This window comes from Paroedura picta, chromosome 3, assembly GCF_049243985.1.
Source record: "Paroedura picta isolate Pp20150507F chromosome 3, Ppicta_v3.0, whole genome shotgun sequence".
NCBI lineage: Eukaryota > Metazoa > Chordata > Lepidosauria > Squamata > Gekkonidae > Paroedura > Paroedura picta.
Genome location: NC_135371.1, coordinates 52,731,263 through 52,875,441, shown reverse-complemented (window position 1 = coordinate 52,875,441; position 144,179 = coordinate 52,731,263). Strand labels below are relative to the sequence as shown.

The 144,179-nt window shown below is 43.1% G+C and overlaps 1 protein-coding gene across 1 annotated transcript; it reads left to right on the top strand.

Moving 5' to 3' along the window:
• Positions 1 to 25,233: 25,233 nt before the first annotated feature.
• On the top strand, positions 25,234 to 143,640 carry SLC6A1 (solute carrier family 6 member 1). The gene is made up of 15 exons (XM_077325694.1): positions 25,234 to 25,698; positions 102,326 to 102,766; positions 103,779 to 103,910; positions 106,119 to 106,219; positions 109,955 to 110,064; positions 110,172 to 110,304; positions 112,283 to 112,417; positions 112,550 to 112,653; positions 113,107 to 113,231; positions 116,583 to 116,695; positions 128,373 to 128,504; positions 130,300 to 130,402; positions 133,543 to 133,643; positions 139,202 to 139,369; positions 141,163 to 143,640. The coding sequence occupies exons 2-15, from the start codon at positions 102,529 to 102,531 to the stop codon at positions 141,265 to 141,267; spliced, it is 1,800 nt and encodes a 599-aa protein (XP_077181809.1). The 5' UTR covers positions 25,234 to 25,698; positions 102,326 to 102,528; the 3' UTR covers positions 141,268 to 143,640.
• Positions 143,641 to 144,179: the final 539 nt, after the last annotated feature.

Genomic DNA, 144,179 nt, shown 5'->3' with positions numbered 1-144,179 from the left:
GTGGATCTCTCAGCACTGAATGCTGTGGTTGGATGATTGAGAGAGAGCTGACTGTGGTTAAGTCTAGCAAAAACAAAAGTTATGTGGCTGTGGATGGGGGGGGGTCATGAGGGGACTGTGGCTCCCTGCTCTTGATGGCGTCCAGTTATTGCTGGTGGATTCTGTGATGAGCCTGGGGTGTTGGCTGGATGCCTCTCTCACCCTGGATAAATGGGTTTCTTCAGTAGCAAGGTTGAACTTTTTAAATGACTGCCAGGCTTGCCAGCTGTCCACCTATCTGTTTCAGTTGGCCCTGGTCATGGTGCTACATGACACAGTTACCTCCAGTCAACTCACTCTACACAAGTCCGCCTTTGAGAGCCAGTGTGGAATAGTGGTTATAGAACAGCAGCCTCAAATCTGGAGAACTGGGTCTGGTTCCCCACTCCTCACATGCAGCCTGCTGGGTGAACTTGGACCAGTCACAGTTTTCTTAGAGCTCTCTCAGGATACCTGTTGGCATGAACAGCTCTTCTCCTTTGGGAACTTCATATTATATAAAATGTGGCTGATAGGCTGTTGACCAATAATCTTAGTTATCCTATATTCAGCCTATACTAAGCAGCTCACTAGTTATCTGTTGGTTTCTGAGTCACATTCAAGATGTTGGTTTTTACCTTTAAAAGCCCTAAACAATCTGGGACCTTCATACCTGTGGGACCAACTTCCCCTATGTTATGTGTCAGCCTTCTATGCAGGAGGAGCTCCCTATGGAGGATGAATTAGAAATACCAGAAACAGAGGGAAAGTCCAACGGAGGTTTATCCAATGCAGGCAGCAACCCCAGCAGTGAGCAACCTTCTGAAACAGGATCTATAAGTAAGGAGGAGGTTCCTATCATCAACAGGGAAAGTAATTCATCTGAAACCCTGGAGCCCCAGGAACAAAGAAAAAGACTTCATGGACAGGAATTCAGGAAGAGGCGATACAGTGCTTGGCTTGCGATATCAGGACCAATTAGGAGACTTTAGTAACTCATTACAGGAAAAGACATGACAAGCTGGGAACTGGTATAAGTAATTGCTGACCTGAGACCCAGCACAGCACATGTCTACAAAGACTGGGAAGAAGTCTCAAGCTGTGTGGCTGCAACATGTGCATTCCTCTGTCATTGGTGCTAGTGATTAACCTGCTCTAGCTGATTCATCCCAACTCTGACCTTGAACTGGATTAACAAGTCTGCTGAACACCTCTCAACACAAGCCCTGAACTGTTATCAGACTTCATTAATAATTGCCTGCCCAGACCTTGTATTGTGAGAGTGACATCTGTTTCCAACCTAGTTGATTTGTAGGCTTGCAGTTAGGGCTAAATGACGACGCTCACCATTGCTTGTTTGAACATTTTGGCAAAAAGGCCACAGCTTTATTGCAACTTTACAACAACCAAGTGTTGGCATGCAAGGGAATTAGGAGCCTGAATCCATTTTCTGGGTCAGCCGACCCGCCGGTTACTCAAACAGCGCCCTGGGCTTCCCGCCCAGACCCCAGATGGGCCACGGGAACCCTTGCTGTTGAGTACCCCAATCCGGCATCCTGAAGTGCCTTGGAAGGCGTGGACCTTTCTCAGCCCACTCCAGTCTACCTGTTTGCTTCTTCGGGCCCCCCCCCATCCAGGTGGGGCTTATTCCATTTACTGCCTCATTCCGAGACTCCTGCCAAACAGGGGAGACCTAATTTTTCTTTTGTCTCTCCCCCATCCAATTCAGGCTCCTTTTCATTGCCTCCTGCCACTAGAACTGGACCCTGAGGTCCAGTTCCCACCAACACTGCCAGCCCCTTCAACCATTCCAAAAGCGTGGCCCTGACCCCATGCAGCCACAAATCTAGGCCCCATTTGGAAAGGTGCACCCCATCCTTCTGGTATAATGCAGCAACGGTCTTATCTATATCACCGTGCCGGACTACCAGCCCCCCGTTACGATGCACCCATTTACTGACTGCTGCGTTGATCTTCCTGGCTGACCTGTTAACACTGTTAATGCCAACGTGCCTCTCCAGGCCCGTCGTTCAACTATATTTGACCAAATCAACGTCGTTTCCGGAAGCCTGCATTGTAAGGCCCTCAGATCTTATAATATGGCTTCCTTCAAGCAACCCCTCTTAACCACCGGCAAGTCATTTCCCTCCAAGTGCAAAATAAAAACTGCTGGATGCCCGTCTTGTCGCAAGTCTTCTTCCAACTTCTCCGAGAGGGATTGCCACCGCATACCCCTGTGGCCAGACCACGAAATCGAGATGTGCCGTCCCAGGCCCAGGTTGGGCCCCCATCCGGAGCTGCTGGCATAAGCGCTTGCCCAGTGGATGTAACTGTGCCCAAAAATGCGAACTGGGAATCTTTCCAAGTTTGTCACAAAACAAATCAACAGTTAATATCCAGCTCCGGCCTCACATAAGTCCTGTATGCCTTGGACCTCCAGCGACCCATGTCCATGCTGCCCTTTGCGGACACCCCTTGTGCATATGCCTGCGTAGCCACCCCTATCCGAAAGGAATGTACCCCATAGCTGGCTTCTGGCAACCCCAGCCTTCTTAGGCAAGCCTGTAGTATGGCCACAAACTGGAAGCGTGAAAGGCATGTACCATCCTTGTGGATGAACAATGCACCTGGCAACTCAAGACGCCTGGCTAAAAATGCCCGCATGTGCTTGACTGGGCATGGGTCACCAGGCTCCTGTTTTCGGATCTGAATAGCTATCCCTTTCCCCCCTCTGATCCGTCTTGGAATGGCGAACATCCACTGTTAATCCCTCCTCCTCCAACGCTAAATCCCTTAATTCTAAAGGGGACCCCATCTTTGCTGCCCGTGAGTGAGCCAGGAATTCCCTGCACCGCAGGGCATCATAGAAGGCTAAGGTGAAAGCTGCCCCGGCCATTATATTTTAATAGTCATCAAAGCAAACTGTCCCCAGCTGACTCAGCAATCACTTTAATAGATGCTTCGTTATGGGCCGCCGTAAGTCCCTCCGCGGAGAGCCTCTCCTCCTCCATCCTTCGATTGCCCTTTTGGCCAGGAAAGATGTGCCAGGGTCCCAACCCCCTTCCAATTTGCTGGCAAATGACAAGCCAGCCAGTTGCACCCTCATAGTCCCAGGCGATATGCCCTTCTCCTTCAAGTGAGCCAGGTAACGCAGCACTAACTGTTCGGACATAGGCCCATGTGTCTGGAGGCCTGTCCTGCGAACAAAATCCCGGTATTCCCGGGCTGCCCTCTCGTATGTCCTGCGCGTAGATGGGGCCAGTGATCCCATCAGTCCCCATAGGATCACTCCTTCCCAAGCGTCCAGAGCTCTCCCGGGAAGTCCTCTGGCGCCTTGTTCACCCACGGGGCAAGCCGCCAAAATTTTTCATTCTGGGAACGAGATAAAGCATCCGCTAACTCATTATCTGCCCCTGCCACATGTTGTGCCCTGAAGACAATGTTGGCTGACAGGCAGGTGAGAACCAGCCGCCTCACCAGCCTCATGACCCTTTCAGACTTGGATGTCTGCTTGTTAACCACCTGCACCACCGCCTGGTTGTCACACCAGAACAAAACTTTGTGGTTGCTGAATTCGGCCTGCCATATCTCCACGGATACCACGAGTGGAAACAGCTCTAAAAAAGTGAGATCCTTCCGGATCCCCTTAGTCCAGCCCGCTGGCCACTGCCTGGTGCACCACTTCCCCCTGTAAAAGACTCCGAAGCCCATGTTCCCCGCTGCATCCGAGTGCACCTGAAGAGTGTCATGCAAACAGAGGGTTGTCGGCCAGATCGAAACCCCATTGTAATGTTGTAAAAATCTCAGCCACACCCGGAGGTCCTCCTTGAGGGAGCTTGTAATCCTGATATGATGGCCGGCCGCCCTGGCCCCAGGTGTAGGCCTGGCCAGCCTCGCGCTAAAGGCCCTGCCAGGGGCCACCACCCTGCAAGCAAAGTTCAGATGCCACAAGAGTGATGGCAACTCCTTCAATGTGCATTTTTGCCGCTGCAGCAGCCTCTCCATGCGCTGACGGAGGGACTGTAGCTTGTCCTCCGGGAGCCTGGAAGTACCCTGCACAGAGTCAATCTGTATGCCCAAATATGTTAACTGGGTGGCCGGTCCTTCAGTTTTGTCCCCCGCCAGGGGAACCCCCAACTCCGCAGCTAATGCTGGAAAGGCTTGGAGACGATTTGCGCATTCGCTCATCCTGCCAGGGCCCGCAAAAATAAAGTCATCTAAATAGTGCGAGGCCACCGTAAAACCGTGCCTGTCCTTCACCGCCCACTCTAAGAATGTGCTGAATGCCTCGTAGGCTGCACACGCCACTGAGCAGCCCATGGGCATTGCTTTGTCCACATACCAGGACCCTTGCCATTTCATTCCCAGGAGACAGAAATCCCTGGGATGTACTGGCAAAAGGTGAAAGGCAGACTGCACATCGCACTTCGCCATTAAGGCCCCAGGACCGCAGCCCCTCACCATGGCCACTGCCTGGTCAAAAGAGGCATACCTTACCATGCATAGTTCAGCGGGAATGAAATCATTCACGGAAGAGCCCGCAGGGTAAGACAGGTGATGTATGAGCCTGTGTTGGCCTGGGGCCTTCTTAGGCACAACTCCCAGTGGCAACACCCGGAGGTTGGGCAGCGGGGGGCTGGAAAATGGCCCCGCTATCCTCCCCGCCGCGCATTCCTTTGCCAACTTTTCTTGCAGTACCTGAAGCATGGCCCTGGCTGACTTCAGGTTCTGGCAATCTGTGGCAACCCTAGCCCCTTCATATGGGATAGGAAAGCCTTCCTGGAAACCCCGACTCAGGTAGTCAGCCACCTTCTTGTCAGGGTACCTGACCAATAATTTTTGTAATGCACTCACCCGTACTGGCGTTGGGGCGACACCAAGCAGCTGGACTGGTATGCTCTCAGTTGGCCTTTGCGGTGGCAGAAGGCCCTCCAATACCCGATCCCCCATCCTTCCAAGAGGAGGATCGGGCCCCTCGAAAGGGCTGCTGCAAGCTTCCAGTCTTGCCGCAATATTGGCCAGGATGTCCACCCCCACATGCCTCACATACGTGGCTATAGCGGCATTGTAGCCTCTTGCACACTTTTCTATTAAAATCCCAACAGGGCAAAGCAGTGGGCTGCCTGGCTACACCAGCGCTCCGTTCCTTCTCCCTTGGGCTCCTGATATGAGGCCCCACTTTTATCAGCCAAGAGTTGTGATGCTTAAGATCCCACCGTGAAAGTGGGTTATATGAGGCCAACTCCCTGAATTCCCGATCGTAATCGAGGGCGGCCTCCTCACCCCCACAGTCCTTGGCCTCCAGAACATGCGACAGGTGCCTGGCCAAATGCCAGCCCCTGTCCGGGTATGCGGCCATTATTAGTGCCATGAATTCCGCAAAACCCCGCAGCCAATTGAAGAAAGTGCGCTCGCACAGTGGCACCTCGCATTTCTTTTTCTCCTTTTTCCTCGTCGTGTCCCCCCCTTTTCCTGTTTTTACAAACAGGAACATATCCACAAAATAGCCCTCCAGGGCCCTCTCCCTTAGCTTTCGTGGCAGATGTATCCCAGGGGGGGCATCCGTGTCAAGGTATTTTCCAGGAGGTTCTTTGACTCCCCCCGCCACCGATGCCGCCTCCACCAGGTGTTTGGCTTCAGCCCGCCGGCTGTGCAGCCATGCGGGGAGGCCTGGCACGAATGCCTCCTCCAACCAATACTGGCCCTCTCTATGTGCTTCATCGCTGCCGCTCCCTGATGAAGACTCAACCGATATGTGGGTGCACCCCCCTCTGTAGCAGCATTTACGGGCCTGGTGCCATTTCCTCTGGTGCCCATGGCCCGCCTGCGCCCTGTCTGGCGTGGAGTCTTCCTCAGTCGTGCTCTCCGAGCTGGAAGACACTGCTAGTTTGGTGTAGTGGTTAGGAGTGCGGACTTGTAATCTGGCATGCCAGGTTCGATTCTGCGCTCCCCCACATGCAACCAGCTGGGTGACCTTGGGCTCGCCACAGTACTGATAAAACTGTTCTGACCGGGCAGTGATATGAGTGCTCTCTCAGCCTCACCCACCCCACAGGGTGTCTGTTGTGGGGAGAGGAATGGGAAGGCGACTGTAAGCTGCTTTGAGCCTCCTTCAGGTAGGGAAAAGCAGCATATAAGAACCAACTCTTCTTCTTCTTCTTCTTCTTCTTCTAATGTGCTTTGGTCACTGAATGAGCTCAGAGAGTGGCTAGGCCTCGCCTGCTGGGCCATGGCTCTTGCATAACCCTCCCAGTATGCTGCCATGTCCTTTCCCTTAGGGGTTTGTTCTCGTGAAGGCCCTCCAGCTGACAACCCAGCCTCCCCAGTGGAGCTCCCCTCCATTGCCCCTCTTTGGTGGCCTCTTTCCCTTTGGGGCTGAGCCCCTCGCTCTTCCCCTTCGCTGTGGCGCCTGTGTGAACGAGAGCTGGCCCCCTTTTTTCCTGCTGAGGCCCCTTCTGCTCTTGGCCTCCTGGCTCTGCTCCTGGGCAATCGAGCAGCCGCCCTCGCGGGGTCCCTCCCGGTTGGCTCCCCGCTGTTCCCTGGCTGGTCTCCCTCCTCCGTGTCCCCAGCCACCCTGTGCGCCGCTCCCTGCAGCCCTGTGATGCTCTCCTGGGGGGAACCCCGCCTCCTCCCCCGGGGGGTCCCAGCATCGAGCTCCCCCCCACTTGCAGCTCTCCCACCAGTTCCCCGCTCCCCTGGGATGGCTGCCACCCAAGCCTCCCTTGCGCGGATCGCGCTAGCCCACCGCCTGCAAGAGGCCCGAGCCTCCCCCCTGGGGCTATTGCGGCTGCCAGACTCCCCGTGTCCCTGGAGCGCGGAGCAGCTCCATGACGCGCCCTTTTTACTGGCCGCATTCTGGCCCCGTCCTTCCCCTCTTCTCTTTCCCTCTCCGCTTTCGTTCTTTTTTTTTTTAATTTGCCGCCCGCGTCCCCGCAGGGGTCTACACACCTCACTCTGCTCCCTCCCCCGCCTCACTGACTCCGCGCCCTCAGCCTTGCCTTCTCCGGCTGGAGAGCAGCTCGCCGCAACTGCTCCCAGGGCCATCCAGGGAAAGAGGCCGCGTGCGCACACGTGGCGCGTTTTATAGTGCCACGTGCTGCCCTTCCCTCTTTCCCCTCGACGCACCGCGTTGGCGCTGCACATGCCCCGCCCTGCGCCACGCGCCCCAGCCCGAGCGCCGTCTCTTCCCACCCCACCTCGCTGCTTCATCAACGGCAGCCCCAGTGAGTCAGGGCTGCTATTTCTCTGCAGCAACTCGGCTCATAAGTAGAACTGTTGTGTCTTCCCTGCCTGTTTGCACTCTTCCCCATTGTTTGCTTAAGCAAGAGGAACCAACTTGTTACCTTCCTGTCAACAGCACAGCTGGTCTATCTCATGCCTCCACAGCCCAACCAGTAAAGCAGCACATCCGATATGTCCATCCCCAAGAACACTTCATTCTTCATCATGTGGTTTACTGATGGTGCATGGCCCACAGGTGGCTTGATTGTCCTCAATGAGGGCAAGAGCTTTCCTGATAAGGGCCTCTGCCCAATGGAACTCCCTACCAGATGGCATATGGGCCCTGAAAAATCTTTTTAGATTCTGTAAGGCTTGTAAGATAGCATTATTCCACCAGGTCTTCAGTTGAGGATAGCCATGCCCAGTTTTTTACCACCTATTATCAGTGCTGCCTGTTTTTTTTCTTTATATGATTTTTTAAATTTTGTATAGAAAGAACAAGGAAAATAGCTTTGATTACAATATTACAATATCATCCCTTCCTCTACTCCCCAAAGTCCCCATTTGCTTGAAGTTTTGCATTGCTGAATACTGTAGATGTCTGTTGCCTGTAAATATAAAAACAAAGCCACAAAAAAAAAATCCCACTTTAACATAACATTTCCAGCACTTAATCTTGAAAATCAGCTGGTTCCCGCACTTGTTTACAACAGCATATTTTAAATATTTAACATTAAGCATTTCTTATAAAACAATATGAACTTTAATCTAGTATTTATAAAAAGAAAATTAAAAAGGAAAAAAACCCTTTATGATGACATTTACAGCTACTTTAGCCCAGTACTTTTTTTTTAAGGGGGGGGGGGAAGAAGCCTGCTTTATCATAACATTTGCAGCTCTTAAATTCTTAAATTCAAATTGTTTTAAAATCTCTGCACTGTAAATATTAATGCCATCCATACAGAAACAGAATATAGAAAAAAATGTCAGCCCCCCCCCCCCCCTTTCCAATCTTCTTAAGGAGGTCTCAATTCGAGGCTTAGGAAATGAAGTTGTGCCCCTTTCCACAGAATATCTGCCAATGATTCTTGAAACAGTTGCACCTCCTGATCTCCAATCTGGGGTGTGTTAGGACCTTTTTTTCCCTGGGAAGCTCTTTTAGAATAGTTACTTTCAGGACAAACCAGTGTGTCTTTTGGCTGATTCTTTTGTGCTGCTGCTTTGAGATATGTCTTTTCAGTAAAGGTAACCTCATCTGGGGGAACTTGATCACTGATGATAATAAGTTCTTGTTGCAGATCTTGCTTTCTGATGGACTCCATCTCCAATGCTTCAAAATTTTCTTCCGCTGAAGATTTCCAATCCTGTAATTCTTCACTCTTGCTATTTTTTTGTTCCAGTTGGTTAATATTATCATTATCATTTGGTTCATCATTCCTGTTCTTGCCATTTCGGATCTCCTTAAAAATATATTTCAACAAATTTTCTGTGAAAGCATTCAGATCTTCTCTTTGTTTTGCTAACAGATGGACCATCTGAGTCAAAATAGCCATATTAAAAATCAGACTTAGAAGTCAACACCAGCCAGTTTTGCGCAGTGTTTCAAACAGTCAGGAGAGGTCCTCCCGCAGAAGTTCTGATTGCTTAGAAAGTCACACAGTGGAAGAGATATCGCGAGAGCCATTATCAAGGGAAATCTCCGTATAATGTAAACAGTCCAAATTAGCTCATTTATCTTTAAAAATTGCTCATATGTTTCACCTTTCCCCCAGAGTTTGAAAAAAGACAAGAAAAACAAGCAGGGGGGTGTGTGGCCAAGATGTCGTCCTGAGAGGATTGCAGTGCAATCACTGAAGCCTGACAGGGGCCAATTGTGGAAGCAATTGGCAGAAAAGAGGAGGGATACGCAAACCCCACCTCACCTTTCTACCCAGGAAGTCCGAGGGAATTCTTGGGGCCATCTCCAATCCTTTAGGGAGTATATCTCCCCGGATTACAGGCTGTCAGCGTTTCGGGTCAAGAGGACAACCGCCATATTCTATCTTGGACATTACTTTCTTTCTTTCTTAAAGAATATGCTTTAACCCTCCACTACGATTTACTGCAAATGAATGCTGTGAACTGAGGGGAGGACATCTGCCAAATTCCAAGATATCAAGATATCAATTAAAGCACAGAGACGGTAACTACTTCTCCGTTTTTTCATTTCTCTTTCCCCCCCTTTTGCTCTGCCTGAAGCCACCTCGTTATGAGGCAGGCTAATTCTCTTTCCTAAGCAGAAGAAGGACTTAAATCAACTCAAATTAATTAGCAATAGCTCTTACTGCAAGTGTTTTGGTTTTCGGAGATAAGAGATGAGCCGTGGGTGGGAGGATCTCACGAGAATTCTGCTCCAGTACGAGAATATCTGCTTTACTGACTTCAATACATCACATGCCAGCGCCAGGAACATCGGAGGTCATAATAAACTGTTGCTTTTGCTTAGGACTGTGTAGGGCCTCTACTGGCTATTTGCAAAATTGTCTGAGATTGGTTGCTGACTTGCAAGCCTAAAACATGTCTATGTTAAAAAGAATGGCTCATCTAATAGAGAAACAAACCCAAGATTTGAAAGCATTTACAGAAGGATTGCTTAAAAATATTTTCAAGGAGATCCAAGACGGCAAGGAGGAAGTCTCTAACAGGAATGATGGATCAATAACAGTGGCTGATGATAGCTCTAAACAAGGTGGGAAACCATCAGCAGAAGAGAAATTTGAAACTATGGAGATGGAAAAGGGGATGTCGGAGCCTTGCAACCTAGATAAGGACACCCTTCTTAAAAAGACATACAGCCATTTCAAAGCAACAGTACACAAGAACCAATCAAAAGATATATGGATCTGCTGTGAAAGTAATCGATTTAAAGGAGCTTCTTGGGAAAAAAATTGTATTGATATTGGAGTCCAGGAGGTGCAACTGCCTCAAGATTCATCGATGCATACTCTGCGGGAAAGAGTACAATTGCACTTTCTACGCCAAAGGCCAACTGGACAGAACACAAGTCTATGGGAACAACAAGATGCAGCAAGCCTCGATGTGAGACCCCTTAAGAAGACCAGGGAAGGGAAAGGAGAAGCAGTGGTCGAAATTCTTTCTCTTCTTTTTCTTTTCTTCTGTAGGCACATAGGCAATATAATCGTAAGTGCCGGAAATATAAAATGGGGTTTCTCCCCCTTTATTTCTTCTTTATTAGTGTATTGCCATAGGGCCAAAGCTCATACTGTTCTGCAAAAAATGTTTAATGTTAAGCATTTAATTCAAATCTGAAAATATACATGTCAGGATGGCTCTTAGAATGTATCAAGTATGAAATGTTTTATAGATGTATGTGACAGTAAAAGGGACTGTAAAAATTACTAAAAATTATGTTAACAAACGTTTGAAATGTGGTAACAAAGTAGGCTTCTTTTCCTATATATGGCGGAAATGTGAAAAAGCTTATAAGTTTGGGGCAAATGTCTATACCATTGTGTAGTCAACATGGGGTCTCAGATTTCCTAGGTAAGCTGACTCTGTATTAAGGGAAAGGAGAAGCAATGACTGAAATCCTCTCGTTATTCTCTTGTACATTTTCAAGGCAATATCACAAAAAAGTGGGGCTTTTTCCCTTCTTTCTCTTCTTTTTTACTAGGGTCAAGAAGTTAATGTGGGGTCTAAGATTTTCTAAGTAAGCTGAATCTGTATTATTAAATATATCTCCGCAGTGCCTTCCAGCCTAAAATTAAAGCTTAACTAAAAGGAGACACCTAATGGAGTGGGTTTAAGAATAACAGATGAAGACTATATTTTATTGCTCATTGTAAGTTTATACTATTATGTAGTTAGTGTGGAGTCTTAGATTTCCTATGCACGCTGAATCTGTATTATTAAATATATCTCCGTAGTGACTCCCAGTCTAAACTTAAAGCATAACCAAAAGGAGCCACCTAATCGAGGAGGTGTAAATGTAACCAACGAAGACTTTATTTTACTATTTAACAACTTATACTTATATATTTTTCTTCTGTACAACTAAGTAGGCCTCTTTTCTTAAGTGTGGTGGAAATGTGGATGGCTCTAAGATTGTGTTAAGTATAAATTGTTTTATAGGTGTTATGGGACACCAAAAATGACTGTTAAAAACTATGTAAACAAATGTTGGAAAGGTGGTAACAAAGTAGGCTTCTCTTTTTAAATGTGGTGGAAACGTGAAAAAGTTTATAAGCTTTGGGCAAAAGTTCATACCATTGTGTAGTTAATGTGGGGTCTTATATTTCCAAACTAAGACTATATTTTACTATTCTCTGTATTAATAACTTATATTGTCTCTATTCTATATTTCTATCTTTATGAAAATAAAAAATATATAATAAAAAAAAGAAAAACAAGCAGGAAAATCTTTGTGAGAAAGATGAACTCACTGCCGCGGCTTGGTAGACAAGACAGGGGGAGGTGTACAAAAACAATTTAGTGTCATTAAAACGTTACTCGCTATTGATAGCAGGCATTTGAAGTTAGAGAACTCTGAAGTCTCTTCAAATCAGTTCAGAAAATGAGAAAGAAAACACGATCCTAAAGAAGGCTCTGATGGTAGACTGCTTCTTGGCCATAATAGTCACATATAGCTTAAGATCTTGAGAATCTCTCTCCGCAGATCAGTAACAGGCCTTTTTTAGAGCTCCGGAGCTTTCTGAAGATCTTATAAGGAGAATTTAGCAAGGTTTGCACACCTTGCTTGCTTCTGTCGGACGTAGATACGTTCAGCCCCCTATAAGAACCACGAGCTCCTCCTTAAGAGAAGTGCTAAAGCAGCCACCTTTCCCATCTACCTGCAGTGCTGCCTGTTTTGACAGTAGTATGGGGCTTTGGTTCTTCCATACGATCATGTTCTATTTTGATGCCTGAACTAGGTTGCCATTTTGTGGATTGTAATTTAATGTTTTGTAAGTGTTTTATCTCTATTCTAAATTGTTTTATTGAATGCTGCCAGCCATCCTCAGAACTGTGATTTGGGGAGGGGTGACTAAGTATAAAAATAGACGAAATATATATATGAACCTGCGCCAATCCTTCAGATAAGAACAATAAAACTGCCTGATAAATACCAAGAGTCCTAAAGATATTGTAAGGAGAAAATAAAAAGGGCACATCAGTCACTGAGAAATAAAAATGTCAAAAGACAATGGTGAAAGAAATGACAGATGAGCCTTTCTTGACTTTTTTACTGTTGGAAATCCCTAAAACATTCTTCAGGCTTGAGAAACCCCAGGAGTGGTGTGAACGTGCAGAGTATGGTTGAGAAACATCACTGTGTATATACCCACCTAGGGACCCATCCCCTCCATCATTGGCCATTGGGGGGGATTGACATGACCCCATATGGTCATATCAACCGATAAATGTTTTACAAATTTAAGAAATATATAAAAATAATTTACTCCCACACATTCAGGAAACCCTTCCAGAGCCATTAAGAAACCCCAGGGTTTCAGGAAACCTTGCTTGAGAAAGCCTGGGAGAGATTTTTTACTACTTAGCTTAAAATTCTCAACATGTTTTGTCAACAGACTTCTTTGGGGAAATGTGTTAGTCTTTAGTGTTCCTTCAACAAGAGGACAAGATCAATAGCCAACTACAAAAGTAAAGAGATGGAATGACAAGGCGAGAACATTTTTCCAGAATTAGCTTCTACAGGACAAGTACAGCAGGTCAAGCAATGGAACTACACTTGTCATCTAGAGTCCATCAGTGTTTTCCATTTGACCCTTGCACCAAGCTGACTCCTAAATTTCACAACGCCTTTGCACCTGTGCCTTTAGGAATCTCCACTGCCTGATATTCTTTGGCACCACTCTCCCATTCCATTTGTCCACTCAGCTATAGTTAGTAGCAATTCCATAGTGTTGCCTCTAGAGTAATTCCATTCTTCCCTCCAAGATGTGATTCAAATTAAATAATATTATTTTAGAGTTTAGATGTTTTGTGCAAAAAGCCAAGACTGCCAATAGCTGTTTTTAGATTTGCATTTCAAGCCAATATTAATTGTTTTAAGAAAATCTGGGATAAAAATTTTGATGGAACATTATAATGAACATTTACACTATAGAAATTGCCTGTAAGGCTCATTAGATTATTTGTTAGAGTTCTGTTAAAGCTAAATCCTGACTTGAGTGCCGTCCATTATGGCTAGGCTTCAATGGCATCATTTGAAACTTGTTACAGACACTCATTGGAGTTCTCAGCAAAGTCTTCTCCCCTCTCAAATGATTACTCCTAATCCAGTAAAATGAAATCCTTGTACTTGTTGTTTGGCAGGTATTACTGCCACAACAGTTTTTGCTGCTCCCGATAAGGGTTTTTAGATAACCAGAAGACCAGCAGAAGAATTATTGTATTGTCCTTAGCTTTATTTCATCATATTTTTACCCAGGCTCCTTAGCCAGGACATCATCCGTCCCACAACACTGATTCCCTTCCCCTAAAATTTTCTAAATATCAAAATAGATTATTTCACCAAAATTTTCATGGCAGTTAAAAGCTTCATAATGTAAAATAATGTTAACAGGTATTTCATTCCAATACATTCCTGATTCTATCATCATCATTATTATTATTTCAGTTTCTAAATTGCCATCTGAAGACTGGCTCAGGGCAATAGAATGACTTCATTTACATTCCATTTTTCTCTAAAAGGAGGCTTACATTGCTTGCCTTTCTATTTTATCCTCGCAAGAACCCTGTGAGTTAGGTTAGGCAGAGAGTGTATGACAGGCCCAAGATCACACAGAAAGCTTCCATAGCAGAGGAGAGACTTCATCATGGAGAGAGAAACTGGCATTTGGTGATGATGTGTAGAAGATTCTATTGGTTATGAGGAAACATGCTGTCTTTGACTCATGTTACCTTCACAAATTTGTGGGAAACATTTATGGGTAGAATGGTACAGATGACCATGCTAACCCAGGAAGTGAGACCTCTCCTCTCAATAGTGTGGTCTTCGGTACAAGCTCTTCACACAATACAATGAACTCTATTGTGTAAAAAAGGGGGAAGGGGCTTTCAATAAGATCTCATAAAGATGAAACTGCTGACAGGTCTTTGAAACCTTCAGACAGAGGACTAAGGATAATGTAATACTGAAACACTCTTATAAAAATTCTAGGTTTGCAGTTAATCTAGTATTCCAGAAATAGTAAAGTAAACCTACAAATTTCCAATTCAAAAATAAAACTGATTCATATAAGGCTTATTTTTTTAGTAATATAATGCATATATATTATTACTACTGAAAGGGAAACACAAACTTCCTTGATGACTTATAGAATATCCTTGTGGGGACTAACGTACTTATGTTGGACAAAGTCAAAACTATCCCAATTCAATCAGGAAAAGAGTTTATTAGTAATTCCGGATACTCCTTTCATTGGAACATTGGACTGGAATTGTTGCCAGGGTTGCATTTTGTTATTTGTGTGTCCTTTTAGGGTGATCAAGCAAAAATTGCTGGTTATGATGCTTTCCAGACCAGTTCACGTGTGTGCTGCAAGGGCATGTGCTTTTCAGTAGTGGCTCCTGGAACAGTCGCTTGGTAGAGGGGCAGAGATCTTATTTATCCTGAAAGGCAAATAAAACATTCCAGATGTAAGGAGGATGCCCCTCTGGAAACATCTATTGGTTCTGATAGCTGACCAGAAGTAACTATGGCTGGTTTAGAAGTGAAATAATAGTGCTGGCAATAAAGTGGGGACCACCTTGGCACTTTGAATATTTAAGTGGTGTTGTGAAGGCCAGCCCAATGGTGTAGAGAGAATGAGCAGAGCTGCCAAGATGATGAGCAGCTGAAGCAGAGATCAGGCTCAATACCTTGAGCAGTAGCCTACAGGGCTATATCTGCTGGGTTTATATCTATTATTTTATGTTATCTTACTAGGCTCAAAGCCCGTTCAAGGCCCCCTCTCCTGCCACGGCCACCCAGCACACCCGGTAGCCCAGTGAGGGAAGCCATCCCCGGCCCCCTCCCCGTCGGTGAGCTTGCGGTTCCCTGAGGCCTGCCGAGCACACCCACCACCTCTGCAAGGTGGCATGTGTGCTCGGAGGGCTACACGGAAGCCATCCCCAGGCCCCTCCACACCGGCAAGGCTGCGGTTTCCCCGGGGCCCACTGAGCACACCCGCCGCCTCTGTGAAGCAACAGGTGTGCTCGGCGGGCCCTGCGGAAGCCATCCCTGGCCCCCTCCCAGTCGGCGAGTCCGCAGCTTCCCCAGGGCCCGCCGAGCACACCCGCACCTTCTAATCGGATCCTCACCCAGACCAGATCCTCACCCACTCTCCGCCCCCCCAGCCCTTAACCAAATATCATACTGCTCACCGAGCGGTTACAGATGTTATTTTATGTTGTCTGCTTTCATCAATTACATATTTCTTTCTTGCATTTGCTAACCAGCCCTGAATTTATGAAAGTACAAGTATTTATGAAAGTACAAGTAAATAATTGCAATATTTTCAGTATGATAGAATAGAGGAGCTTTTTTATAATGGTATGGCATGAAAGGACAAAGTTTAGGAAATGGTTGAAATAGTATTGCTGGATGAGAGGAACTTGCAAGATGATCAGAAAGAATGTGTAATAAATAGTGTCCCTGTATAATAGTCCTGTAATTGGGCATAATGAAAGCTATTAAAATTCCCAGGTCTAGCAGACCACAAAGCACTAGAATGTGATAATGTTGGAGTGTTGGAATTGGGTCTGAGAAACTGCCATTCAGGTCTCTAGTGAGACATGAAGCTTACTGAGTGACTTTGGACCAGTCACTCTCACATACCTGATGGGGTTGTAAGAATAAGATTAACAAAGAAGAATTATTTATGCCACCCTGAATTCCCTGGAAGAAGCGCACTATAAAAATGCATTAGATAAAGATTACATAATCACAGATGCATAAAACTGTGGGCCTGTGTTTCTTCTAAGTGCCAAAAGAAATCAGAAATGCATGTATGGTAAACTGAACAAACCTGACACCATTATTTGGCTTGCAAGACAAAATATTTTCCTGTAAAATCTGGAATGATGAACAATAAATATAATGACTACAATCAATTCATTGTTAATGAAGCAAATTTATTTGTGATAAATTGCCACCTAAATCTTGATTATCAAAAGTTTTAAGGTGGAAAAAATAAGAGCAATAGACACAGTGTTTCCTTTTTAATGGAAATCAGTGGTCTGGACTGATTCATGAAGTGTTGCTGAAAACTGCTGAAAACTGTTAAACATGATTTTGTAGCCAGAATTGCAGAACATCATTAAGAGCTGGTGTGAATTTAATGGCATCAGTAGTGCCAACACAAATCAAAACAAGTATTAATATTTGTTTTACACTTAATGTTACAACAGCTGTCTTTTTTCCTTGTAAGGCTCTAAATAACAGCTCATTTGTATTGCACATTTGAATATCACATATCTTAAAAGTACCAACAGTGTCAGTCTTCCCTCTCCCCATGGATTGATAGATTTCCTGGCATTTTTGGCATAAAAATAAGATTTATAATAAGTTATAAAATACATTTCCCATTCATTCACAAATTTTTGCCAATATATAATTAGTAACACCAAAAGATATATCACAGGTAAAGCATAACAGATTAACATTGGGTGCCAGGAAGAAGAATTTTGATATCCATATTTGCAGGAAGCTGTGTTCCCAATTAAATAGAGTAGGGTGGCATGGATATAGCAGAACAAGTAGCTGAGCTATTCTAGCACTTCAGGATTTGAGTTACATATTGCTTGCAAACTAATGCCCTTCATTTCTGCCCTGGCTTCTTGGAAACCCTGGATTCCTCTGCCAGTTAGCTGAAGGTATGAAATGTGAGCATCACCATTCCTATTTTAAAACTCAGATAGATTACCGTCTTTGGCATACATGTATTACATGTTGTATTTTTAAATACATGCATCAGTATACCATGGAAAATCTTACTATGCAAATGATTTGACTTATTACTAGAAAATTGGATTTCAGTAGAAAAATAAAATAAGGGCCATTCCGCACCCATAAAATAAAGTGAAAGGATTACCTTTTGCAGATGCGATGTTTTTGTCATTTTGCACAACGTCGCCAACATCCAGCATCCCATCAGCAAATTGGCAGCTATATCCTCCCTTTTAAAGTTGGGGAATCCCAAAAAGTGGATTCCCCCAATTATCTGTTGTGAGTGAGAGGAGAGCACCTAGCAAACCACATGCCAAGGAAATGTGTGAAGCCAAAATACCGCTATCTCTGCCTCCAGTGCCCGCCCTTGCACCTGCATCCCTCTCCCTTCTACCAGGGATGGGGATTTTTTTTTTTAAGCAAACTGCCTGGAGCAACAAATATGTGTTAAATTGCCCAGGCAAAATTTCCCCCCACCAGTTAACACACAAGGCATGCCTCTCTAAAGTCCCCCCCCAAAAAAAATCAGGAACAAGATTGCTTCAAGGATAATGATTCCAAAAGCGGTGGCATTAAAAATAGCAATATGCATCTATGATTAGACGCATAGGCATCTAAACGGATAAGTTTTACTTTAAAAAAATTAGCTTGCATTGTGGGCCCTTTAAAACAGGAAGAAAGGTGACTGGCTACCTGGCTTGACTGACAGGCGGAGGAGAGTTGCATGTATAGCACATTCCTCTCTTCCACCATTTCAAGCTAGCATGCAGAGTGCCCAGAAGTGCAAGAAGGTGGCAGGGGGAAGGGAGAGAGCCAGGAGGTGAGGAATGACCAGAAGCGTGTTATTTAATAGCGTTATGACATGGTGCTGCCATAACGCTATTTTTTCAATGTGCAGAAATGCCCTAAGTGTTTATTTCAATGTTGACTTCAATAGAAGGGTATTGCCCCATATAGGATTAAGGACAGAAGAAAACGTTGCTAGATCAGACCAGCATCCATCTAGTCCAGCAATCTGTTTTATACTGTGATCAACCAGTTACACTTTCTTTGCCACTAGCATTGATCTAAATATGGATGTTCTCTTAAGTCACTATGGCTAGGAACCATTGGTGGACCTATGTTCCATCAAACTGCTTAATCTCCTTTTAGAGCCGTCTATGCTTGTGGCCATTACTAGTTTTATTGGCAGTGAATTCCACAATTTAATTACTCATTTAAGTAAAGAAATGTTTCCTGTTATCTGTTCTAAATCTGAGCGGGAGAAATAAAATTCTATAAACCTCTGTCATCTCTTAAAAGAGCCAGCTTGGTGTAGTGGTTAGGAGTGTGGACTTGTAATCTGGTGAGCTGGGTTTGATTTCATGCTCCCCCATATGCAACCAGCTGGATAACCTCAGATTGGCCACAACACTGATAAAACTGTTCTGATGGGCTCTCTCAGCCTCACCTACCTCACAGGGTATCTGTTGTGGGGAGAAGAAAGGGAAGGCGAATGTAAGCTGCTTTGAGACTCCTTCGGGTAGAGAAAAGTGGCATATAAGAACCAACTCTTCTTCTTCTTCTTTTCTCGTATTTCCCCAAAATAGCCCCAAGGATTGTTGTTGTTATGTGCGAAGTCGTGTCCGACCCATCGCGACCCCATGGACAATGATCCTCCAGGCCTTCCTGTCCTCTACCATTCCCTGGAGTCCTTTTAAGTTTGCATACTGCTTCAGTGACTCCATCCATCCACCTCATTCTCTGTCGTCCCCTTCTTCTTTTGCCCTCGATCACTCCCAGCATTAGGCTCTTCTCCAGGGAGTCCTTCCTTCTCATGAGGTGGCCAAAGTATTTGAGTTTCATCTTCAGGATCTGGCCTTCTAAAGAGCAGTCAGGGCTGATCTCCTCTAGGACTGACCGGTTTGTTCGCCTTGGAGTCCAAGGGACTCGCAAGAGTCTTCTCCAGCACCAGAGTTCAAAAGCCTCAATTCTTTGACGCTCGGCCTTCCTTATGGTCCAACTTTCGCAGCCATACATTGCAACTGGGAATACCATAGCCTTGACTAAACGCACTTTTGTTGGTAGGGTGATGTCTCTGCTTTTTAGGATACTGTCTAGATTTGCCATAGCTTTCCTCCCTAGGAGCAAGCGTCTTTTAATTTCTTTGCTGCAGTCCCCATCTGCAGTGATCTTGGAGCCGAGGAAAATAAAATCTGTCACTATCTCCATTTCTTCCCCATCTATTTGCCAGGAATTGAGAGGGCCGGATGCCATGATCTTTGTTTTCTTGATGTTGAGTTTCAAGCCAACTTTTGCACTCTCCTCCTTCATCCGCATCAACAGGCTCTTTAGTTCCTCTTCACTTTCTGCCATTAGAGTGGTATCATCTGCATATCTGAGGTTGTTGATATTTCTCCCTGCAATCTTGATCCCAATTTGTGACTCCTCTAATCCCGCCTTTCTCATGATGTGCTCCGCATACAAGTTAAATAGGCAAGGCGACAGTATACAGCCTTGCCGAACTCCTTTCTCAATTTTGAACCAATCCGTGATTCCATGTTCAGTTCTCACTGTTGCTTCTTGACCTGCATATGAATTTCTCAAGAGACAAATAAGATGCTCTGGTATTCCCATCTCTTTAAGAACTTGCCACAATTTGTTGTGCTCCACACAATCAAAGGCTTTAGCATAGTCAATGAAGCAGAAGTAGATGTTCTTCTGGAACTCCCTAGCTTTTTCCATGATCCAGCGTATGTTGGCAATTTGATCTCTAGTTCCTCTACCTCTTCGAAATCCTGCCTGTACTTCTGGAAGTTCTCGGTCCACATATTGCTGGAGCCTAGCTTGTAGGATTTTGAGCATAACTTTGCTAGCATGAGAAATGAGTGCAATGGTGCGGTAGTTTGAACATTCTTTGGCATTGCCCTTCTTTGGGATTGGAATGTAAACTGACCTTTTCCAATCCTGTGGCCATTGCTGAGTTTTCCAAATTTGCTGGCATATTGAGTGTAGCACTTTTACTGCATCGTCCTTTAAGATTTTGAATAGTTCAACTGGAATGCTGTCACCACCACTAGCTTTATTGTTGCTCAGACTTCCTAAGGCCCATTTGACTTCACATTCCAGGATGTCTGGCTCCAGGTCAGTAACTACCCCACTGTGGTCATCAGGGATGTTAAGCTCGCTCTTGTATAGTTCTTCTGTATAATTTTGCCACCTTTGCTTAATTTCTTCTGCTTCTGTGAGGTCCCTACCATTTTGGTCCCTTATCATACCCATCTTTGCATGAAACGTTCTCTTCATATCTCCAATTTTCTTGAAAAGATCTCTGGTCCTCCCCATTCTATTGTTTTCTTCTATTTGTTTGCACTGTTCATTTAAGAAGGCATTCTTATCTCTTCTAGCTTTTCTCTGGAATTCTGCATTCAATTGGGTGTATCTTTCTCTTTCTCCCTTGCCTTTCACTTCCCTTCTCTTCTTAGCTATTTGTAAAGCTTCCTCAGAAAGCCATTTTGATTTCTTGCATTTCTTTTTCTTTGGGATGGTTTTAGTTGCTACCTCTTGTACAATGTCGCGAACCTCCGTCCATAGTTCTTCAGGCACTCTGTCTATCAGATCTAATTCCTTAAATCTATTTGTCACCTCTACTGTATATTCGTCGGGGATATGATTTAGTTCGTACCTGAGTGGCCTAGTGCTTTTCCCTACTTTCTTCAATTTAAGCCTAAATTTTGCAACAAGAAGCTCATGATCTGAACCACAATCAGCTCCTGGTCTTGTTTTTATTGCCTGTATAGAACTTTTCCATCTTTGGCTGCAGAGTACATAGTCAATCTGATTTCTGTGTTGACCGTCTGGTGATGTCCATGTGTAGAGTCGTCTCTTGGGTTGTTGGAAAAGAGTGTTTGCTATGACCATTGTATTCTCTTGACAAAATTCTACCAGCCTGTGCCCTGCTTCATTTTGTACTCCAAGGCCAAACTTGCCTGTTATCCCGGTTATCTTTTGGCTTCCTACTTTAGCATTCCAATCCCCCATGATGATAAGCACATCATTTTTGGGCGTTGCTTCTAGAAGGTGTTGTAGGGCTTCATAGAACTGATCAACTTCATCCTCTTCAGCAGCAGTGGTTGGGGCGTAGACCTGGATCACTGTGATGTTGAATGGTTTGCCTTGGATTCGAACTGAGATCATTCTGTCATTTTGGGGATTGTATCCCAAGACTGCTTTTCCTACTCTCTTATTGATTATGAATGCTACTCCATTTCTTCTGCGAGATTCTTGTCCACAGTAGTATACCTGATGGTCATCTGAATTAAATTCACCCATTCCTGTCCATTTTAGTTCACTGATTCCTAAAATGTCGATGTTCAGTCTTCTCATTTCTTGTTTAACCACGTCCAGCTTGCCTTGATTCATGGATCTGACGTTCCAGGTTCCTATGGAATAAAAATCTTTACAGCATCGGACTGTCTTTTCGCCACCAGTTACTTCCACAACTGAGCGTCCTTTCGGCTTTGGCCCAGCCGCTTCATTCATTCTGGCGCTACTCGTACTAGCCGTCTGCTCATCCCCAGTAGCATATTGGACACCTTCCGACCTGAGGGGCTCATCTTCCAGCGTCATATCGTTATGCCTATTGGAACTGTCCATAGAGTTTTCATGGCAAAGATACTGGAGTGGTTTGCCATTTCCTTCTCCAGTGGATCACCTTTTGTCAGAGCTCTCAGCTATGACCTGTCCGTCTTGGGTGGCCCTGCACGGCATAGCTCATAGCTTCACTGAGCTACGCAAGCCCCCTTGCCACAACAAGGCAGCGATCCTTGAAGGGGGAGCCCCAAGGATGCATGTATGCATTTAGAGAATTAGCATCTCATACTAAGTTTGAGAGGTAGATGTATAAAGGCCACATAAGTGTATTCTCTGGGCATCCCAAACCAGTGATAACAATAGGGATTATCATAATCAATGTGAAGTTGAGGTTTCAAATCTACTGATTTAGTATTAGAGACACTGGGATTAAGTGACTCAACAGAGTATGTGATTCTTGGAAGCAATTAATTAATTTAATAAATCCCATGCCTGCATTTCCACTCCCACTTCATGCCCTTCAAACAGCACACTCTTGCAACATGCTCTACTAGGTGGAAGGCAAGTAACCCTGGATGTGGGAAAGTCCAGAAGGTGATGGCTAGCACCACATCATTAGATCATGGGAACATTTGTAACTAGAAAGAACATTGTCTTTCTAGAGGCTTTTATCAATCCACTCCTAACATATTCTTAAATAAACTGTCTTGAAAATGGTTATTAATTATTCCATGGATGAGACATTCTAAATCCATTCTACAATCAGAGCTCATACCTTTTTCTATGGAATACCATGTCAAAGTAAGAACATAACAAGAGCCCTGCTGGATCAGACCAACAGTCCATCTGATTCAGCACCCTGCCTCTCACAGAGACCAACCAGTTCTTCTGGATGGCCAACTACAGGGCATAGAGACCAAAGCTGCTCCCCCCCCCCCCTATGATGCCTCCTGGCTCTGAGATGAAAAAGCTTAGTGCCACTGAACGTGGAAGTTCACCACAGTCTCCATGGCTGTTGTTGTTGATGGCTAGTAGCAATGGCTAGACGTATCCTCCACTTGTCAAATCTCTTTTAAAGCTGTTTATTCCTGTGGCCATCACTACATGCTCTGGCAGTGGATTCCACATTTTAATCACTATCTATGTAAAGTAGTATTTCCCCTTGCTTGTCTTGCTTTCCAGTAGTTCATATTATTTTAATCTTTGTTGAAAATTGAGTTTGAAAGTAAAACAATATACATGTTTTAAAAATAAACAAGCCACCATGTACAAACTATTCACAGGCTCAATAAAATCAGAGTCCAGTGGCACCTTTAAGACCAACAAAGATTTATTCAAGGCGTGAGCTTTCGAGTCTATTCACAGGCTGTAAATGCCAGAGCTGCAAAGTCCAGGTCTTGGGTCACAGTCATGACAATTTTTTTACAAGCTGAATCCACTGCATAATTACAATCATTCATGGCCACCACTTGCATACACAGAATTAGATACAGTATCTTGTAATAATGCTGTTGTTAAAAATGGTTGATTGCAGATACACTCCTTGAGATTTTTCCACACAGACCTCAAAAATCTCCCATATGATCACAGCTTCCAGTCCTTGGATATTGCCAAAAAAACCAAAGTATAATTTCTGATTTATCAGACTTACATTTTTGGGTCACAATGTGAGAAACATATGACTTTTAATACTGCATTCCACATATATACATCAACATGGATGTAATCTGATTTTATGGTGGTTTAAGATGTTCTGATATAAAAACAGTGGGGATCTATGAGGATTCATGTTATCTGGAGTTTGTGCCTCCAAACTTGGATTAATGATTCTCTTGACAGTCTGTGAACACATATATGAGTTATGATTATTCAGTGGTTCTTTAAGATCTGCATATTGTGTAGATTCATACTTCGGATCTGATTTTGGTTTTGCATTCAAGAGTTGTGTCCATTATTTGAAAGCTAAGTCATGGACTTAAGCTGTTCTTAAATGGTGGATCTGATTCACGACAGCCAATTGAGGAATTTTGCCATATCCAGGTCCTTCAATATGAGTGTGAAATGGGGCTCCTAAGGACATTTTAGAAGCATCCAAATCTTAATCACTAAAGATGTTGGACCTGTGAGATTTGTTGCTACAGCAGAAAATGTCCTACCTCGTCTCAGCTGACCTCATGAGTCTCCCTCCCATCTAAAGCATCAACTCTGATTGGAGATGCTAGCTGTACACAAATGTGCCTTCAACCCAGGCGAAGGTGGTGGTGGGGAGGACAAAGACTCCTGGAAAAAGGTCCCATGTCCTAGCCCTGCCCTCCTAAAGAGGAAGTGTTTGCCTACCAATCCTAGAGCAGGAGGTACTTGCATCTAACCTGGATAAGGCTGAGTAGGTTAGCCCAGGCATGAAGAGGCTGAGCAGGGTGTCCCTGTTCCTTCCTTCACATGGCAAGGTTAAATCAAGTGAGGCATGTCCATTCCTTACCATGACAAGTGAGGCCAGGTGGAGCTGTCTCATTCCTCATGGCAGTGAACCAGGGCTGTGTGTTTCCATTCTATTCTTCATTGGAAGAGGTGGGACTGGGTGAGTTCCCCCATCCCATATTGCAAAACTGCTGGGCTGAATGGCTCCATCTCTTTCCTTACTGGAAGAGGTGATGGAGGCAAGACAGTCCTGTCCCTTATCAGGTGAAATTAAGCTGGGTAGGGTAACCCTGTCACATCTCCCACTTGGTGAGGTAAGACAACGCCGGATAGCAACACCCTGTCTTTTGCTGAGGCGAAGCTGGGTGAGGCGGCCCTGTCCTTTGCCATGGCGAGGCCAGGTGGGATAGTCCTGTTCCTTGCTGCAGTGTGGCCGGGCAAGTGCCCCATCCTGTCCCACATCAGGGTAAGGCTAGGAAGCCATTTCCTTTGCCACAGTAAGGCTGGGCTGGGCAACCCCATGCCATTCCTCACCAGAGGAGTTGGAGGCATGCACCCAGTGAGACCAGACAGCCCCATCCCCTGCTGCCATAGGTTAGCCTTGGCAGTCTTGTCCATTCCTTGCTGGGCAAGGTGAGGCAGCCCCATTCTCTCCCTCCCCATAGGGAGGCCAGGTGAAGCTGAGTCATGCAGTTCAGTTCCATCCCTCACCCTGGTGCGTCCAGGCAGGGAAGCATGTCCCTCACTGGTCAGTAGGGTTGACATCAGCTCTATCTGAGGGAGGAGGATGGGGTTTGGAGACAGGAGGGACTTCAACAGGGTCTAAGGCCATAGAGTTCACCTTCCATAGCAGCCATTTCCTCCAGTTGTACTGGCCTCTTTCACCTGGAGATCAGTTGTAATCCCAGGAGGTCTCCAGTCACCAACTGGAGGCCGGCCAGGCAGCCCAGGCCCCCTCTTGGGGGGCTGGGGTGGCCCTGGCGTGGTGGTGGAGCTGCTCTCCGGGACTGAGTGGTAAGGCCAAAACCAGTGCCCGGCGCTCTTCCAATCCGGCCCTGCCCCACGCACGTGTCCGCCGCCCGCCCCACACCTAGCGAACGGGCGACAGCAGCAGCGGCGGGCGCCAACTACTCGCTGCGCGCTGAAGGCAGGCAGAGCCGGCTGGGCTGCGTGCCTCAACTTTAGCCCGGCTCGGGGCGGGCTTTGGCAGCTTGGCCAGCGGCGGAGAGGGGAGAGGGGCGCCGCGGCAGGTGTGGGGCTCAGCTGGCGGGGGGGCGGGGCCGCTTCGCCGGGCTCCTCTAGTCGTCCGAGCAGGCTCGCGAGAGCCTTTTGTGTGCCGAGGGAGAACCGGAGCCGGGAGCCTACGAGCTTCGCCGCGCCGAGCCGAGCAGCCGCTGCAGAGTGGGCGCCGAGCTTTAAATGAGCTGGAAGCTCGCGCGGGGAGAGCGGCGGCGCGGGCGGGCTCGGACGAAGTGCGGGTTGCGGCGGCGAGCGCGTCCCCTCGGGACTTCCAGCAGGTAGGTCGTCAGCCGGGGAGCCGGGGGCAGGGCAGGGCAGGGCAAGGCAAGGGGGAACGGGACCTCGCCGGGCAAGATCGTGAGGGAGAGGGCACACGCAAGGCGAGCGAGGCTGAGGGGAAGCCGGGGCACCAGGGGGCTGGCCAAGGGCCGGCGGGGCACAGTGGGGAAGAGAGGAAGGTCACGGTGGTCACCCGGGGAGTCAGTGGCTAGGGTGCCATGCTACCTCCCCCCCCCCCCCGCCGCCAGTGCTGCTAAGCGAGCAAGCCGGTAGAGTGGCATTCTCCCGCCGAGCACCGACCGCGTCCCTTGGGGCTGCCCTAGACGCACATTTGGGAGAGGGTCGTTCGGTCCCGCTTCCTGCTGCTTCGTGCCCGTGACCTGTTTGCTCGCGCGTTTCCCAGCACGGAGGGTCGAGACCCTGCGCTTGGGAAAGGGGGGCAGATCGTGAGTGTGTGTGTGTGTGTGGTAGTGGCAGGTAGGAATTGCGTCTTTGGCACCTGCAGCCTTGGAGGGGAAGGACATGGAAGCGCTGTTTGACACCCTTGTCGAACCATAGGCGAGAGTCGCGCTTGTGCCGCAGGCTTGTCCTTCAGCCTCACTCTGAATCCCAGACCTTTCTACCTGTGGAATCTACCTGTCCTGCAGGGATACCTAATGCTATGCGAAGGCAAACCAGCCACTTATGAATTGGTATTGAACATCCTAACTGAAATAGGCACCAAGATGCTACAGCTGTGTGGATGGCAATGATTGACATTTATTGGGAATGATCTTTATTAACTGATTTTGTTTAATACAGTGTGCCTTGGAAGAGACTGTAGCCCAAGGGATGGTTTCCTGCAACGTATGGATACGTGTGATGGATTTTACAATGTTGTTAAACAAAATAAATTATTTAATTTTATTCCCAGTGGCAGCTATTAATCTGAAGCTGGCATTGTAAAGAGAAGGGCTACTAATGTCCAGATATGGGCAGTTTTAGCACAGTATAATTCTTGTAAGCTTGATAAAGTCAAGAAAGAATATCTATATGTGAATGTTTGCGGAGAGCAGGTGTGAGAGGGAGAGTCATCCAGAGCTGGCTTTAGCATTTCATCAAATATCCTTGTTAAAGGCTATTTGTAGTTTGTCAGACTAGAATTGAGCCTGCGACATTGGATCATTCTTTCTTGTTATGTATAAGCAATTGTTTGTTGTGACACAAGACATTATTAGATATGCCCTGGGTGAAAAAACCTTTAAGTATCAGCCTCACAGAAGGATTTGCTTCTTTTCTGTGCTGATTGTTGGCCACTTTCTGTTTTCTCCCTATTTGCACCCTATCATGTTGCAAAATGATATCAACAATGACACTGAATGCTTGAGATGTTCCTGAGAGCCAAGAGCTTTGGTAATGAAGGTCACTGAACAAGCATTTGCCTAATGCCTGTGGAGCCATTCTGGTCCCCCTAGTTCTCCCTTGAGGCAGAATTCTTTAAGGTATTGAACTTTAGCCTAACCTAAATTTACCTGTAGAGTTCTGAGTTGCAGAAATGACCATGGACATGGCAGTATGCGCCCCCCAGCAAAGACTAAAAAAAAAGACTGTCATCTATGTATACTCATGCATAAGTCCCATTTACAGTAAGACTTACTTCTGAGTAAACATAGAATTGCACTGAAAATCTATGGGTAAATATATTATTTTGTTAATTTCCCATTTGGTGGAAATATTTCTCTTCTGTTCAAGTGAAGCACTTTGAATGGATACCAAGAGGGCAAAAATTAATAAATTGTCAGAATTAACTTAAATGACAAACTTGATAGTAGAATTACAAGTTGAGGAGATAGTTAATGAATTTGGTTAATAAGCCAAGTTATTTCTGGTTCAGACACTACAACTTCATGTTACGTTTGTGTTAATTTGGGACAGAGGAAAGAAAGATTCCTCCCCTCCTAACTGGTGAGTCAGGAATATTGAATTTGTGATACAATGGAAACAGTTGACACATTGCAATTATACAGGGAGTGATGGGTGTCTTCAGTAAAAATGTTTCTCAGTGAAATATATACATAACTTTTGTATTGATATCCCTATTGTCTCAAAATAAACTACAGGGACAGGATTTAATAAAAGCAATCACATTGAGAATTTTAAAAAAAATCCATGTCTCCCAGAATGTAGTAGTACGTTGTAAAACTTGCACATTGGCTGTCACCTATAAGTGTCAAACAAAATGGATTTTGATGTCAGCAGCAAAAAAAACAAGCAACATATTTAATGTGAAATATTGTATGATGTTGAGATACATAGTTCAACAATGGTTTTGGGGAGTACACTTTATTCAGTACACTTTATTCTAGCAGATTTCCATATATAACCATTGCATGTCTTCTTCACCAGTGAATGCTTGGGATGGTATTAAATTAAATGTCTTTAAAACAACTTTTGCCTACAATGGAGATATTCAAAATCAATATGGCTAAATTTCAGTACAGATTTAGGAATCAAAATTACAAACAGTATACAGGATAATGTATTTATAACTAGTTTGCAATACATTTAAGAAGCTATAGTTTCTTATATCATCTGTCCTCTCCTGCATTGAAATCTATTTAGCATTATAGAAGTGAGTGAACTTTAAAGGAAATCAGGTCAAGAATAGATTGCGGGCATACAATCTATGCAATTTACAATGCTCAGAAAAGCTACCATATAAAGCATGACAAACTTCTTTTTTCAAGAATGAATCGTTTTCTTTGGAGAAAATGTGTTCTAGAAACTTGCTGTTATGGAATACTTTTATACAAATTCATTAGTTTTTCTTAATGCAGAGTATGATCCAGCACTAGTTAAATACTTTTGGATCCCATTGATTTTATTGGCAAGGATTTAAGTATGTGTTTCGTTGTCTCACTGAAATAAACAGTACTTAAAGAAAATAAATTCCAGCTAGATGCTATAGTTATTTTATGAAGTTTATCTTCAGGATGCGACTCATATGTAAATAAAGACGCAGTCTCATACACAGGCTATTTAGTAAATTCCATTGACTCAACTGTAATATAAACATATGGATTACGTTTTTTTTTAAGCATATATTTGTAAAACTAAAATATTTGTTTTATCACATTCTGCAAAGCAACTTGCTTTAATACTGCAATGGCATGTAAAATATGTGACTCTATAATACCTTTTTACCAAATCTTTTATAGAATATTTTGATATGGAGAGAGTAAGAAATAAATCCTAATCATAAGGGTAATGAGAACAACCTTTCCCCACTGCTTTCTTTTCATCTTACTGGGTTGCTTTTGATAGCTACAAGCAATGAATTACTAATCTCAAAAAGATGATGTCATCACATTCTTCCACTTGATTGATCATCAAAATAGGACAATAATGGGTTCTGAAGTATATGTCCCATCTCCTTAGAGTTCTTCATTCCTTACGGGGATTGCCTGTCCTATAGAACTAAATTTCAAGGAAAGGATTGAATCTAAAGTATAAATATATGTACTCATATATTTTAAAAAGAAAGATCTGGTGGAAAATAAAGGGAGAAAAAAGTATAATTTGACCTCAATTATAGAAACTCTTGCAGAATTAATTTAAGCCCTGACTGGAGAGTTAATTTCAACTGGACGTATGTCCTTTGTTGTTCTTTTTAAATGTGATTTTCCTGAGTTTAAAAAGAATGACCAGATTTTTTTTGAATTCTAAATAATTTGTTTTAATTCTTGTTATAGTGTTAGGCTATCAGTAAGTTCTGAAAATTATTCACTTCTTTTTTTACCATGGCTAAATGAAAATGAAGATAAGATTCTGTAGCACTGAACAACAATGGAAACACTGAATACTTAAAATATCAGTTGAATAAACATCTGACTCTGGCTATAAATATATATATATATATAAATTGAAAAAAATATCTGGTTATTTTTCTATACCAATAAAATAAAATGTAATTAATCTAAAATAATTTAATGATTATTATTATGTAATCTTAACATACTTTCTTGTTTGGAAGCAAGTTCCAATAAAATCTTTGCTATCTGTACATAAGTAAACATGTAGAGTACTGCAATACCAGATGTCATATTGTGGACTGAAACAAAATTTCTTAGTTATTTTTCATTGAATGTTGGTTTGCAATGATAGTACTTCTCAAGTCTTCCCATGTTAAAACTACATTCCATGTACACATCGTACTTTGTAATGTCTGTGTCTTTGGGATATATCAGAATGGTCTCCAGGAGTACATAGGACTGTTTTTGCTTCTTTTATCCTCCAGTGTATTTCAGCTTATATTTTTTAATTCACCACATTTTATAAATGTATTCATTTATTTATTAAAATATTTTAGCACTGCCATTCCCACTACCAAACATGCTCAGGATGGTTTAGTGTTGTACTGTGAAACACAAAATAATGTTGGGTTTATCTACTGAAATAGGGCAATTATATAAAGCATAATTAAGATAATAATTGCAATCATCACCTTTTGAAATGGAAGAGCAGGCAAGGAAGGCAAGGGTATGTGAGAGACACGTGAGAGGCATTAGAGGCTCCTCCCACACAATGTGACAATGACCTAGACACGTGATTTTTCTGAAGTGGATATTTTGCAGAATATACATACATATGTCCATCTTCAATTTGGCACTGGTTTCAGCATAGATCCTTCTGCTACATCTACTATGCTTCATTAGAGATGAGTTGCAGTTTCTTCAAGTTGACACAGACACATAGTAAACAACTAGTGTGGACATGTTTGTTAGTAGTTCTTAAAACTCTCCGGAGCATCAAATTACGTGTCTTAAGTGAAGGATGATGATAACCTAGCATATAATCTAAAACTCTGATTGCAGGAACATGTACAAGGCAATGTAATATTAATCTTTGGGCTGAATTAGTATATTAAAAATTATTTACATTATAGTCTGCCTTTCTCACTAGGGTGTAAACTGCACGGAGCTTTTATTCCAACCCCAGATCGATTCAGTCCCTGCCCTCTACACAGAATGCGATTTCCGTTTGGATTTTGGGCGATTTAAATTTTCCTTCTGCAGCAAGAAGGATTGATCCGGAATGACCCTACCTTTATTGTGCAATATCTTGGAGTGCTAGAGCCTCTTGTGGTGCAGGGTGGTAAGGCAGCAGAAATGCTGTCTGAAGCTGTCTGCCCATGAGGCTGGGAGTTCGATCCCAGCAGCCGGCTTAAGGTTGACTCAGCCTTCCATCCTTCCGAGGTCGGTAAAATGAGTACCCAGCTTGCTGGGGGGTAAACGGTAATGACTGGGGAAGGCACTGGCAAACCACCCCGCATTGAGTCTGCCATGAAAACGTTAGAGGGCATCACCCCAAGGGTCAGGCATGACTTGGTGCTTGCACAGGGGATACCTTTACCTTTACCTTTATTTTGGAGTGCTTTTAATGCTCAATATATTTTAAAATCTGGATTGGGAAACCAAGCTCCGTGGTAGAGAACCTCTGATAGGCCACACCTGGTCATGTGACACGCTTGCTTTAAAGGAGAAGCCCCTAATTTCTCTCAACTTCTGTCAGTCCTAGAGTTTTCTTCCCTCCTCTACCTTTCTCGATCTTCTCCCCCACCCCCTCCAAGAAAAGAAAGAGGCTCCCTGCCTGGCTCCTCTCCCCCCCTTCAAGAAAAGAAAGAAAGAGGCTTGGCTCCCCCCCCCCCCCCTTCTGAACTACCCTAACCACATGCAGAAGACTTTCCTGTTTCAATGGCGAGGGGGGAAGAGGAAGATTCGAGTTCAAAGCGATCTGAATTCAATAGGATTGACAATGGAATAAAGAAAGTAAGTGCAGACTCTGCCTAGGACTCAAGGCAGATAGTAGCAAAAGAGCATGGAATTTCAGAGCAAAGCAATAAACCGGTAGTTTCAAGTGTATTTTATATTTCAAGTTTCAAAGGAAGATACAGAAGTTTTTTCATAGATTACAGCCTAAAACATCAGAGTGAAAAGGAAAATTCCCATTGAAAGACTGCTTTCATAATTTCCCTTTAAAATATTCTAGTTTAGTTTGTAATTATATAAGTGATGACAATATTGTTATTATTTTACTGAAGAAAGCAAGAGCAGGCATTTTTTCACATAGCTGGTAGCTGTATGTCAAAATAAAATTAAGAATATAGTTGTTGATTTAATAGGTTCTCTAATTTAGGAAACAAGTTAATATCACCAGAATTCTTCAAACCATATACAACTGGTCAAGCCATTCTTGATTTATCATTGCTTCTACCTGTTGAAGTAGAATAAAACTGAGTTGTCAAAGTCATTTTGTAGGTTTTCCTAAAATGTCTGAATAAATCATTCATTCCCCCCCACACACACACACACTAGAAATCATGCGGCTGATCATGCAACTGTACATATGCAATGTCACATTAAGAGCCAAGGATGCCTTGTATCTGCAAGGTCATAAAATGTCAGTCTCATTCTATTAGCGCATTAGACATTGTAATTCTTTATCTTTAGTATGTGTATATCAAAGAGTTATAAGTTAAAATTTTTGTTACTAAGTCATAACTTAATTATTTTCATAGTCATAATGAACAATGTTTGTGCTCGGGGATTTCCTTGTGTACAGAGATTCCAGTGAAAGGGATTCTGAAAATGTTAAATTTAGGGATTGGTGGTAGATATGCATTAATATCTGTTGCTTTCATACATTCCTAGATGCCAATTCTGCTAAATTAATTTATTTATATTATAAATCTCATTTGTTATTAACAATTTTTGACATGAAAGGATACACAGGAGTTATCTATGAAATGTGCACTGTCAATATAGAGTATTATGTGCATAAAAGCAATCATGAGGGATACCATGGTGGAGTTAGCCTGCCACAGAAGCCTCTTGTGTGTTCCGTATGAACATTCCTCAGGGAGAAATAAAAACACATGACCTCAGACAACAGAGCAAGCATGGTGGAGTCCATAGCAATCCTGGCAATTCACACCAAATGCTGGTGACACTCAATGACATCCCTATGAGTGGCACATACAGGTTAAGCCAATCACCATCTGGCCACTGCCTCTTGATGCCATTTGCCCCCTCACGAAGAGCCAGTTGAAAGCCCAGAAATAGTACAACCACTAAAGAGGCACATGGCCTGAGTGTTAGGACAGAGGCCAGGCTCAGACTCATATCGACACCGAAGGCTAGCATCCTAACCACTGGGCTGCAAAGGCAGGTGGAAAGGAAACAAGCACTGGGCACTGCACTGCAACCCTGATGTTGCTACCATCAGCCACATAGGCCAGACAGAGAACATTGCACAAACAGGCATGACCCAGCAGAAAGGTACTGGGATGGTATAGCCAGGGCATCTGCAGTTGCAGCATGCACATGTCTGAGCCAGAGACTTAGATATATGAAGCTCTAAGGTGGGTTTAGAGTTGTGTTAACCATAAGGTGAGCAGGGAGGGGCATCTGTCAAGTCTCATCTACTCAGAGACAGGAACAAAACTGTAGAACACCTAAGTCTTTCTTGAACAACAAATAGTGATGAGGTCTAGTGTACTAGGTTGCCATTTTCCTCTGCCTAGAATAGTTCTTCTGCCATTGTGAGCAGGAGTCAGGCTGGAACTGGTGATGGAGCAGCATGGCAGAAAGAGCACTGTCATATTTCCAGATCTCCCTGAATCATGATTTCACAGATGCTAAACAGAAACACCACAAACACCATGCCTGCTACAGCAGGGTCTGTGGTTCCACGCCCATGGTAGATGGCTCCATTTACCATGGAAGCACACTGAAGTGCATGCGGTAGGCATTCAGTTTGATCCTACAAGGAAATGGTCTACAACTGCTCCAAACATTGCTGCTGTGGCTGCATAGGGCTCTGATTCTGCAAAACAATATGTGCTGTAAATGCTTTGCCAGTTGATTGGCAGAGGATAGTGGGGCAGCCAGTGTTGTCCAAGCATATTTGTCCCCAGTCTCTCCCTGGTGGAGGTGGTGTCCAGTATGGGGTGGCCAGTGTCCATGTTGCCTCACATCATGGGAAGCTCCTCTGGGTATAATTTCCTAGGAGTTTGCCCTATTCCTCTGTTTATATGGCTGAAATATGCCCCCAAATACAGATAACCTGAAAGTGTATGGGCACCCCTTTGTGTTTTGTATCCAGAGATGGGGCACCTGTAGGAGTTCTGAACTTGAGCATGTTCACCACAATGGACAATGGACATGACGTGGAACATAATGCTGTGGTGGAATGGTTCATGCCATCCCTATTTGGACACAATGCTAGGCTCTGGTGTGGGAACCAGCATTGTCAAGATGGCACTCAATCTGTGAGTGTGATGGGGAGACTCCCAGCCTAGGCAGATTGATTCCCAGCTAGTGTGTGAATTTTTTTCTTTGTTTTTCAGCTATTCTGAATTTTTGCAGGTCCAATAGACTTGAACTAAAAAATACAAAGGGTAGGGGTTAGGGAGAAGCAGCTGAAAATGTGCAAAAAATAGCTGAGAGACATTTCAGCTAGGGCTCTTTAAATTGGACTGCCCAAAATTGCTCACAAAGCAGCTGATCCTGGAGGGAGAACTTCCTGCTGGCTCCACTGGGGCTCTTCTGGTCAGCCCAGTTTAGTTTAAACTGTCCAACAGAGCCTACAAACAGCCAAACCTGCAGGGAGAACTCTCCCTGCAGGCCCCACTGAGACTCTCTTTGATGATTCAGTGAAACAGGCCAAAATAGACCCAGCTGAGCTGTTTTGCCTGCAGTTTTCTGCAGTCCCTTTAAATACCCCCCATTTAAAAGGACTGCAGAAGAAAGCCCCCAAACAGCTGGATGTTGGGAGTAATTTTTTCCAGTTCCTCAGCTGTTGTTTGAGTTTGCTAGTAATTTCCAAATATATCAGGATTTTTTTCTTGGTTCTCCTAAAAAATCCTGCATACATTGGTATGCTGAAATATGCCCCCAAATATGCCCCCAAATACAGATAACCTGGAAGTGTATGGGCACCCCTTTGTATCCAGAGATGGGGCACCTGTAGGAGTTCTGAACTGGAGCATGTTCACCACAATAGACTTTGCTCCTTTCTTGGTTATTAGTGTTAACTGCTCCCTCAGTGGTGGTAAGTTCCCTCACTGTGCCTCTCCTGCCGTTGAAGTGTAACACTCTGACTCAAAGTGTGCATGTCAGAGACCTCTGAGACAGATTCCCATGCCATGCATTCTGCCTACTGAACTATGAGTTGTTCTGATTGGGGCACACTGAGTGTGTGTGTGCATTTGTGTGATTGGATTCAGAAGAGGGGGGTTGGCTGCTATTGGGGAAACCTGCAGCTGCTGTCACATAGAAACATAGAGTTGGAAGAGGTCATATAGGCCATCTAATCCAACCCTCTCTTCAATGCATAAATAGCCTTAAGCATCTATGATAAGTTTAGGTCCAGCTGCTGCTTAAAGACCACCAGTGGCAGGGATCTTACTACCTTCTTAAGCAGCCAATTCAATTGATATCTAGCTAGTACTGTTCTACATGTTGTTTAAAGCCATTACCGCAGGTACTATCCTCAGCTGCCAACTGAAACCACTCTATGTCCTCCTCCAAGTGACAACCTTTCAAATACTTAAAGACAGCAATCATGTTCCCTCTCAACCTTGTCTTCTCCAGGCTGCACATTCCCAATCCCTCAACATTTATTAATAGGGCTTGGGATACTTTGCATACTCTCAATTTTGTCCACATCCTTTTTGAAGTGAGACCTCCAGAACTGCACATAGTACTCCAGGTGCAGTCTGACCAATGTAGTATATAGCAAGACTATGACATCTTGTGATTTTGAGGTGATGCCTCTGTTTATATGGCCCAAGGCTGCATTCACCTTCTTTACTGCCACATCACACTGTCTGCTCATATTTAGCTTACAGTCCACAAGTGCCCTAGGATCTCATTCATACACACTGCTACCCTCCCATCCAGTATGCTTGCTTCTCATTTTTGTGACTAAGCTGTAGAACTCTGCACTTACACTTATTGAATTGCATCTTGTTGTCACTTGCCCACCTTTCCAGAATGTTCAGATCTTGTTGAACTCTGTACTCCCAGTTTGGTGTCATCTCCAAATTTAATTAGTGTCCCTCCATCCCCTCATTCAAATAATTGATAAAAATGTTGAAAGTACTGGACCAAGTACTGAGGCCTGTGGCACCCCTCTGTTCACCTCTCTCCAATCTGATGAGTGGCTAGCTGCACCATGATTTTTGCTTTTTTTTTTTTTTGCAGTCATAGTCTGGGATGGATCAAGGCTAACTCCTGCCATACCCCTGGGCCTGGCTCTTCCCTTGCTAGTGCAGCAGCTTGCACTGGTATGGCTACAGACCATTGTCATGCCAGTATCTCACTGGTGCACCATCTTGGAGAAACACCAGCACAGGCCATCATTAGCTCTATCTATGTTCATTTATGACCTCTACCCCAGGGTTGCACTGTGAAAGTATGGATAATTAAAGTAACGTCTGTATGCTCTTCAAACAATTACAGTAGCAAAACAAAGCATTTATTACTTATTGAAATGAATGAATGTTTCCTTAGATCATTAGGTTCTTCACTTGAATTTTACTGAATCCCAATTAAATTCAAGTCCCCATTTCACATTTTTATTTCTGAAATGATGTTTACTAATTTAACTTTATTTTAAGCATTTTCATTCTTTTGAAAATATTGATCATGAATAATTTTAATATACTTAAATATTGTTCATTACATGTACAAAATCACTGTTACTCAGCCCAGATGACAGTCAGCTGTTACTAGAAAGCTAACAAGATCTTCCATCTCTGCTTTCTCTAGGAATTATATGTGTTTAGAATAGATATGAACATTCTCCTGAACTGTCTCTGTTTACATGTATTAGCAGAAGACAACCATGAAACTGTCAGGGATGGATTGGGGAGCAAAAACAGCCCTTGGAAAGGGCCCTGCCCGCAGTTGTCTCTACCAGTAGAGGAAAAAAGGAGAGAAGAAGAGCAGCCTTCCAGCTTGTAGGTTGCTCATGCCTACCTCACATGTGGCAAAAGTCACAGTTTTGTGACAGCAGCTCTGCTTGCTCACATGGGCTGGATGTAGCTAGCTGCTCCCACCTGTCTTGCACATGGGGAGGGCCAACAGCTCATAATGGTTGTGGCCCTCACCTACCTTGTGTGAGGAGGGGACCACTACCTTGTGATGGTAGTTTGTCTACCTCGTGTGGGATGTTTCTGCTCTATTTGTGCATGACTATCCTACATAAGGTAAATCTTGTATCATTCATGACTCAGGGGGCCCTCCAGCTAGGGGATGTTCCTCAGGCCATCTGCCCACTGGGATTTTTCCAGGTAGCTTTAATGACCAATCTGCCTTTGCTCAGCAGTTATCTTTTCAAAGTTTCTTTTCAGTTTTCTTTTCAAAGCTCAGTATTCTTTTAATGCTTCACTCTAGTAAATCTACTTTTTTAAAATGATGAAATACAATATATATATAAATAATAACTGAGGAAAATAGTATAAAGTTAAGAATAAATATGAACTTTGTATATGATCTTTCCTTGTAAATTTAATGCTTTATATTATAATGCCCTAACTGGATTGCATTTGGCATCAGCTCTCTAATAAACATCAAATCTGGAGATCTACATGTGTGATAAGATAATATTTTCCATCAGGTTACTACTATTTTGTCACCACATGGATTTATCTTGAGTCTTAAAATATCCAGTGAAGTTCAGAATAAAATGACAACTACTGAAGATAAGTCAAAATTCTCATTTGTCTTATTATAACTTCCCAAAGTTAATACCATAGATTCTGCATGATTTTTGATTGAACACCTCACATCATTATAAGTATTAGTGCAGCAGTTATGCTGAAATGCAACAGTCTTTCAACTGTGTTATCAAAGAGAAAATTAAAATAGTTTAAATTTTAATAGTTTAAATGGTTAAATTTTTATATGCTCATAGGAAAACTATTTATAAGCATGCTAATTTTCAAACCAAATGAATATTTAATTATTTAATGTTTGTAAAGCTATTGCATCTATATGGTTTGGCATTTCAAAGAACGGAAACGGTTTGACATAGGTGTTATTCTTCCTTCATCCTGGATTTCATAATACAACTGCCTATGTCCCTTGCAGGAATACAAATTATAGCTGTCCATTTAATCTGACTTGTTTACTAAATAAAGGAAGTGGAAGCATTGCCCATTTCTTCCAGATTCTTGATGGGATTCTCAGTCTTAACTAGGAACAAGGACAAAGCAAAGGGGAAGGCAAAGGAGTGCCTTGTATACAGACTGGATTTTCTCCTCTTTCTTTTCTTCTATATAAAGATTAAGCATGTGCATCCAAATATTCACAAGACATATATTTGTTTAAACCGAAGCAAATCCTTAGCAGGGTGCCATGTTTAGTTCTCAAGTGACTTACTATATCAATTTAGGATCAAATTTGTGCATTTTTGTGCCAGTTCTTTCTTTCTTTCTTTCTTTCTTTCTTTCTTTCTTTCTTTCTTTCTTTCTTTCTTTCTTTCTTTCTTTCTTTCTGAAAGCCGTTTAGCCTGTGATTTGAACAGAGGATCAGCATGGGGGGGGTAGTATGATACCTTGCCCCCCATTTTTTGCCCTTTATCCACATGGTGTATGGGGAGAAGTTTTTCTTTGCTTACTCAAGCTGTTTCACAGGGTGATAGCTGCAGCTGTGTAAGCCCATTGTTATACCACACACACAGCAGCAAGGGGAAACAGGAATGGACTGTTGGATTCTTAAATCATATTTAGTGAACAAAAATGATACGCCTTATACCTTGTATCAATGCATCCATCATTCTGCATTCCCTTAAAATTGAGTGCACTTCAAGAGCTAGCATAAATCTTCTAGTTCAGAATCTGCTGGATGATGTGTCAGGGGTGCTTTAATAAATTAAGCTATTTATTTTTCTGCTTGAAATTTCCTGGTTGGTTGCTAAAGAACACTATATTTTCATCTATACAGAGTCTAATGAGGTTGTTGTAGAGCTCTGAAATGGAAATGCTTACATGTAACGGAAGGATATGAGCACTTATTGGAAGAGAAAGCTTCCCAAAATGTTAAGGATGATTTTCATAGGCAAAATTCAAATTGGCGTAATGAGTTGAAATGTGTTAATGGTACATCCGCTCTCTAAACTTAAGCGATCACATTAAAATGTAGAATCTGTCATTTCCTGAGTCCTATTTTTTGAATATATTTATCATTTATTTCTCATGAAATAACATCTGATAGCTGCAGCAATTGCTAATTAATTTTTGACTGGAATAGATGCTCCAAAAGATTTTGTCTTTGAGATAATTAGTAAGCACTCTAGTCCTGCTGTACCATTATGCTCAGAGATTTTCTTTGCAGGGGCCAAAGTTCTGTGACGGAGTATTACTAAATTTATCTGGCTTAATAAAGATAGTTATGTAAGAGTCGCTCACCTCCAATTGACTGAATTTAATTTCTTGGGCTGCTGCTGGTTTATGGTGGTGTTTATAATGCTTTCACTAAAGTGTTTTCCCCTGTATTTTGTGTTTTTTTACTTGCATCTGTAGTTGAGGGTTATTAGTATAAACTAGCTCAGAATGATGGTTTGGACACCAGAGAGTCTAAAAGCCTTTAATAGCCATAATAATAGAGTTGGTTGAAGGATACTGGTTGCCTTGACAACTGTGCACGTGCCATACAAGATAATGTAGCAGCTCTGGTGGAGAGGTCTGCACTGCATATCGATTCCAAGAGTTTTCTGCCATGTTGTGTTTCACACTCCACTCTTAAATTCAAAGCAGGTAAATAACATAGCTAAGATAATATATTCCTTTGATACATACACGAGAATTCATGGCATTATTTTCATGCGCTTATATATTTTCCATTTTATGATATTGCCCAAATGAACTTGCATATGCAGTTGAATCTGCTTTGGTACTCAGAGGAGTTATTTTTTCATTCAATGACACACACAAACCACATGCACTAGAATGCTAGAAAGAGAGTCAACTAAACAAAAATATGTTTTTTTAAGAAAAAGAACTCCCCACAAGTTTGGTATGGCTACAAAAAAGCAAAGAAAGAAAGAATTATTCAGGATTGTACATGCAAATGAATTTGCTGGATTACAGCCTTTAAACCTCATTGATTTATGTGAAACAGAACTTTAATTTCCCTAAAGGTCATACCAATGTGATGCTTCACCATAGGATGATATTATGTGAGTATCAAATGAAATCACTTATGTATTGAAGGAATTATTACCCTGTCCTCAGAGTTAACTCAGGTATTTCATATGTTTATATCATTACAGCTTTCTGAAGACTAGGGGTAAATAGGACTCAGTGACATTCAACTGTAACGAAAGAGATAATGAAGACAAATGGAAACTGTAAAACACTGCTAACTACACTAGAAATTAGCAGTTCTTTCATGATTTATGTTTAGCCTTTCTCTAGTGCTTTTTAAATCCATTTGTATACCACATTATAAGGTGGTAAGTATTCTGGGAAGGAAAAATACAGCTTTGCCTAAGGTCACTGTGGATTCATGGCTGAGGTGAATTTTGCACCAGGAACTTCCAGGTTCACTACTTTAATAACTAAGATTCTGTTGGAATATGCAAGATCTGTAGTGTGCATGATTCTGCAACATATAAAGCATATCCTACAGGGAGACATCAGAGGAGACATGTAGCTAGATTATATAGATTAGGAACTGATGTTTTCAAAATCTCCTTTGTGTCCTGATTGGCTTAACTGGAGACTTCCTGATTCTTTGAGCATACTTCCTCCCTGCTTGCCCTCCAGAGTAGACTAAATGAATGCAGAGCAGAACAGTTATACAATTAGGACTCTCTTATCTCCTCTTTCTATACAAAGTTTATTTCTCTTCTAAATAAGAATCTCAGTAAAATGTTCTCTTTGCATATTTAAAGGGTCCAGCCCATCCTCCAGCAGCTGTGCTGGCTCCCAGTTGAATTCCGGATCAGGCTTAACGTGTTGGTTATCACCTTTAAGGCCATATGCGGTCTGGGCCCAGTATACCTGAGGGATCGCCTCTCCACCTACACTCCACAAAGAGCCTTGCGCGCTACTACTTCCAACCTCCTGGTGGTCCCTGGCCCCAAGGAAGCCCCCTTTACCTCAGCCAGGGCCAGAGCTTTCACCATTCAGGCCCTCATCTGGTGGAACGAGCTCCCAGAGGAGATCAGGGCCCTGACAGAACCTAAACAGTCCCACAGAGCCTGCAAAAAGGAGCTCCACCGGTTGAGGTTGACCCAAACCATCGCTTCCAATTGGCCCCGAAATCCCCCCCCGCACTACAGCTGACACTAATTGGCCTTACCTACTGGACCCCAGTAAGAGTTTTGTAGAGGCTCTTGCAATTTCTATTTTCTAATGTTATTGTTATGATCATGTAAAGTTATTATTGTTATAATGTTATTACTGTTATCACCTGTTACTATATGTTATCTGTATCTTTTCCTGTTTCCTGTAAACCACCCTGAGCCCTCAGGGAGGGCAGCATATAAATAAATAAATAAATAAATACATACATACATACATACATACATACATACATACATACATACATACATACATACATACATACATACATACCAGCTGCTGCTGGGTTCTTTTGTCAGGGTGGTATGCACAGGGGAGGGATTCCCCCGGTATACGTGGACTGCCCTGGCATAGCGCGCATGCATGCACAACACTGGAAAGCTTGGTGTGCTGCCCAGCAGTGGCAGCAGCAGGAAGGGAGTGGGGGGCATGGGACCCTCACTGCACGATGGCAGGAGAGTGGCATTCCACTCTCCTACCAAGGTGGGGGTGGGGGAATGCCCCGGCCAGCTCTGCGGGGACACCATAGGTTGGGGGAAGATTATGCACAGTGCTGGCCTGACCTAACCCCTGATGGCACCCTCAGCATCTCAGGGAATGCAGAAGAATAAGCATACCCTTACCGTGGGCCATTTGAGGGCCTGAGTCGGGTCAGGGCTGGGTGGCGGCCAGGATTGTGGTGATGTCAGGTATAATTGGGGATTAACCCAACAGCCCTGTTGCCGCTAGTCCAGGCATTCCACCCCGTATATAATCGGTCAAAGAAAGGTTTAGAGCAGGTATGGCCATGGTCCCCAGCAATACTGTTTCTGCTGTCCACCAGGTGTTTTTAGAAAGTGGATTGGGCCAGATAGGGCTTCTGATTGGCTGTGGAAATGTTTTAAAATGTTGCTTTGGCAGCAGTTGCCACTGCAGCACAAAACTCTACATTGCATAATTAAAATTAAGCTGCCAATTTTATGGCTGGGTACACCTCCTGCAACAGTCATTTTGTGGCAGGCATTTTGTTGCTGTACCCACCCTGCCATAGGAGAATTCCAGATATACCCACGGGTTCAAAAAGGCTGCGGACCTTTAGTTTACGATACATACAAGTGTAATCCTGCAAAACTCATCAAGGGATGTGCCTCCCCCCTTATTCCTTGATGTGCCTGAATCCAGCTGCTGCCTGACACAGTGTGGCTCCTGGGCTGCATGGCTGCTACCAGGCCCAGCTCAGAGCTTTGGGCTACGTAGCCACGACTACTGAACCTTGCACAGCTCCCCAATGCCACTGATGCTGACCACCCATGGTAAATGCTTCCTTTTGGGAGAATTTAAACTCCTGTGTATTTTCCCTAATTTTTGGATTTTTCTGCAAACCTGGGGACTTTCCCACATTTTCTAAAATATCCACTTGAGCCTGATCCATGGATTTAGCTATATGCATATGGGGACCACATATTGATTTATTTATGCCCCATACTTCTTCCATGGCAGTCAGATGACATACATAAGTGGTAACTATCCTGTGATGCAATTCATACTGCAATAAAATGGTTTGCATTTTCACTTGAATGTAGGTTTCCTGTATCATGTTCAAACTAATATATTTTGCTGTTACATGATTTGTTTGTTAGATATTTCTATTTAGGCTCTATGGTAACTTAGTTAAGAAATTGTAGAGCTTTAAGTGACCTAAATGTCACCTACAGGTAATCCTAAGCAAAGTACATCCTTCTAAATTCAGTTAACTTATTTATTATTTATTTATTTAGATTTTTATACCACCCTTCCATAAGGCTCTGGGCAGTATAAGACTTACAGAGATGGAACTTTGCTTAGGATTGCACAGCTCATTCGATCAAGCAGGGTTATATGTATGTACTTTCCATCTAAACACTAGTATTACTTTACTACAGATATATAAAGGAAAAGTAATCAGTAAAAGCATCAAGCAAAATACCCATATATTTACTATACCTCTATTTCACCCCTTTACCAAGACGTTTAAGAGAGCAACTGTTAGTCCTTAATCTTATCCTTAAAACAACCATATGAGGTAACCTGGGATGAGAAATAGCGACTAGTTAAGGTCACATTCAGGGCAGGCTGGATACATTTTCCTGATTCCATTTTAGCACTAGTGGCATCAGCTATGACTGCAACTCTGGTTCAGACTAAGAGTCATTCTGCACAGTGTTAATGTTGCTGAAGTCTTACTATTGTGTAATGCTATTTTTTAACGTTATACACGACATCGTATGCAATCTGCAATACTCCTGCAACACTCCCGCAAAAAGTGCTTTGATGTAGCGCTTTTTGAGGAATCATCAAAAGTGGATTCCCCCTTTAAAAAAACGCTTCACTCCTGAGAACAACATCAAAAGTGGATTCCCCCTTTAAAAAAACGCTTCACTCCTGAGAACCTGCAACACATCCGAAAAAGTCATGTGCATTCTCAAAATAGCGGTAGAAAGAATGTCCCTCCCTAGCTCTCACCCCTGAGCTTCCGGAGACACGATCGCCATTTCCCCCCCGTTAAACCAGCGAAAGCAATGAATAAGCGAGGCTTTTCTGACTGAAGTCCCTCCACAAGCAATTCAGAAGTGCTGAACAGTAAAACAAAGCTCCCTTCTGCAATTGTCTTTAAAGTTCCCGAGCACAATACAGCCCCTTGTTCAACATGGCCCGTAATTTCGGCCAGAAATTGCACCCATGGGAGGGGGGTTTACTTAAAGAGCATGTAAACAATTAAGTGCCAGCTCCTATGCCAGCAAAAAAGGTCTTGAGACATCGAATGAACAAATATTCATTGCTACTGGTACTTTTGGGTTTGTAAAAAACAGTTTTTAAAGGGAAAGGGCCTTTTTGGGAGCACGAACCCAACATTTCATTGGCTGTTCTGTTTTATTGATGGCCAGGGGTGGGAAGAAATGTGAAAAAATATCTCCTCCTTTGTTGTGATTCCAGCGAGTCTAGAAACTTGTGGATAACGAAAACAGCACTGGTGGGAGAGCCCTTTTTGCAGTAGGAATGGCTGTGTGCGTTATCAAGACCTGCCGCTATTAAGTCTAGCGCTTTACAATAGCGCTTACATTTGGGTATATAGGTGGTTGTGCGGAATGGACCTAAAATGTCAAGTTCAGGAATTTGGGTGTCATAGTTTACTCTCTTAAGCACTAAACTATACCAAATGTTATAAGAAAAAGTTGTTAACATTACATCATTCAGAATGTGACTAGTCTCACGATTAAGTTCTCTGTATATCTTTATTAAATTATATTCTTATGCATATTTGTACCCTGCTGTTCCTGCAAGATGCTCAAGCCTGTGCTCCTCACATTTCCAGAAAGTCTCCCCATCTTTTACTTGTGCCTCATTTGGCATTACCAAAAAAGACATGAAGAAGAAGAGTCGGTTCTTATATGCTGCTTTTCTTTACCAGAAGGAGTCTAAAAATGGCTTACAATTCCCTTCCCATTCTTCTCTCCACATCAGACATCTTGTGAGGGAGGTGAGGCTAAGAGAGCCCTGATATGATTGCTCGGTAATATTACAGCTTTATCAGTGCTGTGATGAGCTGAAAATCACTCAACTGGCTGCATGTGGAAGAGCGAGGGATCAAACCTGGCTTGCCAGATTAGAAGGCGCTGTTTTTAACAACTACACCAAGCTGGCTGGCATGCCCGTATACCATGTGTTTATTCATGATTTTCATGCAAAGTGACTTGTTTGTGTACAGCATCACACATAAAGTACCTCCATTTCTCGGCTCATGGTACATTTCCTATATATTCTTCATTCTGAACTCATTCTCCTAAACCAAAAAGTACAGGAACTGCATTTGCCTAGGCTTTAGAAGAAACGTTTTTCTTACAATTGTCCTCATATGAACAGCAAATTTACTATACTGGTAGATTTATGAAAAAATAAACTGGAAGGAACGTTGTGGGCAGCTGGTTTGGGTCATAGAATTAATGCATTACTCTGGCCACTTCAGCATGGCCTCTGTCCGTATTACTTTTCTCAGAATACATTTTGTAAAGAAGTCAAAAGAGGAACAAAACAGGCAATTTGCAAATTGGCTGATGTGTCTATTGAAGTTTTCAGGCATGTGTGAAATTGATCCAGAGTGTTGGTAAACAGAAGTAGACATGCCTTGGATAGTTTTCAAGTTCATTTTTCACGTATCTTTATGGCACTTTCTGACTTAAGACAGAGCTTGAGAACAGAAACATAAAAAATGGCCCTGAGAATAAAACTCTTCATTGAGGCAGTGTTATGGGCTAACAAAGTGCCTGTTTATCCCTATTCTGTGCTGGGGTGCATGGTTTCCCAGGGCAGCCTCCAGATGAGTAGGAAGTAGGAAGCAGGCCACTGTCCAGTTCACAGCATGCTTTGCAACACATTTCGAACCATGATGAGGGGAAATGAAAGAAACATTAGCCCTTGCCAGTTCTCAAGGGAAGACAACTGTTTACTATTTTGGACTCTACCTCTGACATTTTTTGAACCTGTGTTTCCATCAAAGGCTAGAATGGAATTTGTAATATATTCCAAGGCATCAGTCTGGGAGAGTTAGTGAACACTGGAGCATTGCAGGCCGAAGACTTGCTCTTATGAAAGAAAAGATTTAGAAATTCTGGTTGCAGTCATCATTATTTTTTTATAATTACCTGTAGAGTCATTTTATTACATGAGCTTCTGGTAATTTAGGATGCTGTTTTCATATTCCTCATGAATACAGTTTTTCTTCAACTTATTATCTCTCCTTAAAACCCTTTGCTACCAGTCAGAAAAGTGTCCAGCAAATTTGGCTGCTAATCCATAGCTCCCTTATATTATAACTTTCTTTCAATTGTCTGTCCCTTGATTTCAGTTCTTTACTTGGAAAAAAGTGATTAATCTTGCATATTAAAGTTGATTGGTTTGTAGGAAAAGATGTGTAAAATCTCTGTTCACCTGGCATTCAAAGACAACCCTCCTGCTTTCCATTTTCTGTCTAGCTGAAAGAGATGGTTAAAATCACTTTGATTTTTAAAAGTGTGTCTTACCATTCAAGTGTTTAGAATCACAATGAAAATTCCATTATCAAAAAAGAGCATCTAGCAGTCCGTTTTGAAGACTTGCTGTACCATATGTAGCATTCAGTCTACCAATAACAGCACTTCAGCAGTGTTACTAAATAGAATATTATGTTGTTGCTATATTTACATGTATGCACCCTGGTACCCATTTTTAGGACAAGAGTAATTTAGAATGTTCATCTTGGTGGCAACAGTTTCATTATTCTCTCACTGTAAAAAGTGTTTGACAGTGAAGCAAATGGTCAGTGAAAATGTGCCCTTAATTCTTTCAATCAAAAGTATTTAAAATTTCAACTGCATTTATTTTTAGCACATTACAGGTCAATATGATCCAATCAGGAGCCTATAACATTACAAAGGGAGAGCCACTGAATAATCTAAATAGCAAATAACTGGACAATGACAGAAACTCAGGGGATTTCCACACCTGTTAAATATAGTGAAATGCTTATTTTTCATTGCCGTTATATTCCGGCCCCTCTACGACCCATTATGCACGGCCGCCGAAACGGCGATTTCGGGTCACATGGAAAATGCGGAGGGGGAAGACGCGACGCATACCGGTTATACACGGGGCGGGGCGCGACGGCGGCAAAACCCAGAGTAACCGATTATGCACGCGCCGATCCGGGCGCCGCTTCTGGTTGCGCCCCGCTCACCCGGAAGCTGCACTTTCTTCCGCGTTTCACTGACGCGGCTTTTTCGGCGGCATGCACCGAAGCTGCAGCCGGTTGCAGCCGGCTCCGTGCGTTATCTGTGATTTTAGTCGCCGCCATTCCACCCCGAATGTGCGCTAAAACCCCCGTGCATAATGGGTCTACATGATGTTGCCAACATGTAGCGTCTGGGCAGTAAATGGTTGGCTACATCCTCCATTTTAAAGCGCTAGTTGGTGAATTCCCCAAACTGGATACACCAACCCATGTAATGCTACCTAATGGAGAGCAACCAGTGGAGGGAAGCTATAGAGGCTAAAACGTGTGACAAGCAGCTGCCTTGTTCCGCTCTCGCTCCCGCCCCCGCCCCCCTCTCCCAGGGATGGGGATGTGTTTTTTTTAATGTCTGAAATCCTGGAGCAACTAATAGGTGGACAAGCATGCAGGCAATGCCAGAAAGATTTTTTTTCAAAACGTTGTAGCACAAAGCATGCCTCTCCAAAGCTCTCCCCCCACCAAAAAAATTGGGAATGAGATTTTTTTTTAAAATTAACAAGACTTGTGATTCAAGACGGGGTAGCATTCAAAAAGCGCTATGCGTCTATTAGATGCATAGGCATAGCAATGGAGAAATATGCATTAAAAAAAATTAGCGGGCATCATGGGATCTTTAAAGCATGAAGAAAGGGTAGCCTGGCTTGATTGACATGTGGAAGAGAGTTGCGTATAAAACATGTTGCTCTCTTCCGACATTTCAAGCAGGTGATGTGGAGGGTAAGAAACGCGAAAAGACGACAGAGGAGAGCACAACAGGGAAAAGGTGAGGAGGGGATGGGAGGCACAATTATATTTAGTGTTGTGCCATTTGGCTGGCGTAACACTATTTTTACAGATGTGTGGAAATGACCTCAGAGTTTCTACAGCAGTTTTTCCTTCTGTGGCAGCAATTGCCCCCCCCCTGACACCATTAGAAGCCAGTGTGATTCTGGATTGAAGATTTTGGCTGCATTTTCACATCCTATATACTTGGTTAGGAATTAATATACATAAGTGAGTTCAAGACTGCAGCCTTGCCTTTTCTACTTTGATCAGTTAAACACTTTTTAATCAAATAGCACAACTTAAAAGTAATTCAAAAATTTTAATTGCTGATAAAACTTTTAGTTTAGTATTAGTATTAGACTTGTATTAGTTAGTATTAGACCTGTTAGTATTAGACCTGTAAATGGACTGCAAGGTGTTAAGGTGTAGAATTCAGATAATTATTGGGCAATGGGGAAAAGCAGTTGAGGTATCTTGAATAGAAGTTGCACCGTAATGAAGATCGTGCTCTTTGGTATAGTTATGATTCCTGTTATTGTAATCTGGTTGTGTTCAGTTTTTGTACAGGGCCTCCAATGAAACTTTCTGTAAAAGCTGTAATGATCTGTGAAGCCCATTATTTCATTTCTGAAGTGAAGTATTTGTGTATAATATTGCCACAGTTCTTGCAGAATACTGGAAGTTAGGGAACTGCCACCCCCACAACAAAATTGAATACACTTTTATAAAACTACAAAGTGTAATATGACTTGTATCTTTGAAATCCTACAAAGTCTATTTAGCATTACAATCTAGAACACTACATTTCCTAAGCCCTATATTCCAAAGTATGGGTGGTATCTAATAATTTGTCTCTTGTGAAAGACATTTGAATCCTACAGTGTATGTAGCCTACAACATGGCTTCATATGTGGCATTATAATAGAATCCTACAATGTAATTTCTACATCATTTAATATGTCATAGTAATAGGTTTTGCTTTGGTCTTGGTTTTAGATTTCTGGTTGCTTCTACAACCTGAATCTTGTTGCATTGTTTATTGGTTATACCATCCTGTGGACCAGTGGAGTACCTAGCCTATTTGGTGCCCAGAGCCAATAACCTCCTGCCACTATTTTTTCAGTTATCAAATCACATCTGACTTATGGTGACCCCACAAGATTATCAAGGCAAGAGATATTCAGTGGTGATTTGCCATTGCCTGCTTCTATGAAGGCAGCTTGCCATTGTCTGTTTGCTTCTGCGATCCGACAAAATCAGGCTTGCCTGGGGCTATCCAGGCCAGCCTGGGGCTATCCCTTTTCTATATGACAAAATTATTTTCAGTAATAATAATGAAATAAAATTAAGAATAATGGCCAGAAATTAGATTCAGGTGGGTAGCCGTGTTGGTCTGAAGCAGCAGAACAAAATTTGTCACTGGACCCCATCTTTGTTACAATGGCCAGAAAAGAAATGCAATGAAAATTTTCTTTTATTTCACTTTATATATAAAAACATGCCAGTAAAAACATTCAAATTCCAACATGTTATTCCATCATGAGAGCCAGCATGATGTAGTGCTTGTCTTAGGATCTGGGAAATCCAAGTTTGAATCCCCATTTGTGCCAGGGAAGCTTGCTGAGTGACCTTTGACCAGTCACATGACTCTCAGCCTAGCCCTAGCCTGGATAACCCCAGGACAGCCTGGTCTCATCAGATCTCAGAAGCTAAACATGGCCCATATGGAAGCAGGTAATGGCAAACCACTTCCAAATGTCTATTGTCTTGAAAACCCTATGAGGTCAACATAAGTCAGCTGTGACTGGACAGCAAAAATAATTTCCATCATGCCACTCATGTTCTGAGCAAGCACTTGGGAGGGCTTCTGTTCTCCATTTTGTAGGCCAAGAGCTAACCTTCCCAAACATCTACAAGGCATTCCTGAGAGCCAGGAGTCTACTTTTGTTCTAACTTTAATAACTAACACTAGCCAAAGCATCCAAAAATACTGACCACAAGTTTCACCCCAAATAAGGTGCCCTCACTCTCCATTGTTTTCAAAAGTCTAAAGTCAAACCTGAGAATCCATGCAGTAGAAATCGTGAGGGAGGTGTTTTTTGCAAACTCAGCAGAACCAGTGCAATCACAGAGTGCCTAGCAGAACCCACAACCATTTTGGAAATGCTAGCTGATGGCAAGCACAGAATCACAGTCCAAGCGAGGGTGTGTGTGATAGAATCTCAGCAGAATCAATGCAATGTACAATGCCCAGCAACCTCAGTGCCATCTGTTCATAATATTAACAAGATTTTGCTACTATGCTACTTTTAAATACATTCTGTCACCAAGCAGGATAGGGATGAATGGTTCTTTAGATCAAGAAGTGAAAATAAAGGGGACACATGGAAAAATTAGGTGAAAGGAGACAGAAAATAATGATAAACATGGAAAAGGAAAGAAATTGAGAGAAGAAAAGATTGTTTTATCTTGCTGTTTGTCTTGAGTCCATGTGAAAAAGCTGACTATAAACAGAAATAAAGTAAATAAAATTGTCTACTTATGGATATAGACTACTAGGGAATACCAGGGTCATGATGTAGAGGCAGGCAGTGGCAAACCACCTCTGAATATCTCTTGTCTTGAAATCCCTCTGGGGTCACCATAAGTCAGCTGTGACTTGACAGCACTCTCCACCAACATTTACTCCTAGACTGCTAACATGACAATGCATTTTCAAAATAATATCCTTTAATATTTTTACACACATGATACAACTAATTTTTTTAAGGATCCAAATCAAGTGTCTGGTTCCAGGGCATTGCTGCTCCCCAGCAACAAGTATGGTGATAATTGTGGCAGACCCATGGCCATGTTATAGTCCAAATGGCACAAGTTGCTCCTTGGGGCACCCTGTTGGTGATGGATTCACTTTCAGCCCTGTAGATCCCTGAGTTCTTTGACCATCCACCCACCTTTACACTTTCTGTATTTGTATGCATTTGGTTCAGTCCCATGACACTGATCCCCTCACACTTCTCTCTAGCCACTGCTTTCTGCGGAAGCTTTCTTCTACTGCAGTGTTCATTTCCTCTTCTGATAGACTATATATGTAAGGATTCCTTGAAAAACATTGGTCTTGTGCTTCTGGCACATGGTATAGTGACTGGAAACACTGTGCAGAGATCTGCCAGTTGGGATTATCCTATTTGCTGGGAACGTGTATCTGACTATTAGGTTTGGATGAAATTCCTGCCTTCCATGTAGCCGAGGAATTACTCTCTCTGAAAGAACATAAAACCAAACAGCAAGAGACCACAGTAAATAGAATGACTGGAATATTTCCAGCTGTTGAATGTTGGGATAATTGTTATAGAATTTGGAGCTTTTCCAGTGTTTATGAATGGGCGTGGTTTGTATGAGGACTTTATTAGTAAATTATCAAATTAATAAGCACATTCTTATGAAACTCAAATTTATGTTATTGCATCTGAATTTCATTACTTTTCATTGCTAATAAATTCTGGCATAAATCAATTAAAGGTAGTCATGACTGAAACATTAAAAGGAATAAATTTAAAATAAGTGTTCTGGAATCAAGGTTTATACTATGTTTTTTTTTTACTCAATTTCTGAGAGATAGGGAATCTACAGAAAGCTAAAATGTGAAGAAAAGCCTTATTGGTTAAAAAATAAGGATACAGCCACTTTTTGTCTCAGTGGTAACTATTAAATGAACACCTGTGAATGTGCCGCTGGTCAACTATGGATATTGTTGTGTGCTGGCAGGCGTGAAATGGGTTTCTTTCATTAATTGGTACCCAAATGGCCCCATTTATTTCAGCAGTACAACATGTAGTCCTCTTTTAAAGTAGGATTTAGAATATTCTGTATGTTTTGTCTTGAATTATATCATACGCAGCTTTACCAAAGTTAGAAACGTTTTTTTACTTTATTTGAAAAATAGAATTGGGTTTGCTTTAGTTTTTGCATAATGTAATATTGCTGCTTGTTCAACCTCTGTATCTAGTGGGTAAATATTATAACAGTTGAAGCTGGGTGCCTCTTGCTGCTGTTTATACAGAGTCTGAGAAAAGAAAACTGCTCAAACTGATCAACATATATATTGCACAATGAGTACAGAATAAAAATGAATGATTTAGCAGAAGTTAGTCCCTATTAAACAATGAAATGGATTGTTTAATACTGAATGGCTATCATCATCAAACAATGAAAAAAGATACTGAGTTAAAATATTTGCTAAATGCGTTAACATATATTGTATTTACTTAAAATTAATCAACCACCTATCCAGAAAATTATGATAATATAAAATAAAATGCATAAAACCAAATAAAGCATAAAGAGGGAAAATTTTGATGACTCTCTTGAAGGAAGACCTTAACTGGCAAGAGTTAAGTGGGGAGATTCTTCAACAGATCAATCTCTTGTTTAAATTTCCATCAATCATAGCCTTACAACATGGGGCACAAAGCCATATCTTCCTTACAGTTCCTAAAAAAGCTGGAGACATATGGACAAGGTGTTCTCAAAAATATACTGCTCTCAAGGAAATACAAGACTTGTTATATAATAACTAGCATGAAAGGTAGCCAAAATCATAGCAAGCCACAGGCTAAGAATTGGTTCCACATGCTCACCTGCTTTCCCAGAAGACAGGCAGCATCATTTTACATTAATTTTATTTTTGAGTGATTTCCAAGAGCAGTTTAACATAGATGGCATTGGAATAATCCACTGTAGAGGTTAACAAATAATACTTGCAGTTTTGTTCTCCATGAAGGGGCATAAGTGAAGCTGATAAAAGCACGTCACAACTGCCATCTTAGAATATAGCAGCAAATCTGGAACCAAGAAGACCCTCAAGCTGCAGCCATGCTGTCAAGATGAGGCAAGCTCACCAACTTCTGTCATCTTGGTTTGAATTTATTTCCCATTATGGGAGTCTATAATAGCTCTGGGGATATAGCTCCAAGTCTCAGAGTTAATAAGAAATAAATATCTGAGTTCCAGATGAGTAAGACTATACAGAAGGAGGAAAAATTGGTTCTAAATTAAAACAACCAAGAATTTTGAGAGATTTTAAAGACCAATTTACTGTGACAAACTCTTTTGTGCACAAAAGCCCACTCCATCACGATGGATGCATCTGACCAAGCAGACTATAGTCCATGAAAGTGCATTCCACTAACATGGCTAAAGGCCCTGATCCTTTAGTTCTTTTAGTTCTTAATTGTCAAAAAATAGGCAGTCTCCTAATTAGTTATCAAAATTAGCTTTATGGAGACAGAGCAAGGGGGGATAACTGGGATATCCACCTATGTCAACGAGGATCTCCTCAAAGACAACTCTCAAATAAGCCAAACAGAGGTCAACCAAAAAGGTTTCTTATTAAAAAGCAAAAGAAAATATACCAAAATGCATACACACAGACACATACAAGAGCTTACAAAAAAACAAGTTTAAAAAGGGAGAACTTTTTAGAGAAGGCTAATTGCTAATCAGCAGTCAAAGAACAAAATGGCTAGTATTTTAAGAGAGAGGAGAGGAGGATCCATATGTTTTATTTATTTATTTATTTAGATTTAGTGGGTGTGTTAGTGGGTGTGTGGTAGATATCCATGATGCACACACACTGCTGGGAAGCAGGGTGCTCCAAACATAGGGCAAAATGTACCCTCCAAAAATGCCAAAAAAGTGATAGCTTAATGGGCTTTCTGGAGATAGAAAAAGGTGTGGGAGAAGCTTGATGACCCTGCAAGTATAGGCTAGGAAGGCTAATGGTTTAGGTGAATAGAATAAACCATTGTAACTGTTGCTTAATTAATATAAATGGGGCAGTGGAAGTAAATATTGATAGGATTAATCCTAAATTAATATGCACCTCTCTGAGTCTTACACGTAAGCTGCTTGTCCAGGCTTGTTCCTGACTGGCATCCATTTCATTTATTTTGGGGCCAGGTAGTGACATTCACTTATGATTTTGAGGTGATGTTTTAAGAAGAATGTTTATATTATTCTAGCTATAAACTGCTCTTCTAAGAAAGGAGAGGTCTAAGTACTGACATAGTAGCTTTAATTACATTTTGTGGGACAGGTTGCACTCTGGGATGAACAGGAAAATCTTTTCTGTCAGTCTTGTGTTAACTATTGATTGGAGTTTAGCTAATCCCAATGACATTCATGATGTGGCTGTTTACTTTTTCTAAAGACATGATTGTCACTCTGACTTCTATATGTAGAGGGAGATGTGGTCAATTTTTCTCTGAAGCCAATTGTCTATCAACCAACTCATTTCAGCATTGGGTGGCTTGAGGCCAGTCTAGGAGGAAGATCTGGTGGGTCCCCCTTAGGAAATATGCCACGCTTTGACCATATTGGGTGTTAATTTCTGACATAGTCCTCTGCTGCCTGGTGGCAAATATCCCGTTATGGAGAAGAATTGTTTTTCAGCCATGCTGGGGTTTTCTATTATATTTTGTTTTAATGGGGTTTTCCTGTTGTGGGAATTTTATGTTGTAACCCACCATGAGCCGGTGTGCCGAGAGTGGCAGGTAAGAAATATAATAAATAATAATAATAAAGCCTTCCCTCTTTTTTCTGCTGCTGCATCATGCCTTTTTCCCACCTCACTAGCGCGGGGTGGAAGGCAGAAGAGAGAGCAATGCACTCTTCACTCACTGCTTCTCAGCCTGTCAATCACCGGAGGCAACCAATCCCCTCTCAGCGGAGGTCTCGAAAGTTCCCCTGAGCGTGAAATTTTTAAAAGAAAAATTGAAACTTACATGTTGCAATGTGTACATGTTGCCAGACAAACAGTACAAAATAAACCAAACATAGAAGAAAAACATAGATGCTGGGCGAGGCACAAGAGGTCTCCCATATAAAATCCCGGTTGCGAACTGCAGGCACACAAGCTGGTAGCTGGGGCCGGAGCCTCTCTCCAAGACTTGGTCTCCCTTGGAAGAACCTATCTGCAATCTCATTTCTATCCAACCACACAGTCCCCCCCCCCCCATTGAAAAGGCAGAAGCACTCCCCGGCTGGCAGCCGCTCCTAGAAAAGCTGGGGAGTGTGGAAAGCAAAGGCTCCGTGGGTGGGTGGGTGAGTGGAGTTGGGTGAGTGATGGGGAAGCAGAAGCAGCAGGACGAGGTGGGGAAGAGTGTGACCAGAGGGGGGCAGCCAGTGGCACTCTGGCCATCCCTTATAAGAGAGACAATCTTGGGACCTGTTTGGCACAAGAGGCTTTGCGGAGCAGACCGCACAAACATGAGCACCATGAGCCTCCTTTGGATCCAAATGAAAGAGTGGAGAAGGGAAATCCAGCAGAGCCAGCCCACCCACCTGCCGGCCACCTTGGCAAGACCCCTTCCTTCTCTCCTGGCACCAAAAGCCAGCAGCAGCCTCGAGCCCTGCCACGTGCCTTTCCTCCCTCATACAACCACCCAGTGGCCAGCGGCAGCTGCCCAATGGACAGGAGTGCCAGCCAGCCACTACCACTGCCCTTCCTGCAGCATACCTGCTTCTTTGCTGCCGCCATGGCTGCCTCCCATGCCTATAATTAGAAGAAGAAGAAGAAGAGTTAGCTCTTATATGCCGTTTTTCACCTTCCCTTTCCTCTCCCCAGAACAGACACCCTGTGAGGTGGGTGAGGCTGAGAGAGCCCTGATATCACTGCTCGGTCAGACCAGTTTTATCAATGCTGTAGTGAGCCCATGATCACCCAGCTGGCTGCATGTGGGAGAGTACAGAAATGAACCCAGCTCTCCAGATTAGAAGTCCACACTCCTAACCACTACACCAAATTTGACCATTTTTAAAGCACGATGCGGTATATCCAGGAAAGTGGATTTACCACTCTCTATTGTGTGTTCCATCTGCAAGCAACCAGTGAACAACCAAGGATAAGAATGTATGGAGGGGGGAAACATGCAACAGACTCTTTAGCATTGTCCCGCCTTCCCCTCTCCATTTCTTGCTCCAAGAATTTTTTCACTTTATTTGGCCTACTTGTCAACTCTACTCCACTGACACTTTCCTCTTAGTTACACCTCAGTGTAGCTAACCGTCAAACAGTCGGTCCTTGAGCAGCTGGAACAGAGAACTGTGATTTCTAAGACTGAGGTCCATTCCGCACGACTTTAAAGTAGCAGAAGGGTTGCAAATTGTAAACACTACTAATTTGCAGTTACGCATGACATCGCACACAATCTGCCACACTCCTGAAACAGTCCCACAAAAAGCGATTCGTTGTAGCGCTTAAAGGGAAATCCATAAAAGTGGATTCACCCTCCAAAAAGCGCTACACTCTTGCAAACAATCTGCAACAGTAGCGAAAAAGAGCTGTGCGTTCCCATTGTTGCGGTTCCAGCCAAGTCCCTCCCCCTGGCTCTCTCCTCCGAATTTCCGGCAAAGTGATCGTCATTTTTTTTCTCTTGGAGCGAACAGAAAGCAATGAACCGGCGAGCCTTCATTCACCCAGTGAGGCTTCTTTGGATACAGTCCCTCCACAGAATTACTTTAAAGCTCCCCTAAGTCACCAAGCACAACACAGCACCGTCTGCAAGTTCCCTTTATTTTCAGCCGAAAATCGCACCCGTGCACGGGAGGGGGGATTGTTTTTTTTCACTTAGGGGAGTGTGGCAATGATGACTCACCAGCTCACACGCCAGCTAGATGGGTCTCTACGTTAGGATGAATCAAGGCATATTTGTTGCAATGTGTGTTTTTCTTTTTTAAAAAAACCCTGTTCTTAAAGGGAAAGGGGCTTTTCGGGAACATGATAACAGCCGCCCATTGGCTGTTCATTTGATTGACGGCCAGGGGCGGGACAAAGCACAGAAAAAATCGCTTCCTGTATAGCAATTTTTGGCGAAACCAGAAACCTGTGGGAAACGATTGAAACACTACTGGATTCTACTACAAATGCAGGTATGCATAATGCCGCGATTGCACTATTAAAAATAGCATTTCCGCTTTCAGAAACCAATTGGCAACATTGGTCCTTGTATGGAATGGGCCTCAGGTTTCACAAGTCATGCCAAACCAACCATATCTCTTTTTTTTGGCAAAGTGACTACCTTGCTGTGGACATAGTTTATCTGGATTTTAGTAAAGCTTTTGATAAGGTTCTACATTATATCTTTGTTGACAAGTTGGTAAAATGTGGTATGGATGCTAATTCTGTCAGGTGGATCAATAACTGGTTGACTGATCATACCCAAATGGTACTTGTTAATGGTTCAGCTTCCCCTTGGAGAAAAGTGACAACTGGAGTGCCCTAGGGATCTGCCCTGGGGCCTGTGTTGTTCAACATATTTATAAATGATTTGGATGAGGGATTAGAGGGGGTATTTATTAAATTTGCAGATGTTACTAAACGGGGAGGGGTAGCAAACACAACAGATGACAGAATCCATTTGAGCCAGTTCGCTGGGAGCAGTGGACTAGAAATCAAATTATAAATAAATAAAATAAATAAATCAGAATACAGGATAATCTTAATAGGCTCAGGAAGTGGGCTAAACTAAATTAAATGAAATTCAATAGGGACAAATGTAAACTTTTGAATTTTGGTAGGAAGAACAATATACACCAATATAGGATGGGGGAGACTTGTCTTGGCAGTAGTATGTGCAAAAAGGATCTAGGAGCCTTAGTAGACCATACATTGAACACTAATCAGCAGTGTGACTCAGTGGCTAAAAAGGGAAATGGGATTTGGTGCTGTATTAAATGGAGTATTATGTCCAAATCATGGGAAGTGATGGTACTGCTTTATTCTGCTCTGGTTCGGCCTCACTTGGAGTACTGTGTTCAGTTTGGGGCACCACAATTGAGAAGGGATGTAGACAAACTGGAGTGCGTCCATAGGAGGGCAACATGGGTTTGGAGACCAAGATGTATGAGGAAAGGTTGGGGGAGTTTGGTCTATTTAGCCTGGAGAGGAGGTAACTGAGATCTGATAACCATCTTCAAGTATTTAAAAGTCCTCCATATAGAGGATGGAGCAGAGTTGTTCTCTCTTGTCTCAGAGGGACGGACCAGAACCAATGGGATGAAATTAATTCAAAAGAAATTCCGTCTAAACATTCGGAAGAAGTTCCTGACAGTTAGAGCGGTTTCTCAGTGGAACAGGCTTCCTCGGGAGGTGGGGGGTTCTCCATCTTTGGAAATTTTTAAACAGAGGATGGATAGCCATCTGACAGAGAGACTGATTCTGTGAAGGTTCAAGGGGCTGGCAGGTTACAGTGGATGAGCAATTTTACTTTTTCTGTTTGATACCTCTGTTCCTTTTTCCTGGCTGCTACTTTTCTATGAAACAGACTCCCACCCCCTAGTATACAGTTTTCTCCTTTCTCACAACTGTTAAAGCAACTTTCCATTTGGCCACCCCGGCATCATGCATATGAAGGCATTCACCCACAGCTATGTGTGGTGGCCAGGTATTGACAAGGAGGTTGAGGCCAGGGTCCACCAGAGTTTAATGTGCCAGGAGCACCATCTGGAAATGCTACAAGCCCCCATTGCAGACCTGGTAGTCAGCTAAGAATCCCTGCTCCAGGCTGCACATTGACTTTGCCAACCCCTTTGAGGGACACATGTTCCTGGTCATGATGGACTCATTCTCCAAATGGCTGGAGGTGATCCCAGTGTCGGCAATGATCCCAGTGTCTATTGTCTCCAACAAAGGTGTGCAGTTTACCTCATTGGAATTTCAGGAGCTCCTTGAAGAGAGATTCATCCAGCATATTATGTCCATACCTTTCCACCCATCCACAAACAGTCCGAGCGCATGGTCCGCATGACTAAAGACACACTCTCCTGCCCCACTCAGGGAGATTGGCACTGCCTGACACACTTCTCAACTTGGCAACATGTGATACCAAACTGGCTACCAGCAAGAGCCCCACAGAGTTGCTGATTGACCCGAGATTGCACACTATACTAGACTGCCTGCATCCTGATCATGATGCATTCCAGGCAACCAACCAGCATGAGACGGCCACCCCGCTCCTTCATTCTAGATGACCTGCTCTACATCCAGAACTATGGAGCCAACCCCAACTGGGTTCTTTCAACCATCACTCAAGCAATGGGACCAGTGTCTTACCAGGTCAAGAAACTGGATGGCCACACATTCCGCAGGCACATGGACCAGGCACCTGCCAAGATCCCGGACCTGTCAACTCTGCAGAGCCACCCAGGTTGGCCCCAGTGTACACAGCCATCCCTGAGGAGGCATCTCTGCTGCCTGTTCCTGTTCGAATCTGGCCAGCACAGCTGATTGCAGAATCAGAACTCTGCCAGCTGGCCGCTCAGCCCATGGTTCCCATCAGAAACACACTGGACCTAGCTCCCAAGCTCCGCCAGTTGTCAAGAACTTGTACTGCACTCCAATACGTGCAGGACTTTGTTCATCACCTGCTAAGTGACTTCCAAAGTGGGGAGGAATGTGGTGTTTGTGGTTTTGCTGAGGACCAAGCTTGAGGTCCGAGGCAGGATTGAAGCAGGCAATGATTGTTGTGCAAAGAGGGGAGGGAGTATTTGCTTTGGGCTGACTGTGGACTCAGCCCTCTGCTGTGTGGGCCTATAAAAAGCTCCTGCTCACTAGGGGCATGAGCCTTTGGCATGAGCTAAAGGGCTCTTGGCCTGTGGCTCTTCACCAGGGGGTCTAGCTGGAAGTTTCTGTATGTTTTTCAGGGGAGTGCAGGAAGATCAAACTACTTCTGCAGTGGACCCAAGCAGCATGGCTGTTGATGGAACTAAGGCAGTGACATGTATCATTTCTGGCATGTTTGCTTTCTTACCTTGGGGTAACTGCAATTACACTTGCAGCAAGTGTAAGTTGTTAGCTCTACTAGAGGAGAAGATACAGAGGCTAGAGGCATGCCTGTCACACTACATTCCATAAAGGAGGGTGAAGAGTTCTTGGGCAGAACTCACAAAGCACTTTTGGGGGAGGGGGGTAACATATCTCATCAAATAGAGGATCACCCAAAACAGAAAGAAAACACATGGAGGAAAGTTACAAATAGGTGTAGAAAAATAAGGAGATGTTCTGCCCCTTTGAATCTTAGTAAGAGATTCCAGGATCTACCTGAAGATATTGATACAGGACCACAAGAGCAAGAGTTATTCCTCCAGTCCCCCCAGAGTTTAACAGATTTTTAACAGGCCCCTGCAGATGAGAGGACTAGCTCTTCTGTTCCCCAGAGTAGGAAGCGACGGATGCTGGTAATTGGGGATTCCCTTCTGAGAGGGGTGGGGGTCAAAATATGTTGATGGGGCATGTTGTCTGATGCACACATCAAGGATGTGACAGAAAGGCTGGAAAGGCTCATAAAGGCCATGGATTATTATCCCTTCCTCTTGATTCATTTGGGAATACAGTGTGGAGCATATTAAGAGATTTTGTGGCTCTGGGAAAAAAGGTGAAGGATCTGGGAGCACAAGCTGTGTTTTTGTCAGTATTCCCTGTTAATGGCCATGGCTTAGGAAGGGAAAGAAAAATAATGCAAATAAATGACTGGCCATGTCACTAGTGTAATTTTTGGACCATGGCTTACGCTATCATGATGAGGATCTTCTCGCAGGGGATGGTAGGAAAAATGTGTTTGTGAAGAGTCTTGCAGACCTGGTGAGGAGGACTTCAAACTAAATCCAACGGGGAGTGAGACAATAATTCAAAACCTTGTTTGATGACAAGAACAGAAAATGGGGACCCTGCAGATTTACAGGGAATGGTACATATGCTGGGAACCATTAATGTACAGGTAAATTAAAAAACTAAGCCCTTGAGACATACAGATGAAGGATTACGAAGTCTCTACACTAATAGACGGTGCATGGAAAACAAGCAGAGAGAACTAGAAGTTCTAATAGAGGAAAGGAACTATGACTCAATAGGCATTACAGAAACTTGGTGAGATAACACTTATGATTGGAATATTATGATTAAGAGGTATTTAAAAGGAACGTATTTAAAAGGAACAGGCAATAAAAAGGCTGGGTAGGAGTGGCCAAATATGTTAAGAATATGCATACTTGTGAGGAAGTACAAGTATCTGAGCATGGAAGTTCAGCTGAGAGAGTTTGGGCTAAATTAAAGGAGTAGGAAATAATACAGGTATTATTGTTGGGGGTCTGCTATAAACCACCAAGTCAGACAGAGGTCTTGGATGAGTTGCTCCTAGACCAGTTTACAAAGTTCTCAAAGAGCTGAGACATAGTGGTCATGGGTGATTTCAATTACCCAGATATCTTTTGGAAGACCGATTTTGCTAAAAATGAAAAGTCCAATACATTCTTGGCTTGGCTTGCTGACAACTTCATTTCCCAGAAGGTGGAGTGGGCAAGTAGGGGTCCAGAATTTTAAACTTGGTTCTCACTGGCTGATGAGGTGAAAGTAGTGGACACACTTGTTAGTAGTCACCATGAAATTTTGGAATTTGCAATCTAGGGGAAGAGAAAAACTATATAGTGAGACATATAGGCTGGACTTCGGGAAAGCAAATTTTAACAAACTTAAAGTTATATTGGGTAGAATCCAATGGTCAGGAAAACTTAGAGATGAGAGTTCAAGAGGGATGGGAGTTTCTTAAAAGTGAAATATAAACAAACAATTCTCTTGAGAAGGAAAACAGGAGGAACCTAAAGAAGACAGGGTAGTTCTATAAAGAGCTTTCAAAAGAATTGAGTAATAAGATTAATTTAGGAAATGGAAGGAGGGCCTTATAATCAAGGATGAATATAAACAATCAATGCTTGTAGGGAGAGAGTTAAGAAAGCTAAAGCTCAGTGTGAGCTTAGGCTAGCGAAAAATGCTAAATACAACAAAAAGGGTCCTTTAGTTATGCTCAGATTAAGAAAAAGAGTAAGGACATGGCAGGATCACTGCAGGGACAAGAAAGTGAAATTGTAGCAGGTGATGAGAGGGCTGAACTCCTCAATTCCTACTTCTCAGTTTTCTCTTGCGAGGGAAATCTTGCTCATTGTGGCAAAATAATCACATAAGGAGGGATGGGGACTGCAGCCTAGGATCACTGTAGGGCTAATCCATAAACACCTAGCTTCTTTAAATGAAACAAAGTTCTCTGTGCCAGATGAATTATTTCTGAGGGTACTAAAAGTACTTGCAGATGTAACTTCTGAACCTCTGTCCATTTTTGACAATTCCTGGAGAACAGGAAAAGTGCCAGAAGATTGGAGGCAAGTAAATGTTGTCCCGATCTTCAAGGGGAAAAAGGAGGACCTGGGTAAATACCAATCCATCAGCTTGACATCTATAGCTTGACCCATTAGCATGGCTTTCTTAAGAACAAGTTATGTCAGACCAACCTTATTTCTTTTTATCCAGAAAATCACTACCTTGCTGGATCAGGAGAATGCTGTCAATATAGTTTATATTGATTTCAGTAAATATTTTGATAAGTTTCCACATTATATTCTTGTTGACAAGTTGGTAAAATGTGATATGGTTCCTATTATTGTTAGGTGGATCGATAACTGGTTGACAGATCATACCCAAAGGGTGCTCGCTAATGGTTCATCATCCTTTTGGAGAGGAGTGACAAGTGGAGTGCCTCAGGGATCTCTCCTGGCCCTGTGTTGTATGAGGAAGGTTGAAGGAGCTTGGTATATTTAGCCTGGAGAGAACACAACTAAGAGGTCATATGATAGCCATCTTCAAGTACTTGAAGGGCTCTCACACAGAAAATGGAGAAGAGTTGTTTTCTGTTGCACTAGAGAATTAGACCAGAACCATTGGGATGATATTAATTCAAAAGAATTTTTATCTAAACATCTGGAAGTTCCTGTCAGTTGGAATGGTTCCTTAGTAGAACAGACTTTCTTGGGAGGTGGTGTGTTCTCCTTCTTTGGAAGTTTTAAAGCAGAGGCTAGATAGCCATCTGACAGAACTACTAATTTTGTGAATTTTGGCAAAATGTAAATGGGTGGGCAGAAAGGATTTAGTCTGAGCTTGGCTCTTGTGGCCCTTTCTTGCATTGCCCAGGGAAATTCTGATGCCAGTTTGCAGTCAGAAGGCAAATTTTCTGCAGAACAGACTGACCAGGGATTCTGTTTTTTTGTGGGGGGGGGGCATCATCAGGACATGGAATTGGGGTGACTTGGGGTTGGCAGGTAGTTGTGAATGTCTTGCATTCTGCAGGAGGTTGAACTGGATGAACCTGGAGATGCCTTCAAACTCTATGATTCTTTGATTGTGCATTTCCCCAGCCAAGAACTTCCCCTGTAACTACCCATCCAAAAAACAGATATATTTTAAATTTGATTAGTTTTCTAAAACCAATATTTTGACTGTTTCTACATCTGCCTCTGGACAGCCTCTGGTTGCTGGTGGGTTTTAGAGCCCCCTCCACATGATGTCATCTGCATCCTGAAGCTGTCCAGGAGCTGGCTTGAGTTTTGACCAGATTTGCCTCAGGATGAGACAAATTGCTAAAACTGGATTTGTCATCAGGGAGCAACCAAGGAGGAGGAAAGGTACAATAGTCTCTGTGGCATTGTCCAGTCCCTCGCACCCCCCTCCCCTTTCCATTTCCTCCTCCTCCATTTCCTCCTTTTTTAAAAATGGGGCAGTCTTCAAAGGTAAAATTAAATCTTCTGTAAAGTGTTCACAGTATTTTGGGGGTCAGGCAAACAAAACACAGTCTCGTTTGTGTTTTCTGGTAGTGAAGAAAGAACAGGGAAAGAGGGGGGGGCATAAGATGAAGCAGCCTTCTCCTGATCAGCCAGGCATCAACACACTTTGTTTTTAAGCCTACTGTTTACATAAAATCACTCTTCAGGGTCCAGTTACCATTTCCAGCCTCTCACAAACCTACCCAGACATAGAGTCCAAAACACCATGAATCCCTAAAGGAGGGACGGGACGCTGTATCATTCTGGCATTTCTTCATAGCAATGTGGAATTGTTAATTTTTTTATTAAAAATGCTTCTGTGTTGTGGCATTACCATACAGCAATGCGGAGGTGCCCTTTAAAAAAAAACAATTTATTTCAAGGCTCTGAGGGAAGAAATATTCCATCTGCAAGAGAACCACTGTGCTGTGATTGGTGGCTTGCTGTGACTGCCAAGCCAAGGAATGGGGGGAGAAGTTTGGCTTGTTTTCCCTTGCAGCCTTGTCGGGAGGCAAAAAGCCACCATGAGGCAGAGGGAAACACAGGTGTGCAAACATGCAGCTTATACCCATGCGTTTGCAAGTAGGAGACAGCCCAAGGTTTACACCTCTGTGTGGAAACGATCTTTAAGTTTGATGTGGTTATCTGTCAAGACAAAGTTAGGTAAAATATTACAGAAAAAAATTAGATTTTTGAAAAGATTTGGAATGCGCACTAATTTCTATATTTCTTTTAAAATTATCCAAGGAAATAACCTTTGAAAAGGTTCCCCATGCACTGAAATAAATTTGCATCCACTGATGCCGTTCTAACATTGTTTTGCTAATATGTTAATATACAGGTGCCATAACTGGTTGTGGCTTTTCTTTTGTACTGAAAATGGATTTGACTACTTATCTGATTGCAACGTACTTCTTATAAAAGGAAGTTGTGTGTGTTTATTCTTAGTGACATTTGTGCAGGGCCAGGCAACTTCAAGAAAATAAACTAACATAAGAAAAAGAGAAATTTTCTTTAAGCTGGAATTAATCATTTTTAACAACAGAGAATGAGGTGGCTGGATGGAATCACTGAAGCGGTCGGTGAAAACTTAAATGGACTCCAGGGAATGGTAGAGGACAGGAAGGCCTGATGTCAGGATTGTAGAATCTCTGTCATAAATTAGCCTGAGTTCCTCCATGTCAGTTATATTGCTTAATTGGACCTGGCGCCTTCTTGCCCAGGCCTTGTAGCTCGCTAGTTATAAAATTGAATAGTGATGTTATGTTAACCTTATCTTGTTGTGGGCTCGCGGGGTTGTTGTCACCTCTTCAAGGCTGGGAGAGCGAGATCCTGTTTATGTAACACATATGTCTTTTCTCTCCTGCCCCCTCCCTTGGGAACTGTCAAGTTTTGGGCGGGAGAAATGTATTGATAAGCTGGGGCAAATCTGGCCTCTGGCAGATTTGACTTCTCAGTCCTTTGCGTATAGTGCTTTTCAATAAAACTCTTTTTACTAAGAAGTTTGTTGTGAGTTTCCTGTACGTTTGACATTAAGTCAAATCTCACAACTCCTTTCACCTGCCAATATGCAGGGCGAAGGACATACTTTTACTGAGCAAGGAGAGGGCCTGGATTGGGACCTCTCCCAGGGCGACGGCGCTAGTGGAGGGCCGTACAGCTCGGGCATGCTCAGGGCCGTGTCAGGAACAACTCCTGGGCCCGAGGATTTTTTGGAGCGGCACGTCACCGAACGCAGGCGATTGTCGAAGTATGACCGCCCCACTGGGGATGAACAGTGGCCGGAGCATCTTGGAATGCCTAGCTACGGGTTGGAGCCCGTCGGTGAGACACAGGACCTGCAGTACAAGCTGGACAGGGTGACCAACTGGTTGCAGGATCTATCGGGTCGGTTGGATCCGGAGGAGCAACGCCGAACCCAACGCCTCCTGAAGGAGGTGCTCGGTGGTGGTGCGCACGACACCAGTGGACGGAGGTCGGGTGGTCTGCTCGCCCTGCGGGAACGTGAGATGGCGGCCATGCGAGCGGAGGCCGAGGCGGCGGTGCGGGCAAGAGCGCAGAGGGAGATCGAGGCCGAAGCTGCGGCGCGAGCGAGAGCGCAGAGGGAGAACGAAGAAGAGGAGCGCGAGGACGCAGGCGGTGACGGTGCGGGCGATGGTGCCGGGGCGGACGGCGCGGGCGGCGAGGATGCAGCAGCGGCGGCGGCGGCGAACGTTGCGGGAGCCGAGGCAGCAGCGGCGGCGGCAGCACGAGAGGTGGCGGCGGTGGCGGCCGCGCGAGCGGCGGAGGCAGCAAGGGCGGCAGCGGACGCGAGAGCGGCAGCGGGAATGGGACGTGGCATCGGCCGTGGGGCGAGATTCCCGGTCCCGGCCCCGGCGGATTGGGGCCAGGGACGCCTGCCTCCTCACCTCCGGGGAGTGGAAATGCGGAACACCTATAAATTCAAGGCTAAATTTTCTGGTGACCACGCAGCTTTCCCTACGTTCCTGGTGCATCTCCAGGCCTACATGATGGACATGGGGTTCACTTTTCATGACGACGCTGAGCGCGTGAGGTTTGTGGGGGAAGCCCTGGAGGGCAAGGCTGCAAAGTGGTTCCTGGACTTGTACCGTTACAACCCACGAGCCATCCGCAACTACAACCACTTCCTGCGCTCTATGCGCCAAATGTATGTGGAACCGTTTGAAAGGGAGACTGCGGAGAAGAAACTGAGAGCTCACCGGCAAGGAAAGTTGTCAGTGGTCGAGTACGCCAGAGAATTTAAGGAGCTGTCCTCCTCGGTGCCGGACTGGACCGAGCCCCAACGCGTGCTTGCGTTCGTGGGGGGTCTCTCACCAGACCTGGCAAACAAATGCCTCCTGTTAGACGACCCGCTTACAGTCGATGGTTGGGTCCAACTGGCGGGTGAGATGGAGAATCGTCTGGAGAGGGCCTCAATGGTCCAGGTGTTGGCAGGAAAGACGGGGGCAAAAACCTCTACCCCAGCTAAAGTCAAGCCGAAAGCGAAGTTGGAGCCAACTGAGCGCACTCGCCGCATGGAGAAAGGGCTGTGTTTGGGATGCGGCCAAGCTGGGCACTTCCTTGCACATTGCCCATCGAAAGCGGTGGCCGGGGCGAGAGCGGTCAGCAGCCCCCCGGCGAAAGCCCAACCCGCAAAGAAACCCACCCCGAAGAAAAGTGCCAAGTCTCTACTGGCGCCGGCCGGTGCCGTTCCGGTGGTGGATGATTCGGAAGAGGGCAGCGGTCAGGATGACGAGGATCAAGCTGAGGAGCAGTCGGGAAACGAAGACGGTCTGCTGTAAAGGCGCCCCGCCAGCAGGCCGCCAACAGGGGCAAACGCGCGGTGAGTGATTCCCCCTTACTGCTCCTACCCGCCAACCTCTCCAACCCCAGCTCTGGGAAAACGGTGGGAGTCCGCTGCATCATGGACTCAGGGTGTACCCAATCCCTGGTGAGCCCAGCACTGGCCGAGACTCTGGGGGTGGGGAAGGTGCCGTTGGGGGAGCCTTTGCCGATCACCCAACTAGATGGGAAATGCGCTCCTGGTGGGGAAGCCATCGTGAAGACGCGCCCCATGGACCTGGACATTAAAAAACATTGGGAGCAGATTCAACCCTTGGTAGCGCCCCACTCTGCTTTCCCGTGCGTGTTGGGGCTGGATTGGCTAAGGGAGCATGACCCCCTGGTGAAGTGGAAAGAAGGGACGGTGGAATTCACCTCCCCTACTTGCGAGCAACACGCTCGGCCACCGCGTCTCCCGGGCAAGGGGGTAAAAGCAGCGCTGGGGACCGTAGGGGGGGGGCTGTCCCTCCGGAATATCGGGACTTTGCAGACGTGTTTGCGGAGGCGGAGTGCAACCAGCTTCCCCCTCACCGTAAGACTGACTGTGCCATCGAGTTAAAGAAAGGGGAATCCCTCCCCAAAGCCAAACTTTATTCCATGAGTCCGAGGGAAATGACTGAGCTCAGGGAATTCTTGGATAAGAACCTGGCGAGGGGTTTTATTAGGCCAGCCACTTCGCCCTTGGCGGCCCCGGTTCTTTTTGTGAAAAAGAAGGACGGTTCGCTGCGCCTTTGCACTGACTATAGGGGCTTGAATGCTGTTTCTACTTGTAACGCCTACCCGCTGCCTCTGATAAAGGACTTATTGGGTCACTTGGGGAAGGCGCGGATTTTCACGAAACTGGACTTGAGAGAGGCCTATTACCGAGTCCGGATAAAAAAAGGACATGAATATTTAACTGCTTTTAACACCCCCCTGGGGCAATTTGAGTACACCGTGATGCCGTTCGGCCTCGCCGGCGCTCCGGGCGTGTTCATGAATATGATCAATGAAATTATGCATGATTTATTGTATCAGGGGGTGTTGGTGTACATTGATGATATTTTGGTGTATTCTGAAAATGTTGAGAGTCACGCTAACTTGGTCCGGGAAGTGCTCCGCCGTTTGCGGAAGCACCAATTGTTCGCCAAACTTTCGAAATGTGAATTCCACCGGGGTGCGGTGGAGTTTCTGGGTTTTCGAGTTTCCCAGGCAGGAATTGAAATGGACCCAGGCAAAGTGCGGGATCTGTTAGCTTGGGAACCCCCCCGTACTAGACGGCAACTGCAAAGTTTCCTGGGGTTCGCTAACTTCTACAGAACGTTCATCCCCAGTTTTGCCAAAGTGGCACTGCCTCTCACCGACCTGCTAAAAACGAAACAGGGGGGGAAAGCTGCAAGCCGCCCTGGGGCGCCACTCCAGTGGACCGCCCAATGCCAGGAGGCTTTTGACAGACTGAAGTTATTATTCACCTCCGAACCGGTGCTGGCCCATGCCGACCCTACTAGGCAGTTCACCGTGCAAGTAGATTCCTCGGACGTGGCAATGGGGGCCGTGATCCTACAAGAGGGGGAGGACGGGAAGTTACACCCATTGGCCTATTTGTCAAAAAAATTCTCAGGGGCTGAGAGGAACTGGGCAATTTGGGAGAAAGAGGCGGCTGCAGTGAAATTAGCTTTGTCTACTTGGAGGCATTGGTTGGAGGGGTCCGCAGTCCCTTTCGTAGTATGGACGGACCACAAAAACCTTCAAGCGCTCAAGCAGCCCCGCTCGCTCTCAGCGAAGCAGATGCGGTGGGCGGAGTTTTTCGCTCGGTTCAACTTTTCCCTTAAGCATCTGCCGGGCAAAATGAACTTTTTGGCGGACGCCCTTTCGCGCCTGCCCCAGTACAACAGCAAACGCGACCCATTGGTGGATACAGTGTTTACCCCCGCCCAACTGGGGATGACCGCGGTGACGCGCAGCCAAACAAAGTCTGGAACGTCCATCCCAGGGGGTTGGGTCCAGAAAGAGGTGTCACAGGACTCCGAATTCCACTCCCTCCGCCCAGACCTTGTTGAGAAAGGGGGGTTGTTTTTCAAAGGCGAGCGGCTTTTTGTCCCAGCAGCGGCGCGCGGGGACGTTTTGAAACTTTGCCACGATGCAAAAACCGCTGGACATTTTGGGTTTGTGAAAACCCTGCACCTGGTCAGGAGGCATTATTGGTGGCCCACTCTGCGTAAGGATGTGGAAAAATATGTGCAGGGGTGCCCCATTTGTATCTCCTCCAAACCGGCTGGGGGAAAGAAAAAAGGACTCTTGCAGCCCCAGCCCACCCCCTCCCGACCGTGGACGGATGTCACAATGGACTTTATCACTGACTTACCCCCCAGCCAAGGGAAAACCGTCATTTGGGTGGTGGTAGACGCCTTTTCGAAGCAGGCTCATTTTATCCCGTGCACAAGCCTGCCCTCAGCAGCTAAATTGGCGTCGTTATTTGTTGCCCACGTGATACGGCTGCATGGGATCCCGGGACGTGTCCTGACGGATCGGGGCCCCCAGTTCGTTGCCAAGTTCTGGCGGGAGCTCCTGAGACTGCTGGGTGTGGAGCAAGCCCTCACTTCAGGCTACCACCCGGAATCGAATGGCCAGACCGAAAGGGTTAACCAGATCTTGGAACAATACTTGCGTTGCTTCATCAACCATCAGCAGGACGATTGGGTTGCCCTATTGCCACTAGCTGAATTTGCCTACAATAATGGGGCCCATGCCTCGACAGGCGTATCACCCTTTAAGGTAGTGTACGGGACTGATCTAGTGGCAGCGCCCACCTGGGAGCTTAATTCGTCCGAGGCTCCTGAAGTCAACAAGTGGGCAGAGACTATCAGTGCAGGTTGGCCAGTAATAGTTGCTAGTCTCAGAGAGGCGAAACAAGCCTATAAGATCCAGGCAGACAAGAAACGGGCACCTGCGCCTGTGTGGAAAGTGGGAGACCTGGCCTATTTATCCACCAAAAACCTGCGGTGCCAACAGAAATCCAAGAAGCTTGGCCCAAAGTATGTGGGGCCATTTAAGGTGGTAAAATTGATCAATGCTGTGACTGTGGAGTTAGCCTTGCCAAAGACTTACAGGAATGTGCATCCGGTTTTTCATTCCAGCCTGCTGCGGAGAGCTCCTGATCCAGACGAATGGCACCCCCCTCCAGCTACGCCTGTGCCAATTTACATCGATAAAGACACCCATTATGAGGTCAACCAGATCTTAGACTCTCGTGTACACAAGGGTCGTCTCCAGTATTTGGTTGATTGGAAGGATTTCCCCTCAGGGGACAAAGAGTGGGTTGAGGCTGGGAATGTTAAGGCGCCCCGCCTTCTCCGGGCTTTCCATCGAGCATTCCCTGATTGCCCTCGCCCTGTTGATGCAGGCTAGGTGGGGGAGGGAAGTTTGTTTTAATGCGGAGGGATGTCAGGATTGTAGAATCTCTGTCATAAATTAGCCTGAGTTCCTCCATGTCAGTTATATTGCTTAATTGGACCTGGCGCCTTCTTGCCCAGGCCTTGTAGCTCGCTAGTTATAAAATTGAATAGTGATGTTATGTTAACCTTATCTTGTTGTGGGCTCGCGGGGTTGTTGTCACCTCTTCAAGGCTGGGAGAGCGAGATCCTGTTTATGTAACACATATGTCTTTTCTCTCCTGCCCCCTCCCTTGGGAACTGTCAAGTTTTGGGCGGGAGAAATGTATTGATAAGCTGGGGCAAATCTGGCCTCTGGCAGATTTGACTTCTCAGTCCTTTGCGTATAGTGCTTTTCAATAAAACTCTTTTTACTAAGAAGTTTGTTGTGAGTTTCCTGTACGTTTGACACCTGGAGGATCATTGTCCATGGGGTCGCGATGGGTCGGACACAACCAACAACAACAACAACAATCATTTTTATTTTAGACACAAACCTTTGTATTTTTTTAAAGTTCTACAATAGGGTTGGGTGCTTTGGATGCCAAAGCACCCAACTCTATTTTAGAAGTCTAGGTTTTGAAAACCAACAGACTATAATTCACATGATTCCTTCTAGTAAGTATGTCTGACAGAATGTGTGGAACAATCTAGTACCATGAGTACAGTGTGTTCTTTGACAATGTGCAAAGCCCTTCTGTGTAGGCAAAGAGCTGGACATCTTTGAAATCCATATCTCCTAAAAGTAGAATTATTCATTGTATAGTCCTAACACATCGATCCATCAGAGTTGATCTCTACTGCAAGGATTAGATATTGCCACCTCAGTCCACAGCAGTGCTTGGACACACTAAGCTAAATAATTATGACTGGCCCAGGTTCACTCACTAGTGATATGCTTTCAATTTGCATTTTTAAAGGGTTGACTTTTTCATCCGTTTCCACACTAAAAATTTGCTTCTTCAGGCACAAGTCTTCCAGGGTCTAATTTGGGATTATTGAATGCAGAAATGCAAGCAATCGTGTTTCCCCCCATGCCTGCCATTTTGAGTTATTTGGGCACGCCCCTTTCTTCATCATTGTCTTCTCTCCCCCTCCTTTCCACCCCTCCCTCTGTTACAAAAAATCTGTCCTTTTTTTTTTTTAAAGGGGTGATCACATTACAATGCTGTTTCTAAGTTTAAAAAAAGCAATCTTGCAGTCTTGCACATATCTTTAGGCTTGGAGCCAAGTTAATTGGAGAAGCCGAATGGGGTTACTAGGGGAGGGGGTTTGGGTTGTTACTGATTGCTTGTTATTTTATTGTGGTTTTATCATCTTGTGAACCGCCACAAGCTGGCTGGCCCGATAGCAGCAGTCAATAAGTCTAATAATATTTCTTAAATAAATAAAATAATATCACTGTGGATTAGCAGCCCTTTGAAGCCTCGATTAATCATCTGAGGTAAGAACTAAGTGTTGAATAAAATACCAGTATTCCCCTGCCTTCCGTCATGGTTCCCTCTTGTTTGAAAACTGTGAGGTGGACTATTCTAGTGGGCTAAAGCTGGATCTTCAAGTAGGACTCAAATGTCAGGTGGGGAGCAATTACACTTCACTGGGGCCCAGGCCAGACTGCAGACCTATCATTTAATTTGTTTCTGTTTTTTCAGAAATATAATGATCCAGGTTTTCCCACCCACACAGCAGCCATCTAGGAATTTGATCTTTCCCAAAACTGGTTTGAGATGGATCTGAGAAAAGCATGAAACCCCATCAGGTGCATGAATGCACCACAATGCTTTTAGGAAGCAGAGGGGAAAACATTTCCCAACAGCATTGAATCCAGGGTAGCTAACCCATGTAGGAAGTGGCTCTAGGGAGTCTCCAAAGCAGTCTTCTGTGACAAGGCAGGATGTTAGTTAGTTAGACAAAGCAAACAAAAAAAGCACAAGCCCTTCTTCAAGCCTAATCAGTTCTTGGGATCCCTGGTGCTGTCTAATGAAACAAAATCACTGCTTTCTATTTGTATCATTTAATAGTTAATCTGCCCAAAACTTCCTATGTTAAAAAAATCCTATCTCTGAGAAATGTAAAAAGTTTTGAATAATATCTTTGAGTACATTTCACTAAACATAGCAGTATCTATGCTATTAGTTAAGTCTCTGTCAGTGAATGGTTAAATAAATGGCACATTTTACGTGTAGATAGCAGTGTCTTTTGTTTGACTCACAATGATTATTTAAGCCCAAACACTTCAGTGACTAAAATCAAAGCATGATTACTGGAGTTGTACAAGGAGATAGAAGTTTTATTGTTCATATTCTTGGGTGCTGTATATATACACACAGGATCACATTTTGATCACAACAGACTGGAGGCTTTTAAAGAAAAACAACAGTTTGAGTAATTAAACATTTCCAGTGTGGTATCCAACTGAGAGAATGTCCATCCAATCTAAAATATGTTTAAAAACACTTTCAATAAGTAGATTCATGTTTTCACTGTTTTACATTTAGAAGATTAACAGGCAAATGTGCTGAAGAAACCTACCTGTATTAGGGCAAAGTACATCTAAAGTTAGTCCATCTTGGATTATTGAGCTACAGTGAATGTTTTTATGTGCAAAACTAAAACAAACAAATCCATGACTATCCATGGCAGCATTTCCTACAAAAAATCTTGATATGACAGTATCAGAATGCCTTATCTTTGTTTGTAGTTTCAGTTTTGGATGACACAGGACAAATGTGGCCCTTGCTACCAAAAGCAGTGACCAGCAGGGGCTGCCTGCCATACTGCTTTGCTGGCCATTTCTATATTCCAGGTGTAAGATGTTATGATAAGTGGGGCCAGGTTCTCCTGACACACCTGAGGAAAGCCATTGGAAACTGACAATACTTGTTGTTGTTAGGTGCGAAGTCGTGTCCGACCCATCGCGACCCTATGGACAATGATCCTCCAGGCCTTCCTGTCCTCTACCATTCCCTGTAGTCCATTTAAGCTCGCACCGACTGCTTCAGTGACTCCATCCAGCCACCTCATTCTCTGTTGTCCCCTTCTTCTTTTGCCCTCAATATATAATACCTGTATATTTCCCCATTCTGATAACAGTTACCCTTCAGGTGGAGCACTATGTGTGCAGAGCAGACAACACTGAAGGGGAAGTAGCTGTCAGTGTAATGGGACTAGAGCTAAGTAGTTCAGCACAGGTTAGATAGCAATGCAAGCTCCCAAAGTGGGAACCAAAAATCTTGAAACATAGTGTTGTGCCTAAGCACAAGCTCCAGCAGCAAGAGTAGCAGTTGCAAGCATGGTTGCCTGGGGATCTCCTAGTTTGGAGCTTCTTCCCTTATAACAGGGCTCCCAGAAACCAGGGGGACTAACCTGGCAAGGGAAAGAAAGAAGCAGGAAGTAAATATGATGTGCTTATGTCACCCAGAAGCAACACAGGCACTTTGGTGATGTTGGGGTTGATGTTGTGATATTTAAACAAAACAGTATGGTAGCCTTTCTCAACCTTTTTACCATTGAGAAACCCCTGAAACATTCTTCAGGCTTTGAGAAACCCCAGACGTGGCACGATCATGCAGAATATGGTTGGGAAGTATAGCTGTACATGCCCACCCCATCCAGGCCCATCTCTGGCCGTCTTGGGAGTGGTGTGTGAGTTGTCATGTCTATATATGGTCATATCACCCGATAATGTTTTTTTTAAATGATTAACTCCTACCCATTCAGGAAAACCCAGGGTTTCACGAAACTCTGGTTGAGAAAGCCTGCTCTACAGTAAGAGCTCTATCTCTTGATAGACAGCTGGCTGGATCTTCCCCCAGAAACATTCACCAGTTGTTTGGAAACAATGGTTAGATGGATGAGAAAGAGTTGCCTGAAACTCAGCCCCTCCAAAATGGAGGTCTTCTGGCTGGGTTGAAGGGGCAGGACCTTCTGCCCCCTGTAGAGCACTTCACTCTGCGGGTAGGTATCTGCTGACGGTCCTGGGAAGCATGCCTGGACTTGACCAGGGCCAGGGCCTTTTCTGTCCTGGCCCCTGCCTGGTGGAATGAGTTCCCTGAAGAGCTGCGGGCTCTGACAGAACTCTCTGAGTTTCACAAGGCCTGCAAGAGAGGGCTCTTCCACCAGGTAATTTGTTGAGGCCAGGTGGTTATCCCAGGGCTAAGACTGGGTTCCCCCCCCCCTCCCCTTAGATTTTTGGCTGGTATTAGACTGTGCCTGAGCCTTTGTATTGTTGATATTGTTGTTTTGTTTTGGATCTGTATTTTACATAGCTGTAAACCACCATGAGCCAATTTGCTGAGAGCGGCGGTCATATAAATCCAATTAATTAATTAATTAATTATACCATAGAGTTTTTGCTTCAAAGCCAAAGCATCACCCCTCCTGGGTGATGTCAACATGTTTTGGTAATTTTCATGCTTCTCTCCATTCCTGGAATGTGCACACACCCCCATCCCCTGCCGGCAGCTACAAGAGACCTGGCAACCCTAGCAGTAGATATAGTTTAGGGCAGTGGTCCCCAACCTTTTTATCACTGGGGACCAGTCAACACTAGACAATTTTACTGAGGCCTGGGGGGGGGGGTATTTTGCTGAGGGATGTCACCGCTGCCTGAGTCCCTGCTCCACTTGCTTTCCCGCCAGCACCCCTAACTTCCTGCTACCCGCTGGGGGACGCTGCCAGCAGCAGCTGCACAGTGCCACGTTGTACCATGCTGAGGGGGTGCCCCAGCCATGGTGGCCACTGGAGAGCACCAAAGGTGAGCTGGTGGCAGAATGGCAGGACAGCCCCCAAGGCAGCAGATGGGGAGGAGGATGAGGAGGAGCCTCGGCCCAGTACCAACTGATCTACGGACCAGCACCAGTCTTTGGACCAGGGGTTGGGGACCACTGGTTTAGGGCACTTCCAAATGCAATTTCATCTTCTGCATATTGATGGGTTGTGGTCTGTGAGGCTGGGTCTTTATTGGGCCTGGTGGAAAAGGACTGGACCTTGTGATCACCTGACTGCTCACATTACAATGTGGAGCCTTTGTAAGGCCTATGGCAGAAAGACAACCCAGGAAATAACAGCTCTTAAGCCTAGCTACAGGGAGCCTGGTTTCTCACACATACCTTTATTCTGTTATTTCTTTCAACCCTGCATCTATTTATTTTTTTGTATGTACAAAGTGATAGAAATTTGTGTCATAACCTTTATTAGTCCAAATAGTAACCACTTTTCTACTCTCTACCCCGTGGAAAACTTTATTCTTGAAAATAGTTTTCAGGTGGAACTTTACTCCATCAAGTAAGGAATCATTGCCTTAATTGCCATTTAATCAGGGAGCCTAATTAAATCTTACCATGAAATGTTTCCATGGAAGAGGAGCTACATATGGTTAATTGCAGTTGGAATAGCTATTATAGACAATTACGTTGCCCCTCATTGGGCAAACATGAAAAGTTCATAAAAAATAAAAGATGCTTTAAACATCTTTACTTTCTTCAGAGCTTGGGAATTTCTTAATCCTTACTCTAAATATGACATTCCTGAATGACTTTCCATAAAATTAAAACTAAATGACACATTGAAAATACAGTTGGTATTTTAAAAGTTAGTATTTTACTAGATTGTATTGTTTATCATTTTAATAAATTAGCTGTGTAGTTTCGTTGTTTAGGTTGACATTGTAAGAGAACAATCCAGGGAAGGTCGACTCAGAATCCTGTTCAAGTTGAGTTAATGGGACTTGCTCCGAGGCTGTTAAGATTACACTGTACATAATATGGCACATTGATTTGCAGCAGGCATTCTTAGTATGAAAGGAGACACTCACTCTCATTAACTTTTGACAAAAACAGGCCATGGTTTTTATTAATCCAACAATTCCAAAAACATTGTGTTAGCCAGCAAGGGGAGAGGGAACCTGAACCTTGGCCCTTAGGCCTTAATACATCTTTGACCACCCACAGTCCCCTGGAGGAACTGCCCACTATCCCCCTGGATCTGCGGGGCTCCTTGCTGTGCAGGGTTTTGGCCCACTGAGTGGCCCACTCTTGTGATGCCTCAGGAGGCTTAGACCTCCCTTTGGCCCAGGTCACCCACTCATTGAGCCCTATTGAGCAACCCAGCCCGGTAAGCTCAACTCCATTTTGCCCCTCAATCCTGAGGCGGCATACTGTTCTGGGAGTCCCTTTCACCATCCAGATTCCCTGACCCTTCTACAGTCTCCATCCCTTTGCTATCCCTGCATGCTGAGACAAATATGCAAGAATCAAACCAATAACTGTCAGCTTGTCAGAACAAACCAAGAACCCAGGGTGGGCAGTTGCTTGTTCTGCTGCCGGGAGAGAAAGGCTGGGCTTGGGGCATGTAGCACCTATAAAGGCGCCGCGAGCCCACGCTTCCCACATGATGTGGGTCCTCCTGGCCATGCATGTTATCTCCCCTCCCTGCTGCTCGCCCAGCAGCATCCTCCTTCCCACCCGCCTTGCCGCCACATCAATGCCGGCTTTCGGTTAGTCTTTGGCTGCTCTTTATAAACATACACATAACTATGAAACTCTTTGCAAACTAAGTTTGCCTAGTGATTTGCAATAGACCCACCATATAACTACTGAGGACATTGTTGTTATTGTCAGCCATTCAGTTGAGTCCAATCTTGGTGATCCCATGGCACAGCTGTCACCACGATCCTGCATCACCTCCCTTCAGCTGTGTAATGTTCTGGCTGGTGTCCATCACAATTGTGTCCAACCACTGTGCTCTCTGTTAGCCTGATTTCCTTTTTTCACTGACCAATCCTAGCATAATTGCTTTCTCCACTGAGTTTGATCGCATGATAGGGCCAAAGTAAGTGAGCTGGAGTTTCAGGATTTTGCCTGCCAGTGATATACCAGACAAGTATTTCCTTGTTTGTGACTTTTGAGGTCCATGAAACCTGCAGAAGCCTTCTCCAACACCGGAGTGCAAATGAATCGATTCTTCCCTTGTCCAATTTTTTTTATAATTCAGCTTTCACAGCCATAAGTGGCTACTGGAAATATGATAGATCTAACTAATCTACATTTGTTAGTCAGGCTTATGTCCTTGCTTTTCCACGTTTGGTTCAAGCTCATAATTGCTGAATGACCCAGAGCAATTTGACATTTTATTTCTATACTGAAATCAGCTCTCACATCAATTTGTGATCCAAGAAAAATGAATTCTTGAATGCATTTGATTTCTTCACCATTAATTGTTATTGTGATATGTCTCTTTTTTTGCAGCGGTCATTATTTTTATCTTTTTAGTGTTTAAGAAAAATTCAAATTTCTTACTTCATTGACTTTTGTAATCAGCTGTTCTAGGCCTTTTTTAGTTTCTGACAGGAGGGTAGTATCATCAGCATACCAAAGATTATTTATATTCCTTCTTCCAGTCTTAATTCCATGGTTTGATTCTTTGAGTTTAATCTCTCTCATAATGATCTCAGCATACAAGTTAAATTGGAAGGAGGAAAGTATACAACCTTGGTGCACTCCTTTCTCTCTTTTGAACCAGTCAGTGCCACCAAATGACTTCTTGGTTTGTAGAGCATCTGCATCAATTTGATCAAAGGCACTGGCTCCCCCCAAATTTTGCAGGATTTTCAGCAGGATCTTACTAGCATAAGAAATGAGGGCTATTGTATGGTGATTGGAACAGTTTTTTGAGTCACCCTTTTTTGGTAGTGGGATGAACATCTCAGCAGCTCCACGGGTATGTCAATGCCTGGGGTCTTATTGTTTGGCAGTTAACTCAAGGCTTGTTCAACTTCCTCCTTAAAAATTTATTTACACAGAACTTACTTAACTGTTATACTCTCTTGATGTTGCGGAGTTTGGTTTTGATTTTAGCCAGTAACAGTTCATGAACTAAACCGCAGTCAGCACCAGGATATGTTTTGACAGCCAGGGTTAAAGTGGACCATCACCGGCTTCATAAGATATAGTCAATTTGGTTCCTGTATAGTCCATTTGGTGATGTCCAAGAGTATAGGTGACATTTATGCTGTTTGAACCAAGTGTTCATGATGCAAAACTGATGTTCATGACATTATTGTGCCAGAGGAACACCTGCGTCATTCCTTTCTCCCAGTCCAAAGTTGCCAGTAATGTCTTTCTCTGCTTGTGTGCCAACTTTTGCATTAAAGTCACCCACTATGTAAATGAAATCCTTTTTGGGTACTTGTTAAAGTGTCTTGAATGGTGGTATAGAAGTCTTCAATTTCCGCCTCTGTTCCATGAGTTGCCGGAGCATATATTTGGATAGCTGTGATACTTATTGGCTTGGTACAAATTTAAATTGTCATGATTTGATCATTGATTGTCAAAAAACTTTCCACTGCTTAATTATAATTTTTTCCTTGCAATGAAAGCCATGCTGTTCCTTATTATGGAATTGTGTCCATCATCTGTCCAGTGTAATTCACTGATGCCAAGGAGGTCGATGTTCAACTTGACCATTTCTCTTTTGACAACTTCCAAATTTTCCTTGAGTCAGTCCTCTAACATTCCAGGTTGTTATTTGGTGCATCTTTGTAAAGTGTAGATCCTTGCTTTCACCATTGGCAGCATTAGCACCTGGGGTTCCAATTGGATTTGGCCCAGACACATCATAAATTCCAGGGCTACTTGCTGCAGGTCCTTGCTCCTCCCCAGTCACTTGTTGGGTACCTTCTGGCCTGAGGGGCTCACCATTGGGCACAATATCAAAATCATTTGAGAGGTGTACCATAGGATTTTCTTGGCAAAATATTTTACAAGGTAGGTTGCCAGGTCTTTCCTTAACCCTCCCCATTTACCTGGGCTTGGGACTGGCATGCTCAGGTATGCATGGCTGGGTTACTGAGGACATAAAACTATAGTAACAATTGGATACCATCATGCAAGCAATCTTGTACCAATCTACTTTGCCAAAATATTCATATTCTACAATCAGAGAACTTCAGATCAAGAAGTAACCAAAAGCTCAGCTTTGTTAGAAAGGTACAGTACAGACTTTTATAGTTTGAAGTTTTATAGTTTATAGTCCTTTTTAAAGGACTTTTATAGTTTGAAGAGTTGCTATTCTGCAATTAAACTACGAAGAAATGCATTAGATTGTGAATATTATCTAGAGGCCTCTAGGCATTTGTGTAGCAAAGTTCTTGTTGGGATTCACTGAGGAAGCATTCAAGAGCAAATCGCAGGATTTACCAGTTCCTCATTTAGATTTTGGAATTTCCAGTGGTATTCCTACAGCTTATTAACATATTTGTATTATTTCTATGTATTGTTTGTGCTTACAAAGCATTTGGTAAGAGTACCAAAGACTTACCGCAGCCACATTTGCTGCTGCGGGGAACTCCAGCATAGAGAGAACTAGCAGGCAGGGAACTGGGACTATGCATCCTAGTATCCCCTGCACATCCATTCATGGGGGAGTGTGGGAAATAGGCTGGGGGGGGGCTGAACACTGATATATTTGGCTGTCCGACACGGTCACTGCCTCTTTCCCCGTTCCTCAGAACGAGGCTCCTCTCCCTCCCCTAATTTGAGTGTTATTGGTTTTTAGTTACAAAAGTATATCTGTAACCTTCATATGTAGGCAGATGGCCATTTGAATATGTTGTAAGTGCTGCTCTTGTCATGACTTCTTTGGGGCATCTGATCAGAATCTAATACTTTCCTCACTATCAAAGCAGAAAGGAAGCCTCCCTAAGGATGTTTTGAAAGACATAGACATCTCTTTTGAGCCCTGTTCCCTTGGGTTATTTTGTGTCCACTGCAGGCTTCTGAATTCCCTAAAACTTTGCCTCAGGCTGGATGTTACAAAACAAAATGGATAAAAGTTTTGTGTCTCATGAAATTCTTCCAGGGTTTCTCCCCCATTAGGAAGCATTTTTGTGATCTGGTCCAGTGCTAGTATAAAAATTAAACAAAAGCCAATGTGAGGATTAAAACTAGTTAGCATTTAAGGTATTATAGGAATCATGTTAACTTTTAAAATTTATAACATCTCCATTTTATACAACATGCATTTAACAAGCATAGCAAAATTCTTGCTCCCCAACTAGTGGTATATGACACCCTTCAAACACTCTCTTCTCTTTCATGTGTCATTTTAAGGTAAATAAGATTTTTTAAAAATTCCTTTGAGACTTCTTACTTTCCTTTCTGTTGAGTGTGCATAATTTTGCAAACTTCTATCCTGTCATTTCTCCAGTTGTCATTCCTCCAAGCTAAAAAGCCTAACCTCTTTAGCCTTTCTTCATAGGGAAAGTGTTCTACTCTCTTAATCCTTTTTGTTGTCCTTTCCCCACTTCTTACAATGCTATAATAACTTTGTAGAGGTGCAGTGAAAGGAACTGTACTCTAAATGAGTCTTCCAAATGAGGCTGGACCATCAGTTTCTCCAGGAACATATTAGCTGATCTGTTTTCAGTTCCATTCTTAATAACCCCCAGCATAGCATTTGCCTTTGTTATTGCTGTCGTACAGTGAATTAACATTGTCAACGAGTTATCAACCAGAGCTACAAGATCTCTCTCCTCTTTGATCTCCAGACCCCTTCAACATGTATTTATAGTTTTTTTGCTCCAATGTGCATTATTTTGCACTTGCCCACATTGAAGCTCTTTTGCCTAGTTGATGTCCACTCACTCTGCCTTGACAGATCTCTCTGGAGCAGTGGTTCTCAACCTTCCTAATGCCGCAACCTTTTAATACAGTTCCTCATGTTGTGGTGACCCCCAACCATAAAATGATGCAAGTGTTCTTTCATGGAAATTAAACCAAAACTAACCAATGGCATGAAGATCCATTGCTCACGATTGTATATAAATTGTTTTTTTCCCGGGGTTTCTTAGTTCAGTTCTGCCTCTTGTCCCACCATGCTGATCTTGCTGTTTTCTGCTGCTCCAGACAGACGAACGCTCTCTCGATCTACCCTGCAAGGCTGTTGTGTGGATGAAATGGAAGAGGAGCGATGTCAGCCACTTTTGGACCCCCTTGGAGAGAAGGACTGCTATCCCTGCCGCTACCCTTCTGAAAGGGTCATTCGACTTCCAAAGGAGTCCTGACCTCCAGGTTGAGAACCACTGCTCTGGAGTGTCTCACAGTCCTCCCTGATTCTCGCCACACTGAACAAATTAGAATCATCCACAAACTTAGCCACTTCTCTGCTTACTCCCAACTCTAAATAGTTAAGGAACAAGATAAAAAGTACCAAACCCTGCGTAACCCCACTGCTTACCACCTTCCACTGCAAAAATTGCCCATTTATACTCACTCTCTGCTTCCTGTTAATTCACAAGAGGACTTGTCCTCTTTCCCGATAATGTAAAGTGGCCAGATTTTAACATTGGTAAAGTGGGACACCATTGACCTGGGGGGGGGGGGTTCTTGATTAAAAATTTGGTCTATATGGAGCAACAAAAAGTTTCATAGAATGCAAATATAGTATTGTAATATATATTTTAATTGCAACATAAGTACAATTTGCCAGGTACCCCCAGATGTCCTCCAAAAGTTGGACAATCTGGTCACCTTACCATAATGACTGAGTTTATTTACCAGTCTTTTATCAGGAAATTCATCAGAATCTTTCTGGAAATGAGAAGGGACATAGTCATAGTTTGTTTAGGTTGGTGGGGAGCACTCTATTGTGAAGTAGAACCAGGGGGAAAGAAGTTGATTGTTAGAGGGAAGAACATTTGGTGGTAGTAGCTTCTTACTAAGGAATGTCTGGAAAATTAATTTCTAGGGAGATAAATATTTGAATCTTTTGTTATCACTCTCCCCTGCTCCTTAATTATAATATAGGCTGTAGTTGCTTTAGTTCGGCAGGAAAAGAACTCTGTATATGGTCAGATAGTCTTACTTTCATTTCTTCTCAAGAATTTATGAATAATAATGCACTGCTTGTTCACAGGCAAATCATTAACACTGTGTCCTAGTATTCCTCAGCTATAGCCAGTGTCATTTATCTGCTACATATTATTCCATGCATCACTGTTGTTTTCATTTGGACCTTTCTGTTTATATTCAGTTTTATGAACTACTTATTGCTGGTGATACATTTGAACCTGAATTGTATTAGTACCAACACTGTCCACCTAACAATGTTGCTCAAAGACTAACCCTCTCATACATATGAGTATACTTACTGCTATCTGTGAATGTTTGGATAGTATTGTTAAACAGCACTGTGCAGAATTAGATGTGCAGTTAGATCTCTTGCAATTTGTAAAGTGTTTCATTAGAGTTCCTTTGGTTTAATTTTCAGCATTAAGACAAATGAATTTCTGTTATCCTGATATAAGGTCCATGCCCATGCCCCATGGCTATCCACTTCAACAAGGCTATTTTAGACAAAAGTTCAAAACTTCTATATTCAGTAATGCAAATTCAGTGAAATGCCCTTTTATTAGAGAGGCTTAACTCATAGTAAGATTGTGGCAACTGTAAGCACTATGAAAAAGAGTGTACTGCTAAAAAAAGAGAGAGAGAGAGAGAGAAATGTATGTTGCTTTGTCAATAAATTAATGAATTCAATCACCATGCAAACCGAGAAGGCCAGTTTTCACCTACTGACCTCTTCAAAATATGAAAACTTATCTTGAGCTTCTGCTTTCTGAAGAGAGATGAAAGGCAAAGCTTCAGGTTTATCTCTTACCTTCAGAGCAAGCTTTACTGATTGTTTGTCCTTATCACTTCAAGCCAGAAACTTACTGAGATTGCAAGACACTTCAACAGCACACAGTTTTTAAATTCTCAATTTGGCAGAAGGTGGGGATTTCTTGTTTCCATTTAAACTGCTTTCATTTCAAAATGAAATCCCATTTAAACCCAGAGGTTTGGATTGAAGCCTGAGGATCAAAAGGGGGGGGGGAGGAATTAGGGTTTAACTTGAATCAGTAGCTGAAAAGGTAACTGTCACTTTTAATTGCTTTTCTGTTCCTGTCCCTTATGATCAGGCCAAGCGCAATCACCTGTCCTACCCTGTGTTTATAACATGACTTTCATATGTTTTAATGTATTGGTGGCAGATCAAAGCAAGTGTATCTGCACAGAGCTCAGCTTTAACCCTTCCACTTACTTTTAACTACTACTGAGCAAAACGGATGCTCCATAGCAGTTGGTTAGCAGGATGAGGAATTTTGATTAGACAGTGAATATCTATGGAGATGGAAACATTCACCTCACTCTCTGATGTGGTCCTCACCTGAAATGGGGACCCATGTGACTGCAGCTTTAAAAAAATGCTGGAAAGATTTAATTTCAGGTCTCCCAGTGTCCATCTGTATTTACCATTCTGAAAAATCTGAATAAATATGAAACATTCCAATAAGGACAGCAGTTCTAACAGCATAACATGCTAGTCTATCAAACAATAAAGAAACCAAATACTACAAATTAGGGATGGGCAATTCAGCTCGGATAAGCCAAAAAATAACCAAATCAATGCTGATTGGGGTACTTTTCAACTTATCCAAGCGGAAGCACCCATACCCTGTATTTAAACAGTCCGAATTAGAGGCTGCTGAATCACTATCTGGCTATTTATATCAGTCGCCTCCCACTTTCTCAGGCAGCATCTGAGAAGATGTGGAGAAAGATAGTGGCACAATGAACAGCTGATAATGATAGGCGTATGTCCAAGGAAGGCTTTTAAAGTGTGCCCTGCCTATCACTATCAGCTGTTATGTTGGGCATCCTTTAAATTACTTCTCAATGCCTTTGCAAGCAAGAGTGCCCACAAAACTGCTGACCTGTCATTGTCAGCTGTTTGGTGCTGTGTTCTTTAAAAATGCCTCCCTATTGCATTTGCAAGCAGTGCTGCCTGCAAAAGCACTGAGTAGTCATTTAAAGAGCTCCCCACATGGCAGCTGATACTGACAGGCCCGGTGCTCTTTATATGCCTTCCAATGACTACAGATCTTTGGAAGGCATTTAAAGAGTGCCACCCCTGTCAGTATTAGTTATTTGGTAGGGCACCCTTGAAATGACTCCCTATGTCTTTGCTGGCAGCACTGTGAGAAAGTCATTTTCAAAACCTGTTGTGGGTAAAGTCTCAAGCCACATTAGGAAATCAGTCTAATAGTCACTTCTTCAAGTTTGATCACAAAACTGATTTCTTGCTGTAGCCGCCTCACTATCACCCAGTTGGGATGAAATTCTCAAAGTTTGCACCCAATCACCCAATGCCCCCCCCTCAATGCAGCCACATTATAGAAAGTATCCTTGTTTAACTTTGTATTCAGAGTAGATAAAAGGATATAGGAATTGTTGCATGATTTTTTTAAATCCTTCCTTGGCTTCCTCCAATGGTTTGTATGTATTTTGAAAACTGAAGCATACAATTGTGAGTAGTGACCTTGTCTCGCTGCACTCCATTTATTTCAGAATCTTTCTCCCAGCTTTGATGACTTTGTGTATTAGGAGCTGCCTTGTTTTAGCTGCTAGGGAAGTAAAATGAACTATAGACTTGCTACTAAAAGACTCCTTTGATTAAGACTCATCAAGTTTGCAGATGACACCAAATTGGGAGGACTGGCAAACACTCCGGAAGATAGAGACAGAGTTCAACGAGATCTGAACACAATGGAAAAATGGGCAAATGAGAACAAGATGCAATTTAATAAAGATAAGTGTAAAGTTCTGCATCTGGGTCAGAAAAATGAAAAGCATGCCTACTGGATGGGGGATACGCTTCTAGGTAGCACTGTGTGTGAACGAGACCTTGGGGTACTTGTGGATTGTAAACTAAACATGAGCAGGCAGTGTGATGCAGCGGTAAAAAAGGCAAATGCCATTTTGGGCTGTATCAACAGAGGCATCACATCAAAATCACAAGATGTCATAGTCCCATTGTATACGGCACTGGTCAGACCACACCTGGAGTACTGTGTGCAGTTCTGGAGGCCTCACTTCAAGAAGGACGTCGATAAAATTGAAAGGGTACAGAGGAGAGCGACGAAGATGATCTGGGGCCAAGGGACCAAGCCCTATGAAGATAGGTTGAGGGACTTGGGAATGTTCAGCCTGGAGAAAAGGAGGTTGAGAGGGGACATGATAGCCCTCTTTAAGTATTTGAAGGGTTGTCACTTGGAGGAGGGCAGGATGATGTTTCTGCTGGCTGCAGAGGAGAGGGCAGTAATGGGTTTAAACTTCAAGTACAACGATATAGGCTAGATATCAGGAAAACATTTTTCACAGAGAGTAGTTCAGCAGTGGAATAGGCTGCTTAAGGAGGTGGTGAGCTCCCCCTCACTGGCAGTCTTCAAGCAAAAGTTGGATACACACTTTTCTTGGATGCTTTAGGATGCTTAGGGCTAATCCTGCGTTGAGCAGGGGGTTGGACTAGATGGCCTGTATGGCTCCTTCCAACTCTATTATTCTATGATTCTAAAATGAGAAAAAACAGATTACTGCTAATACAGTCTAGCAATTCTTCATCTGATTCCTGTAAATTGACCTGGTTTATACACCTGGAATTCATTTCTGACACAACTTTTATATGTAATATAACATAACATAGTCACATTTTTTTAAGTGCATCCATTGCAAACATATTTCCCTTTGCAGATTCAACAAAGCAAACGACTGTTTAAAATTGCAAGCCTTGCTTTTTAAATATTATCTTTAACCGCTCCTGCGGTTAATCTTTAACCACTCCTGCGGTTAAATAAAAGAGTAAGGCCACCTGGGGAGGAGTTAGGGCGGGCCCTGTCCAGGATAAAAACTCAGAGGGCCCAAGCAGAAGCCGCGAAGCGGCTCCTGATTGGGCCCTCCGTGTCCATCCAGGGCCAAGCAGCCAATGGGGAGGCAGCGCCTTCCTATTGGCCCCTCACCAGGACAGACCAAAATTCCATTCACCCAGCCCAGTCTGGTTGCCAGTCTGCTCCTGACCACCGCAGGGAGAGGAGGTCAGTAGGGCTGCCAAGGGGGATGAGAACACAGGGTGTGCCAGCCCTTTTTGCCCCAAGGCTGTCCTAACTGTCACGTCCAACTGTAAATTGCCTCAGAACCCTGACAGAGCTGGCAGGAGGCTGCAGAGTGCTCCCCCTCCCTCCCCCTCCCTACAGGCCTGCTGCGAAGGAGCCTCTGACAGGCCCTGACTGAGGGAAGGAGGCCTTTCCAAGAGCAATGCAGGGGAGCCTGAGGGCCTTCCTTTTGAGCGGGGTGGGGGGGGGGAGCTTTCCCTTCTGCCAAACAGTTGCCTGACAGGGAGGCCACAGAAAAGCCCCATCTCACTTAAAATACTGCTCTGGCCGGGGATTAGACACAGACAAGCCATGTGTCTTTCTTCTTTGCAACTCTCTGCAGGTTTGAGGCCACTGCACAACATTATTCTGCAAAGGAAACTGGCTTTTTTGTCTCCTGTTTCATCTGCACAACAACCCTGTGCAGTAGGCCTCAACATTCAACCTCATGCCCTTACAGGCTGGACAACTCCTCCCCTTCCTCTTCCCACTGCCAAGCTCTAGCGCCCATTGTATTCTTGGAGACAACGGGCTTTGCCCCTAGTTTTTCAATAATGTGCAACATTTTTACTAAAACCACATTGGAAGCAACTGTGTCCGTTGATAGCTTTGAACATTATAATGAAACAAGTGGGAGCACAGCACACAAGACCTGCAGGGGGGATTTCTATCTTCCCCCTGCTTTCTCACAAGACCTGTTATAGTTCCCAGACATTCTTGCAGCCACTGCTGGGCCCACCTTCTTCCCCACCACAGATACGCAAACCCTCTCTCTTCTCTCTCTCTCTCTCTCTCTCTCTCTCTCTCTCTCTCTCTCTCTCTCTCTCTCTCTCTCTCTGCAGCTTGCCTGGAGCTGCTTCAGTTGGACCCCTCATCCACTCTCTGTGGCTTGTCTAGAGCTCCTCCAGGCAAGCTTTTCATTCATTCACTCACTCACTCACCACCCCTCCTGGCATAGCTGACGTGGGTGGTTTACAACAGATCATTAAAACAACAGTTACTTCATAAATAATAAAACCAACATGTCATGATTAATATAACATTAAATCCTATTAAACAATAAAATCAGCCGATGGTGTATATTATTCTTGGATGTTGTTGAGGTTGTTCTAATTGATTCTGGAACTAATTTCCAGATGTTGGTTTCCAGAGGGGTGTATCTTTGTGAACGGAAGTCCAGTGACTTCCTGGATGTTATTATTGCAGGAATTAATTGACCCCAACCAAATGCCTGGCATAAGAACTCCATTTTGCAGGTCCTGTAGAACTGGATCAGCTCCAAAAGGGCCCTCAGCTCTTCTGGGAGCTCTTTCCACCATGTGGGGGCTAGGACTGGAAAGGCCCGGGCCCTGACTTAGGCCAAACTGACCTGTCTTGGGCCAGGAATCACCAAGCTGTTGGAACTGGCAGAGATCAATATTTGTTTTGGATCTGGTGGAGATCAGTACCTGTCTAGGACAAGGGATCACCAGCCAGTTGGAACTGGTAATGCACAATGCTGTTCAGTTAAGTATAGTTTACCAGGACTCCATCTCCGGGAGATGCCATGGCGAACGTGGATACGGCAGAATTAAATCCCTCTCCACTGTGGGCCACCAGCAAAAACAGACCTCCCCTCATCCAGTAGAACAAGTCCAGGGGCACCTTTAAGACCAACCAACAGATTCCGAAGAAGGGTGCCTATGCATGAAAGCCTATACCCAGAATAAACCTCTCTACCTGAAGCCGCGTCCTTGTACGCAAAAGCTTAGACCCAGAATTAAACTTCCCTGGTCTCAAAAGGTGCCCCTCAACTCAAACTTCGTTTCATTGCTTCGGACCAACCTGGCTACCCCTGCGGGAATATAATCAGAGAGGATCGCCTCGGCTTGCCTGGGCTGACCTCTAAAGACAAGTCCGTCTTGATCTCATTCGGAAGCCGACCGATAGACCGGCACCTGCAGCAAAAACATTCTCTCCGACAGTGCGCCGTCATGAACGACTGGCCAAGCATAGCGTTCTTAAGGATGGATTGTTTTCTACGAGGACTGCTTCTGAGCTTGCTTCAGGGTGAGAGTTATGACCTTCAAGGCCCTTCTCGGCTTTGCTGAACAATAGAGTCCACCCTATTTAAAAGACCCTCTACTTCTACACGTCACTGTGCTCCTACTCCGGTCCTCGGGCAGCCATTTGGGGTGGATTATCTAGGATTGACCAGAGCCCAGGGCCTTTTTCATCGTGGCTCTGTAGAAGAGCCTCCCCACACTGGAAATTTTCAGAAGGCCTTTCAAAGCCTGCCTGCTGGTAATGGCTTTCAGGGGGGTTGGAATGACAGATATCTTTTAAAGGCAGGGGAGATTTGGGGTTCACCGTTTCAGTTTTCGTTTCAGCTGGGAAAGCTCTTAACTATTGCCGTAAGCTGCCCTGAATCACAAAGAGAGACAGGATGGAATTGTTTTAATGAATAACTGAATCACAGAACCATAGAGTTGGAAGGGGCCAGAAAGGCCATATACTCCAGCTCCCTGCTCCATTGCAGGATCAGCCTAAAGCCTCCAGGACAAGGATCTGCCCAGAAGACCTCCACCTCCCGAGGCAGCCGATTCCATTGCTGAATTATATTTTGTTATTTTCATGCTGCTCCTCGGTTGCCCATCTCAGGGTAGTTTATATAATCAAAAAAACCCTGAAAACAATTATTCACATAGATCAAACCAAATTCAGAATGATGTAAAATGACAATTTAACACTATTACCTGAGTCTTAACTACTGAGATCAAGTTGTAGCCAGCAAGATGTTAACTTACTGGGAGGAGATGGGGGAGGGAAGGAGGGCAGAGGGGGCAGGAGGTAGGCCTGATATCTACTATAGCTGTTATCTAGCCGGCCTCAGTTAAGTATTGTTAAGGCTCCTCCTCCTACTTCAGTAACTATTCCATAATTGCTGCAGGTGAACTAGTTGAGTCTCTACCATGCTCTCTGTGGTTCCTTTCTTGCTACTTTTGGCAGCTTGCCAGAGCTAGTTCATGTGAAGCAGTTGAGTCTTCTCCCTGTGGCTCACCCTGAATTGTTCTGGTTAAGCTAGCTGAGTCTTTCCCCTTGTGTGGCTCTCTATAGCTGCTAGGGAAGCCCCTGTTGCCACTATTCTTAATGGCTTACCCAGAGTTGCTCTGGCTAAGCCTGCTGAGCCCCACCCCAGTTTTTGTGGCTTACCTGGCACAGCTCTAGGAGTAGCTATGGAGCTCCATACATCGTCCACCAATGGTTCCAAGTGTCTCAGCCTTATGGGGCAGAGGGACATCAGATCCCATGCATCCTCCCCTGCCTATCTTCATTTTTGGCACCTTGGTGGGTAGAAGCATCACCATCTCAGCAGTGTGGAAGACTAACAGGTGCCATGCCCCCTACTTATCCAGTTCACTGTCTCAGTGGTTGCCCCTGAAAACAGATTTGTAAAAAAAAAAAAAAAAACAGACTTTATTTTCAGGATTTGTCTGCAAACTTGGATCCGCCCGCCCCCCAATATTTGCATACGAATCTCCTTTCTCCATGGCCCCAATCCATAAATTTAAGTATCCACATATGGGACCATGCAGATAATTAAATGTATTGATACTACAGCTGCAATACTGTTTGAAAGATGAAGGTGACCGTTTGTACAGTCTCTACATATAAAATATTTAAACTGTTGCTAAATTGTTTACTGTAAATTTAAAAATGAATTACTATTTCAGGACCATACAAATTATCATTCTAGTTGCTCTGCATGGCACCTAAGTAGGCCATTAATTGTACAGAAATCCAGGTCATCAAGTGAATGTATGCTTTAGCATATTGGTTTAGCAATGTAATTAATTTCTTGCTCTTTTTGTCCAAATAAAGACTAAGAAAGCAATGTAATGTGCACACACATACAATTCTGTTCATTTGCCATGCCAGATTTTAACTCTATATATGTCTTCTTCATGTGTATTTTGTACAGCTTGCTGACATACTATGAATACATTAATCTGATATACTGAATAGATCACACTGTATATGGGCCTTTTGGGACCACTTAACAAGCACTTGCCAGTCTGATAGCTCAGCTTCTGTTTAAAGCACTGTTCATACTATCCAGAAAGCAACATCTGCAGTGATATTGTTGATCTGCATGCAAATTAAACTGAGAATCTCAAGTGGGATGTTAGAAACCCTCCTAGGATACAGCAAACACAGCAAGGATAAATAGTAATCAATAGTTCACACACATTTCAAATACAAAGCTCCTTTTCTGATATAATTAAATGTAGGTGATACAAATTTGTGAGACTAAACCACTGCTGATATATCAATATTCAAATTGATAACTAGAGTTCACTGTACATTGGCTATAGTGTTTTTACCATGATATATATTTACAAATAGCTTTGAAGATGTCTCAAAATTTATATACAGTATGAAGTATTTGCCCAAACAACTTTGCAACTTATTTCTCCAGTTGACAGTGTAACTGCTGGAGGAAGGCAAAATATTTTATATCTTTCTAATACTGCTGTCAGAATGAACTTCTAATCCTTCTCCTCCAAGTAGGTCTCAATGAATTTCAGACAAAAATAAAGCAGAATTCCTCCATAATATTAGTACAGAGAATTCTTGCTTAATTTTGTGAATTGGTTTTCTGTCCTATACAGCCAGACTGGGCCACTGGTCAAATTGACTCTCTCAACATGCTGCAAGCTTCTCCCCATTATGTTTCAGCCAGACACTGCTGGCTACTGAATCCTATTAAGTTATAAAGACCAAGTTCCCCCCTGAGCCAGTTTTTGTGTAGTGGTTAGGAGTGCGGACTTCTAATCTGGCATGCCGGGTTCGATTCTGCGCTCCCCCACATGCAGCCATCTGGGTGACCTTGGGCTCGCCACGGCACTGATTTTAAAAACTGTTCTGACCGAGCAGTGATATCAGCACTCTCTCAGCCTCGCCCACCCCACAGGGTGTCTGTTGTGGGGAGAGGAATGGGAAGGCGACTGTAAGCCGCTTTGAGCCTCCTTCGGGTAGGGAAAAGCGGCATATAAGAACCAACTCTTCTTCTTCTTCTGAGTACGGCTGTGCAGTTTCGGGATCCCAGTACTGGTAAAATATTCATATTTTCTGAAAAGAAAAACACCAAAGGGAAAAAAAGCAGTGGTAAAGCCACTAAAACCAGCAGAGAGGCAGTTCAGCTGGGGTTCTTTTGGGTGGTCCCTTTGGATTGCCCAAAGAGCTGGCCAAGCCGCTGATTCTGTTGGGAGAAGTCTCCTTGCAGGTTATGCTGGGGCTCTGCTGGGCAGTCCATTTTAAACTGGATTGCCTAACAGAGCCTGCCAAGGAGCTGATCCTGCAGGGAGAATTTATCCCCACAGGCTCTGCAGGAGCTCTGCTGAGCAGCCTGGTTTTGCCAGTAATTCCTGAATATATTTGGGATTTTTCAGGGATTTTGTTGTTGTTATTGTTGTTGTTGTTGTTGCTCTGCTGAAAAATTCTGGATACATTTTGGAAGCTGAAACAGATTCAGAAAATACTGATAAGATGTTTTCTGGGTATATTCGGGTTAATCCAAATGCACCCTCTTACTTCTGAGAGCTCTGTTCTTATGAGTGGACGTGCTCCTGGTATATTCAAATTGGCAGTCTGGTCTCTGAAAGTCCCATCTTCTGTGCCTTTTATGCCTCAGGATCTTTTCTCTTGCTACAACTTTTTCCCCACATGCCTAAGGCTTTGTCTTCTATCAGTGGCAAGCCAAGAATAAACAGCTGCTCTGTGACTCTGTAAGTGAACTTTAGGTCTCCCATCCACTGCAGGGACATAAATTAGAACCTCTGGCCTTCTCTTTTCCATGTTTCCAGCAGAATAGTTTGTCTGTGCTCCTGGACATTGTCCGTTACTGGTTCAATAGTTATCTATCAGGATGAGTGACTGCCTATGTGGGTCAGAAGCAGTCCTCCAGGACCCACCCTGAGGCAAACACAATTGCAAACCCACACCACCGGTCACTAACCATAAAGGACAACTAAGCAATGAGCTAGTCTTATACAAGTGTACTGCAGCATTAACAACACACCTAAAGAGAGAATAAAATGCCCTGTCAAGCTTTATTCTATCCGTAGCTGCCAAGCATTTAGTTGTTTTGTAGCTTTTAAATAAACCTTTTCTGGCATCAAGTCAGGCAAGGTGTCAGCCTTTAACACTGTCCAGCTGCTGTATGCCATTGCATCAGTCATGGATAATACACTAGAAACCTTGTAGCTAAAACTGCACTGAGAGAAAATGGTCAGCAGAATAGAGTCAGTTGGATGAAGCTGAAGACAAATAGCACAGGCCTTATCTGTACACCGCCCGTGGCGCCGCGGGCGCCACGGACTAAATAAATGGTTATAAGGGGCCTTGAGGAGGGCTCTGTCCGTGATGAGGAAGGGTCCGAATTGGACCCTTCCTCACGACAGACAATCGGAGGGACCAATTGGCAGGCGCAAAGCGCCTGCCGATTGGTCCCTCCGATTCCCAGCCCCAGCAACTGCGAGCCGCGCTCAGCGCGGCTCGCAGTTGCTCCCGGCCTGACGTGGTGAGAGGCGCGAAGCGTCTCTCACCGCGTCAGGCCGGCCCCAAGGAAGCCCCCGCCGCAAACACAACACAAGACTCCTGCCGCCGAGAAGCTGCAGAAAAAAAAGAAACACCCCCGGAGGAGCCTTTCGCCGCTAGCGCGACGAGAGGCAGCAGAAAAAAAAAACCCTGTAGGAGCTCCAAGCCGCCGCGCCGACGAGAGGCAGCAGAAAAAAAAAAACCCTGTAGGAGCCTTTCGCAGATCCAAGCAGCAGAAAAAAAAACCCCTGTAGGAGCTCCAAGCCGCCGCGCCCACGAGAGGCAGCAGGAAAAAAAAAACCCTGTAGGAGCCTTTCACAGCTCCAAGCAGCAGGAAAAAAAACCCTGTAGGAGCCTTTCACAGCTCCAAGCAGCAGGAAAAAAAACCCCTGTAGGAGCCTTTCACAGCTCCAAGCAGCAGAAAAAAAAACCCTGTAGGAGCCTTTCGCAGATCCAAGCAGCAGAAAAAAAAACCCTGTAGGAGCCTTTCGCAGATCCAAGCAGCAGAAAACAAAACCCTGAAGGAGCCTTTCCCAGCTCCAAGCAGCAGGAAAAAAAACCCCTGTAGGAGCTCCAAGCCGGCACGCCCACGAGAGCTAGCAGGAAAAAAAAACCCTGCAGGAGCCTTTCACAGCTCCAAGCAGCAGAAAAAAAACCCCTGTAGGAGCCTTTCGCAGATCCAAGCAGCAGAAAACAAAACCCTGAAGGAGCCTTTCCCAGCTCCAAGCAGCAGGAAAAAAAACCCCTGTAGGAGCTCCAAGCCGGCACGCCCACGAGAGCTAGCAGGAAAAAAAAACCCTGCAGGAGCCTTTCACAGCTCCAAGCAGCAGAAAAAAAAACCCTGTAGGAGCCTTTCGCAGATCCAAGCAGCAGAAAACAAAACCCTGTAGGAGCCTTTCCCAGCTCCAAGCAGCAGAAAAAAAAAACCCTGTAGGAGCCTTTCACAGCTCCACGCAGCAGAAAAAAAAAGCACCTCCTGGTGTCCCCTGGGTCCTAGCGCCCATTGCATTCCTGGTTGCAATGGGCTTTCTTGCTAGTTAGAAGATAATCTGTTAATCATATCATTTCTATTAATAAAATGAAGTATAAATTCTGGCTTAGCTAGGTATTTTCATAGAAAACATGGAGTGTAACATCCCATTTCAAAGAATGGGGAATTTTCCAGCTAAAAGATGATCCTGAAAATTTCCTTGGCTACCTGTATAATACTATTTCACATCCTCTAATAACAGACGTTTTTGAGGTCACATACATTCTATCCATAAGGTGCTGACCTAATACTATTGATATAATTTAACATCCCTACAAATGCTGTTTATGACTGTTAGACAGACAAGTCAGGGGGAGGGGCCAACAAGTGCTCTCAAGTAATTTATACTACTTTACAAAGGAAAGAAAATCTTCATATGTGGCCCAAATGTCGACGTTCTTTGAAGGCGGCATTTGAGACAAGGCATAAGCTGGACTCGGCTTCTCCTTTCTTGGCTATGTATGAAATAGTTTACTATAGCTAAGTATGTGCAAAGATGTGTCCAGGTTGATTGATAAATCTATGATTGCTTGGCTCTTAGGAGGAACTAACTTCAGCACGGTGTTCAGATCAGTGGTGATGGAAAGCACTGTCAAATCACAGGTGACCTATGCTGACCCTGTAGGGTTTTCAAGGCAAGAGACATTCATTGCCTGCTTCTGCATCATGACCCTGTTCTTCCTTTGTGGTCTCCCTTGGTGGGTTGACCCTGCTTAGGCTTTTAAGATCTGATGAGATCAAACTATCCTGGGCTATCTAGAACAGGGTATTTATATTAATAGAGCTTCCTTTTTAAATTAAACATTTGGGTACTTGTGTTTGCAGAAGCAGATATTCAATGAACTAGAAGCTAGGATTTTTTTTTCTTTCCAAAGCAAATATAAAATTTACTATTCTACATTTCTGATATTTTGTGGTGTGCTGCTGCCTGAGCACATAATGTCAGGAACTGACAGTATACCATCCTCTTATTTTTAGTGCCCATCACCTCTTTACTCTCTTCCCTTTACAACTCCTTTTGTGCCCAGAAAAATAAGGTGATATGAAAATGCTCTCAAGAGGAATATTAACCCAACCAATGAGTTGCTGAGCTGTATAAAAGTGCAAGCTGCAGTTTCCTTTCTAAACCACTTACATAGCAGAGACAGTTGTTTCTGGATGTTTGGCATCCAGTGTGGGCTGGTTATATGGTTGGGTGTTCCTGCCTAGAAAGGAACTGAAAATGTAGTATATATTTCTCTCTACACAGAGACACAATAACCTTTTTATGAGGCTTATATGTGCCTTTGAGCATATTATTGTGCTTGTTCCATGTAAGAATATAGCATACAATGCAGAAGAAGAATAAAATGTCCAGTGTAACAAAAATTTTTACAGATTTAATGCTCTACCTTCACATTTGTCCAGTAGCACTTTAAAGACTAACAATATTTCCAGGGTATGAACTTTGAAAGTCAAAGCTCCCTTTGTTCTTTGGAGAAGGGAATTTTGACTCTTAGAAGATTATATATTGGTCCTTAAGGGGCTACAGGGTTCAAATCCTTCTCTTCTACTGCAGACCAGTGTGGCTGCCCACCTGAAACCATATTCCCATTGTATATTAATCTCTGGATTCCTATGACTCTCAACAATAAAGTCGAACTTATTCCAGACAATGGTTATTTGTGTGGCTCAGTTGGTATCCACTGGGTCCAGTCAGCCACCTTATTGTCTTATTCTTTGTTATAAATCTGTTATAGATTATACTTGGTTCAGGTGAATAAAATGGCTATTTCTATAACCTATGAAAATGTGTATTTCCATGGTATATTCTAATAGTGACAGAGTAAACCCCTCTATAAATATGAACTGAATGGATATCAGACATATATCTCACAACTCCAGAAAATAGTCATGTAATATAATTGCCTCCAAAGACCACTGTGAGACTGAGAAGATATTCTCCAATAAATTGACATAAATAAGAATGTCTCTGGCTCTGTGATGCTCAGTTTACCCCTAAGATACATCCTGCCAACTGAAAGGTTCCTTGCAAAGAAAATTGTCCTTAAGAACTAGCATAAATTGATAACCCCACTTCACATATGAAAAATGAACTTCTTCTGGGAGAAAATGTAGCCGTTAAAAACTACTTTTTTTTATAACTGAAGGTATTTGTTTGTTTGTAAGGAACATGATGGTTAAATAGGCTCAGAGTAGAAATATTCTTTGTGCAAAAAATAAATGAGGTTAATAAAGGATTTCTCAATGTGGGTTTTGTTTTTTGGTGATACATCAGACCTTTTCTTGGTAGTGTGAAGTACCACACTACCAATTTACCATTTAGAAAGGAAGCACAGCATTAATCCAATATTAGAAGACTATTCATCTGCAGATGCAAACATGAACTTAACATGAGGAAAATGAAGAGGTTTTGAAGCTGGGTCTCTGGAGTTGTTACTTCCCGCCTATGCCTTTAGGCACCAGCTAGCACAGCTGCAGCTAATATAAAGAGTCACTCGTGTAGCAGTAAAGCAGCCAACGGGAATGGAGGCAGTTTGAGTAATTGAATTGCTGTAGAGAGAAATGTTGGTGAAGCCTGGGGTTTATTACTGCTAGGAGCTGGGGAGAATCTAGGCAGTCTGAGATGAAGCGTTCATGTAGCCTCAGGAATAAAAGGCCTCATTCTCAAGACATGTACAAGTAGAGACATTTTCTCATTTAGGTTAGATTTCCTTTCCAAGTTCAAATATGTAAAGTGTTCTTTAAACCAACAATAAAGTCAAACTTTCTAATAACTTGGTTATTTTAATGGATTTTCTGGTGTGTTGTGTGTTCCAGGAATAGTTCATTATTATTCTAAGCTGTTCTCTGCAACTTAGTTAAGACAATACAATAATAATAACTACTTTAGACATTTGAGTTTTCAAGGACATCTGTCTCACACAAAGCAAATGGTTAGTCTCATTTCAGTCAATTCTTGATATAAGCTTCCTTTCTTCACCCAAAAATAAAAAGAGACTATACTTATAACTGCTTGTTTCAAAGTTCTCCAGAATGAAAGGCTATTATAAAGTGTATTATTTGGTAAACAACAGTTAAGATATCCTGGAGCATAATAATAACATGACCCTTTCTATTTTAATTAATAGATTTCAGGGAAAATCTGCGTATGTTTATAAATTTTCAGAGAGAATAATAATGCAGCTGGAAAGTTCTAACAGTATGAATGAATTAAACAACAACTTTGAAGTTAATTTCACTATTGTTTAGATATCATGAAGGAAAGGGTTCTGAGTTCTGCTCTGGTGGTTTATGTGGTTGCGATATTCTGCAGCCATTCTAGGCTGGGATAGCATCACAAGAAAGCAGTTCATGTGCAGCTAGGACTGGTTCTGAGAAAAAGACCAGGCCAGCACCCATATGGCACTGGGGATAATCCCCTCTGCCACATGATGTTGGTGGTGGCCCATCCTCATTCCAGGCCTGGCATACTTTAAGGCCTCAGTTGCCCATGGCAAGGCATTCCCGGGTCTGCCACAGGGGCCAATGAGGCCTATCTGGCTGCAGGCCCGTGTAGACAAGGAAGAGTGGCTCCTCCCCTTCGTACAGTGTCCCAGATGGGACAGAAAATGCCCCACTCAGCTCTGCAGCACTTTGTGGTGCAGAACAGGGCATTTTTAAAATTTGCACAAAGGTGGGATTGTGTTATAATGCAATCCCCCCTTTATGTAAAAAAAATCCCCCCTCCAAGTGATGGAAGTGTTCTGCCCTAACCAGGGTGTGCCACCCAAAAATGTCCTCCATGGGGACACAGGAAGTGTCATAGGACATGGCTCCACTGCGAACTCGCAGCAGTGGCTCGGTGCAGCTGCCACTATGTGGAATCGATATAGGTGACTGTCAGCTGTTGTTTCAAATTTTATTTTAAATGGCCAATAAATATTTAAATTTAGTATTCTAATGGGTTAGTCTGAGGCTTGGCAGCAGGGTAATGTTTTTTTTAATTGATGTGCCTCCACAAAGGGATATGAATACAGACATGATGTCCGTAGTCCCGCCCCAGAGAGCACACCAGAAGAGGCAGAGGAGGCAAAGACAGCACCCCACCATGCTGCTGCTGGAGGACTAGCCAGCTGTCACCCCACCCCTGGGGGCCTTGCCAGTGACTGCCATGCTGCACCTGAGGCCAAGACAGCAGCTTCACCACTCCCAGGGGCCCAGCCAGTGGCTGCTCTGCCAACAAAGCTGAGGCATTGGCTGTGACGTACCTGGGGGCCAAGCCAGCACTTGTACAAGCAGTGGGGACCAAGGTAGCAGCCATGTCACTGCCAAAGCAGTGGTCGTGCCGCCTCTGGGGGCCCAGCTGGCACCTGCACCAGCAGTGAGTGCTGAGGCAGTGGTGTAAGCAGTTACACCAAGGGTAAGCAGATAAACAGGAGAGGGGAGGGGGGAGTCTATGTGTATGTGTGTTTGCAAGGGAGGGAGGGGTCCCGGACCAAGTAGCCTCAGAGCAGGTATGTGTTCCACATGCCCTCTAAGAGTCAGACTGTCAGTAAACAAAAGAAATTGGCTATATTTCATTTTAATCTTCTGGCTCTTCATATATAGGGCTTCACTGGTAAGTATAAAGTGATTTAAACTGGTGCAATATAAGGGATGTGCCCAGGTTTATTTTTGGTTGATGTCAGTTCATTTTGTTTTTTGTAATTATTTTATTGTTACTATTACTGATTACTATTTACTAATTTTCATTTATTATAATGTAAAACGCATTCTGAGCTTTGAGTTCAGTCATACCTTTAAGACCAAAAAAGGTTTGTTCAAGGTATAAGCTTTTTTGTGCAAGCACACTGATTCAGATAACCTTATACCTTGAATAAAGCTTTGTTGGCCCTAATGGTACCACTGGACAAACATTGTTCTGCTTCATAAGACCCCACTTCCTGGCAGCCAATAGCAATGCTTCCCATCCACCGTCCCTGTTTTTGGTCTCTACTTCTAGGGGTCCACATTATAAGGTTCCTTGCTTCCTGCTATCTATGTTCTGTCATACCTGGTGCTCTCAGCATGTGCAGAGCTGTTTGGGCAGGCAGTCTGAATCTGCACACCAGACTGCCTGGAATGGGGGCCTCTTTAAGAGGCTGGACACATGCTCAGTAAGGCCTGCCCTGGCTGGGGTGGCCTGGTTGTGTTGCCAATGTAGAGGCTGGCGCCCACTCACACCCAACATCTGCTGCCCCCCAGAGTGGTTCCAAGATGGCTAGAGTGCAATGTGCTACTTGCTGATTGAGAGTGCACCTCGGCTGCAAGGGAGGCCTCAATTTGCTTAATAATAATAATATCAAATAACAAATGTACTCAGTCTTGATAAGTTTATCCATCCTTGCTATTGAGGAAAATTCTCATTTTTAATGTGTTTTAGTAGCTCTTATAATTTTTATCTTAATCCTGGACACAGAGTCTTTGCTGAAAAGGCTGTGTTATAAAACCTGTCCCATAAGGATACCTACACTCTTCATGTTTACACTAGGCTGAGATTATTCCATAATTATCAGCAAGAAGACAAATCTTGAGACCTACATCTGATTTTTTTAAACAACTCTGGTGAATATATCGTTTTTAATGGGAAAAAAAACTTATGTTTGTGTGGGGAGGTACTAGTTTTGCATTTACAAATATAGTTAGCATTAAGAAAAGGCTAAAGAGAATGATTTTCCAATGACTTTTACCTCAGAATTTTGAGTAGAACTTGGAAGTGTAGAACCCTGGAAGGACTGGAATCTATTTGTACTCCTGGACCAGCAAAGTGTAAGAACTCAGATACAATGCAAAACAGTATCAACAACAATAAAACCTCTTCACACTTTATCTTCTTATCTTTCATTGTCTCAGCTATCTGGCTATTTGTTTGTTTTTCTTGGAATCAGTGACAGAATTATGTTAACACAGAGGGGACTTCACCGCGGTGCCACGGACTGAATAAAACCCTAAGGGCTGGTGGGGAGGAGTTAGGGCGGGCTCTGTCCAGGATAAAAATTCGGAGGAGCGAATCAGGAGCCGCGAAGCTCCTCTGAGTGGCAATCCAGGGCCAAGTGCAAAGCGCGCCTCCCTGTTGGACACTTGGCCCGTCTCCTGGACCCCGGACCCCGCACCACACACTCCACTTCTCCCGAGCCGCCATCCTGCACGGATGGCCGCCAGGGAGGAGGCTCGCCCCACCCCGCTGGCCGCGGGGAAAATTATTTTCCCTCCGCCTAGTGACTGCCCTTCCCTGCATTCTACGCCTCCCCGGCTGCCGCCACCCGCACCCTTCCCACCCCCACCACGAACGTCCGTCCCCGCCCGCGCCTTCCCTACAACCTTGCCGCTCGCTGCTTCTCCACTTCTCTTCGGCCTTTGCTGCCGCCGCCGCGGCCAGCCCTCGCGCTCCGATGCCGTTCGTGGTCCGCAGCCACACGGCCACAACCGCCCCGCCCAGTCCTCGCCGGCCGGCACCAAAATGGCCACTGCCACCCGGAAAACCCCCTGCACCCGCTCATACGCCTGCCGCGAGCCCAGCCATCCCCACCCAGCCCGAAAATCGCCGCCGCCACTCGCCAACCCCCCTGGAGCCACTCAGACGCCCACCGCAAGCCGAGCCGTCACCACCCACGCACCCAGCCCTCGCAGCCCGCCCCGAGAATGGCTGCCGTCACCCGGACACCACCGTGCAGCCACTCACACGGCGTCAAGCCGCCGCCCGAGGGAGCCCCCGGCAGTCGCGCGGAGTGCAGCTGCCGGGGGATCCTTGCCCGGCAGCCTGACGCGGCTGAAAGACCACCGGCAAGTCGCCCGACCCAGCAGCCCACAAACGCAAACTTAGCTGAGATGTGGGCGGCGGCGACGCGATCGACGGCGGCGCCGTGATTGGTGGCGCCGGAAGAGCCGCCATCACTGGAGGAAGCGGCGCTGCGATCGCAGGCGGCGCCCGCCCAGCGAACGGCGGTGCCCGGCCCGCGATTGGCGGAGGGGCCATGCTTCGCCGTGCCCAGCCGCAGCAGCAACTCACCTGCCAGCGCCACCAGCCGCCGAGAAATCGCCGAGGAGACGCAGCACGCCGAAAAGCCACCGAGGAGCCACGTCAGGAGCCGACGAAGAGCAGCCAGCGGAAGCCGCGGAGGTGCCGCCGAGGAGACGCCGCAGCCCAGCGCGCCGAGGAGCCCAACCCGCCCAACCCACAGCCCAACCCGCCAAGGAGCCGCCGAGGAGCCGCCGCCCGCCTCCTCTTTCTGGTAGCCTTCCGTCCCTCGTTCTGGCCCCCGCCTGCTAGAGCCCATTGTATTCTTTATACAATGGGCTTTTTTACTAGTCATGAAATAAAATAGGATGTTATCATGGAAAAATGAAAAGTTATCAAATGTGGATTTTGATCCACAAAATAAGCCCGTATACTGAAAACTAACTTAAAAAAAAAAACATATTTGAGCTGCTTGCAGTAGTCTAGATGACTTATCTAAACAAAATCTTACTCCATTAGCTCTACTAGCATATGAAATAAAATAGATTTGGTTATGTAATATAATAGTAACAATAACCAGAGAGGATTGCATTACAAAAAGAAATGTGTGTATTTCTCGAGATGCTCAGTGCCAGTGACTGAAGGCAACTGTGGACAAAATGCAAGTTTGCTAAAGTATTTTGCTTTACTCTCTTTACCCAGAAAATTTGAAGTGACTTTTCCAAGTGCTAAATTTCTATTGAGATGTAATCCAAGATGAAAGAAAAAAACAATTTAGGCCTTGGACATAAAATTGATTAGTGAATTTTGGGTTGAAAATAAATAATTATGTATGTCTAAAATGTAATGTGAAACTAGCACATTTGGACTGTAATTTGTAATTGTTCCCCCCCATTTTATAATAATACTTACAATGTTTCAAGTTATGAGTATCAATTCTGTATTTATAACATTTTTTGCTTCACTGATCCTAACATACACTACTATTGCTTAGCAGCCTGTATTACTTATATTTCTAGTAATTTTGTGTTGAGTCACACGTATAACTGTTTTTTAAAGTGTTTCTGTACCTGGCTTGGAGCTGTATATTAATAAATCTACAATGTTTATAGCAAAAGTATCTTTAAACCAGTATGTTAGTAAATTCTCATACATACTAAAGGCATGAGTGCAATATTCTATCTGCCCTGTTTTGGTTCCAGAGCCAGGGATTTTTTGGCCTTTGCCCGAGCCCAGTAGAATGGCCAACTGAATGAAATCAGAGCCCTGTGGGACCTTAAATAGTTATGTAGGGCTTGTAAAAGGATGTGTTCCACTAGGCCCATGGTTGAGGTCAATATTACATCTGGAAGCACTGGCCTCCTTGTCAGATATCCACCATATGAAATACAAACTACATGTCATCAGTTGAAAGGTCTTATGACCTTCCCTCTGCCCTTACTGCAGGAGAGAGAAAATTGAGCAATCAGTAATCAGCGCTGATCTTAATAGTTCAATAATTTAACATTTTTAATTAATTTAATTGCTTTGTACTGTACTTTAAATTTGTTATCATCATAACAATCATCTTCATCATCGTCATCGTCATCATCTCTGTATTGAGTTTCATTGTAATATGCCCCCAGACTCTGGGGTGGGAAATAAATATAAATATATACATGCAGTTGGCAATGATGTTATGCCCATATACTATCCAACCTTTCATCTCTATTATATAATTGTTGTCTCCTGACCTTTCTTCCTCATAATAAATGCAATGTCACTCTTTCTTCCAGTCTTGTTTTCCAGGTTAATACAGACACCCATGACAAGATATCTGTTGCCATTTTAATGCATTCACGCATAATCTCCATTATTACTTGGACAACCCAGTAAACCCTTAGTTGGATAGTCAAGAGCCGCAAAGCTGCTGTCCACGTGGACTGGTGCTGACATTTCTCGCCCGGCTGCAAGAGCCTCTCCATCTAAACCCAGGGAAATGGCGACAAATGGAACAAAGGTTGCTGATGGGCAAATCTCCACAGAACTCAGTGATGCCTCAATCACCAATGACAAACCTAAAACTCTGGTAGTGAAGGTGCAGAAGAAAAAGGGAGACATTCCAGACAGAGACACCTGGAAGGGAAGATTTGACTTTCTTATGTCCTGTGTGGGTTATGCAATTGGCTTAGGGAATGTGTGGCGGTTTCCATACCTTTGTGGAAAAAATGGAGGAGGTACATGGCTCAATTTATATTTGTCTTTTGAATAGAGTAAAATGCAGGCATTTCCGTTGAAATGTATGCTTATGTTAAGCTCATACTGTCAACTACTAATACAGCACAAAGAGAAACTTATGATAAAAGCGTAACGCTCCTAGCTTAGGTCTACAAAAATACATGGAGCTGATGCATGGCAAGTTGCTTCTGTCTTGGTGCTAATGGAAGGTCAGAAAAAGCTGGCAATCCACTTCTGATTGTGCAGGTGAACTCTGACGTTATCGCAATATAGAGTGAATTCACATGTTCTAGGCACTGGAGATGCTCATATGGGCTACTCTTTTTACCATTTGGCTTGCCCTGTGTTGATGAAGATAGCCAGCTTAGACTACCATACTCTGGGAGCAGCTGCTTTTCATGGTTGCAGAGAAATGTGCTTTGAGGGAGAATGTAAAGGGAAAATTGATGATAAGGAGAAAAGAGAAAAGTCATCATACAGCAGAAGCCATCTCTCCTTTATTTAGTAAGATTGGTATTACTTCAGAAAAAGGAAAACTTCCTACAGTGGCCAGGGAAAAAATCTACTTTCAGGCAGGTGGCTGCTAAATGTTGTGCCTTTGTATACCAAGTATGTCCAAAGATAATTAGTGGCCAAAAAAGGGATTCAATTACTTAAAAATAAATCCAGTGTATTTATACTGTTTTCATACTTTTAAAATGTTTTTTATTCTATTAATAATCTACTCATGTAATTATGTTCTGGCTAAATGCTGTATCAAATTAAAAAAAATACTAGAAACCACAAAGTTAGTAATAGAAGAATGGAATAAAATGTATATTTTAATATTCCAACATGTTTTGATGTTTAATTCTAACAGAGAGACAGAGACAGAGTCAGAGAGAGATATGCTAGGAATTATATGTTAATTTCATTCACTACTTAAAAAAATGCTTCAGGTTGAAATTATTGCTCTGTAAAACACAGTAAAATGTTTGATTTTTGATTGCTTCTTTTCTATATCCTTTTCAGGGGCCTTTCTGATTCCATATTTCCTTACTTTAATTTTTGCTGGAGTTCCCCTGTTCCTCTTGGAATGTTCTCTAGGGCAATACACATCAATAGGGGGCCTTGGAGTTTGGAAGCTTGCTCCAATGTTCAAAGGTACAGTATAAAGTTAAATCAATTGCTATTATTTCTGTAGTAAATTTGCAGATTCAGGTCATGCTCTATATGTTAAATTCAGTCTAAAAATAAATTTCAAGAATAGTATTTGTTTGCCCTCCTGGCACTGAACCTTCAAGCCTATTCACCTCCCTGCCTTCCAGTTCTTCCTACCATTATTCTACTTTACTTTACTGATGATATTTTATAGTACTGAAGCTAGTGGTTCACTGGTTCCTACTACTCCCATGGGTTTTGTTTGGTTTCTACATTTTCTGCAGACAGTGCCTAGTTCAATGCTACAAATTTAGCCAGTTAGTAAAATTACAAACCTGTCACTCAGAAGTTTACAATTTGTATGTGTTTCTTATTTTTTATGATTTGTGAAAAATAATATTGGTTTTTATATCTTGGATTCTAAGTATCAGAACAAGATTTATTTTCTTCAGCTATGAACATCTTTAGAGGAAGTGTTGAAAATACAACATATATTATCAAATTTCATATAGTATAACTCTCAGGCATTAAAACTGGACTAGCAATGTCACAGTGCTCCAGAGAAACCAATGACTTTCCCCCTTTGATCAAAATATTACTCCTTGTAAAATCCAGGGAAAGAAATTGTACACATCTGTGAATAAGTACTTGCAGCTTGTCACTTTTAAGGTTCAAAATTCCTCTTCTGTTCCTTCCAACAAATATCAAGTTGTCAAAATATTTTGAAGTCTCTTAGTTTTCTCTCCTTCCTTTCTGGATCTGGCTGATTTGTGGGGGCATGGCATGACTTCCTCAAGCAAGGAGAGAACTGATCCTTTCCTCGAGGTAACAGATCATTTCAGACAAAGTTTCATAATCATTATGGGTTGGATTCTGGGGGTCCTTCTTCAAAGTAAGGAGCCTTACTCAGGAAGAAATCTTTTCTTATCACTTTGTAGAACAGCAAAGTAACATCCAACACAACTAATGATATAGTACTTGTTCAGGGTATGTTGAAATGTTATCTTATTCAACTCCACTATAAGCTAAGCACTCTTGAGTATTTCCATTTTGAAGTGATAAACAGTGACTTGCCAAGATTGCCTGTGCATTCATGGCCAAGCAGAAATCTGGGATCATATTTCTCACCTTTTAATCTATTTAGGCTTTCTTTTCATTTACATCTCTTACACATTTGCAAAGTTTTGATGCATCTTCCTCAGCATGTCTATCTCAAATGCTTTCCTACTGTAGGATGTCTTAAGTGTTTAACTAGATATGGTGGCACTCCTGTGCCTAGCATAGGTGTATGCTGTCATTTTAAGACTGGAGGTTTTTTCTTTCAAAAATGCCATGGGGTCCTGATCCTGAAAGCCAGCCTGATGGTATGCCAGTTGGGCAAAGACCAGGCAGCCTTCCTCTAGCTGACAAGGCTTGAAAACAGCTGGGGGAGGGGGAGACAAGGAGCCCCAGCAGCAGTGAAGGTGAGGGTCAGTGTTTGCTAGGGACAAGGGAACAGCCAAGGATGGAGATGGGGATACCTCTATCAGTGCCTTCAGGGTTTCTGTCTCCCTCCCATGCCCCATTTTCAAACCATCTCTGCATGGAGAAGATCACCTGAGTTTCTACTCAGTTGTGGCACTGTCAGTTTGTCTTTCAAGACTGGGCTGCTATGGTGTTTTTGAAAGAAGAAATTTCCAGTCTTAAAACAGTGGCATGTCCCCATAGCAAACATGGAATGCTGTCATACCCAGTTGAGCTCAAAGATTTCAGGGCACTTAGGAGTATATCCATGAGCAGCTATTTTCTAAAGATCTACCTTTTTATTTTGCCCAACAATCAGTTTTCAGTGGGAGCTATAATTTTATTACATATATTTCTTTCTCTCTCCCCCCCCCCTCTTTCTTCCCTTCTTGTGATGAATGTGACATCTAACTCTTCGGAACCCAAACAAAACAATAAGCAGAAGATGTAATGTTACATATAATTGTTTAATCTTATTAAGAAGGTTTGTCTGGGTTGTTATCCCATCTAGTGAACTTTACTATATAAGGAATGACTGAGGTGATTAGACTTCAGTTTATAAGTGTAATATGCAAAACCACAACTTAATCTTAGCCTGCATGAGGTTAAACATTTCCAAAAGTCTTTTTTTGGATTTTATAATCTGAAGCTTTTGTGATAAGCATCCAGGAAAACTGTAAAACTATCCATTTCCCCCTTATCCTTCAGGTGTGGGATTAGCTGCTGCGGTCCTTTCTTTCTGGCTAAATATTTACTACATCGTGATTATTTCCTGGGCCATATATTACTTATACAACTCTTTTACCACAGTAAGTATTTTTTTTCTGCTCATATTACAAATTTCAAGATAGCTGGAAATGATGAACTGAGTTAATATTAAGAATGCCTTGGTAGATTTGTTTCCACATTAATTTACTCAGGCAGATACAGATATTTTTCTGCCTGATTTCTGAACTGCCAGACTTTTCTGTGGTTTACAGTGGATCTATTCAAATTGAATAGTGAGTTTTATTTCATATGAAATTGGGATAGGATTTTTGTTTTGAATCCATTAGAGACATGGTAGCAAAATCCTAGCAGAAATGTAATGTTTTATCATAACCAAAATCCTGGTACTGACCTTTATACGGAAAAAGAAAAGTACATATTCTTACACCATAATGTGCATGGGGCAACAAAGCCTTTTCCTGAGCAGTAGTTGAGTTGACCTGGAGGAAAATAAAGTTGACAGATCCAGAGGTAGGAGAAGAAATAAACAAATGTTTGATTGTATAGCTCTGTCTTACGCATATTCACTTGGATGAAAATCCCACTGAAGTCAGCTCTCCATCTCTTGTACTGGAGAGCATGTGTAGTGAAGCTAAGACAGTGTTTCCGAGATGTCTGATAGCTAAGATCCAAACTGCGAGGTTCCGTGGCAAATGCTTCAAATGTAGATCTGCCCAATCATATTTAAAGCAGGAACGATTGATGGAAAGCAGTATATGGGGATGTAGATAAATGCATGTTCAATGTAGCCCATTTCCTGAAGCCCTTTTCCGAAGACTGATATTATTTCAGCTGACGGAAAAGCATCTGGGATGAGGTCTGTGGATAAAATAATAAGATGTGGAGTAGGATTTAGTGTCGATCCCATCTTTGTCACTTTAAATTTAGTGCTATAGCATGCTTTTTTAAAATTCTGATCTTATATGTATCCCCATGTGTATTTAATTTATTATTTATAATTAGATATTATTAGTATCTCTGAGAAAATGAGGTGCACCCTACCAGTTCTTACAGGATCCCCACTGCAACACTGCATGAGATACCATGAGTGCCTGGATAAGGCAAAAGGAAAATGTGTGTGTGTGTGGGGGGGGATTTATTATTTATTCATTTTACAAAAAGCCCCCAAGACTCATCTAAAGGGGGCCATTGCAGCTGTGGGGAAGGAATGCTGACAGGGACCTGGCTGGCCTTTTTAGTGAGAAGGTGGGGAAGCCTCTTTGTTCAGTTGTCCATGAGAATTTACAAAATCCATGCGTGATGCCACTTGTCACACATCTGCTGGGTTCCACCACCAGGGTGCCTTTCTGAAGCACAACTTTAACAATGGCCCCATGGTTTGCACAAACAGGAGAGAGATGACATCACAAGTGGGAGAATCATCAAACATAATATAAAGAGAAATAACTGAAAAGGTGAAAGGGAAAAAATCAGCACAGCAGATGATCCTAGTTGCTGAGAGAATGTATAGACTGTTCATGGACAAGTTATCTATCTGGCCAGTTTTGAAAATGAGATATGGAATCAATATCTATACATTAATAATCAAGTCAGCTAAATCTAAGGATACTTAAATTTGGTGACTGGAGCTGTGAATGAGCAAATTTAATCTTTCTAAAACCCTGAAAAACACCCTATGTTTGCAGAAAAACATGACATCTAAATAAAGAAATGTGGAGGGGGGGAACCCAAATAATAAAAAGAGTATCTGTAGCTTTAAGCAAGGGATTCCTTCAGTGATGGCTACTCGGCAACCACAGTATTCCAAGGTTGATTCTGTCAGTAGAAAAGATTCAAATGGGTAGCCGTTTTGGTCTGAAGTGGCACAATAAAATCAAGTCCAGTGGCACCTTTAAGACCAACAAAGATTTATTCAAGGCGTGAGCTTTCGAGTGCAAGCACTCTTCCTCAGACTATGAACTGCACCTCCAACAAAGGCCATGCCCACCAGGGAAGGAAGCTCCTGTGTGAAATGGGAGACTTGGGCTCAATGCCAGTATATTTGGGACTTACCCTGATGTATTTCTGTTTATCTGCTGCTTAGCTGGTTCAGATGCTAGTTCAAAGGTGGGCTTTGCCTTCTGGAAAATGTCTCCCTTCTAGGCATTGTCATTCCAGAAGATCTGTGGACCCACATGGAGATTGGAAACCTAAAATAAAAGAAGAAAGCAGGAAAAGGAGAAAAGGGAAAGAAGAAGTGGGGAATGAGGCACTTCCCACAAATCCTTGCAGGGTTCCACTTATTATCTTATTAACCATGATAGTTAGTAATAGAACCTATATTACATAGTGAGCATATGCCAGCCGCTAGAAATAACCAACAGCAGATGATACAAATATGAAGGACATTTGATCTCACATTGTGAAGGTTGATTTAATGCCAAGTGTGAACATTCAATTTTATGTTAATAATAATAATTTTTGAAGGAAAAATAAATAAAACCTTTTGATCATAAAATATGCATTGCATAAGAAAGGAGCCAGTGGAAATTTAATTTTTTGTATATGCTGTTCCTCTGATTTAGCTCTTGATCTGCTAGTTTTTCATTCCCTTCTATCTCAGTTTCTCCAGCACTTTTGCATGCCAACCAATATGTTTCTTCTGACCAACCAACTTTTATAGTCCAATCCTAAGTAGAGTTGTACCTTTCTAATTCTATTGAAGTCAATGGACTTAGGAGTGCACTGTCAGGTGTACACATTTTGCTTCTCCAGGACATGGCCATAAAGTGTTATTTGACTCATACCGAAGGCCAACAATATCCTTCAGTGTTCATCAGAGAAAAAAGTACAAAATGGGCTATATTCTATTTATACTGCATGCTAACAGTAATACCTCCAGTGTGCAGAGTGCTTTGCTTCCTTTTTCATTCCTCCTCACACAAACCTGTGAGAATGAGTCACTGATATTCCCATTTTTACAGATGTGGAACTGAGGCTGTTTAGTGACTTGCCCAAGGCCACCTGGTGAGTCTATGGCTGAGCTGAAATTTGAATCCATTTCCCTGGGGCCATGGCTGAGCTCCAAAGATAATACAAAGAAGTATTAATTCCATGCACAGAAGAAATACAGTCTAAGCTGTTACTTGTTTGTATAATGAATTCTGGCTTAAAGACTTCTGAGGTATTTAAGATAAGTGTATATTGGAAAGGATTATGAATAAGATAGAGAAAAGGGGTTGGAATCAGATGGTCAGAGGACAGCTAAGCACAATAGCTACACATATATGTAAAAGAATGGTCCCTATTGGATGGATTCAAATGGGTAGCTGTGTGGGTCTGAAGTAGCACAATAAAATCAGAGTCCAGTAGCACCTTTAAGACCAACAAAGGTTTATTCAGGGCATGAGCTTTCGAGTGCAAGCGCTCTTCGTCAGACTATGATCTTCTTACATGACAGGGAATATATAGCAAAATCAAACATCTATTGGATGTTTATGATTAAACAAGAAAATATCCTGTTTGCCTGACTTGAAACATCCAACCTATATCATTTTAGATTTCTATTATTTTAGGAGATATCCTTGTAAATGCAGGCTTTTGATAGTGGGGGGAGGTGTTTAATTGGCAGAGTTAAATTCAGCTAAACCATTCTACAGTTGTGTGGAACATTTTCACGTGAACCATGTGGAAAAACATGTGATCATGCACTGAAATACGTGAAATGACTTTATTTTCAATCATTGCTAGAAAAGCAAACTTGATGTATGCACTGTTTACTTTTGAAACACTGATAGTTTATTTTTTTCTCCCACAATTCTCCTCCCCCTAATTAGAATCTTCCCTGGAGACACTGTGGAAACACCTGGAACACAGAACGCTGCTTCTCAAACTACAGCATAGCAAATACCACCAACATGACAAGTGCCGTGATGGAATTTTGGGAGTAAGCTTAGCAGAATATTTTTCTCATTCTGGTGAATATATATTGTTAGAATCACAATAGATACCAACCCCCGCTAAATTATTTATATCTTTATGCTTTGATTTCAGACGCAACATGCATCAAATGACTGATGGTCTTGAAAAGCCAGGTCAAATCCGTTGGCCATTAGCAATAACACTAGCAATTGCTTGGGTTTTGGTGTATTTCTGCATCTGGAAGGGGGTAGGCTGGACTGGAAAGGTAAGAGTCCCTTTTTAAAATCTAGCTATGACAGTCTTCCCTTTTGAAAACCATGCAGCATTCTAAAAATTCATCTATTGAGAAACGTCTTTCCATAAACTATTAAGTGAATGCAATAGGACCGAATCAGAAGACAGTGCAAACAACTGTTGACGGAAGTTATACGGTAAACAATGAAGAAAGTAGAATTGCAAAAGGTGAAGAAGATGTAGTAAAAACTGGATGCTACAAAAATTTTAAATAAAAAGACTAGGTGAGAGGAAGCAGGTGTCCTAGCCCCTGATCTTAAGTCTGATCTCACATGATATTAAGACGTCAAGAACACAACCCACTTAAAACCATTTCTAAATAGTGTGCAAGCTTTCAAGATCCCCAGAGTTTATAAGAGCAGGCACAGTACTGGTGTCAAGTTGCAATCTGGCCTTCTGGGAGCAAGAAGTAACAAATGTTTTCTTTCTATTGTAAAATCAAAGAACAGCAAGAGTCCTTATATTTCTCTATCACCAGGAAAATAGATTCAGGTGTGCAGACATGTTGGTCTGAAGCAGCAAAACGAAATTTAGAATCCAGTGGCAAAGACCAACAAAAGTTTTATTTAAAGTATAAGCTTTCATGTGCATGCACACTTCATCAGTTCCATTCTTTACCAATTGACACATTTGTCTAATAGAATAGCAGAAAAACTAGGCATAAAAGATGGCTTAATAGAAGAACTGGACATATACTAGTGAGTTACAAATTCTGAATTCATGTCTTTATTTATTACACTTTTATACTGCCCTTCCTAAGGGCTCAGGGCAGTTTACACAATAAAAAGTAAAGGTAAAGGTAAAGGTATCTCCTGTGCAAGCACTGAGTCATGCCTGACCCTTGGGGTGACGCCCTCTAGCATTTTCATGGCAGACTCAATAAGGGGTAGTTTGCCAGTGCTTTCCCCAGTCATTACCGTTTACCCCCCAGCAAGCTGGGTACTCATTTTACCGACCTCGGAAGGATGGAAGGCTGAGTCAACCTTGAGCCGGCTGCTGGGATCAAACTCTCAGCCTCATGGTCAGAGCTTCAGAACTGGTGAGAGCCAGTTTGGTGTAGTGGTTAGGAGTGCGGACTTCTAATCTGGTATGCCAGGTTCGATTCTGCGCTCCCCCACATGCAACCAGCTGTGTGACCTTGGGCTCGCCACAGCATTGATAAAACTGTTCTGACCGGGCAGTGATATCAGGGCTCTCTCAGCCTCACCCACCCCACAGGGTGTCTGTTGTGGGGAGAGGAATGGGAAGGCGACTGTAAGCCGCTTTGAGCCTCCTTCGGGTAGGGAAAAGCGGCGTATAAGAAGCAACTCTTCTTCTTCTTCTTCATACAGCATGTACCACTCTGCACCACAAGAGGCTCTTTCATAAAAAAACATAATAGATAAATATAATAAAGTACAATATAATTGAACCTGGTTATTTTTTAAAGTTTACGTTGATTAAAAGCATTTCATATGACACGATCCCTCAGAGATAGGAGCATACTACTTACCTCAGCAATGGTGGAGTGGGTAAATGCTAGGGCAAAGTGTAACAATGGTAATTTGGCATTACTAGGTGTTCTTGTTTATGTGCATACATCATGAATGCATAGGGAGGCCAGGTTCATTGGTCAACTGTGGGCCTCAACGATAGGCCCAGTGGAAGAACTCTGTTTTGCAGGTCCCATGGAACTATTTCATGTCCCACAGAGCTCTGATCTCATTTGGAAGAGTGTTCCACCAGACCAGAGCCAGGGCAGAGAAGGCCCTGGCTCTGGCTGAAGCCAGCTTTACTTCTCTGTATTTGAGAAGGATGAGCAGAATACTGTCACATCCACACAGATTTTAGATTTTTATAGAATTATAAAATTATAAACTGGATTTAGTTGCTGTTGTACTCCATAAACCCAATGTTAATGTTTAAATCAGAGAAAACTCAGTATGACCATTTATGTATCTTTGTATTAGGTGGTATACTTCTCTGCCACTTATCCATATGTCATGTTGCTTATCTTGTTCTTCCGTGGAGTGACATTACCTGGAGCAAAAGAAGGCATTTTATTTTATGTAACTCCTAATTTCGCCAAGCTCTCAGACTCTGAGGTAAGCATTCCAGCTCTGTAACTTAAATAGCCATACTATTTTGTTTACTTCCATTATTTTATAATTAGTAAGCAACAGGACCCTTTGTTTATTTAAAATTATATCAATTAATTGTTTGGTTTTTATCATTAGGTTTGGCTGGATGCTGCTACACAGATCTTTTTCTCCTATGGTCTGGGTCTTGGTTCATTGATTGCTCTAGGAAGCTACAACCCTTTCAACAACAATGTTTACAGGTGAAGTGATTATAATTCACTATTTACTTACTATCCTAGACACTATAGATATCATATAGAAAGTCTAGTCTAAATTAATACAGGCAGACAGAGTCTTCAAAGAGTCTGATTCAAAGATGTTGTGATACTGTATTGAAACTATACAATGTTATAGATTATTATAATGTTCCATGTAAAGTTACATAATGTTCCGTGTAAACCATCCAGAGCTGTAAAGAATGGGCAGTGTAAAAATCCAAATAAATAATAAATAAAGATCTTCTCAGTTATATAGAGCTACAAAGATTGCCCAAGTTCCTGACAATTAGAACAGCTCCTCAGTGGAACAGGCTTCCTTGGGAGGTGGTGGGTTCTCCTTCCTTGGAGGTTTTTAAGCAGAGAAATGCTGATTCTGTCCCGCGTCTTAAGCTTCAAATATATGATTTCCCCATTATTATTTTCTCTTTTTTTTAGGGATTCCATCATAGTATGCTGCATAAACTCATGTACAAGCATGTTTGCTGGTTTTGTTATCTTCTCTATTGTTGGATTCATGGCTCATGTCACTAAGCGTGACATCCAAGAAGTTGCAGCATCAGGTTTGTTTCCTCTTAAGTTACATGCATTATTGTTTGCAAAGCCAACAGATGAGAGGCAATGTGGAGTTATGGTTAAAGACTAGGATCAGGAAGTCTTGGGTTCAGATCTTTGCTCAGCCAAAAAGCTCAACTGTGAACTAAATAACTCTCAGGGAAGGTAGTTAGATCCTGTAATTAAAGTGTGATTAAGACAGAGACAATAATGCCATCAGAAATAGAGATCAACATATATAAATGTTGAATAAGAACAACTCTGAAGGGAAGTAAAGTCCTACTGTTACCCACTGACTCATATACTACACATCTTTCTAGCTCATGGTTTTTCAACTGGAGTTTTGCAAAAACCTAGAGTTTTGTGCCCCCTCCCCCTCCGGGGGTTCATGAGATTGTTGAGGGGAAAATAATTTTAAAATATTTTTATTTATTTTTTTAAAAAATCTTCATATGTGGTCATGCTAACACACCCTCCTTCACAAAATGGCCTAAAGGGGTGGGAAGGGGAAGTGCCTTAGTCAGATATATCCTTGCTGGCTGAGGCATGGCACATGGAGCAACTGGGTAAGTTTTTAACTTACTCTTAAGGTGGGGTTGATAAGGCCTTCTCTGCTAGAGTGGTGGCCCTTTTCAAGGTTTCCCAAGGGGGTGGGAGCAACAGGAGCAGGATTGGGCCTTTGCCACTGTGACACTAGCCCTTTTGGAGGCTTTCCAGGGTGTGGGGGTGAGGGGGGAGTCATTGGGCCTTTGCCCCTGTGGTGGCGGCCCTTTTGGAAACTTTCTGGGGGTGGGGGTGGGGCCACCATGACAGCCAATCAGTTTAAATTATTCAAGGAATCTGAGCCAATGGCTTGCCACCATGGCCAGCCCCATTGTTCTCTGTATGTATATATGTTGGGGTTTTCAGGGGGGGGGGTTTAGCAGAGTGAAGTCTTGATACTTTCTGTATCATGTACTCCCATGATTAAAGAGCTGCAACGATTCCAGTGTCATATGGTCCGTGAACCCACATATTTAACAGGGCTGAGGGGGAGCAATTGTGCCTTTGGGCTTTTACTGCTTTGCTGTTGAGCCTTTTGGAGGGTGAGATGGGGGGGGGGGACACAATCGCTTACTTTGCTGCCCAGGATCATGCAGCACCTTTGTGTGTTGATGGACAAGAGTCCCTGTTGTGAATGTGTTTGCATGGAGAGAACAGTTGCCATATCAAGACGAGAAACTCCTGGAAATTTGGAAATGGCTCTTGGGGAGTATAGGGACTTTGGTGGGGTACATTGCCAGGGTGTCTAGCCTCCAGGAAATTGATCCCTGTAGTCTAGATATGAACTGTCATTCCAGGGGATTCCCAGGTCCCACTTGGAGGCTCACATTCCTCAGCGAGAGCTACTATACCTGAATGCAGTGCAAGAACTATGCACAGCCTGCACAAGGATTCCTTTCTTCCCAGGTTTCCCCTTGCCCTGGAAGCCATTTAGGACCCTGAGAAAATATATTCTCAGGTCTTACTAGGATTGCCAACCTCCTGGTGGTGCCTGGAAATCTCCCAAAGTTACAAGTGATCTACAGATCACACAGATCTTTTTCCCTGAGAAGAAATGCTGCTTTGCAAGGTGGGCTTTAAAATAGCTGAGATGAATGTATCCTTGTTTTGTTCAGGCAAGTTTTGCTATTTAGCATACTGCACACACAAAAATGAAACTTTTTATTTCACAAGCGTTTTATTTTATTAGTGATGATGCCATGCAAACTTTAAAAATGTAACTTCCAAGGGCATGGCAGGGAGGCATGGTCTGATGACATCATATCCAGGGTTTCTCAAAGCCTGAAGAATGTTTCAGGGGTTTCTCAACAGTAAAAAGATTGAGAAACCCTGTTCTAGCTATATACCATCTATATACCATCTGCCTAACTATTAATGTTTTTGTTTCCTGACTGCAAGCAACTTGTCAATTAAAAGGCTAATTTCAAAGGATTATATATTACTGAAAAATATTAATGTTGAACAGAATGGGCTATTTCCTGTTAAACCTGTTCTTTATGCCTTCTATAATGAACTATTTAAGTCAATTATGTTTCATCAATTATAATGTTGATTAAAAGATAATACTGATATATTTAATTTATGTATTTATTTATTATTGCATTTTTAGCCCACCACTCTCAGAAGACTTGTGGCGGGTAACAGATACAGATAAAAACCCCATTAAAATTCCATTAAAACCCCACTAGAACAGCACAAATTGTTGGCATAAAACCTCATCCCCCCTCCAACTTATCTAGATCAGCCATATGCCTCAGGTTACAGGCTCGTCTGGTGTTACAGTGTAGCCTGAGGAGGGCCCCTGTTCCCTACTCTGACATCAACCAAAGACTTGGTAGAAGAGTTCCATTTTACAGGCCCTGCAGAACTTTGAAAGCTCTATCAGGGCCCTCAGCTCTCCTGGGAGCTTATTCCACCAGGTTGGGGCCAGGATCAAAAATGCCCTTGCCCAGTTGAGACCAGGCGCACCTCTCTAGGGCCAGGGACCACCAGCAGATTAGCATACAGGGGGGCATGAGATAAGTGGACCCTCAGATAGGTAGGGCCCAAGCCTCAGGTGCCCTTAAAGGTGAAAATCAGAACCTTGAACCTGATCTGGGCTGCAACTGACAACCAATGCAGCTGCCTCAGCACAGGCTGGATATGGGCCCGACAAGATGAACCTGCGTTCTGCACCACCTACAGTTTCTGGGTCAAGGACAAGGAAAGCCCCATGTAGAGCGAGTTGCAGAGTCTAGAGGTGACCATTACATCAATTACTGCGTCCAAGCAGTCTGGAGACACTTGAGGTGCTAGTAGCCTCAACTGGTGAAGATGGAAAAATGCCATGCAGGCTACTCCCATGATCTGGGCCTCCATTAGTAAAGGGGCATCTAATTTCACTCGCAGAATCCTGGCCGAGGGCAAGATGTTAAGATGCTCCCCCATCCAAGGTGGGTAGGCCCACTTCCTGACCCACCACCTTTCTGACTAATTTCCCTGCAGCACACAGCTACTATACCAATTCCCTCTCAGCTGCTGTTGTCCAATGAGAGCACTTAGCTACCTGTCACTCAAGGTCCCTCTCTGTTAGTGTGGATTTTTAATTCTTCACTTATGGATATATATCAGGTCTTGTACAGAAGTACTTGGGACCTTAATCTTTTAGTACTGTCCTTCACAACTATCCATATAGTTCTGTTTTCTCTCTCTTTTTTTTTTGCTATTAACCAATGCAATAAGATATGCAAATTATAATAAAAGACTGCAGCAAATGTGTAATATTAAATAAGATACTCCATTTTGCATTAATCTATACATTTTACCCCTGTCATCAGGTCCTGGCCTTGCATTTTTAGCCTATCCAGAAGCAGTGACTCAACTACCCTTCTCTCCATTGTGGGCAGTACTGTTCTTTTCCATGCTGCTTATGCTTGGAATAGACAGCCAGGTAACACAAATACAACTGTTGATGTTGTTTTGGGGGGAAATGTTATGGAAGACAAAAATGTGCTTCTTTAGAAATACTTCAGGTCTGTTATTTTCTCAACCTCAGGTGGATTAACAGCAGGTGTCCCTCTAAGAAGCTGCACATCAGACACACAGGGTGCATACACAGATAGCATGCCAAAGGTTGTTAATTATCAGAATTAACCATAAAGGCATCACAGACCTGCTATTACTCAATCTCTGGTGGTTAACCACCATGTCTCTCAGTTGGATGCTGATAGCATTCACCTACTTGACTGAGTTATGACAGGTCTGTGATGGCCTTATGGCTCATTTTGATAATGAATGAGGTTAACTAGTTACATAACTCCTGAGCAGTTGGCCTCCAACTTCTTAGAGGACTAGTGGTGTTCAGCCACCCAAGGCTGAGCAATATTAGGGCCGTAATGCCAACTCATTATCAGTCTATCAACACATGATTGCACAATGTAAATTGTAATGAAGCAGATCAAAACATATTAGCATTTCAATTATTTTATGCTGTAGACAGGCTGTTGTTTCCAAAGTTTTGCCATTTATTTCAGTAATACTATTTACTATATTTTTATATTATTAATTATTTTAATTGCTGTTGTAATTACCATCCAGGTTCAAGTCTTTGTGGCAAATGAGTGGTAGAAACATCTATAAATAAAAAACTAAGTTTCCAAAGTTAAAGAAATGTGAAAATACCTGAGTTTAATCATTTAATTCCAAATATATTGAAAACAATTGTTCCTCAAGACGTCAGCAACTATCTACTGGACATGCAGTCCTGTAGCACATAATCAAAATCAAATCGCTTAGGGAAGCTATTATAACTATGTGTGTGTGTGTGTGTGTGTGTGTGTGTGTATAAATGCTACAGGAGGTCTTAAATGAAAAGTGATAGGAAGTTATTGCCATCATTTATAAAGTGTCATATTCTGTCCCCCGGACTCCTCTAGAAAGTTGGTTTCAGCTTAAACACTCCTCCTTGGTTGCACTTCGTCATTGCTTTGATGCCCTGTGTTTTACAACCTGTCTGTTTGTAGCTTCCTTCCTCCCTGCCGAGAACCCTCCCCCCTTTATCTCCTAGTCTGCTAAATGCCCTTGGATCACAGGGAAGCGCCAAAATGTCAGTTGCCACACCTCAGAACAGAGACTAGTTATCTCTCACTTTTCATGCCCTTAGATCAAAGGCCTCTCCATGTGAACCTATTATCCCGCCAAAGCCCCCCAAACCCTATATAAGATCTTAGCACCCATTGTTCAGTGTCTCTATCAAGATTCCTGTTCTCCACGTTACTATGTGTCCTGTACTGCTTGGTGAATCTCTCCATTAAAGACTTTGTTTTCCCACTCCTCGGAGTCCTTTGGATTTCTGTCAGATGGTGTGAGCCAGGTGCAGTAGACTCTTTGCTTTGTGACATAAAGTGGAGGAGGATACTGCTTGTGCAAAGATTAAAATAAGACTAATACCTTTGTTGCCTTAGCCATCTTTGCTTAATTTGTAATTCCCTTGGAGAAAAGGGGACTCTGGATTTAACAAATGTACATTTTTTCCAGTCAGAGAAGAAATGCCACTTTTCCTATTACAGGGTTGTTACAGTAAACATTTGCTGTCCTTACTTAAATGCATAGATATCATGTCTTGTACAAAAGGAAACAAGTATAATTTATATACTTCATTTATTATATACTGCATACTAATCCACAGGATTCTCGTGGCAGGCCTATACTCTCAGTATTCTCTCCTTTTGCATGAAGGAGCATCCTCCCATTAGTATACTAGGGACATGTTGGATTTAAAATGATTTTTGAAGCAGCCAGAAGGACAGTGACTGGAGACTTGAAACGGGGCCCATCTACAGGCATATGAGATGATTTGTGATAGCTGCAAAGAAAGTATTATTCTCTGCCACCATCTGAATCTTACCCTGGGGAATTTTTCAATGTTAGTGTTTACCTCTAAAATCCTTCACACCCTGGGACCAACAGACCTAAAGGACCATCTCTCCCATAAACAAGTGCAGCAGCTGTGTTCAGCACAGAAGTTCCTTTTGGTCATTGTGGTGCTTTGGTCATTGCTATATTGTTATGTCACCTGTTTGGAGAACTTTTCCGTGGTTACTCAGATGTCTTGCAGTTTTGTAGGGCTTCTAAACAGAATTCTGTAGAGCAGCTTTTGGTTCCTCCTTCATGGCTGTTTTGAAAGACTGTTTGTCTCTACTGGGTTTCATTCAAAAATATTTTTGCTGGCTATTTTAATTCAATTGTTCTTTGTGATGCATTACTGAAGTGTGTGCACAGTCTTGGCTGGAACCTCCTAGAATTAAATGTTGTGTGTGCCAGCTCTACCTAGTCAGCAAGGATCCAGTGGGCAGGGTAGTACCTTTCACATATTATTATTATTATTATTATTATTATCTTTCGATTTATTGCCCGCCACTGCCTTACGGCTTGTGGCGGGTTACAACATTTTAAAACCCCCAATAAAATCCATTAAAAACCCTCAGCAACAATTACAATATAACATTATCGGTTAGCAAGCTAACCTGGCAAGATAGGCTAATCAACCTCCCCCTCCTACTACAAGCAGGTGGAGAGGGGATACTGATGGTACTAATCCCCAATTTCAATCCCAGGTCCCGGGTCCCGGGTCCCTGGGGGGGCATAGATGTTAGCCTCATCCTCAACCATAAACCTGGCGGAAGAGCTCCGTCTTGCAGGCCCTGCGGAATGATGGAAGATCTCGCAGGGCCCGCAGCTCTCCCGGGAGCTCATTCCACCAGGTAGGGGCCAGGATCGAAAAGGCCCTGGCCCTGGTTGAGGCCAGGCGTGCTTCCCTGGGGCCGGGAACGACCAGCAGATTTTCTCCCGCAGAACGTAAGGCTCTGCGGGGGGCATAGGGCGATAGGCGGTCCCTCAGGTATGTGGGTCCCAACTCGCGTAAAGCCTTGAAGGTTAAAACCAAAACCTTGAACCGGATCCGGGCAGCAATTGGCAACCAGTGCAGCTGCCTCAGCACTGGCTGAATGTGAGCCCTCCAAGGTGTACCAGTGAGGACCCTGGCAGCTGCGTTTTGCACTAGCTGGAGTTTCCGGACCAAGGACAAGGGAAGGCCCGCGTAGAGCGAGTTACAGAAATCTATTCTGGAGGTGACCGTAGCATGGATCACTGTGGCTAGGTGTTCGGGGGACAGGTAGGGCGCTAGTAGTCGGGCCTGGCGAAGCTGGAAAAATGCCTGGCCCGCTACTCTTTTGACCTGCGCCTCCAAGGTCAGGGAGGCGTCAATGATCACACCCAAATTCCTGGCCTGGGACGCGATGGTAAGGTGCGTCCCTCCCAGGGTGGGTAAACGCGCTTCCTGTTCCCGCCCCCTACGTCCCAACCCCAGGACCTCCGTCTTGGAGGGGTTGAGTTTCAGGCGACTCTGCTCGAACCATTCTGTCACCGCTTCCAAACATCTGGCAAATGGTTCCGGGGGAGAGTCCGGGCAGCCGTCCATGAGGAGATAGAGCTGGGCGTCATCAGCGTACTGGTGGCAACCCAGCCCAAAACTCCGCACCAGCTGGGCCAGAGGGCGCATAAAGACGTTGAACAATGTGGGAGAGAGGACCGCGCCCTGTGGGACTCCACAAGGAAGTCTGTAGGGGCGCGAGAGCTCATCTCCCACTGCTACCCTCTGGGTCCGGTCCTGGAGAAAGGAGCGTATCCAGCGTAAAGCTGTGCCCCGTATCCCCGTTTCGGCGAGGCGGTGGACCAGTAGTTCGTGGTCCATGGTTTCAAAAGCGGCCGACAGGTCCAGAAGAACCAGCACTGCCGACCCGCCTCTATCCAGCTGGCGACGGAGGTCATCCAACAGGGCGACCAACACCGTCTCCACCCCGTGGCCAGGTCGGAAGCCAGACTGATATGGATCGAGTGCCGAAGTTTCTTCCAAGAATGCCAGGAGCTGGTCTGCCATGGCCCTTTCAACTACCTTGTCCAGGAATGCCAAATGCGACACCGGGCGGTAGCTGTCTGGGTCCCGCGGGTCCAGCGTGGATCTTTTCAGGAGAGGGTGAACCACTGCCCCCTTCAGCTGCCCAGGGAACTCCCCGGAATCCAGGGAGAGATTGATGATATCCCTGAGCTGGCCTCCTATCCTCTGGCCACCTCCCTTGAGGAGCCAGGATGGACAGGGATCAAGGGGGCAAGTGGTCGCCCTAACCGAACCTAGCAACTTGTCCACTTCGGGTAAAGAGAGCCATCTGAAGCCATCGAACATCACCTCCAAAGGCGGCCAACGGGTCTCCAGTTCATTTACTGTATTAACTGTGGCGGGAAGAGCGCGGCGGTGTAACGAGACTTTGTCCGCAAAATGGCTCGCTAAAGCCTCGCAGCCTAGTTCCAATTTACTACTATTTTGGCGCCCCTCAAGGGCGGTAAGAGATCTAACTGTCCTAAATAGTTGGGCCGGGCGAGAGCTTGCGGACACGATTTCCGCGGCAAAATACTCCCGTTTTGCCACTTTCACCGCGATCTCATACGCCCTCATAAGCGTGCGATGAGATGTTCTCGTAGCTTCGTCGCGAGTCTTCCGCCACACTCGCTCCAGTCGTCTCACTTCCCTTTTCCTCTCCCGGAGCTCCCTGGTATACCAAGGAGCCTGTTTGAGTCGAGGGCAGAGAGGATGTTTAGGGGCGATCTCATCTATAGCAGCCGATAGGCATGACTGCCAGTCCGCCACCAAGGCCGCTAGTGAGTCGCCAGGAGGCATCGGGTCCCGCAGAGCATTCCAGAATCCAATTGGATCCATGAGTCTCCGCGGGCGGGCTAGTTCTTAATCAATGGCTATAGCACTTAACTTTTGTGGAACTCTTATCAGGATAGATAGAGTTTGTTGGTTAAACTATTTATTAGTTCTTTGAAGAGAGAGTGAAGAAGAATATTCTGCCTCTATTTTTCTTCCCTTTTGAACTTCTGTGCACCTGTGGCACAATGGATAACATTTTTAAAGTGATTTTTGTTCAGGGAAAACCTGTGACTGGCTTAGAGGAGGTACACTGCATTTTAACTTGCACACTGCCAAAAAATCACAAAGTGTGCTTGTCATTATTTAATTTGTAAATTAAAAGCCATACCTTAGGAACACGCTTACTCATCTGAACCTATGATTTACCCTTAGACTACTACTGAAGACTACTTCATCAGTTTTGTCAGCTTTCCAAATCATTGTAATCTTAACCTTCATTGTGGGGAGAGGAATGGGAATAGGAAGGCGACTGTAAGCCGCTTTGAGACTCCTTTGGGTAGGGGAAAGCGGCATATAAGAACCAACTCTTCTTCTTCTTCATTTCCAACTTCTGAAAATGTTACTACTCAGTATTCTCAGGTTCTGGAAACTCACCATCAATCTATGAACCAGAAGCAAGGTGCTAATTCTACTGTCATTCTGGTTACATCTTATGATCCTAAGAAGAAAAAGAAGAGAGAAAGGTAAAAACAAGCCCTTGAAACTGATTTCTGTGATGGAGTTGACAAATCGCCATCAACAGTTCACTATAACCTCTTCAGCTTTGACAGGAGAGTTCATTTCAATCTTCAGAGCTTTGAAGACATGTTGGAAGTTACAAATTAACCACTATCATGTACACTGCAATGTCCCGAAGTCCAATCTTTTGACTCAATTTTTGGGCTCAGCATCTCTGGTCAATCACACACCTCCAGCTAGAAATCAGAGCAGTTAGTCCAGGGCACAACATTCACCCTCTGGGGGCCACAGTCGTGTCTATTATTGGCAAAAAAAACCCTTGATTTCAACAATTTTTGCCAGACAATCTATTATGACTATGGACATTCCAGCTGATCACATGAATTTCCCATGGGATTATATTTTGTTTACTGTACTACTAGGTTCATAGAGATTACTACACTGCCCTAAATGAAATTTCCTTCCCAGGCATGCATGCTGAGATTGCAGTTTGTCCTTTACTTACCTCCACTCACCAGAAGGGATGTTTAACATTCTCAGTCATGATGGGATGCCACCTGTGCTTGGTTCTGACATTGTCCATCAGATCCTAGGGATACTCCTCAGTATGAAGTACTTTGCTGACTACTCGGGAACTTTTAACAACAACAGGCAATGAGCAGCAAAGGATATTGAAAATTAAATTTCTTTTAGATACAAAATGTATGTTATTGAATACAGTATCAAATATCATTAGAATGTAGAGTAAACTTACTAAGTATATGGCAATAACTACAAGGATTCTATATGCAGCAAAATGGAAGAAGAAGAAGAAGAAGAAGAAGAAGAAGAAGAAGAAGAAGAAGAAGAAGAAGAAGAAGAAGAAGAAGAAGAAGAAGAAGAAGAGTTGGTTCTTATATGCCGCTTTTCTCTACCCAAAGGAGGCTCAAAGCGGCTTACAGTCGCCTTCCCTTTCCTCTCCCCACAACAGACACCCTGTGAAGTAGGTGAGGCTGAGAGAACCCTGATATCATTGCTCGGTCAGAACAATTTTATCAGTGCCGTGGCGAGCCCAAGGTCACCCAGCTGGCTGCATTTGGAGGAGTGCAGAATCGAACCTGCTTGCCAGATTAAAAGTCTGCACTCCTAACCACTACACCAAACTGGAACACCACTAGATTTTATGGACTGATCAAACAAGATGGCTCAATATGTGACAATGACAAAACTTTACAAGTGACAAGCTGTGCTGGCAAGAAACCATGACCAGGTACCTTTTATCTTCTACCTAAAATCCACAAACCTGGCAACCCAAGGCACCCAGTTGTCTCAGGCGTAAATACTGTCACAACGGGGGTATCTACATGGACTCTGTTTTAAGACCCTATGCCATCAACGCGCCTAGTTATGTTTGTGACACCACAGACTTTCTGAGGAAAATACTATCCTCAGAGAATACAACCTTCCAGAGAATACTATTTTAATCACCATGGATGTGGAATCCCTGTATACCAACACCCCACACAAAGATGGATTACAAGTCATTAGGAATACAATTTCTAACAACACCACATCTGACTCGGCTACTAAACTGTCATTTTGTTCCCACCCATAACTACTTCAGTTCTGGTGACAACTTGCTCCTTCAGATCAATGGTACAGCCATGGGCACTTGCACAGCCCCTCAATACACCAACATCTTCAAGGCAGACCTGGAGCAATGCTTCCTCAATGATCACCCACTCATACCTCTCTTATACCTGTGCTTCATTGATGACATTTTTTATTGTCTGGACACAAGCCCTGGATACTTTCCACCAGGCATACAACGGATTTCACCCCACTGTCAACCTGACAATGAATCTATCTATGCAAGAAATACATTTTCTGGACACTGCCATAAAAATAAACAATAGATGCCTCGCGACCACCTTATACTGAAAGCCTACTGACTGACAAACGTACCTGCATGCCTCTAGCTATCATCCTAAACATACCAAATAATCTATTATATACAGCCAGACTCTATGTTACAACCACATCTTCTCCAATTCCACAGACAGAGATCCCACCTGAAGGATCTACAACAAACTTCTTGGAACTAAGGTACTCAAACAATGAGGTCAAGAAACAGATTAACAAAGCCAGAAGGAAACCAAGAGAGAACCTGTTGGAAGACAGACCCAAAAGAGACAATAACTGAACACCACTAATGGTTACATATAGCTCTCAGTTCAAAACAGTTCAGCGCATCATCATTCTTTAGAAAAGAATTATATGCCACAACATAGCTTAATTTGGATATTACGGCACAGTTTACTAATTTGCCAGAATTTACTTTTGCCTTATATCTGTATGCTTATGATCCTTGTTCCATTTAGTCTGAGGAAGAGTGCATGCACTTGAAAGCTCATGCCTTGAATAAATCTTTGTTGGTCTTAAAGTTGCTATGAGACTCAATTTTTGTTGTGTATCTTTGGGAGAGACTGTGACTCAGTCGTCAAGCATTTGCTTGGCCTGCACAAGGTGTAAGGTTCAGCATATCCTGTTTAAAATGTCAAGTAAAAGGTGATGTGAAAGATCTCCAAATGAAGCCCTGGACAGCCACTGCCAGTCTGAGTAGACAATAGTGACTTTGATAGACTGATGGTCTAATTCATATAATGCAGTATCATATATTCACCTAAGTAAGGAAAGCCAAGCCCTTGTGAGAGAATGATGTAGAATACTGGATTTCTTGATGGATCCTAATTCAACACTTCTTGGGGGAGACTAGTCTTGGTAGCAGTATGTGTCAAAAGGATATAGGAGTCTTAATAGACCATACATTGAACATGAGTCAGCAGTGTGACTCGGTGGCTAAAAAGGCAAATGGGATTTTGGGCTGTATCAAACGGAGTATTGTGTCCAGATCACGGGAGGTGATGGTACCACTTTACTCTGCTCTGGTTCAGCCTCACTTGGAGTACTGTGTTCAATTTTGGGCACCCCAGTTGAAGAGGGATGTAGACAAACTGGGGCATGTCCAGAGGAGGGCAACAATGATGGTGAGGGGTTTGGAGACCAAGATGTATGAAGAAAGGTTGAGGGAGCTTGGTCTGTTTAGCCTGGAGAGGAGATGACTGAGAGGGGATTTGATAACCATCTTCAAGTATTTAAAAGGGTGCCTTATAGAGGATCCTAATTCTCTTGTGCCTCAGAGAGCCTCTTGTGCCTCAGAGAGCCTCTTCTCAGAGCCTCTTGTGGCGCAGAGTGGTAAGGCAGCCGCCTGAAAGCTTTGCTCATGAGGTTGGGAGTTCGATCCCAGCAGCCGGCTCAAGGTTGACTCAGCCTTCCATCCTTCCGAGGTCGGTAAAATGAGTACCCAGCTTGCTGCTGGGGGGTAAACGGTCATGACTGGGGAAGGCACTGGCAAACCACCCCGTATTGAGTCTGCCATGAAAACGCTAGAGGGCGTCACCCCAAGGGTCAGACATGACTCGGTGCTTGCACAGGGGATACCTTTACCTTTACCTTTATAGAGGATGGAGCAGAATTGTTCTCTCTTGTCCGGAGGGACGGACCAGAACCAATGGGATGAAATTAATTCAAAAGAAATTCTGTGTAAACATTCGGAAGAAGTTCCTGACAGAGTGGTTTTTCAGTGGAACATGCTTCCTCAGGAGGTGGTGGGTTCTCTATCTTTGGAAATTTTTAAAGAGAGGCTGAATAGCCATCTGATGGAGAGGCTGATTTTGTGGTGGCAGGTTACAGGGGATGAGAGATAGGGTTGTGAGTATCCTGCATAGTACAGGGGGTTGGACTAGATGACCCAGAAGTTCCCTTCCAACTCTATGATTATGATGGATTTTCATCTATCTATCTATCTATCTATCTATCTATCTATCTATCTATCTATCTATCTATCTATCTATCTATCTATCTATCTATCTATCTATCTATCTATCTATCTATCTATCTATCTATCGTCTGTCTGTCTATCCATCTATCTATACTTTGATTTATATGTCACCCCTCTCCAGATGGTCTTGGGGCCACTCCCATCAATAAATGAAGAACCTGTACAAAAATTTAAAATTTAAGATACATTAAAACCTATTCAACTGCAACTTCCAGGTCAGGGAAAAGGGAAAGTCTATGTAGTGCAAGTTACACTAATCTGACCTGAAGGTGACTTTCACATGGATCACTGTGGCTAAGTATTCCAGGGCCAGGTAGAGCACTAGTAGTAGGTAGAGCACTAGTAGCTGGTCTGGGCAGTCTGAAGCTGCAGTCCATCAAGACAAGAGAGGCACACTTCCTTACCTGGATCTTTCCTTCCCAGCCACAGGACCACTGTCTTTAGAGGACTGAGCTTCAAGTGGCTTTGCTTGAGCCACTCCATCACAGTCCCCAGACACTCAGCCAAAGAATCAGGGGAGTACCCAGCTAGCTACTCATAACCAGGTGGAGCTGGGTGTCATCAACATATTGGTGACAACCCAGCCCAAACCTCCAGACAACCTAGCCCTAACTCACTCTAGCCATCTCATCTTTAGAGGTTCTTTTGTAGGAGTACAGTATATCCTGAAAAATTAAAACGTTTCACCAGTAATTTCTCAATATTGCAGATTTTAACGTCCAATTTGTGTCCAGAGCTGTCCTGTTTGTCCAGTGTAAACAGCCGAACTTTTAATTGCTTTAAATATGGCACAGTAGATACACTGTTAGATTATGATGTGAGGATCACTAGTTTTTATATTCTTCAGCCATGAACAAAGTCACAGCCATAACCAATATCACACTGACAATAAGAAGATACAAATGAAAAGGACTTACAGAAAATCCTATGTATTAACTAAGACAAATGGATTAAAAATCCACATAAATAATAAATGCAAATAAATCCCATTCTTTGTGTGTTATTTGCCAAAATTATATAGTATAATATTTATATGTGTATATAAGCTGTTTCTTGAAGATATTGAAATAAATCAAGGACTCTTCATTCTCTCATGAAACCTGAAGTCATTGAAAAAGCTTTTAGGATTCTTTCGTTTTTTCTGTCAAACTGTTTTATCTGGTATTCAATGTGAAATGCTCTCATTCTACATTCAGAAGACAGTTGATTTTTAAAATGGTCTTCCTATCAAACGTGATTCTTGTTGATGTATGTTTAAATGCCATCAAACACTACAGTCTCTCCACTGGCTGCTAGAAATATAGACCAATGTCATGAAGACTAAGAGCATGATGGAAAATCCATATTCTGCCTTCATATTTCATAAAAGCTAATATTTACCATGAGCAGGTAGTTTTCTGTGGTATCTTCCTCATGAATGAAGTATTTACTGTATGATGAAAAAAATTCTGAAGCATTAGCTTTAAAATACAGAGATATACTATATGTACATTAGAGTGCTTGCGAGCCTATACATTATGTTGTTGTTGTTAGGTGTGAAGTTGTGTCCGACCCATCACAACCCCATGGACAATGATCCTCCAGACCTTATTGTCCTCTACCATTCCCCAGAGTCCATTTAAGTTTGCACCTACTTCTTCAGTGACTCCATCCAGCCACCTCATTCTCTGTCGTCCCCTTCTTCTTTTGCCCTCAATCGCTCCCAGCATTAGGCTCTTCTCCAGGGAGTTCTTCCTTCTCATGAGGTGGCCAAAATACATTATAGGACCAATCTAAATAGATCTACTCAGAAAAAAAGTCTCATTCAGTGAGGTTTACTGCCTGGAAAGAAACCTTAGAAAGGAAGCCTTCATATCTTAACTGAGATTTAAATCAGGAGCAGTAGTAAATTAGCTTACATCTGGGAATCCAGAAACCTATTCCTGATCATACCAAATTAAGATGTCATTTTCAAATTAAAACTCTTGTATATTTTCATGTAAATAATTGTGTAATGATCTTATAAATAATCCACCTGTGAAGTATCGGAATGCTAGTTATCCCTTTACTTATTGAATATAACAACTGTTTTTATTAAATTATGTGTTGAATTGGAGATCATTTTAAAATAATTAGTACTGAGCTACCTGTGCAGTTTTGCATAGTATTTTAAAATGAGTTTAATATGTGGCATGGGGGAGGGGGAAACTTTGCTTGAGGTTTTATTTTTGTTTTTTGCAGTGAAAAAGAACTGTAATAATAAATATGTTGGTCATTGAATCAAATGTTAGTTTTGTATGTAACCTCTACATTGGCTTTCAGTTCTGTACTGTTGAAGGATTCATAACAGCTCTCGTGGATGAATTTCCAAGGATGCTACGAACTCGAAGAGAAATTTTCATTGCCATCGTGTGTGTTATTTCCTATCTGATAGGATTGTCCAATATTACTCAGGTAAGTCAGGTACTGAACTAGCTTTGGCTGAATGGTAAAGCAGACGTTTTGCATGCATAAGGTCCCACTAGGTCAGCATCAAATGTCTCTAGTTAAAGGATCACGAGTAACTAGGTATTAAGAAAGGCCTTTCTCTACCTGAGATCCTGAACAACCAGGGCCCATCAGGCTAGATAGTACTGAACTAAACAAACCAGTTTATATAAAGTAATTCCATATGTAAATATAAAGTAATTCCATATGTTCATATATGGGAACATAATATCCTTTTGTTATTGTTGCATTTATTACTAAATATAGTTAATCAATAAGGGCTCTTTCTGGTATACATATGAATTAAAGTGTAGGGGAAATGCAAGAGGATTCTGCATATGAATATGAACCAGACCCTAAATTCTTCTTTAACTTGGTTGATTCATGTCCCCTTCCTGAATCTTACCCAGACTTTTTGTCTGGTTGGGTACAGTGTTTGAGTCATCTAAACCTAGCAGCTGAGCAGTGTTATCTGCCCATCAACTGTTATGTTTAAATGGATACAAGTCATTTAAACTAGCAGTCCCCAACCCCCGGTCCGGAGACCAGTACCAGTCCGTGGATCAGTTGGTACCGGGCCGCAGCTCCTCCTCGTCTTCCCCGGTTGCTCCCTCAGGGGCTGCCCTGCCACTCTGCTGCTGTCTCACCTTTGGTGCTATCCGGCAGCCGCCATGGCTGGGGCTCCCTCTCAGTGTGGCACTGCGCAAAAGACTACCCCCCCTGGGCCTCAGTAAAATTGTTAAGGGGTGACCGGTCCCCGGCGATAAAAAGGTTGGGGACCACTGATTTAAACCTTTCATTTTGCTTTCTCCCCTTCCAAATGAAGGGAAGCAAAATGGAGCAGCCATTTTGCTCCATTTTGCTTTCCTCCATTTGAAATTAATTGGAATGGCCCAAAGCATCTGATTCATTTGGGGGCTTTTGGTTCAGTTAGCTTTGGTGATTCAGCTTGGAGACACCCTGAACTGATCCGGAATTTTCTGGTTCATGCCCATCTCTGTTTCTGTTTTTGGTAAACTTTTTGCTTTTGTCAATATAATTTAAAGCATTTGATATTAGCATAATGCTTATGAGCATAATACCTACATTAGGAGGCATATGGTGATGCGTGTTGTCAGGCTTAAGTCTTCAGTCTGTTTGATTAAATTAATTTGTGGAGGCTGTGGATCCTATCTTGTTTTATAAATTATCTGATACCTGGGATACAGGGATCACACAGATTTTTTTTTCCTGGAAGGCCCAGGAATTATATATCATGGCATCTATATATTTTTTATTATGCACAGTTTAAATTTTAGCATTACACAACAAATTCACCAATCCCTTAATGAGATACATGTATTATATATTTTCTTCCACAATTCTCAGACCTCTTACTTCTGCAGGGAGGCACAAATCCATGAGTTCAGTCTCACTGACCATTATTTTCATTAAACTTTTAAAGATTTAAATGTGTTAATTTTTACTGTGTCTTTTAATTTTTCCTCCCTTTCTCTAGCCTTCATGCGTCTTGTTCATTTACAATGCAGTCCACCTAAACAATGTCCTGGAGGTGGGATTTTTATTAGTGCAGTGCCTATTACTTGATACAAAATATTTTACATCACTGCAAGTGACTAGATAATGTACATCATAGCCATACATTTCTTCCCAAGTAGAAATGGAATGCGTAAAACTGTACTTAATACTAAGTTCAAACATAATGAGAAATGGTATCTCAGAGAAATGTATGATTAACTAAACCAAATTTTATATATTCCAGGGTGGAATATATGTGTTCAAGCTCTTTGACTATTACTCTGCAAGTGGAATGAGTCTCTTATTTCTTGTATTCTTTGAGTGTATCTCCATATCCTGGTGCTATGGTATGTAATGATTTAGCCTTCTGAAATTTATGGGAATGGTTGTTAAGACAGTACTGATTATGTCTCAGCAGGTAAAAGGAGATAAACATTCCATTTACCTGATGCAGAAGCATTGCAGTTGTTTGGTTCCCATGTAGTATTGAGAAATGGTGTGAGAAATAGTATTGCTGGGATTGTGGGGGTAATCTTGTAGCATGTGATAGCTTCTTAAATGTGTGATCAATCTCATCTGATTCAGATATAATAAATAAAAAATAACTCTAGCACTCTTTAAATGACTGCACTTTTAATAGGACAACATGGAAGAAGCTTCTTTTTGTTTTGCATTAATGCTTCCTTCCTTGAATGATTTATTAAGATTAAAGCTCTATAAAGTAGGGGAAAATATAAAATGAATCAAAAATTAGAATACACATGAAATAATGGGTGGAATGAGTGTGACATCACAGCTGCTATTGTGTATGCATGAGCACTCACAGCTTTTACACAACCAACATTCCACACAGTACTTCAAGTCTCAATAGATGTTAGAAGAGAAAACATTATTTTTATTTTACCATCATGCCATCTGTTCAATGTTATCTTGTAGAGCTGTCCTAAATAGTACTTTCTTCTTTTCAGAAAGTGTAAAGTTGATATCTTTGTTAAACATTGAACAAAAAATGTAATTTGATTCTCTGAACATCACACTAGATACAAGGAAGTTCTAGTTTGTGCACATAGGAGAAAAAAATAATGGGATTTGTTTGAAACTGGTGTAAGAAATTACAATTAACAAGAAAACCCTAAACAATTAATATGAATGTATCACATGTATTCCAACAATCCACCATAGGTGCTACTAATCCCATCTGTTGTTCTCATAGATGCCATTAGCCACGCATGTTTTTTTTCAGTTTATAGAGGCTGAAGATCAGGATCCTTTGAGAAACCAACAGCATACATGCTTAATCCTTGCTGTGACTACCAACTTAAAGGGGGAAATGTCCAAATGGGCAGAGGAAGTGCTAAATATATCCTTGATGGGAAGTACCATGCCATACCATATTGTCCTTCAATGGCAAGGGCTAATGGCCTGTATAGTTCCACAAGGTTCTGATACTACTTAACATTGAAACCACTGGGAGAGATAATCTAGAGATTTGAGGTGTGTCCTCAATATGTGGGTGATATGTAGCTCTACCTCTGCCTTTCAACAGATATTAAGGAGGCTGTGGATTTATTAAATGAATACTTGGGACAGAGTTGTCATTTGCCTGCCACTAGTGGAGGAACTCCAGCTTGTACTGCCTGTCACGCACTGGCACTTAATGGGGTGGTGGGAAAATAGGTTGTGTGTAATGAACCTCGCAATGTTATTGGGACACTTTCAGCTCCATAACTGAACATGACAACACTATGCAATGGGGAAATTTAGGATTCACCTGAAATTCTATGAAACACCCCTAACACTCTTGGGATCAAAATTCAGTTGGATGAAGGAGAACAAACTGGTGCTTAATCAAATCAAGAGGAAATATTATTGGTGAGGGAAGTAGACAATTCTGGACATAGCATAATCTTTACCAGTTTAGATGAGAAATCTGACCTGGCTACATTTATCCATGCATTGGTGGTTTCCAGATTGGACTTTTGTAAAATGCTGTACATGATACTGCCTTTCAAAAGTTCTCAGAAGCTTCTAAAGGTTCAGAATTCAACTGACCTGAATTCTGAGGTTGTTGCATTGTATTGTATCTATTTCAATAAAATTTAATTGGTCTATAGTTTGTTTCTCTTGTTACAGCTTGAAATTTGATTTCATGTGCCAAAGGATTAGCATGATTATTTTTTTTTCTCTTTGCTGGATCTCTCCAAATAGCATTGTTTTGGGTAAATTCTAGAAAGTTGTTACCATTTACTAGTATATGATCAGACCCAAGTCTATCATGCTGATATTTATACTGTTGAGAAACTATGTTTACTGTCTACATGCAGTGTTAAGTCATTGGTGGGGAGGTACAGTACTAGATTATTGTTCTTTATCTTACTCCTTTCCAATACAGTAAACATTTAAACATCTGAAATACAATCCACCTGATTATTTCTCTGAAGCAAGACTATTCCATGAAAAAAAAAATGACCTCCCATCTTTCAGTTTGGTGTAGTGGTTAGGAGTGCGGACTTCTAATCTGGCATGCCAGGTTCGATTCTGCGCTCCCCCACATGCCACCAGCTGGGTGACCTTGGGCTCGCCATGGCACTAATAAAACTGTTCTGACCGAGCAGTAATATCAGCACTCTCTCAGCCTCACCCATCCCACAGGGTGTCTGTTGTGGGAGAGGAATGGGAAGGCAACCGTAAGCTGCTTTGAGCCTCCTTCGGGTAGGGAAAAGCGGCATATAAGAACCAACTCTTCTTCTTCTTCTTCTTCTTCTTCTTCTTCTTCATGTGATATAGATAAAAAATTAAAGAACAATTCACAATGGGTTTGGGCTAAGACTGACAAAATCGTTATGAGCAAGTTTGGAAATGACCTGTGATTTACCGCAATGCGCCCAGAAGATATGCATATACATTTATAATGTAATGCAAAAGGATACACTTTTACCAGCTTATTACAGTTAGCTTTGCTAGACAACAAAAGATTTCCAGATTGTCCTCTGAAATAATTATTTCAGCTTAAACTCAGTTTAGCCTTGTGAACTCTGTCTGCGTTTTTGAGGAATAAAATACCTGTGTCGGGTCAGAATGCCCTTTTGTGAGAACTGATCTTGTTGCTCAAAGTTTTTTTGCCAGTTTGAAAGCCCAAACAGCTATTGCCCTTGCTTAGAAAAAGAGACTGTTTTTCATGGGAACACAGAGAGCCTGTAAGGATACCAAAGAGACTGCTCTGATATAACCATACTTATTCATGCTGGTTCCTTATCCTGCCATTTTTGTTTTGTTGAATTTTTAAATAAAAAGGACACATTGATTTGATCTCATTATACTTTTCTCTTAGAATAATCCTGTCAAAGGATTCACCTGATTTTCAGGTGGACAAAAGACTGGCCAAATCTTGTAACTAGACAGCTCCCAATGCAAGAGTTGTTATATCACCTCAAAATTGACATCTGTCACAAATTTGCATTAATTCATACATGTTTCTATTTTTCAGGTGTGAACAGATTTTATGACAACATCCAGGAGATGGTTGGGTATAGACCCTGTATCTGGTGGAAACTCTGCTGGTCTTTCTTCACTCCAATCATTGTTGCAGTAAGAAACAAAATACTTGCCTTTACTAGATGATTTTTAAAATATATATTTTATTTATTTTTATTGTATATGAAGCGCTTACAAAAAGATGAAAAGAAAAAGAAACAACCAGCTAGCAAAATAATTGTTGATACATGTGAGAGTATAGTCTGTTATTATCTTAAAAAGTACATATTCAGTTCCCATCGCATATTAGTCCTAACCTAAAAGTTACTGCTGTCTTTCTTAGCAAAGTAATTGTTGATACATATGAGAATATAATCTGTTATTATCTTAAGTAATATATAGTCAGTTCCCATCGTATGTTGGCCCTAACCTAAAAGTTGCTGCTGTCTTTCCTAAGAAAGACCAGGTAATTGCTCCACTGTTCGTCACATTCTTCAGGTGGTTGCAAAAGATTGCTCTTTTCCATGATGTATCTGCTGGTAGGTCTTGAAATATTTGTGCTTCTTGATCCACCAAACTCAACGGCGTCGCCTGATGCTTTTTGAGTAGAATATTTCTTGCAGCCTTACTGTCAGAGCCCACAAAGATGTCTCTTGGTTGCTTCTTGCGTGCGGTCGCCTTTGAATAGACTCTGTATACTTTGTCAATCCGAATCTCTTCCTCCTCTAAGTAGTCTTCCAGGCTTTCGGTGATTTCCTTCCTTAGGTCTGTTTTCCCAAATTCTTCCGAGACGCCTTTGATTTTTACATTCCTAGCTTTAGATTCTACTTCAGATTCTACTACATTCCTAGCTTTAGATTCTACTTCCAGGGCTTCGGATTTGTCTTCTGCCACTCTCTCCCGCTCCTGTTGATTAACTTCCAGACATTGGATTCTCATTTGGTGTGTTGCCAGCTGAGTTGTGTTTTCATCAGCTATTTTTTTCAAACCGTCAATTCTGTCTGAGAGCTCTTTCTTGGTATCTTGAATTTCCCTTTCAACCTTTTTGACTACTTTCAGTATCTCTAAGTTGCCTTTGCATAACAAACAAAACATCTGTGCATTAGTTAGGTTTTCCATTGCTGTAAGCAGTCATAGATCACAGACAGGGCGTCTCGTGAGAGTTCGGGCGATCAGTTAGTCAGTCTCCGTATTCTGTCAACATCTCCCGCTGAGCTCTCCTTAACAAATTCTTAAGCTCTTTCTTTTGTTTTTTTTAACAAGTGTATTTATCTGGCTTGCCTCCCATCCGAAGAAAGAATTCCCTTGTACATTGGTGCCAAGTTATATCAGACTGCAAAGAAAGGCTCTTTCTCCCTGCTTCAATTTGGGATAAGGACCCTTTTCCCAGTCTCTGCATATTACAGAGTTCATTGGAAGGGTTCTTCTTCTTCCTCTATGATGTGATGATGACAGTAGCAAAGTAGTAGTACTAAAGAAATCAGTATTCAGTGTAATAAATTGGTTTATTCAGTTCAATGAACACCAGCAATTTTCTTAGTGATGACTAAGGAGAAGTGGGGGACCTCTGAGATGTGAGCAACCATGATGTTCCCCATGTTGATTCCAGCCTTTTACAATGTTACAACGTTATAACATTAGAGCACATGTGCAGTAATACTGAAGAAATGGTCTCTTGATGCAGTCAGTTATAGGTCAGTTTCCAACTTGCCTTTGCATGCAAAGCAATTAAACAAGTGGAGACAGAGCAAATTCAAGACTTCCTAAATCACTCCACTGCCCTTTACCCTTTACACTGGTTATGGAAGAGATATAGCTTTGGTTGCTTTTTTGAATGAAGTTGGACATCATTAAGATGCTTATGTCATCCACTGATTTATTTTTGTAAACAGATAAGGTAAAGGAGATGTTGATTGGCAAGACTGATTAGCTAGAAAGGGTTGGGCTTATTATCTTTGAAGTTCTATTCCTGTTATGGCTTCCATATAAGCTTGCCTTTAAGGGCAACTCAAGAACTTCAGTTAGTCAAAAATGTAGCCATTCAATTACTATCTGCAGCTGTTGCTTTGGACTTAAGGCCCTCATTCTGAGAACTTTTACAGTTACCTGTTTTTTTTTCTGAGTTCAATAAAGGGTGCTGGTTATTACTTTTCACAATTTCTTCAGAATATGGAACTCACCATCTTGAGGGGCTACATCTCTCAGTATGAAGGTGTAGCCCCCGAGGCAGCAGCCGAGGAGGAGGACAAGGAGAGGCCGCGGCCCGGTACCAACCAATCTACAGACTGGTACCGGACCCTGGACCGGGGGTTGGGGACCACTGGGTTCCCCACTGGGAACTCACCATCTTGAGGGGCTACATCTCCCAGTATGAAAGTGTCAGCCCCCGAGGCAGCAGCCGAGGAGGAGGACAAGGAGAAGCCGCGGCCCGGTACCAACCGATCTACAGACTGGTACCGGACCCTGGACCGGGGTTGGGGACCACTGGGTCTGGTCCCCAACCCCCGGTCCAGGGTCCGGTACCAGTCTGTAGATCGGTTGGTACCGGGCCGCGGCTTCTCCTTGTCCTCCTCCTCACCTGCTGCCTCGGGGGCTGACCTGCCACTCTGCCACCAGCTCACCTTTGGTGGAACGGAAGAAATAAAACAGTAAGGGCCCCAAGGGCATGCCCTGTCCGGGATGAGGAAGGGTGCCGATAGGCCCCTTCCCCTGGACTGACAAGCAGAGGGCCCAATCAAGAGGCACGAAGTGCCTCCCGATTGGGCCCTCTGCTTGTCAGTCCAGCTCCAAACTGCCAATCAGCAGCCGCGCACAGCGCGGCTGCTGATTGGCTGTTTTCCCAGACTACAACCAATTTGGATGCGCGAAGCACCTCCCAACCCGCCCTACCCCCCACCAGAGCTTACCTTCGCTCCAGCGGCCATTGCTCTGCTGGCCGCCGAGAGCGAAGGTATGCTCTCTGGCCCCTGCCTTCTAACTGGCAACGGCTCCCCAGACCCCGGGGAGGCTGCTGGCCAGCTCGCTGAGCTGCCCAGCGCCTTCCTCGGGGCCTGGGAACCGTTTTGAAGATCGGGGGGAAGGAAAAAAGCTCCCCAGTCCCCAGGGAAGGCGATCCGCGGCTCGCAGAGCCACGGCTCGCCTTCCCCGGGGCCTGGGGAGCTTTTTTCAAGAGTGGGGGGGAAGGAAAAAAGCTCCCCAGGCCCCAGGGAAGGCGATCCGAGGCACTGCGAGCCGCAGATTGCCTTCCCCGGGGCCTGGGGAGCTTTTTTCAAGAACGGGGGGGGAAGGAAAAAATCTCCCCAGGCCCCAGGGAAGGCGATCCGAGGCTCTGCGAGCCGTGGATCGCCTTCCCCGGGGCCTGGGGAGCTTTTTTCAAGAATGGGAGGGAAGGAAAAAATCTCCCCAGGCCCCAAGTAAGGTGATCCGCGGCTTGCAGAGCTACGGATCGCCTTCCCCGGAGCCTGGGGAGCTTTTTTCCAGAATGGGGGGGAAGGAAAAAAGCTCCCCAGGCCCCAGGGAAGGCGATCCGAGACTCTGCGAGCCGTGGATCGCCTTCCCCGGGGCCTGGGGAGCTTTTTTCCAGAACGGGGGGGAAGGAAAAAAGCTCCCCAGGCCCCTAGCACCCGCTGAATTTCAGTTTCAGCGGGCTCTACTACTACTACTACTACTACTACTACTAGTAGTAGTAGTAGTAGTAGTAGTAGTAGTAGTAGTAGTAGTAATAATAATAATAATAATAATAATGAAGTGTCAGCAGTTATGGCTTTCTGAAAGTTCAGTTCAATTGGGAATTTTAGGATGGCCAGTAGTAATGTGCCGTTGCTGGATTCTTTCTGGTTTCTTTCTGGTTTATCTTTGTTCTTGTGTATTTTTAGTGCTATTGTTACAAATATGTTGTTTAACCTTTGTATGTTGCTTTCAATCCCTTTAAAGAAATAAATGTCAGAACACCAAAAGCTAGGTGAAAGAATTAGGGGACACCATTGTCTTCATTCACTAGTGAGATTCCAGAAGTATTTTCTGGTCCAAATCCAGCCCAAATTAATTTTCATCCCAGATAATCTCCAGAAATGTGTTCACACAGATAGTGTTCATTTGACTTTTTAATTACACACTTTAATATATACAAATATTTGTCCTTTTTATTATGTAATGAACTATCATAAAAACCAAGCAAAATACATTAGCTGTGTAAAAATGATTATTTGTCTCTACAAGGGCAATCAGAACTTACCCCCGGGCGCCCAAAAGGAACACTCTGGGACTCCAAGTCCCATGAGTCTCCGGGGCCGGGTGGCTGGGGAAGGCCTGGGAGGGAAGGGGTCATTGCCTCTCCTCCCAGCCTCCCCTCGGGTGCCCTTATAGGGAGAGGGAAAAGAGGCGCGAGTCTCTTTCCCTCTTCCCTGCCAGTGAGGTTGCCTACCCTCCCTCCCTTTTTGTCGTGTGGTAACAGCAGAATCACACGCAAAAAAAAAATGTTTGTTGAATTGCAATGTTTTCTTAACAAGAACAAGAATAAGGAAAATTTTGTCAAAGTTTGTTCAGTTGAATCTTATTTGTCACTTGCGGAATTTGGCATGGGGGAGGAACCATATGTGAGCAGGCCCAGCCTGCATGCGGGCCTGCTATAGAAAGGGGGCCTCCATAAGAGGCCGTGGGTATGCGGTACCGGGCAGCCATCCCTCATGGAGGAGGAGCCTTCTGGCAAAAACCCACATTTCCGGGTGGCTCGGGAACTCGGCAGAGATTCATGCCTCAACGAGTTCTCAAGTGGGGTCACCTCCCTGGCATCCAACAGGTCATTGGGGGCTCGAGGATCCCGGCAGGATGCCAGATGGCCCCAGGCATACCTGTTGGAGAAATATGTGACTACCTTGTGGCCAGAGGGCCACAAGAAGGCTGGTTCCTTCACCCCCATGCTGTCCAATGCTTGTTTCATGTTTAATAAAGTTGTGGCCTATCTAAATGCCAAAGAGCAGTTGTATGCGTATCTTTGTGGCAACAGGTATTCACCTGCAAGGCAATTGGACTTTGTGTTTTCGTCAAGTATTTCGGCCTGTCTCTGAGTCATCTGGAAGAAAAAAAATGCTAGGAAAGTTGGTTTTGATTTAGGTTTTTTTTCCAGGAATCATTTTTGATAATCAGCTGTCAAGTTGATCATCTGTATTTAATTTTTGTGTTTTATACCTTACTTCAGTTATAACACTTTTGTTGTAGGTAGTTAAAATCTTCTGATTGGTTTTTTAAAAAATGATCAGTATTTTCAATAAAATGTTGATGTTCCAGTGGCGCGTCAGAGACATAGCAATAGGCCATTTGCCATGTGTCATATTATTTCAAATAATTTATTATTTATTTTTAGTGCATGGCTGATGATAATGCAAGTATGCTATCTTGTCTTTCTTGTTTTGCTGAACAGTGTACATTTAGGGAGAAATTCTAACCAAGTCTACTCAGAATCAAGTCCCAGTTTATTCAGTGTTGTTTTGTTCCGGGATAGTGTTGTTTGGGATGATTGTGTTAACCTTGAAGCAAAGATAATGTTCCTTCTTGTTCATCTAGTTAACAGATGTTTAGTTACTCCTAGCAATAGGCAAAAACAGCAATTTTGGAAAGCCTAATTTTTTTAAATGAAACAATAACTAACATTCTATACATATATCATCTTACAGGGTGTATTTATCTTCAGTGCTGTCCAAATGACTCCTCTCACTATGGGCAGTTATGTATTCCCAAAATGGGGTCAAGGTGTTGGCTGGTTCATGGCTCTATCATCTATGGTGCTGATTCCAGGCTACATGGCATATATGTTCCTTACGTTAAAAGGCTCCTTAAAACAGGTAAATAATGTGTTAAGTACCATACCCAAAGTTTTCAAGACTTTTTGTTGCTGAAGGCATTGTTAGAACATAAAGAAACAGATGAGCTTATAACTCCATTTTATCTAACAGCACAAAATAACATTAGACTTTACCATAATATGGTATACACTTAACATGTTATGGAAAAGCCTAAATATTTTCTTTAAAAATAAACCAATACACTTATGAGAACATATTGACATATGTGTTGAATTAATTTGGGTAATCTTGCTGCATCAAAAGGAAATAGCAGGGCTCAGAACCAAGTGAATAATTTGGAAGCACTTGATACTGCATTGACAACTGAAAAATCATGTAAGTACATGATTTTTTAAAAAGGGGGGCCTCAGCATCCTTGATCTAATTTATGCCTAATGTTTGTGTAATAATCCTTACAGTCTTTTCTTGTGCCCTGATACTGAGATTTCTCTAAGCTTCATAGCCTTCCCAAATAATGCTATTGCCAGAAGGCAAAAATTATTACAACAGTTAAATTTTCATGTTTTCACTTTACTCCTGTGGTACCAAAGGAATGGCTGCAGTTGGGAGTTAGGAAAAAGGAGGCAAGAGGTTATCTTCTTGAAGCAAGAACAAGTATGGTGGAGTAGCTAAGAGAGGTGACCTCTAATCAGTCAGTGTTCTCAAAACTCTCTCAGTCCCACTTACCTCACAGAGTGCTTGTGCAGGGAGAGGAAGGGGATTGTAAGCTGCTTTGAGACTCTGTAGGGTAGAGAAAAGTGGAATATAGGAACCTACTTTCCTTAGTTCCACCATGATTTGAGTAGCCATGATTGAGTCCATCTTTTGAGTAGCAATAAGGATGATATTTTTTGCTGTTCTTCAAGAAATAATTATTTACACAGAAGTTCACTGTGGTAAACTATACCAGTATCAGGAGGATAATTGAACTGGATAATAAAATCAGTAGAATTAATCTTCTTCAGTTTAAATAAAGCTACTTTATTCTGATTTAACTACAAAAGAGTTGGCTTTTACACAAGGATTTATAAAGAATTGAATATCACAACAGTTTCATATAATGTGCTTGCCAGTACGCAGATAATTTAAGTATTAATGCACTTTTTATACATTTAAAATCATATATGCTTATATGCTTATAGAGCCTCTTGTGGCACAGAGTAAAGCAGCAGACATGCTGTTTGAAGCTCTCACAATGAGGCTGGGAGTTCAGTCCCAGCAGCCGGCTCGAGGTTCACTCAGCCTTCCATCCTTTTGAGGTTGGTAAAATGAATACCCAGCTTGCTGGGGGGTAAAACGGTAATGACTGGGAAGGTACTGGCAAACCACCCCGTATTGAGTCTGCCAATAAAACACTAGAGGGCGTCACCCCAAGGATCAGACATAACCTGGTGTTTGCACAGGGGATATTTTTACCTTTACCTTTATGCTTATAAAATCACTTTCTTCTGTTAAAAGGTAAAAGTCACAATTTCTCAGACTACATTGGTTTATAAATACCAGCTAGCAAGCAGTAAGAATAGCTGATACAAACATCCTGATTATGCAGGACTATCATATCATTGCTATTCCAACTACTGGTTTACTGACCAAAGCAGCTGCTTTGATTATATGTGTTAGAAAGACAAGGAACCATGCTTCTTCCCTATTTCCTTCCTTCTTCAGAATTCATTCTGCACAATTACACCTTTCACGAGTGACAGTTAAAAAGTATAGTTTTCACTGAGTACAAGCAGAGAACTTTCACGCTACTAATGATGAATAATTAATTTATCTTTCTTCTGATTATTTAGCGAATTCAAGTAATGATTCAACCAAGTGAAGACATTACTCATCCTGAAAATGGACCTGAACAAGCCCAGCAGAGCAATTCTGCAAACAAAGAAGCATATATATAAACCTGTGTCTTTGAAATGATACAAACCTCCTTCAATGGGAAACACATACACAAAAGAAACATGGTTGAATATGACCACAAATTTATGTCTGAGAATAAAATTACCTACCTCTAGTGGCACAAAAGACCATCACCACTAAAAGGGAAGCAATGTGGGCATGATCAAACAATTTTGTGGGCTTAGGTGTTGACAATGTTTTTGTGTTTTCTGGCAATCCATAGACTGTTAACATTTTTATTATCTCTTGGTAAAAGTTGAATACCTTTGAAATTTATAAACAACATGTAGGCCATTTTTAATCTACCTTTTAGTGCAACAATTTGACATTTTGTGCAGCTGCTTTTTAGTCGTTTATTAATAAATTTCTTACAGTTTGAATCCCGACTGTTATTTCTGGGAACAGTTAAATTAGAAAGTTGTTTTGTATACACCAGCAAAGTATTTTTATGAAAAAAATTACAGTGAAAATACTGCCCAAAAACATTAACCAATTTTACTTCTGAGTTGGTTTGTCTAATTTTCTTGACAATCTCCTTATCTCCAGTGGTTTACTGAACCATTCACACAGAAATGCCAATAGGAAGTTATTTCTAGCTATATAGCATGGATCAAATTGCAAAACTACCTACCTATCTGATGGGCCTGAAACATTCAATATGTAGCCTTTATTTTATAGTGATATATCTTTTAAAATACTTTCAAAAATACTGGGAACATTTTATATAGAATCAGTCATATGGATATATACCTATATCAAACTGTGACAAGCCCCCTTTTCAAAGGTAGCTATAACTAAGCTGTACAAGTTATCTATCATTTTAGCCAGTTTATATTTCACTTTATGTTGCGCCATCATCAGGTGTAACACCTTTCCACCAAAACAAATACCAAACAAATTGCTTAACTATCAAAATGTTCCCCATTGAATATAACTTAGGGCTTTAAAATGAGCACTGTTCTAATCAGTCTACTGAAGATCTTTCAAGATCAACAGTTTTTAATTAGCAAACATATTATAGAGCACTTTTAAGACAGAAATATATTGTTTATTTTTGTGTTTTACATGGTGAAGATGGACATATGTGGACAAGGTCGTGCCATAAATAACTCCATTTAGGGCTCTATCGTGCATTTTCTATACAGCAGGGGTAGTCAAACTGCAGCCCTCCAGATGTCCATGGACTACAATTCCCATGAGCCCCTGTCCGCGAATGCTGGCAGGGGCTCATGGGAATTGTAATCCATGGACATCTGGAGGTCCTCAGTTTGACTACCCCTGCTATACAGGCATCCAAGGCTAATGGATTTCATCCTGTGTAGAACACTGCAAAACTAAAGAGTCCATAATGGCAACTCTCGTTTGGCAGCTTTGAGACTGAGAGTAAGGATCTTGAGGAAAGTGGTATGTGATGTTTGATTTTAAATGACTGTGACAGAACTGTGCAATGAAACATGCTTTTCAGCAAAACTTTGTGCAACGTACAATGTTAGATAGCACACACTTTATGTAGACTATGTGAAAAACATGTTAACTGTGAATGTTGGTTTTTTTGTTGTTTTTGTCTGAAGGTGACAAACATCTGTTCTTGCAATAAGGTATTATTCTCAGAATGTCAAACATTATTGTAGAAAAAATATATATAATATGCATATATTTCAACCTAACAGATAAAATATTATAAAAGAGTATTGTTTAGTAGATTCTAAACTGTAAAATATTCAGAAATCTATTATACATGCTAAATGTCTCTAGATAAATTCACAAATATGTCCAAATGTCTTGTAGATTTTCAGGGTTTAGAAAAAAAAATATGTCATACACATCACTCATGCTTCATGCACATTATACTTGTGAATTTCATTAGAGTTAAGATACAAATTCAGACTTTTATTGTTCTAAGAAAAAATGCAGTATTCAATGTGATTGTAAACCAATTATGACAAATGTTTGACAGATTTGCTCCTGCAAAGTTCTGTACAAACGGTTATCATATATAGCACAAAAATAGTGTTGTAGAATTCCTGTGTGTAAACTGTGAATAACTGTACCTTTTTGTAGTATTTGCCCTTCAAAAAGGAAGATGATAAGATCATATATGCTTTTTGCAATAATTATTCTCTAAACACCAAGCAAATTTATCTCTATTTAAAATTATATATGTAATATATACATATTCTAATATATAGAGTCTGTTTTAAAGAAAAAGAGTACAATATAATTTAGAAAACTGCAACTTGTTCTATGGACCAAATGTAAAATATTTATACATTCAGATGCATTTTAACTGTCCATAAATGGTGTCCTAACTAAAGCACGGTTGTTATGTAACTTTCCAAGAGCTTAGAAAAAAATAAAGATTATATTATACAGTCTCTGATGGGTTAAATGTCATCCTTTATTAGGCACATGTTTTTAAGTGATACGTTTATAATACATGTTTGAGAGATCTCTTTCACGTTATAAAGTTTGACTTACATACTTATGAGCTATGATACTCTTTTGTAGTATCATATGCAATTCCTTTTAACACCCTTTCTCTGCAAACTTACTTTCCTTAGTAACCAGTAAATAATACTACCATGATACTTCTGTGACTCTTCCCTGATTTTCCAAGGGTTTATAGAACGAAAATGCACCATTTCCCTAGTTTTTGGACCTTTCTATAGGCATGACTAAACTAAATATCTTCCAGTGACAATTTCCCTTCTCATGTCCTCACTCTCACTCTCAGAGACATCCACAGACAGGGCAGCCCATCCTCCTTTAATAACAAGCCCTCACTCACATATAAAGAAAACAAGAAATAAGCTTTTATATATGACACTAACATTTAATTTATTAGATTTGTAGAACCACCTATCTCGACATAACCATCTCGAGATGGTTTAAAAACCAATAATATAATAAAACA

Excerpts from the sequence above, each read along its gene's own strand:
- SLC6A1 (XM_077325694.1), top strand. The coding sequence starts at position 102,529 with ATGGCGACAAATGGAACAAAGGTTGCTGATGGGCAAATCTCCACAGAA. Across the intron at positions 112,418-112,549 it reads CCAAGCTCTCAGACTCTGAG|GTTTGGCTGGATGCTGCTAC; the intron begins GTAAGCATTCCA and ends TTTTATCATTAG. Across the intron at positions 113,232-116,582 it reads CCAAGAAGTTGCAGCATCAG|GTCCTGGCCTTGCATTTTTA; the intron begins GTTTGTTTCCTC and ends CCCTGTCATCAG.